The sequence below is a fragment of the Stenella coeruleoalba genome (assembly GCF_951394435.1).
Source record: "Stenella coeruleoalba genome assembly, chromosome: 3".
NCBI lineage: Eukaryota > Metazoa > Chordata > Mammalia > Artiodactyla > Delphinidae > Stenella > Stenella coeruleoalba.
In genome coordinates, this window is record NC_137148.1 from 8,948,601 (window position 1) to 9,063,870 (window position 115,270).

The 115,270-nt window shown below is 46.7% G+C and overlaps 2 protein-coding genes across 3 annotated transcripts; both read left to right on the forward strand.

Annotated features, from left to right (window-relative positions):
* Positions 1-9,373: 9,373 nt before the first annotated feature.
* On the forward strand, positions 9,374-102,346 carry ANKRD33B (ankyrin repeat domain 33B). 2 transcript variants are annotated; one of them, XM_079916989.1, is made up of 5 exons: positions 9,374-9,907; positions 55,354-55,483; positions 79,620-79,760; positions 95,454-96,290; positions 100,017-102,346. In XM_079916989.1, the coding sequence occupies exons 1-4, from the start codon at positions 9,554-9,556 to the stop codon at positions 96,284-96,286; spliced, it is 1,458 nt and encodes a 485-aa protein (XP_079773115.1). In that variant the 5' UTR covers positions 9,374-9,553; the 3' UTR covers positions 96,287-96,290; positions 100,017-102,346. The 2 variants fall into 2 exon arrangements, with proteins under 2 accessions (XP_079773115.1, XP_079773116.1); XM_079916990.1 differs by lacking the exons at positions 9,374-9,907; positions 55,354-55,483 and adding an exon at positions 78,183-78,327.
* Positions 79,996-84,872, forward strand: LOC307184197 (son of sevenless homolog 2-like; the record flags this gene model as incomplete). The annotated part of the gene is given in 9 exon segments (XM_079917520.1): positions 79,996-80,921; positions 80,925-80,956; positions 80,958-81,159; positions 81,395-81,556; positions 81,560-82,072; positions 82,076-84,106; positions 84,110-84,388; positions 84,390-84,689; positions 84,693-84,872. Coding segments are annotated over 9 exon segments (3,969 nt in total). The 5' UTR covers positions 79,996-80,651.
* Positions 102,347-115,270: the final 12,924 nt, after the last annotated feature.

Below are 115,270 nucleotides of genomic sequence, written 5' to 3' on the forward strand. Positions count from 1 at the left end.
ACTTTTGCAATTTGCAAAGAAACATTATATATATATATTTTTAATGAGTAAATAAAAGATGGAAAGTGGAGCTTGTTGAAGGAGATCTTTCTTGCAGAAGGTTTGGCTGGGACGGTGAGGCAGGTGGGACTGAGGTGGGTGGAGAAGGGTTGGGGGAAGAAGCAGAGTCTGGTTTAAGATGCAGAGCTGAGCGGGGTTGTGGATTGCAGAGGACAGTTGCCACAGGATGACATGAGGACCGTCGGGGGTTGGTTGGTGGCAGTATCCAGAATCCCCAGGGAGGAAGGCTCCAGGTTTAGCTGTAGGGGAGAGGTCTTTTCCACCGGAAACTGAGAAGTGACAAAGGTCAGGGACGCAGATAAATCTCAGCTGGGAGAGGGGGGTCTGGGGCGCTCCGTCTGGAAGAGATTGCTCCCATTTCTCTGTAGAGCAGGAGGTGAGAGCTTTGGAGGAGGGTCGTGGCTTAGGCTTGGGGGAAGTCGGGGAAGATCTGAGGCCACCGTGGGGACTGAAGGAAGGATAGGGTGGCGGGTCCAGCACCCTGGGGAGTCCAAATTGCTGGAGCCGGGATTGGGGCGGGGCGAGGACAAGGCTCAAGCTCCTGGAGCAGGTAGGACAGGGATCACAGGACCCTCCCCGAGGGGAGGGACATGCAGACAGGAGACAGGGATGCATGGGGACCCCACTACCTGCATGGCTCACTCCCCCACTTCCTTTAAGTCTTAGTTCCAAAGCCCCTTCCTCAGCGGGACCTTCTCTAGCCCCCTCCACTAAAACTCTAACCCCAGGATCCTTCCCATTCTCTGTCCCTACTTAATCTTTGTTTCTTGGCAGGTAATACTATTTCACATGCAGTGCATTTCATGTATTTGTATTCCCAATAGAATGGAAGCCCTCCAAGGGCAGGGGTTATGGATTGAAATGTGTACCCCTAAAATTCATATGTTGAAGTCCTAATCCCCCAGAACCTCAGAATGTGACCTTACTTAAAAATATTGTTGTGGCAGATGTAATTAGTTAAGATGAGGTCATTAGGATAGGCCCTAATCCAATATGACTGGTGTCCTAAAAAAAAGGGGAGATTTGGATACAGAGACACACAGATGGAGGTAGACATGGGCTGATGCTTCTACAAGCCAAAGAAAGCCAAAGATATCCAGCAAATCAACAGAAGACAGGGGAAAGAGCATGGACCAGATCCTCGCAGCCTCAGAATAAACTAACCCTGCCGACACCTTGATCTCAGGCCTCCAGCCTCCTGAACTGTGAGGGAACACATTCCGAGTGTTTAAGCCACCCACTTTGTGATGTTTTGTTACAACCGTACTAGTAAACTAATATGGCAGGGAATTAATTTTTACTTCATCTTTAAAATATTTGCCCAGTGATCCTCTCATCATGCACGGCACGTTCAGCCCCAATTCTCTCTGCCCTTAGCTTTGACCCCCTGAGAACATTTTGGCGTGAAATCCAGCCAGGAGAATTAGGCCAAGAATAGGTGGAAGCCAACCTGAATGATTCATCATAGTCATTTAAAATTCTGATTTAGTCTTTGCTTTGATTACTGAATTTAGGCTCAGTTAGGGAGAGCGATGGGGCCTGAAAGCCCTGCCCTAAGGACACGTGGGTCCAGGCTCAGAGCCGTGCGTGTCGCCCCATCCGTCCTGTTTCACAAGATGCCCCTCTAGAAGCAGGACCACCAGCACTGGGTGAGACCCGAGTCTCCTTAGCGTGTGCCCCCAGCAGTCTGATTGGTGGTTACACATGGCAAGATATTAATCCGGCTTTATAGAGAACCGCTGCTGGTCAGAAGCCGGTACAGAATGCAGACATCCCCAGGGTCCTATGTCTTCCTACCTTTGATAATGTTTTTTTTTTTCTTTTGTTTGTTTTTAATTCCTGAAGATCCAAAGACTTAGACATGCAAGTGGCTAAAGAAAATTCAGTTTCCTGATCTGTGCTTGATCTTGTCTAAACTCAGAAGGACCTGACAGACAGCTGGGCCCTGGTTTAGGATGCCGTATCTTCTCTTTCATTTAATAGAGATCTACTGAGCATGAATCAAGATGCTGAGACGCCCTCTTAGATGCTGGAGATTAAGTAAATTAATAATAAACGACAAGGTCCTGCTGTAGAGCACAGGGAGCTATATTCAATATCCTGTGATAAACCATAATGGAAAAGAAAATGAAAAATAATGTATATATATATATGTGTATATATATATATGTATAACCGAATCACTTTGTAGTACAGTAGAAATTAACACAACACTGCAAATCAACTATACCTCAATTAAAAAAAAAAAACCCCAAAACCAATAAGACCTGGTCCTTGAATTTAGTGAATTCTCAGTTTATGAGAAGGAAAATAGTTTTGCAAAAAATTTTGGGAAACAGGGTAATAGGAACTATTATAGGTGCATGAACAAAGGGGCGGTGATGGGGAAAAGAGTGTTTGCCCTGTACCAGGGTGGGAGGCCAGGGTGGGTCGTGGAGAAGCCTTCTGTTCAGTAGGTCCTTTAATAGCTTTTCACATCACATATGACTTCCTAAATTGGCCTTAAAAATTCAACCACTTTTATTCAGATGAGGATCCAAGGCCTTTTGTCCTTGGAGTAAACATGGCTTCCCTACTGATACCCTTTTATCGTTAACTCCCATCAAGAACAGGAAAAAGGCAGAAGAACTGCCAGTTAGATGCACACATGCATATACTTCTTCCAAATATTTAATCACAAAAGCAGAAATCCTTCCTAAAAGAAAATGAAGTTCTTAAATGTTTACGCCAATCCAGATTACAATGGCAGGGATCTCGCAGCTGTCCACTGAACCGAGTTAGCACCAAAGACCTGCTAATCTCTTTAACAGGGAGACCCAGAAATACACAGGAGACTTTTTCTTGTATTTTTAAGTAGGTCAGAAGGGTAATCTGGCCCAGCCATTCTGTAGATGGACTTCAGGACGCTTTTAATTTACTTCTATTTACTACAAAAAACTCAAGGAAATTTGCAAAAATTCCCAACCAAAAAAGTTTGGTTTGCTTAAATTGTTTTTTTAAAAAAGAGTGACTAAGAAAAGTCCCATCCCCCATGCACTTCTACTTCTCACGTGGGCAGGGGGAGAGCTGGAGGAACCTGCTGCCAACTTCAGGAGGTGATGAGCTTCTCTGAAGTCCATCCTTGAAGATGATTTATGAGAGGAAGGTGAGAGCAAGAAAGTAGAGTGTCTCAGCCTTCAAGGGCAGGGTCTCCCCAAGCCCTCATTTTCTTCCTTGACACCAACCCCAGGCACTGGGCTAGTTTTCTTTGCTTTTAACTGCAGCCGTCACTCAGTCCAGACCCCAAGCCTGCCTGGGGTGCCCTCGTCCACAGCCACTGAAACCGAGCAGGACCCTGTGGGGTTCCTGCGTACGGAATTCTTTCTGTCCCCCATTTTCTCATTTATAGGGAACGGACCCCAACCTCCGTGACCTTCCGTGAGTTCCAAAGGGCAGACTCAACAGGTGCTAATCAAGGGAAGAGAAGCCAAGAAACCAACTGAGGCTACATGAAAAGAACCAGAGAAGCTCATCAAGAAGATTACCTGAGACCAGGTAATTAGAGGAGTGCAGGCCCTGCACACACCTTAATCTTATCAGCAACCCCAGCCTTGAACCTTTGCTGTAAAACTCCTCAACAAATCCTTCTGGGTTGGGACACATAGTTTTTTGGGGGCAGGAGCCCGCTGTATCCTCCTTTGCCTGACAAAGCTATTCTTTTCTACTTCACCCAAAATTCTGTCTCTGAGATCTGATTCGGCACCGGTGCACAGAGGCCCAGCTTTCAGCGTCACCACCCAAAGCAAGAAACAGGCCTTTTCATTTTGGCAAGCTACATTGCCACTCACCAGGGTTAACAAAATAGATAGATATGCCCAGTGCTTTCTTCTTGATTTGCAGGCAATCTCCCTATATTCCAGCCATCAACCACTTGTAACAGGTGGCACAATGAATGTTTTTCCTACAGTTAATTTTTTCCCCCATTTGGCGTTTTTTGTTGTTTTGTTTATTTTTATTTTTTTAAATTGAAGTACAGTTGATTTACAGTATTGTGTTAGTTTCAGGTGTACAGCAAAGTGATTCAGTTATACATACATATATAACTATTCTTTTTCAGATTCTTTTCCCTCATAGGTTATTACAAAATATTGAGCAGAGTTCCCTGTGCTATACAGTAGGTCCTTGTTGGTTATCTGTTTTATATATAGTAGTGTGCGTATGTCAGTCCCAAACTCCTCTTTTATCCCTCATCCCTGTTGTTGATTCAAATATGCTTTATTTATTTATTTTTGCAGAATTAAAGTGCTTTTAGTTGCTGTTACGGAAACCAGCTCTGGAAGCTTAAAGAACAACAAAGGAAATTATTAGATGTGTATTATCTCATGAGATCTGCTTTAATTTGGTTGTGTCTACACCACCCTCAGCCCATGAATTTCCACTGGAATTTGGTGGTTTCTAGAACAGTAGGAGACAAGCAGGTTCTGAAACCAAGCAGGACCCTGTGAGGCTCCCAGGCACAAGTCCTTTCTGTGCCCCCCGTTTCTTGTTTGTAGGAAATAGGCTTCATTCAGCCTCCTTGACCTTCCCTGAGTCCCAAAGGGCAGGTTCGGACAGTTGCTAATTAGGGAAGGGAGGGAATGCAGAAACAAAGGAGGAGCGGTCAAGAAAAAACAGTGCAGCTTTGGAGCAGGGTCCTAGGAACTCCTCAAGGAATACATGTAGCAACACCTCTGAGTTTTTCTGCAGAATAAGGCCCTCACCCAGGCGCAGGATGGCAACTTCAGGCTGAGTGCAAGATTCCTGGATAACTGCTCTGTTACCTCACCACCAGCTGATCAGAGAAAGTCACATACCCTTCAGCCCTCACCCCAAATTTTGCCTATACAAACTTTTCCCCCAAAACCATCAGGCAGTTCAGGTTTTTGGAGTACGTGCCACCCGTTCTCCTTGCTTGGCCCTGCTGTAAACCTCTCTCTGCTCCAAACTCTGACATTTCGGTTTACTTGGCCTCACTCTGTGCTGGGCACATGAACTTTGTTCAGTAACAATTTTCTTTTCATTCGAGATTTCCCATCTGAGATCATGGTATGGCTCTCCATTGACTCATGTCTCTTTCCTTGAGAACAGTTTTTATACATTTCTTGAATTTTTTTCCCAGTAGTCTAGACTTTGGGTTACCATTTTGAACACAGCAGTTAAGAAAATATTGAAGTTTAAGATGCTCAAGCCACCTGATGTGGGAGGTTCTCTCAAGAAAATACCAAGTAAGGATGCATTTGGATGTGTTGACTGAAATAAAAACACACAACATAAAAGTTGCAAGTGAAGTTTTATTCGAGGATCTTACTGAGGACTACAGTCTGGGAAACAGCCTCTCAGATGGCTCCAAGGTACTGCTTTGAAAGAGGTAAGGGGGGAGACTGAATATATACGAATTTTTTGCTGGAAAAGAAAATGGAGTCTAACATCAAAAGATCACTGCTAATCACAAAGAACAGCCTCCTAAAATGAATGATTTTAGTGCTTTTCTCTGTACGGGAAGGTGCAAGAATCTGGGATCATTGAAATTTTTCTTTAGATGTGTATTTTAACTATCTAGGGGCAGGTGTCCAAAGAACAGAATGCTTCCTCTCCCCCCCTACCCCATCCTGAATTTCCCTGTCAGTGGGTGACTGCAGTGGCTTATGACTTGATTTTTGTAGAACTGGAATGGCAAGCAACGTTTTTTTTCTTTACAGATACAGTAAGAAAATGCTGGGAACGTCCTAAATATCAAGACTAGGAAATTGGTCAAACACACACTGTTACCCAGTAATAGTCAAAATTTAGAACTATTATGGCTGCAACTCAGCAGTGGAGGAGACGGAATTGGAAGACAGTTCTGTCTGATATCACAATCTGCTCTTTATCCCCAGCTACACTGCCTTGCGAAAGAAAAAATAAAAAGCATTACTCATTCACCTCACGTGAGCTACTTCTCTGGCAAATACAGCAACACGTTTGGAGAAGCAGCTCCTGCAGAGCAGTTTATATGATAAGTCGAATGGATACTTTAAATTTAATAATAATGAAAGTTAACAGTCATTTGTGTGCTAAATTCCAGACAATGTGAAGTGTTTCAAATCACTCTGCCATTGGATCCAGGGGTGGGGTGTCATTTGGTGAGCAGTGGGGAGGGTTTGAGTTTGCTCCACCGTTAGGTCCCCCATCCTGCCCCCCCCCCCAGCACTTTGCCTTCTAAACATATTTGCGGGAGGAGGCCATTACAGGTGCATTTGGTTTTCAAGCTTTAAATACACTGCTTGTAATTTTGAAAGATCTTCCTGGTGTTACAGGCGTTACAGTTAGGTGGCCTCTTTGAGAACTATAAAGTAGTGAATCTTTTTTTTAGTGGCTCAAAGACAAATTACTCAACTAAATCAATAAGTTGCTTAATTGCCATACATATACAACACTTAAAAATCATAAATTAAAATAGTTCATTGAAATTGAACAGTTCTGGATAAAATACAGTTTTGCACAATGTTACTCATTTAAGAGTTATTCTAAAAAAAAGAGTTATCCTGAGTGTGTTGGCAGTTTTGATAAGCTACCTTCACCTTCTTATGTAGATTTTGTACCTATAATATGCAACGTTGACTTTACAAAAAAATCTAAATGCCTAATTTTATGTTCTTTTACAACACTGAGACTCTCTTGTCTTTGTGGTAAAAGGGGTGCATTTAAAAAAATTTTATTTATTTATTTTTTGCTGCATTGTGTCTTCGTTGCTGCGCACGGGCTTTCTCTAGTTGCGGCGAGCGGGGGCTTCTCTTTGTTGTGGTGCACGGGCTTCTCATTGCAGTGGCTTCTCATTGTGACGCACACGCGGGCTTCAGTAGTTGTGGCATGCGGGCTCAGTAGTTGTGGCTCATAGGTTCTAGAGCGCAGGCTCAGTAGCTGTGGCACAAGGGCTTAGTTGCTCCGCGGCATGTGGGGTCTTCCCGGACCAGGGATGAACCCGTGTCCTCTGCATTGGCAGGCGGATTCTCAACCACTGTGCCACCAGGGAAGCCCCAAGGGGTGCATTTTTGAAAGAGAAAATAATCAGTTTAGATTTGGAGTCCGATCACTCACAAATGACGAGTCCTTATTTGGAGCAGGCTGTTTCAGAAGTTTACCTTTAAAGGCTAAACCATTTAGTGCTATTTGCACCCAAATTTCTGAGGAAGGAAAGGAGGAAGTGGTGAACTCTAAAGATAGAGCTTGAATTTTGTTGCTAAGTGACCAGGGATGAGGACCTAGGGGCTGCCCACTCCAGAAGAGGGTGCCCTGTGCTCCACTCCAGGACTGCAGCCAGGAAGGCCACTGCCCCAACTCCGCCGGGACCCTGTCACAGGCCACTGGGGTTCTTTCTTTAATACCACACGGTACCCTGCACTGGCTGGGGGAAAAAGAGGGCCAGCAAACCCAACCCACCTTGGGGGTGAGGGGGTGTTGGTCACTTCAACTTGTAAATCCCCTGACTTCATTTAACAGGCCTCTGGAAACACCAAAACAGCCATCAACTTTGAAAGGGGGAAATTCCAAGTGGGAATGTACGTAAATACGGCTAGTTACAGGAAAAGGTAAAAAGCAAACAATGATCTGGGGTATTTTGGGCTTTGGAGAGAAAGCCCCGGACTACAGAAGGAGGCCAGTGCATGCAAGTTCGCTTCTGGCTCAGGGCTCGCTCAGGCGTCCAACTGTCTTCACGAGAAGTTGCTGTCCTCCGGCCGCGGCCCTCCCTGCCTCAGGAAGCCACGTTAGCCGGTCCCGAGGACACTGGAGGCCGGCGCGATCACCACCGCAGTTGCGGCCCAGCGCAGGGTAACGCCAGGGGCTCAAGATCAAGCGGCCTTCGGCAGGCAGTTCAAACTTCACTCTGGCCTCCACCGCCCACCCCGGGTATTTCTGACCGCGTTCCCCACTGTGGCCCTCAGCTTGCCCGCCCGGGGCCTGGGGTCTTCTAGTTTGTCCCCAGTGCCTGCGGCGGCCCGGTTTGGTTCACCTTTGCACCCCGAGGGCCTCTCACGCGCTGGCACCTGGCAGGCACGCTGTTAAGACCGGTGGAAAGAAAAGAAGGAAAGGAGGGAGAGGGGACAGGGAGAAAGAGGTGGTGTTTGCCTTGTGGTCTCCGCATCCGCCCCTGGATCTGCGATGCTTTCTGTCAAAGATGCAACACCGCCTACCCAGGCTCGGCGCGCCCTCACACCGCGCCTCCACGCAAAGACTTTCCAACGAGGATTTGGCCCACGGTGCATCCTCCTCCAGGAGGTCAGGGGCTCCCCGCAGCTAATCCTCAACCCCTGCACCGGGACCGACGGGGAGAGGCCAAGCGCCGGCCAGGGAGAGTCCGGCGATGGGACCACGGCCGTCGCCTGCGGGCCTGCTCTCTGGGTTTGGCGGCCAGCCGCGAGGTCAGCGCCCCGTCTCGGCTTCACGCAGTTAATCCGTCTCGACTCCGCAGATCCAGGGCACGGTGACATTGGCCAGGGGTGAAGGAGGAGGGAACCCTTCTGGCCTGGAGCCGCCCTTTCCCACCCAAATGTTACCCCCAGAGGCTCCTGGACACCTGCCCAGGGACGCTCTTCTAGGAGTAACCTGAAAGCGACAGCTGGTCCGGGTTCTGAGTGACCTGGGGACTCCGCGAATCCTCCCCCCGCGCCCCACGCCCCGCCCCGGGTTGGGACAACCCCGTGGCAGCACGGAGCTCCCAGTTCAGAGGGGCATCGGGGTGGACACCACCTCCCACGCATCCACTTGTCCTCCGTGCCCAGTGGGCCCCGGGGATGCCCGGGTCTGAAGCCGGGAGTTAAGTTGGCCCCGGAGCCCAGACTCCTGGGAAGATGCAAAAACGGGCTCCGAGCCTCGGACGCTGAAAAACTTCCCCCACCCCAGCCCGGAGGCCTGACGCCCTGGGCGGCTCCGAGCCTCGGGGATCTGGGCGTTCCCGACGCCAGGGCACGCTCAGCCCGCGGTGTCCTCCTACCCCTACCTTCGCCCTCATCCCCGGGGCCGCCGGAGGGGAGAGGCGGGGCCGCCCGCCACAAGGGCGTTCGGGTTCTGTAGTTATTGCTTCTGGTTCTCCCGCGCGTGCATTTCTCCGCTCCCCGGCAAAGCAGTCGGGTGCGCTGTCCCCGCGGGGCCGAGGAGCCGCTGCTTCGCTCTTAACTTTTGGCAGGATCGGGCCTGCGGGCTCGGGACCCGGGGCGCGCGCCTCCTCCTGCGCGGCCGCCCCGCCCCCGCCCCCCGCCAACCGGCCGCGCTCAGAAAGCCCCCGCGACTCCGCCCACCCCTTAGGGGCTTTCTTCAGCCTCCAGCGACTGGAGTCCTGGAGCGCAGCCGCCGGGCGCGCGTTTCCGCCGAGCTGGGGCGCGCAGAGCATTGCTTTTCTGGGGCCGCCAGAGACAAGAGGCGGTGACCTCGGTGCGCGCCCCGCGTCCCCGGCTCCTGGCCAGCTCCCCGGCCCCCGGCCCGCGCCCCGGCCGCCAGCATGGTGCTGCTGGCCGGGCCCGGGCCGGAGGGCGGCGGGGCGCGCCGCGTGTCCCCGCAGTCGCCGTCCCCACCCCGGGACGCGCAGGCCGGGGAGGACCCAGCTGACTTCGAGGAGTACGAGGACTTCTCGAGTCTGCCCGACACCCGCAGCATCGCCTCGGACGACTCCTTCTACCCTTTTGGAGGCGAGGAGGAGTACAGCTCCGTGAGCGCGGAGAGCGTCCCGGAGGCCGTCCCGGAGGCGGCGACCCTCCTGCGCGCCGCCTGCGCCAACGATGTGGGGCTGCTGAGGGCGCTGGTGCGGCGGGGGCCCAGCGCCGAGGAGGTGCAGGAGACCGACCGCAACGGCCGGGTAAGCGAGCGTCCCCGCAGGTTTCGGGTGCCCTCCGCGTACCTCCTATTGCCTGCGCCACCCGGATCCTGACTCTGTCCAGCACCCGCGGTGAACCCTTTTCCTCGCTCTCTGGGCGTGGGGCACGTGTGGAGCCCTGGGTGGCCTGCCCATCCCGGGCTGGGGTGGGGCGGCACGATTGATCTGCCTGAGGTCACAGCGCCGCGGGGGCCAACGCTAGTCCCGGCGTGCTCACCTCAGCCCCCTCTCGTTTCCCGCCCCCGGAGTCCTCTTACTCCTGCCTGGGGCCCGCGCCGGGATCCGGGTTGGAAGCCTCTCGCCGGTTCCCTTTACCCTCGGTCCCCTCTGACCGTCATCCTTGCTCGCCTGCCGGGGAGAGCCCTTCTGCCCAGAGCCCCACTTGTCCCCAGTCCTCGGCCCTTGCGCTGCCCCTCGCGCTTTCCCTTTCACGCCCGAGCGCGGATCGGCTTGTTCCTGCCCCCCAGGTTCGGAGTTTCCTCTGGGACCCCCTGCTTACCCGTACCCCTCCCCCCTCCCACGCCCGGCCGCTCCTGGTGACCCACGCGGTGACCTGCCAGCGTGATGTCCGACTTGGCTGTCTGCACGGTCACCGCGGAGAGCCAGGCCCCGGGGAGGGCCGCGGAGGGGCGCGCGCCCAGCAGGTAAGGCAGGCGGGCGTGGAGGCGGGGAGAGGCACGGGGTACGCATCAGTCAGGGCGAGACTCAGAGACGATGAGAAACACTTAGAAAAAGTTGGCTTGAGAGGAGCTGGCTCTCACAACACAACCCACCAAAGCAGCTGGAGGGAAAAACCAAAGGGTGCCCACGGTGGCCAAGTGCCCGTGGTCTGTGCTGTGTGCCTAGTGGCAGAGATCTCACCTGATTGTCACATTCCCCGGCCCCCGGGGGATCCGCAGCCTCAGCCTGGCACAGATCGGGAGGGAAAGTGCTTTTGCTCGGGAGCCCACGCCTGATAAGAAAGATGTGCATTTCCTTGGGAACTGGTGGGACCCTGTGCCTTTGGTTTATCTCAGGGGGCCGGCTGGTTCGCCCCCGACTGTGGTCTGGGCCCGGTTTAGGCAGACAGGAGCCCTTAGGCAGACAGGAGCCCCGGGGAGGGTCATTTTCTGCTGCTACACGTATGGTCTAACTTGACACAGCATTTGAACTGGGGAAGGTTCTGCACTTGGTGTGATGTGTCAGATGGTGCCGGCCCTGAGGCCCCTAGGGCTGGGGGAGCTAACCTGGGGTCTCCGTGGGCAGATCACCCTGGTGGCGCTGGGACACCCGGCAATGCCTGCACCTCAGCCCTCCCTCTGGTGGCCAGGCGGTGGGTGCTGTTTCTGCAGGCTCTGCTTTCACTTTTACTAAGGTGGCTTTTCACAAACAGATGCTTATGTGAGACCTCACTTTGCTGAAGCAGGTACCCAGGGCTGCTTTAAAGGAGGCCCGGTAAGCATCAGGAAGAACACGGGTGGGGTAGGTCTCTCCCGGGTTTCGGGCAGCCTGGGGTCTCCAGTGGGCAGGGGTGGGTCTGGCTCACCCAGCCCCCACTCTGAGGCTCCACTGGGCTGGGCTTTGTTTTTTCCTTTGGGGCCAAAAAATAAAAGTTGGAAAACAGCTGCATTGGAGACCACTGAGAACAGCGTAAACCATCCCCAAGGGGCTTGGGTCTGACGGACTGAGTTTCTGGGCCACTTTGAAAGCCCCTCCCTCAGTGCAGAGTCAGAGGAGGCTGGCTCCATCTTCCGAGCGCCCCTCTGCCTCAGTTTACCCGTTGTGATGTAGGGCTGACAGCAGATCCAACCTCCCGGGGTTGTGAGCATGAGATGCCCTAACACACAGCGCTCTGACATGGCCGTGTTCACTGTCTTGTCCTGTTTTTCACTCACCTACCTTCTCCTTGCTCGGAAGAGCCATCCTCCAGCTTTTTACCTTTTTTCCTTCGGCCAGGCAAAGCTCTTTTTCTCTCTGCTTTTGCCCTTGATGAAAGAGCCTCCCTTTGTTTTTCTGCTTTGAGTCTCCTTTCTGCTCCCCACCAAATCTGGATGGAGAAATGGCACTCGGCCCACCAACAGCAAGACCCCCGGTTCTTTTATCTTCTGATCAGAAGGAGAGCGTCCTGGGTTCTTGGCTTTGAAGGCGTGAGGCGAGAGCTTCTGTTCTTCCCAGTGGCTTCTTGATGCTCTTATCAAACAGCCTCTGTCTATTCTGAAACACTTTGAAAGAATAAAGTGTCTCAAGGTCCAAAACATGACCCTGTAGTGAATGGGAAAATGAGTGGTTATTGCAGACCTACTGTGTACAAAGCACCGTTTGGCGCTGCAGGAGACTCCAAGGTGAATCAAACAGTCTCTGCCTTTTAGTGGAGGAAGAACTCAGAGTAATAGTACCCAGTGCTTAGATAGTAATAGTACTCAGTGCTTATTGCCAAAGGCAGGATGTGAGAGGGGCCCTATAATAATGCAGAGCAAATGTCTTGGAAGCAGGGAGCTGAGGACAATTCTGGAAGCCCAGCAAGGGGAGCCTTTTGGAGATGGTGGTGGGAAGACATTCTAGCCAGACAGATGGAACGAAGGGGGTGGTGGCAAGTGCCGTGTGGTTGGTTGCAGTGCGGGATGATGCGGGTGCTAAAGCCCGAGAGGCTTCCCGGGGCTAGCTGATGAGAGGCCGGCCTGGAACAGCCGGCTAAGAAACAGGAAATCGGGACACAATGTGGTTTCAGCGTGCCAGGGTCCGACCTTGGGGCTGTGGTGTGCCTCCCCAGATGGCCATTCACTCACTGCCTTCAGGTTCTGGTCTGAAGGGCATCTCCTCAGGGAGACCTTTCCTCCCATGCCTAGCCAAGCCAGTGGCACTGGGAGCTGGGGAGGACAGTCCAGGTGTTCAGAAACTAAGGGCTGAAATTGTATGTAGGTAGGGTGGTCATCTGAGAGGACATGTGACATTCAAGTAAAGATGTAGAGAAGATAACTCGGGAAGAGCACTCCAGACAGAGGGCACAGCATGTGCAAAGGCCCTGAGGCAGGAGCCCTTTGGGACTGGTCTATGATTAGTAGCAGTAAAAAAGCTTACAGAGAACCCAAGAGCTTTTGCTGGAGGAGAGAGGTAATTGCATTAACTATAGAATTACAGGTGCTGCCGGCAGCAGCTTCGCAGAAGAAAAATGTCTCTAAATGTTTTTTTTGGGGGGGGTGTTTTTGTTGAGCTGTTGATCTCTGGTCAGTTAAGAAGAGAGTTTTCCTGAGCTGACAGAGGTTTCATTTGGTTGGAGTAACTAAGGATCATGTTTGTTTTAAGGTGTGTTCTTTCCTGGCTCCTGAGGTTTGTAGAATTTCGGGTGTGGCTCAACACAGTCTTCTAAAATATTTATTGCTCTAAAAGGATGGCGTAATTGAATATGCAACCTGTAAATATCTGTCAAACAGTTCTTCAGCAGTATTCAAAGTGTGCTCTGCTGTCTTGTACATTTATGCGTGTTTTGTTCCCACTGACACTGGGGCAATGGAAGCTACCACACTTCTTAATTCTTCACTTCTCTCTCAAGGTTCAGCCTTACAGCCCTGACAGCTCTGCAGACAGTACTGAAACCAAAGGAAGTGTCTGTGCTGTGTTCACTGTTACAGAATGGCAGTTTGAATGTCAGACAGCTGCTCTTGTACCAAATTAGGCCCAATTATGCTAAATTTAAAATATTGTACTCCTTTCTTTTCTTTTTAATTTTTTATTTATTTTTATTTATTGATTTTTGGCCATGCCCCGCGGCTTGCAGGATTTTAGTTTCTCGACCAGGCATTGAACCCTGGCCCCCGGCAGTGGAAGCGTGGAGTCCTAACCACTGGACCGCCAGGGAATTCCCACTCCTTTCTTGATATAATTCTTCTCATGCATGTTTAAATTCCAGGGCCTCTTGCTGAAGTTTTTCGAAGGCCTCTCCAGCCATTTGCTCTATGGCTCAGGAAGGCCCACGCTGCAGACCCAGTATGGGGGTGTCTCCCTTTGCTCCTGGGGGGCTTAAATGTTTCATAGATTTGTAGCAGTGACTGGGACCTTTAACTTGACATATACGTGAGAAATGTTTTGTTTCTGTTTTTGTTGGTTTTTTGAATGCCATAGTAAGATTTATAAACTTTGGAATCACCTTTCCCTAAAATGAGAATCAAGTGTGAACTCACACCCCCTTCTGCATTTACCAGGCCTCAGTATTCATGGGCTTGCATGCGCTTAGAACTGGCTAGTTGGTGCTGAAAGTGAATTCTGGCCTCAGGCCTCCATACGTCTGTCGAGGGTCATCCAGCAGAGAAGGAGCCTGGCTTTGCCGTTTAGGGATGTATCAGTATGTTAGTGTGTTAGCTGCACGTTCTGAAGTGTGGGAAGGTGGGTGAGAAGGGAGAATAAGCAGATTAGACTGGGAGCCCAGGGGGCCAGACCAGGGAAGCTGGAGTGAGCCTGGGAAAGCCTGGGCTTGGGACGGGCAGGCTGACAGGTGTTGGCCTCTTCCTTTCTCCACTGACCAAGATGGCCGCTCTGGGCCCAGAAGCAGTTGAGAGGCTCATTTGTTTGTTTTTTTCATTTTTTTTTTAAAAAAAGGACACAGTTTTTTAAAGAGCAGTTTTAAGTTCACAGCAAAATTGAGGGGAGGGCACAGAGATTTCCCATATACCCCCTACCCAGCCCCCCAGGCACATTCTGCCCCGTGCCCCCATTGTCAGCACCCCCATCAGAGTGGTGCATTTGTTATAACTGCTGAACCTACACTGACACATCCTAATCAGCCCAAGTCCACAGTTTACGTTAGGGTTCACCTTTAGTGTTGGACATTCTGTGGGTTTGGACAAATGCGTGATGATGCTTATCCATCACTGTAGTATCATATATCGTCCCACGTGTTCTTCGTGTAAGTGTATCAGTTATCTATGGCCACAGCAATGCTGCATAACAAAGAACCGTGAAACCTCATGGGTGTATACACCAGTCACATTTTGCTAAGGGTGGCCCAGCTCAGCCAGTCTCAGCTGGATTTGCTTTTAGCTGGGGTTGGCTGCAGATGGCAGGACTGGGAAGGTCTTGGCTGGGGTGGCTGGTCTCTGCTCCATGTGATTTCTTGTCCTCCAGCAGGCTGGCCCAGGTTTGTTCTCCATGGCAGGGCTCCCAGGAAGCAAGCAGAGCAAATAAGGTTCAGCGTCAATTCTGCTGAAAGAAGTTACAAAGCCAAGCCCAGATTTACCCTCTAAGTGTGAATTTGCTTTTGTTTGTAATGAATGCTGTTCACTAACCCTAAGCATTTCTGTTCACCTAAAATTTATTTTTATTGAAAAACATTTCAGATAGGTGCCCAAGAAGAGGATATCAAGACCCTCCCATGTCCTAATCATTCAGCATCAATAAGCGTCAGCCCCTGAAGGCCGGTTTTAATTTTGATGGAAAGGATTATAGGATTTAATGCCGCTTTTGGGGTGTGTGTGTGTGTATGAAGGTTTCAGAAACCTAGGAGGACAATTGTCAGGGGGTTTTGAAGCTGGAATGGATTTTAGAGGCTAGTGGTCCCCATCATTTTGTAGTAGAAGAAAGTGGGGCTCAGAGAAGAGGACAGCTAGATGTATCGGGGAGCTGGGTTCTAGAATGACCCGGAAGCTATTCATGATCCTTCTTTTGACCCCCCGTGGGCCTCTCCAAGGGGCTTCTGAGCTTCCCACCTTTGCCTCCTGGCTGCCCATGAGGAATGGGCTACCTAGAAATTCTGTGAGGTGGTTTGGGTGATTTTGAACATTTGATTTCTTTTCCACCCTATGCTTGTAAAGGAGACTAAGGCAGGTGTTATAAAAATCTAAAACAATAAGAGAGCTTAGGGACCCTTTTGGAACCTCATTTATTCATCTAACATTCATATCAATATAATATGTGAGCTATTATTCAAAGCTATTTTGAATGACAACTTCTAGTAGATATGGCTACAGTTTAGGAAAAGCTTTAAATGTTATTTAGCTAATTGTAAGTTCAATTCCTCCGATCAGACCTTTAGGTCAGTAACTAATGGTTATAGGATTGTTCAAATTTTCTCTTTCTTCCTGAATCCACTATGGTAACCTCTATTTTTCTAGGAAACTGTTCCATTTTTTTTCCCCCTGAGTTTTAAAGGTTAATAGCATGAAGTTTTTACAGAGTTCTCTTTTTAATCTCTGCTATAACATTATTATATCCTGTTTTTCTACATTTTTGAATTTATGCTGTTTATCTTTTGTGACATATTGTCAAAAATATTTTATTAGTCTTTTCAGAGAATCAACTTTTGTTCTGGACCTGTTTCCTTCCTCACTATTTCATCAATTTCTGCTTTTCTTTTTATTCCTTCCTTCAGGTTTGTTCTACATGTAACTTTCAAAGTATCACTTTCATTTTTTTTCCCCACAAGTTTTGATATGTAATATTTTATTATTGTTGTATTCTCATTTACGTTATGATTTCCTCTTTTTCTGACCTAGAAGTTATTTAGAATGGTGTTTAAATTTTTAAAATACATATTGTTAAGCTTTATTAAAATATTTATTTATTTATTTTGGCTGCGTTGGGTCTTCGTTGCTGCACGTGGGCTTTCTCTAGTTGCGGCGAGCGGGGGCCACTCTTTGTTGTGGTGCGCGGGCTTCTCATCGTGGTGGCATCTCTTGTTGCGGAGCACGGGCTCTAGGCGCGCCGGCTTCAGTAGTTGTGGCGCGTGGGCTCAGTAGTTTTGGCTCTTGGGCCCTAGAGCGCAGGCTCAGTAGCTGTGGCGCACGGGCTTAGTTGCTCTGTGGCATGTGGGATCTTCCTGGACCAGGGATCGAACCCGTGTCTCCTGCAATGGCCCGCAGATTCTTAACCACTGTGCCACCAGGGAAGTCCCTAAAATAATTTTTAAAACCTGATTCAGAGACTATGGTCTGCATGATATTTTGAAATTTCTTGAGACTGCCTTTACAGCCTATTGGGCCAGTAATTCTAAATCATAACTATGTGACATTTTATGATTTCTCCAGATTAACTCAAAACAGTTCCATATGTAAAACAATATGTAATTCCCTTTAATTAAAGGAAATAAGAAGGATGTAGAGAAGTTGTTAAAATATGTGAACAAAGGAAATAAGCTTCACTCCAGATGGTTGGGAAGTAATTCTTTTAGACAGCTGGTCGAATGAAGGTGTATATATGGCTCTGTGTGTGTGTGTGTGTGTGTGTGTGTGTGTGTGTGTTCTTATGAGGTCGGATTTTATGATGAAGTAGGTTGTTAAGAATCCTGGATGTCACTCAGTGTGTGTGTACAAAAAGAATAGAGACTGTTTTTAATGGTGTTCCTGAATTTGAAAGACAGTTGAAGGTGGCATTTACTTATTTATTTCTTCTAAGTCAGAGACACAGAAATTCGGGTAGACGTGAAATCCCGAGCGACAGTTGGCTTGGTGGCAAAATTGGATTAGAGTGGTGGGATTTGAGAGCAGTTTCAAAGTAATGGAAAAGCAATGTATGCTTACAAAGGCACATCTACGTCAGCTCCAAGGAAGTTCACGTCCAAGGTAGGCATGTGATACGGCGGAGAACCAAGCATTTCCCTCTGGCTTCTGTTTCTGAAACTTAACTGACTGTTGGGTTCGAGGCCGCCCCTGGTGAGGGACATCCAGTGGAGGGGGTGTGGAGATGAGGCTGCCGAAGAGGCACGAGCCCTGCTCAGGGGCAGTGCCTGCCCAGTAAAGGGTGTTAAATTCACAGTAGCACATTTTCCGGAATAAAGGAAGACACGTGAAGTCAGTTTAAAAATAAAGGAAGATGGAGAAATTAGGCTGAGTGAAAAAGAGTCCATCTCTAAGGATTATATGCTGTACGGTTCCGTTTATGTAACCTTCGCAAAGTAATGCAGTTGGAGGGATGGAGAACAGATTAGAGGTTGCTGAGGTTAGAGCTTTGGGGAGAGGAGTGGGTGGTACTCTAACTGGGACAGGCCTGCTTCTAGATTGTGTTCTTGTACTGTAGTTATGCAAGATGTTGGTATTGGGGAAGAACGCCCAAGGGGACAACTTCCTGCCAGTCTATCACTATTTCAAAATCAAAAGTTTAGTAAAAATGAAGGAAGGCATGCATTACCTTTAATCTGCAGCCCTATCGCATGAATAGACTGGATTTTGGAAACTGAAGCAGGATCAGAGCTGGTTAGTACGGGGGAAGTGGGACCGACTGGGAGTATTGGGTGTTTGAACTGCTGCTACTCGAGTGTGGTAAAACGAGTTAGCAGCATGGCTTCCTCTGGGCGTTTTTCCCAAATGCAGGATCCCAGGCCCTCCCTAGACATACAGAACCAGAACCGACACTCACTTTAAGCTGGTCTTGGTGATTGGTATGTGCGCTTGTTGGAAGAGCTCTAGGACTTTATTCTGAGAGTAGAAAACAAGTGTGGTGGCCAAAGATAGCAGGCTTAGGTTGGTCACATGACCCTGGACAAGTCACATGATCTTTCCATCCTCAGTTTCCCCTAGATTCCCGTCTAGAAAACGGGGATGCTTTTTATGAGACTAACAACACCTCACAGAGGTTCTAGGGCCTGAAAAAGTGACTTACACGTACAGTGGGTACCACGTCATAGACGCCTAGTGAGTGCGGCTGTTGTTTCTATGGGTGAGTTAACCTCAAGATGGGTGTCCAGTCCTGCTGTTTCAATTTCAGCCAAGGGAAGAGATGGGAGCACGTGAAACCTCTAACCAAAGAGGAGTGGTTGAGAAAATGGTGTGTCCACTTGGTAAGGACCCTTTTGTAAATGTAAACATTAGTTAAGAGGGTCAATCTCCTGTTACGTGTTCATACCGCAAGGAAAGTGGCAACTGGAGCCATGGGCGCAGGTGAAGCAGGGCGGGAGCGGGCGGAGGGGCAGGGCAGGGGCTGGGGCCACATCTGGGCACATCTGGGGAGCACCTGTGGTTGCGGGTGGGGGGAGGCAGAGGCTTGGAGGCGAATGAGCGGGCTCCAGACTGATGACCAACGAGGAAGCAGAGCGCCCCAAGCAGGGCAGAGATAACCATTGTGCCAGGGACCGTCACGAGCCCTTGTCCTTTCTTCAGCATTTCCCGTGAGTTCAAGTTAGGGCAGAGCTCCGGATGGGAGCCCTCGTGCATCCCGGGACTTTCAGGGCCTGATTCCGTCGTGATGTCCTGCAGTGAACAAGCAGCTGCTATGGGTCCCCAAAGTTTCCTTCCATTTCTGCTTCTCCTCCACTTTGTCAAGACAGCCATCCCCAAGGGGCTGGCCCTGCCCACTCCGATCAGGAGGGCCAGGCTGCATCGCTGCCTTCTAGACCTTCCAGCTCTTGTATTTGGAAAACACAGTAGTCGTGCGCTAAAAATAGCAGTGGTGACACAGCTGCCGGGAAGGTTTTGTGGAGCTGTGAGTCAGGCCTTCTTTCCTTGGTCATAGGAAATGGGTGGGTTTCTAGGAAATGAATTCCATGTACAGCGGCGCCGGGATGGCCTGATGGCCAGCTGGGGGTGCGCAGTCCTCGTGTCACCTGACGACGCTTCTCCCTGCTGACCGTCGTGCTTCAGATGACCCAGTGCTTTGGGAGCCAGTTCATCCGCAGTGAAAAGGGACACAGGAGACACTGCGGAGCAGGGGAAGAGTGACTCAGGTGTGTCTCGTCACCTACACGTTCCTCCTCTTTTGAGGTCCCCAGGCTCAACCTCCATGTGCTGTGATGTCCTGCCATGAACAAGCAGCTGCTATGGGTCCCCATATGGTGGGAGGCATCCACTGGCCCTACAGAGGGATCAACTTGCTCTGGTCTGCCCAGGATTTTCTCATGTTGGCACAGAAAGTCCCACATCCTGGGAAACCCCTGTGCCCCTGGCCAGCTGGGGTGGTTGGTCACCCTACCTAGGAAAGCCACTCCCGTGTTGGGGCCACACACAGTGTCACCTCAGAGAAGCTGAAAGGCCCACTGAATGCAGAATTCCTCCTTTAGCGGAATCTGGAAACCCTACTTTGGAGGAAAGGTGCTGCATTAAGTTATGGTGTCTGGGGCACACCCACTGGGAGGGAAGCTTTTGCCTAAATGCAGTCGCTTAGACTGGGCTCTTTGATTACAGGACAGAGCTGTCTCCCAAGGGAGACATTATCTTGGGAGGCTTTTGGGAGACAGCAGAGCCCTTGATCGGGAGGGCCCATGGCGGGAGGGCCTGGAGCGGGGTGAAGTCTCCACTGCCATACATGAAAAGTAGAATAAATACATTTTTCTAAGAAATTCAGCTACTTAAAATGCACCAGGGAATCTCTGGTGAATTTGTTTTTAATAGAAATAATTATTTAAAAATGTTGTTCGGTGTAAACATATCGAAATCCTTTGGGTTTGTTTAGAGTGAGGTACAAGTGTATGGAGTTAACTCATGTCGTTTGTGAAAGGCAGTGAGTTACAGTGATTCTGCTAATAATACTATTGGGTCCAAGAATACTTAAGATACTGTTACCTTGTTTTTTTAAATAACCTAAGGTTAATTTGGTTGAGGGGCCTTTGAAAATAACTGAAAACTCCTCAACATTCTGTTTGCACCTGGCACGTTCCATCTGTCCACCTGCAAATGGCTTGGTTTCAGCCTAAGTGTTTTAGCAAACGCGTGGAGTCTGTCTTTCCTTATCAATCGCGTGCATACTTTAGAAAAAGTCAAAGTAAGAAGCAAAAGACTTGTTTTTCAAAGAAGTGGGTATTCCTGAATGTTGAGTATTAAAACAGGTTTGAGTCCATTTGGGCTGCTGTGACAGAATACCACAGACCAGGGGGCTTATGAAAATCAAACATTGATTTCTCACAGTTCTGGAGGCCGAAGTCAAAGATCAGGGCCCTGCGGATTCGGTGTCTGGTGAGGGTCCGATTCCTGGTTTGTAGACGGCTGTCTTCTCTCTGTGTCCTCACCGGACAGAGCAGGGGAAGGAGGTCTGTGGGGTCTCTGTAGGGACAGTCATCCACCCTCATGACCTAATCACCTCCCAAAGGCCCCATCTCCTAGGACCATCACACCTGGGGGTTAGGATTTCAGCATATGAATTTTGGGGGGACACAAACATTCAGTCAAGAGCAAAACACATCAATTACTGAAGGAATCAGTAAAAAAAAAAAAAAAAAGCATTTAAAGTGTCTTTCCACTTGCAGAAGAGGTACATAATTTTTCAAAATTTGCTATGTGTATGACTTCCATTCAGAAAATTACAGAGTCCCTATGTGGAAAATTGGATGGGTTTACATAAAGAGAATAGCCGTATCTAAAAATAGGGAATCCTGCTATTCTGTGATTTAAAACAAAAGTTCAGATGAATAAAATGAAATCATTGAAAATTAAGTAGTCACAAGATGCTTAGAAATAGAAAAAAAAAAAAAGATTCTCAAAGAAAACAGAGCCTTTGAAGTTCTAAGTGATGGGAAATCCCCAAAATGCCAAATAAAAGGAAATAATCTAAAAAGGAAAGTGAAGAAAATGGATTGTTTTTTAAAAAGCAGTATTGATATATAATTCACATACTATACAATTCACCATTTAAGACCGTACAATTAAGTGATTTTTTTAGTATATTCACAGATACGGGCAGGCATCACTGCAGTCCATTTTAGGACATTTTCATCACCTCAGAAAGAAAACTTGTACCCTTCGGCTGTCACTCCTCTATTCCCCATTCCCTCCAGCCCTAAGCAACCGCTAGCTCCTTTCTTTGTTTACATTACTTATAAAAGGGTTTTTATGAAAGATGAACTATATGCCAACATATCTTGACAGTTTTCTCAGCAAAGGAATACAACGCACTTCACCACAAGAGGTGCCTGCCAGACGGGGTGACGTGTGTGGGTTCTGCCTTCAGGGTCTTAACTGTGAGTTTCCTATAAATTATGGTGTATGATAAAAAATTACGTTTTTTACAAAGTATGCAAAGCCCCAAACTTGAACCGTTTCCCAGTGAGCCTTGGGCCTAGCTGTCCTTTTGTTCACCTCTACTTGGGCTTGCTGACCTGCCGCTGAGGTCCTCAAAGTGTGGCCTCCGTTCAGCAGTGTCAGTGGCACCTGGGGCCTCGTGACTCGGGAACTCTGTTGAACAGATCGGCACTCTGTTCAACAACCTCCCAGGGGATTCTGATGCGCACTTTGGGTACCACTGCTCGACTGCATTTCCATCTTCTGTTTAATGTTTCTGCCAGCTCTGCCTAGGAGGCTCTCTCTCCACCTGGGCACGGCCTGGCTGTCTAAATATTTTGAAGAGAGGATGGAGGGCCAGCCTGGCTTTGCCCTTGTCTGGGTTTTCGGGGCAGGGGACGTGGGAGGTGCCCAGTGAAGGCCGCGGATGGACTGTCACCGCTGTCCCTGCCCCTCTGAGTGCAAACCCCTCCCTCAGTGGGTTTGGTCCCCACTTGCCCCTGACCCGGCCACTGTCCACCGCCGCCTCTCACGGCCTCTTCCATCTCTTTCCCTTCTTACATCTTTGGATCTCTTCTGTCATAAAAAAGAACACACACGCACAAACTCCAAACAAGCCCAAGACTCACTTGCCTGCAGGCTCCTGAAGTTCTCTGCTTCCCAAGGCCAAGGGTGTGCGGGGCTGGCGGGTGCCTGCCCGGTGCCCAGCCTTGACCCGGGGGCTGGGGGGCTCTCCTGCCCCAGCTCGCTCTGTTCCGGCACCTTCTCTGGCTGCTGCAGCTCAGTCTTCCGCTTCATTGTTGGGGGTTGTGAAAGCGTCCCTTCCTGGGTCCCGGCCTCACCCTCTTGAGCTCTGATTTCTTCCCTCCCAACCCACCCCTTGGACCTGCTCATGGCCGTGGCAGGGCTGCCTGCCTCCCCTCCCCGCCAACATTTTGGGCACTGTTGTCTGCATGATCTTGACCGTGGCCTGACTGGGGGCGAAAGCATCCATTCCCTGCAGCTGGGATCACGCCTCCAGAAGCCACTTCCTGGGACTCCATAGGTCTCCCACACATTGCCCACTTCCGGTTTCCCCTGGGCCTTCTGGTTGCCACTTCTTTGCCCTGAGGCTCTCTTAACCCGCTTCTCCCTTTACTCCCTGTGGTGGCTATTTTTAAATGTCAGCTTGGTTAAGCTATAACACCTGGTTATTCAACCAGACTAGTGCCATGAAAGTATTCTGTGCATGTGGTTAACAGCCACAATCAGTTGACTTGAACTCAAGATGACCACGGACAGTCTGGGTGGGCCTCATCCAATCAGTTGAAGGCCTTAAGAGCAAAAGCAGGTTTCTTGGGAAGAAGGAATTCTGCCTCCAGACAGCGGCACCAGCTCCTGCCTGAGTTTCCAGCCTGCCAACCCCACCATCGTGTGAGCCAGTTCCTTAAGTGTCTGTATCCCCTGTTGGTTCTGTCTCTGCAGAACGCTGACTCGCGTATTTCTTGGGAATCTCACTTGCTTGTCAGAGCCCCCCGGGCTTGTACAGCTGATGCCAGCTCTCAGCCCTCGACTGCTCTCCTAAGAGTCACACTTGCCTTCAAGATCAACTGCAGGGTTTCTCCCGCCAACCTCCCAGCATCTTGTACTTTTCTGTGAAGTCATCCCAACGCCCCAGCCCCAACTTTTGGGCACCATTTCTGTTGCCAAGACTTTGTGGGGATGTAACCTGTGCAGCTCCAGCGCTCTGTGTGTGAGAGGGCCTGTGTTTGGTGTGCTGCTCTGCTGTTGCCGTCTTGACATTCTTAATGACTTTGAACCTGGGGTCCCTTGTTTTCACTTGGCACTGAGGCTACAAATTACGTAGCTGACTCTGATTGCCCCATGCTGCTGACTGCTCATATTTGCAACCCTGGAGGTGACCCAGCCTCGCTCAGCTCCCATTTCCAGTCATGTTCTAAGCACTGCACAGTCTCCAATGATTGTCCCCACTTTTCACTGGAGTCTCACCACCTCTCTAGCTTGAGGCTTTGAGACATCTCACTTTAACAGATGTGGTACCTCCTCTCCGGTCTCCCCACTGCATCTCACCACTTTCCAGTCTGTTGTGTGACTACTGGATTTATTTTCATTTGTGTGGCTCGTGTTACAACAGCATCATCTTCAGAAGCCTTTCCTTGAAGGCCCCTGACAATAGTGTTTCAAATGCCTGTCTGATTTTCCACGGTTTCCTTTTGTGTCACAGAAGTGGGTGACTTTCTGTCCCCACAGCCATGGTAGATCCTTATTCTCCCTGGGACACACATCGTTCCCTTCTCTCTACTGCAAGGCAGTGTCACCTTCCCCGTGAACTCCCGTGCCCCTTGCTGGGTGGTTTCTTTCTGACTTTGGAATCTCATCACAATTTGCAATTTGTTTATGAAACTCCTTTCTTTCTGCTTTGTTTTATAACTATTTGTTGATAATTGCTGTCTCTGAGCTTGATGAGCTCCATGAGGGAAAGTCCTCAGCGTCATTCATTCAGCTTGTGTTCTCTTCAGTCAAACAGAGTTTGCTGCACATAGTAGGTGATTTGTATCTGCTTATTGGATAAAATTGGGCTACTGTGTCTTGCTGCCAGTTATATAACCTTGATTTGAAAATACTTAAACAGATAGTTTTGGGTCTTACATTTAAGCCATTAATCATTTTGAGTTGATTTTTGTGGTTGGTTTAAGATAAGGGTCCAATTTCATTCTTTTGCAAATGGATACAGTTTTTCCAATACCATTTACTGAAGAGATTATCCTTTTCCATTGTGTATTCTTGACGTCTTTGTCTAAAATTAGTTGACCATACATGGTTGGGTTTATTTCTGGGCTCTCTCTTCTGTTCTGTTGATCCATGTGCCAATACTATACTGTTTTGATTACTATAGCTTTGTGATATAATTTGAAATCAGGAAATGTGATGCTTTCAACTTTGTTCTTCTTTCTCAAGATTGCTTTGGCTAGTTGGGGTCTTTTGTGGTTCCATATGGATTTTAGGATTCTTTTCCCTATGTCTGTGAAAAATGCCATTAGAATTTTGATAGGGATTGTGTTGAATCTGTATACCTCTTTGGATAGCATGGACATTTTAACAATATTAATTCTTCTGTATCTTTCCATTTATTTGTGTCTTCCTCAGTTTCTTTCACCAATGTTTTATAGTTTTCAGTGTAAAGATCTTCACCCCCTTGGTTAAATTTATTCCTAGGCATTTTATTCTTTTTGATGCCATCGTAAATGGGATTGTTTTCTTGATGTCCTTTTTGGATAGATCTTGGTTGGTGTAAAGAAATGCAATTGATTTTTGCGTGTAGATTTTGTATCCTGCAACTTTACTGGACTTGTTTATTCTAACAGGTTTTTTTTTGGTGGAGTCTTTAGGGTTTTCTCTATATAGGATCATACCATTTGCAAACAGATAATTTTACTTCTTCCTTTCTTATTTGGATGCCTTTTATTTCTTTTTCTTGTCTAATAGCCCTGGCTAGTACTTCCAGTACTGTGTTGAATAGATATGGTGAGAGTGGTCATCCTTGCCTTGTATCAGAAGTTAGAGGAAAGACTTTCAGTTTTACCCCATTGATTATGATGTTAGCGGTGGGCTTGCTATAATTGGCCTTTACTGTGTTGAGACTTCTCAACCTTGGCACTGCTGACATTTGGGGCTGAATAATTCTTTGTTGTGGGAGTTGTCCCACGCACTGTAGGATGTTGAGCAGCTGCCCTGGCCTCCGCCCACTGCATGCCAGTAGCGCACCCGCCCTGCCCCAGTGTGACAACCAAAAACGTCCCCAGACATTGCCAAATGTCTCTGAGTGGGTGGGGGGAGCAAGACCACTCCCTGCTTGAAAATTACTGAAATAGAGAATAAAGGCAACAAAATTGTTTGAGTTGCAGACAAGAGTGCCTCTTACATGGAGAAATTCCCGAGGTTGTAGTAGGATCTAGAGTATTTGTCAAGCCTGGTTGCTCTCTCCTCCCTCTTCTCAGTGAAAGTTTGGTCAGGTGTTGTTTAAAGTGAAAGAATTTACATGGCTTAGCGGAAAAATTATATCCACCAGCTCCTCCGAGTCCACAAAATGAGAGAAACCTATGATTAGAATTGCCAGCACTTGTAAACACTCCTCAGTTTCTTATTTGGAGTATTTCTGGTTAGAATCTTAACATTTGACCGTATTTTCCTTTTGAGAAATACTCGTAATTGGACAAGTTGTGCTTTTAAAAATGTAATACGAGGAGATTAGCCCCAGGAGGCATGACACATCCACTCCAAATTTCAGAGTCTGCCTTTCACAGTGATCACTCCATCTTCATCCAGACCCAGGAGGACCTTGGAGGCGGCCATCACATGTTCAGTGGACATTTAATTGATAATGAAGCTTATGAGGAGCCAGAGATGACCATTTCATGCCTAGCAAGATGGTGTGCGGTGCATTCTACCAGGAAAACTATCAAACGCTGTGCAGCAGTTCCTCCTTTAAAAAGAAATATCACAAAAAAGTGTGTACCCTGCACCAGGCACTGTTCTAGGGAACAGAGCGCTGAGCAAAGGGGGGAATTCCCATTCAAGTGGGGCTCACATGCTTTTGGGGAGGAGGAGAGAGAGGTAGACCAGGCAAGGCATGGGTTATGCAGTGTTGAGTGGATGCTGAAATTCTCCCTGAGGACAGAACCTTCGAGTAAAGACACTGTGGAGGGAAGAGTCTCCCTGCATGGTTGTAGAGGAAGATTGGTCCAGGCAGATGGAGCAGCAAGGACGAAGGCTGTGAGGTGGAGGACCTGGAATGTTCTGGAACAACCAGGAGGCCAGAGGGGCTAGTACAGAATGAAGTGGGGGGAGCCGGCAGGAGCAGTGGTCTCGTGATACTACTCAAGAGACAGACTTGGGCAACCAGTTAGAGCAGCAGAAAAAAGACCCACTTCCACTCAGATGTGAAAGTTTTAGTAACGTCTCACTGGGATTTGGTGCTCTTTCAGGAGGACAGAGTGTTCCAGGCCAGAGGTTTTTAGGACTGGTGTGGTGAGCTTGCCTCTTGCATCATACCTAACTGGACTGATGCCTTTTCAATATTCATGTAATTAGATCATCAACTATTTCACGGATGCACATAGCATTTGAAGCTGAGCTCCCCAAACACTGTCCTTAGATTGACAGATCTGTATTTGGGCTTGTCATCCGGTGTCCTTAAGCTTTGCTTTTTATTATTTGTTTGTTTGTTTATTTATTTATATGTTTTGGCCGCGCCGCACAGCATGCAGGATCTTAGTTCCCGGACCAGGGATTGAACCTGCGCTCCTTACGGTGGAAGTGCAGTGTCTTAACCACTGGACCGCCAGCCAAGTCCCAAGCTTTGACTTTTTAGATCTGACTTCAAGTCTGGGGGATCATTTCTTGAACAGGAAATTTAAGAATGTGATTATGTGAGTCTGTGGAGCACAAGGCTTCCCTCTTATGAAAGGAAACCCCGAGAAAACCCCCTAAAACTAAAAAACACTTCCTGGGGGCTTGTGGCTTCCCCTGTTGGCCTGTGGTCTGGCTGCCCAGAAGCCTGTATGTCTGAGAGGTGTGCTGGGTGCCCGGTCGGAAGAGGAGGTGCTGGGCCGTGGGGTTTGACGGGTTTCCACCCGGGTTTGAGAACACCACATGGGGCATGCATCAAACAGAGAGATGCGAGGTTCTGGGGTCAGAGATTCAGGACGGCACGTCTGAGCCCTGCTAGGCCCCTCCCACCTCCTTCCTCACCTGCATGGAGGCACCCATCCATCCTCCACCCTTTCCAGATCTTCCCTGATGCCTTCTCAGTGCCCAGGGATGATGCCTTCTGCATGCCAGGCCCTGGGCAGGAGCCTGGAGGCCCAGAGAGCTACAAGGCCTGGGGCCCCGTCCTCAAGGAACCGACAAACGGCAACATGGTCTTGAGAGTTTCTCCATGAGCTCAGTGCCACACTGAGTAGTACAGTTGACCGTTGAACAATGGGGGGTTAGCGGCTCCACCCTCCTGTGCAGTGGAAAACCCACACAACTGCCATCTCTGTCTGAAAAACAAAGGAATTGATAAGTGACTCACCCAAGGGCAGGAAGCAGAAACAGTTTGGACAGTCTGGACTCAAACCCTAGTTGTTTTGCATTCATATGTTGTGATCTCTAATCAGACAGAAACTTTCCCTCACACTTAGTTGATTTCAAGATCTGTAAAAATGAAAATACATACTATATTTATTGAAAAAGTACATGTGTAAGTGGACCTGTACAGTTCAGACCCATGGTGTTAGAGGGTCGGCTGTATTTCTCTTTTCCATTATGTGATAGTAGGAAATCATGCAGCTCTACAGGAAGGAGAAAGAGCCAGGGGGTCTTTACCTGGTTGGAAGTCACTGTCTGAATCTGATACACTGTGAAAACACCATGTGTATGCGTTCCTGTAACTCACTGTGTGTGTGTGTTTACATATGTGTATAATGTTTTCTTATCTCTATTTTCCATCTAGTTCATTACAACATTAGACCAACAGAATGGTTCTTGTCTGGTCTTTTCATGCTTAACTTTTTGGTGTGCTCTCTTTTGTGTGTGTGTGTGTCTGTGCTCTCTTAATGTGTAATTGAGGAAATCACTGTTGGTCTCCTGTAGTCAGAGCTGATTCAAACGGGAAAAGATTTTTCCAGTGCAAATGTGAGTCTTTTCCACTACATTTACATTTCTCTGGTCATTATCATGTGTTTTCTGGCTCTCAACAGCGGTATGTGCTTGGCTAAGAGGTTGGGAGACCCTTTTGCTTGCTGAATTTCAAGGGGCAATGAAGTTGGGGTACATGAAGGTTTCATTGGGCAGACGTTTCTGATGTTAGTGATTTGTGAAACTCCTTCTGGATAGAGCTTGATTTTTTGCTGTGAATGAATGATCACACCACCCTCTGATCCTTGCTCCTTTACTCTGACATTTAACAGTAATATTTATTAGATATTTCTTTCTGCTTCCAATAGAAATATTTAGGTGTGGAAAATGGAAAAAAAAAGTACAAAGGAGAAAATAAAAACAAGTGACCAGTACCTGGAGATAAAGAAGTTAACGTTTGATATGATCTGTTCATCTGTTTATCTATCTCTAAAGTTTATCTTATAAATACAATTTTGGATCCTGCTTTTTTCACTTCTAAGCATACTCTGAGCTCATTTCTATATTAAAAGTGCTTTAGAATCTTGATTTTTTCAAAACCCATTTCGGTACACATCCTAGTTTAGTTAATCATTTTTGGGCGTTTTGGTTGTTTCTGAGATTTTGCTCTGTGAATAACGCTCTGATGAATGGATGTCTTAGTATATCTTTTATTGGCACTTGGAGCATTCCTTTTCAGATCAATCCTTAGAACGTATATTAGCTTTACGAGTATGAGCCTTTTAAAGGCCATTTTACTTTCTAGGAAGATTGTACTAATTTCTCCTTCCACCAGCAGGCAATAAAACTGCCTGTTTCGCTGTATCCTCATCATGCAGCACATTAATTATTAAAATGTTGAAATGGCTTATTGGTCTTTGCAACATTAAAAATCATACATGCTTATTGTAAATATTCAGATAACATGGATAGGTAAAATGCCAAATATGAAAATCGCTGATCTAGAGATAATTAAATTTTTTCGATATCAGTTGAGTCGTTTCTTATGCTACATGTAATCTACTTTTTTCCTTAGCAACTTATTGAGGCAATGTTTCCATTTCTGCACATACACATCATTATTTTTAATTACTGCAATATATTCTGTATTTTGGATATTTTGATTTTTTAAACTTTTGACGTCCTGATGGACGTTGAGGTTATTTCGAGTTTGTCATTTATGAGCACTACAGCAATTTGCATATATCTTTGCACACTGATCTGATTACTTTTAAGGAATTGTTGGGTCTTGAGTGTGGGTCCACGTGGTGGGTCCTGTTATTTTCACAAAGACTTCTGCCTCTCCCTGGAGCAGTAGACTTCTCTCTCTGTAGCGTCATGTCTGGCTGGCCCTCTTGCTCTGGCAGATTCAGTGTGAGAAGTGACTTGAGTAGCTTTGCTCATGATTTTTAAGACCCAGCGTATGCTCTTCCATACCCTCTTTTCCCTCAGTGATGAAACTCGTGACATTCCAGGTAGAGAGAAAACAACATAGGAAAGAGCTGCAGCCCACTTACAGTGGACATGTCATGTGGGGAAGTAGACTTTTGTCATAGCCATTGAAATTTGGGGGTTGCTTGTTACTGCCACATGACCTGCTTATCCTGACTGGCTATAATACATGGTAACAAATTGCCCTTTAGGAAGAGTGAACCTGCTTGTGTTCACCAGCACGATAAGAGAGTGCCTTTCCTGCCACTTTGCCAAAGCTAGTTATTTTAACTCTTTTTAATCTTTTCTAACTCATGGTCAAAAAATGATAACTCACTTTAACATGTGTGTCTTTGATGACTAGTGAGGTTAAAACATGTTTCCTATAACATGTTCCTAGCCGTTTAGCTTTCTTCTTTCTTTGATTTACTTCTTCATATCCCTTGCTCTCTCTCTTTTTTTTTTTGGGTTAATCTGTCTTTTCTTCCTGAGTTCTAAGAACTTAAAAAATATGCTTAAGATATTATTCTTTGTCTAGCACATGTTCCACATTGTTTTTCAAGTTGGCATGTATTTATTTTTATTTTTTATTTTTGGCGGTATGTGGGCCTCTCACTGTGGTGGCCTCTCCCGTTGCGGAGCACAGGCTCCGGACGCGCAGGCTCAGCGGCCATGGCTCACGGGCCCAGCCACTCCGCGGCATGTGGGATCGTCCCGGACCGGGGCATGAACCCGCGTCCCCTGCATCGGCAGGCGGACTCTCAACCACTGCGCCACCAGGGAAGCCCCGGCATGTATTTTTTAAATCTTATTTGGGGTTTGTAGAATTTCTTGAATTTTTGGCTTGATATCTTTTGTCAGTTTGGGAAGATTCTTTGCCACAGTCTTGTCAGATATTGTTTTGTCTCATTCTTTCCCGCCCCCCTCCCCCCCCCCCCCCCCCCCCCCGCCAACATTCTATGACACCACATTCCCATATATTAGACCTTTCTACCATGCTCCATGTATCTCTTACAGGTTTTTTTCCCCCTATCTTTTCCATCCTTTTTTTCGCTGTCTGGGCATTTTTGGTCAACTCATCTTCCAGTTTACTAATTCTCTTTTTAGCTTAATCTGCTTCTTAATTCCTTTTAAAATTCTTAGTTTTAGTTATTATATACTTTATTTCTAAAACTTTTGATTCTTCTTCAGATTTTAGTTCTCTGCTAAAATTCTCCTTTTGTCATTACATGGAAATTATGGTCTCATACCTTCAGTATCTCTGTCTCTTGGAGATGTTTTCTATTGTCTGTCTGTTTTTCTCTTGGTCCTTTCTCCTGATATCTCTGGTAATTTGTTGTTTTTAATGATAGACACTGTATATGGAAAATTGAAGTAGCTCTAGATAGTGTTGTCTTTCACCAGAGAAGATTTAATTTGCTTCTGGCAGCCAGAGTGGGGCAGATGATAGTAGGCTACATAGGTCTTTGTAAGGTCTGTCCTGTCTCTGGCTTGCCTTACTTGTGGGCCTAGCCCTTTGGGCTTCCCACAGAAAACGTGGGGTGTTCAACAGGCCTGCCACCCTTGGCAAGGCGTGAACTCCCATGCTGTCTCCTTAACCCTTGAGACTGTGATGACTCTGCCTGAGGCCTCTGATCATTGCTGCTGCTCTCTGCTTGGTTTCTCAGTCTCTTAGCCTTTATGAATCAGCAAATACCATGATGGGAAAAGGGATGAGAGTGGAAGCTTATCTCAGGGCGTTCACCTTCTTTCTTGGACATTGGGCCCTCAAGTCCTGGTTGTCTGGGAAGTCTGACGCCTCCAAATAGATTTAAAAACAAATGGCTCAGTCTCACTGTTCTCAGTGGGAGAATGGATCAATCAAAGCTGGTTTTTCATGGCTGAACGGGGAAGTTCCTATCATTTGCCATTTTACTTTATACTATTTTGCTGAGAAGGAATAGATTTTTGTTTAGTCAGATTTATCTGTCCTTTTCTGTATGGTTTCTGGCTTTGCTATCATGCTTTGAAATGCTTTTTTAAAGCAAATTTAATAGTTATCTAAATTTTCTTGCAGCATTTTTATGGTTGTATGTTATTTAATGATTCATTTTGGCATAAGACGTAAGGTAAAGATCCAACCTTATTGTTTCCCAAATGGCTAGGGCATCTGTCCAACACCGTTAACTGAGTAATCCATCTTCTGTGAATATCTGAAGTACCATCTTTTTTGTTGGGTAGGTGGTGTCTCATTACTATTTTAATTTGTTTACTAGTGATTTTTCTGTTATTTATCCATTTAGAATATTGTACTCTTAGTATATTGACGCTGATATTTAATATATTTCTGTGATTACTTAACTAGTCCTGTATATGTCATTAATTTTGGTTACTGCTTTTAAATTTCCCTTTAATTTTGCTTATGACTTTTTATATAAATGGAAATTATGTTTTCATGTACAGTAAAATTTTTATTTGTTCTTTTATTCATTGTTATTACGCTATTGAAGCCCTTCCTTGTCTCACGATCAGTTAACTATTTTAGGTTGTAAATATGTATGTATATATTTATTTTTGCTCTTAATTTTCTTTGATCTGTATTTTGATATATGGAACGTGTGTGTGTGTGTGTATTTTTCCTGCATAATTGTCAACTTTTCAACAATGTTGGTTAAATAACCCATCCGTTTTCCAGATTCTTCTTTAAACACACCTTGACCTTTAATGACAAGGGTCTTATTTGCTTAATTTTTTCCCATTTAATATACTTTTTTATCCTTCTTAGTATTTTGCTCTCCTCTTCCCATTTTTAAAAAACTGAGGTATAATTGACATATAACGTTATATTAGTTTCAGGTGTACAAGATAATGATTAAATATTTGTATATACAGTCGCCCTTCTGTATCCACGGGTTCAGCACCTGCAGATCTGCATCCATAGATCAAAAATATTTGGAAAAAAAATTCCGGAAAGTTCCCAAAAGCAAAACTTGAACTTGTTGCCAGCTGGCAACTATTTCCACAGCATTTCCATTGTATTTATAGCTATTAACATAGCATTTCCATTGTATTTATAGCTATTTCCATAGCATTTACATTGTATTTATAGCTGTTAACATAGCACTTACGTTGTATTTATAGCTGTTAACATAGCATTTACGTTGTATTTATAGCTGTTAACATAGCATTTACGTTGTATTAGGTATTATAAGGAATCTAGAGATGATTTAAAATATATAGGACAATGTGTGTGGGTGATGTGCAAATACCATGCCATTTTTATATAAGGGACTTGAGAGTCTGCTGGTTTTAGTATCCGTGGGTGTCTTGGAACCGATTCCCTGGGGATACCAAGGGCCGACTGTCTTGTGAAATGACCACCACAAGTCCAGTTAACATCCATCACCACCCCTTAGCACATTTTTTTTTCCTTCTGATGATAATGTTTAAGATCTTCTCTCTTAGCAACTTTCAAATATAAAATACAATATTGTTAACTATAGTAACCGTGCTGTACATTACATCCTCACAGCTCATTTATTTCATAACTGGACGTTTGTACATTTGAACATCTTCCTCCTTTTCAGTTAAAGTCACGCACGTACATGGTAGAAAAGAGGCTCTTACAGATGGGCTCGTGTGAATAGCTGCAGCTACTCACCCCAGACCGTTCCCTCTCCTGTCTGCTTCCTGGAACTGATAACCATCCCCACTTCCATTTCTTCTGGCAGCCACTCCCTGCTGACGTACAGCTTGCTCATAATGGGCATATTGATTTATCCATTTGGGAGAATACCATTGACTCCCTGCAGTGACAGATGGCGATTTTGCTGAACTGCACTCCTATCTCCCCCTCTCTCTAGTCAGACACACCCACCCAGAATTCTTCATATTTATGGTTCTAGTGCCTTGTTGCTTTGTGTGTTCTCAGCCTATTGACAGTGATGCTGTAGGCTAGGCCCGCCTGGGGCACTCACCTGGGCCCACTCTACCTGTGGCAGCCTCCACAGACATTTCCCCACCAGAGCCAGGGTCATGCCTGGACCAGCCCTTGTGGTTCTTAGTAGGACTGCAAGACACACGTCAGCCACAATCAGCAGCAAACTTTGAAAGAACAAGTTTTATTACTTTCAGGACCTGTAGGGCACACGGCATGCTTGGGGCCACACAGCAGAGGGGGTGAGGGTCGTCGGGGTGGGGGGGGCGGAGAGAGAGAGAGGGAAAACGAACACCTGGGGTTCTGCCTTTATTGGCAGGGTGAGGGCCTAGGCTTCACTCTTCATGGGTGAATTTAAAACAAAAGAGTGGGAGTTAAAGTGCAGGAAGGGAAGCTGTCCACAGCTATCTAGATCAACTGGAGGTTTCTAAAAAGAGGAACATTATGTGGGGGGGGGGGGGCTGCCTCTTTTTGTAGTCGAATAGCTGGCGATGTGTTTATTCGAGATGGGTGTCTTTGAAGTGGATGCCTCAGCAATCAAAAGCTTAATGTCAGGCACTTACGTTGCAGATCACAAAGCTAATCGTCAGGCACCTACGCATGTATTTTATTTCGCCCTTGATTTCCTTTCCATCCGCTCTAGTCAGTATTTCTGGATTTCTCCTTTAGGGAAGGACATTCCTGGCCTTTCCCTACCTCCTCTGCTCCCATCACCTCTTGTTGTGCCCTCCTTATCTTTCTACTGACAAGATTAATAACATTTTTCCCCTTTAATCTGTAATTAAGCTTATGTACACCTCGATTTTATCTGTTGATTGATTCTAACAGTTGGAAACAAGTGACATTTATATTACTATTATAACAATGAAACTCTTGTTAATTGAAGAAGTGAGTGTGCTCAGACCACCTTTCCTTTTCTATGCAATCCCCCATTTTAAACTACGACATGTATTTACTCTATATTTCTTTTTCATTTCTTTTTTGTAAAGCTTTAGTGTTAACCTGCTACGCTCTTAAAAAAATAATAATAATATAAATAAAAGGCTAGTCTTAGCTTTTATAGCTGCACTGTTGAAATTTGAATGTAGCATAGGACTTCCTTTGCTCTGAACATCATTTCAGGTATCAAAACTTTATAGCCAGGGAGCGCTTCCCTGGTGGCACAGTGGTTGAGAGTCTGCCTGCCAATGCAGGGGACACGGGTTCGAGCCCTGGTCTGGGAGGATCCCACATGCCTCGGAGCAGCTGGGCCCTGTGAGCCACAACTACTGAGCCCGCGCACCTAGAGCCCGTGCTCTGCAGCAGGAGAAGGTACCGCAACGGGAGGCCCGCGCACCACAATGCAGAGTAGCTCCTGCTCTCTGCAACTGGAGGGAGCCCACGTGCAGCAGCGAAGACCCAATACATTTAAAAATGAATAAATAAAATAAATACATTTATTAAAAAAACAACCAAACAAAAAACAAACATTACAGACAGGGAAATCTTTGCACCTTCCATCCGGTTTTGCTGTGAACCTAAAACTGCTCTATTTTTATTTTTTTGGCCGTGCAGCGTGGCCTGTGGGATTTTAGTTCCCTGACCAGAGATGGAACCCGGGCCCTTGGCAGTGAGAGCATGGAGTCCTAACCATTGGACCTCCAGGGAATTCCCTAAAACTGTTCTAAAAAATAAAGTCTGTTGCGACAACAGCGACAAAATGTTGAGGGTGTGTGTTTGGAGCGTTTGATCAACTCACATGCTGATTTTGGAAGGACCCAAGGCACATGTCACTCTAAGTAAGAGACCGGAAACCAGAATGAATTAGAGGCGTCAGGGGAGCATCAGTGTTCACTGTTCATTGGTCTGTGACTTACAGGTGTGTTCCATGCCAGGGCACCATCTTCCTGTGGGTAAATAATTCTTGTGAATGTAAAATTCTCCTTCGTTGGGAATTAGGAACTTGGTGTAGCGAGTGGGCTGAAAGCTGACGGGCTCTGCTCAGAACTCGTGTTCCAGAGAACCATAAGCTCAGGCAGGCCTGGGGTCTCCCTGCTGTCGACGTCGGATGATGCGCTTTGATGGTGCCGGTGGCCCAGGTGGTTGGTTTTCTTTGCATTCAGCCACTTTGAAGGGACAGCATTCATATCGCAGGGCTCTATTTACAGGGTATGCGTCCTGTTCATTTCCCTAATCAGCCATATTTTCCCTTTTATTAAAAGTTGAGGTTACCAGTGGCTGGAGGAATAAACAACTGAGCAAATTACCAGGCATTTTGAGTATTTTACTGCACAGCATGGTTGGATCTTACTTTTTGCAAATGCACCAAACAATACTTGCTTCTACCACAAAGGTGTCTCCGACATTCATGGTGCCCTTTCAGGCTGGGGACGGGGGCAGGGGCCAACCTGGGCTTTTCTTCCTGAGGGTAACCAGGGATTTGCAGGAATTGACTTTTTTTTTTTTTTTTTTTTGTGTGTGGTACGCGGGCCTCTCACTGTTATGGCCTCTCCCGTTGCGGAGCACAGGCTCTGGACGCGCAGGCTCAGCAGCCATGGCTCACGGGCCCAGCCGCTCCGCGGCATGTGGGATCTTCCTGGACCAGGACACGAACCCATGTCCCCTGCATCGGCAGGTGGACTCTCAACCACTGCGCCACCAGGGAAGCCCAGGAATTGACTTTTTTGAGCTGGGAGAACACAGGAGTGTAGAGGGTGGAGGAGAGTGAGGCAGGTGATCTGATGGGGGCTTCTTGCTGCCATTGCAGGTGGGTGAGGCTGGACCCACGGGTGTCATCCTGAGCGGGAGAGGAGGGGAAGGTCAGGTGGAAGAGATGCTCTGAGGATGCAGGGTGATTGTGGTGCTGGAGCATCGATGTGTCAGTTTCCTAGGGCTGTCGTAACAACTTACACAAGTTGGGTGCTTTAAACAACAGAAATTCATCCTCTCCCAGATCCGAAGGCTAGAAATCCAGAATCAAGGTGCCAGCAGGTCCGTGCTCCCTCCGAAGACTCTAGGGGAGGCTCCTTCCTCACATCTTCCAGCCTCTGATGGCCCCAGGCATTCCTGGCCTTTAGCTGCATCACTCCTATCTCTGGCCATCTTCACATGGCCTCTCTCTTCTGTGTGTCTGTGTCTCAAATCTCCAGAATGATCTCATCTCAAGATTCTTAATCTAATTCCATCTGCAAAGACTCTATTTCCAAATGAGGTCACATTTGCAGGTCCCAGGGGATATACTTGGGACCTGTGATATCCTTGGTATCTCTTGGGTATACTTGGGTATATCTTTTCGGGGGGACACAATTCAACCCAGGGCAGGCGGTTAGTGAGTAGGTGAGGGAGAGAGGTCATGGCTCGGACGCCTGAGGGGAAGGATGTCTCAGAAGAGGGCTCTGGGAGGCAGGATGCACCACGGGCGGGGTTGTCCTGACGGGCCCCTCCACAGGTGAAACGGATCCTCAGAGGTTCATCACTGCCTGCGATGCCGCCTTTCTGGGCTCATCCCTGTACCCCCAGGAGATATTTTGTCCCGTTTTTTCTAGCTGCCACCATCCGGATGATTATGATGCTGGAAATCTGCCCGTTGTTCATTTTTCCCCCTTCTTACCGGACAGGCAGGTATGAGGTATGAAACGAGGACGGAGGCGGTGGAGGCTGCCAGGGCAGGGGAGGGGGGTCCCGAGATCTGTTCCTTGGTACAAAAGGAACTGTGTTCACTGACTCATGGGAGAGTTTGCGGTGATCCTGTTTTGCATGTACCTGGGGAACACATTGTTTTTGGCATAAGTCAGGCCACTTGTTCCTGGGCAGAAAGAAACAAATTGAAACACGCCAACAAAACGACTTCATATGCACCAGTACCCTTGGAAATTATACTTTCTACTGTGAACCTCTGATTCAAGTTGAATGTTTCTTGTGTGTCCCTGGGGTGTTTCCTTTAGTTGGCTGCAGATTTCTGGGCCTTCATTTGTTTACCAAGAGTCCTGGATTTTCTTGCTGTGTTTCTTTGCTTGGCAGAGGGCTGACATTTTCTTAGGCCCCCAGGTCAGAAGCCGTTCCCCTGTCCTTTCGTCCCCTCCCACATCCATGCATCTATTCTGCCTCATGAGTTCGGGGTTGGCTTCCCTCTCAGCCTCCCGAGGCCCTCACCTTACTCCGTGGAGCCATGTCTACCTGGGGGACTGAGAGGACGCTTGTAATTGGTTTCCCACCTCTGGCCCTGCTTTTCCTTCGCCACACCCTTCCCAGCGCTATCAATGCCTTGTTGCTTTTTAACCATATTTTGTGGTCATAGCTGTTTAGTGAGGTACAATTTGCATACAGTAAAGCGCATAACAGATTCTAAATGGACACCTGGATGATTTTTTGACAAATTCATGCACTTGTGCGACCATCCCCCAGCTCAAGATAAAAAGCATTTTTATCACCATGGTTAAATTTCTTCTTAGTCTTTCTCCCCAGGCCCCACCCTTCAGATTTCTATCACCGTGAACTAGTTTAATGTGTAAAATATACAACGTAAAATCCCTGTTTTAACCATGGTAACCTGCTTACAATTCAGTGGCATGAACTACATTCATGATCTTGTGCAATCGTCACTGCTATCTATTTCCAAAACTTGGTTATCACCCCAAGCAGAAACTCTATAACCATTAAGCAGGAACTCCCGATGCCCTCCTCCCCCTAGTTTCGGTAGCCTCTGATCTACTTTTTGTCTTTATGAATTTGCCTAATCTAGATATTTCACACAAATGGACTCATACGTTATTCGTCCCTTCATGTCTGCCTTCTTTCGCTTAGCGTAATGTCTTCAAGGTTCATCCGTGTTGTAGCATGTTTCAGAATTTCATTACTCAATTTAAAGGAATAATAGTCCATTATATGGGCGTGCCACACGTTGTGTATCCATTCATCTGTTAGTGGACACTTGGGTTGTTTCTGACTTTTGGCTATTGTGAATAATGTTGCCACGAACACAGGTGTACAAATATCTGTTTGAGCCCCTGCTTTAAATTCCTTTGGGTGTACACCTAGGAGTGGAATTGCTGGCTCATATGATAATTCTATGTTTAGCTCTCTGAGTAATGACCAAACTGTTTTCCACAGTGGCTGCACTATTTTACATTCCTACCAGCAGTGCCCAAGGGTTCCAATTTCTCCACGGGTTTCCCTGTGGAGAAATAACACTTGTTATTTTCTGTTTGTTGTTGTTTTATTTTTAATTGGAGCCATCCTAGTAGGCTTCTAGGATGTAAAGTGGTATCTCATGGTGGTTTTGGCCATTTGTATATCTTTGGTGAAGTTGTGTTTTATGAGATACAGTTTACACACGGAGAAATGCATGACTCTTAAGGGTACGGCTCAATGAATTTTGACAGGTGAATATAAACATATAACTATCACCCAGATCAATATATATGATGTTTCCATTACCCTAGAAATTTCTCACCTATAGTAATCCCCTTCACTGTTTTTTTTTTTTTTATCACCATAGATCAATTTTGTCCGTCATTGGATTTCATTAAATGGAATCAAATAGCACGTACTTTTTTGTGTCTGGCTTATTTTGTTCCATGTAATGAGTTTGAGATCTGTTTGTATTGTTGCCTGTATCAGGATTTTGTTCTTTTTGGTTGCTGAGTGGTATTTCTAAGTTTGAATATAGCAGAGTTTGCTTATCCGGTCTCTTGATGTCGAATATTTGGGTTGTTTGCAATTTAAAGCTTCCCTAAACATCCTTGTATACACCTTTATGTGGATATAGACTTTATCTGTCTTGGGAATATACCTGTGAGTGGAATTGCTGGATCGTAAGGTAGGCGTGTGGTATGTTTTATTAGAAACTGCCAGTTTTCCAATATGGTTGTTCCATTGTACACTCCCACCTGTGGGGAGCCCCGAACCATCACCAGCATTGGGTATTGTCAGTCTTTTTAATTTTAGTCATTTTGGTGGGTGTATCTCAGTGTGGGTTTAACTTGCATCTCCCTGATGACTAAGGATATCAAGAACCTTCACATTTGGAAAGGTTATAATTAAAATTTTTACATGAAAGAGAAAATCAAGTTGCAAGACATTAAGGAACACCTGAAGCACAGACAGCCCTAAGCCCAGAATGTTCTGTTGAAGCTGTCCACCCTGACAGCCATGAGTCAGACAGACAGATGTCAGTTTCAATTACATCTTAAATCACAAAGGAGTTGCCAAATCAGTTTAAAAAGGCGAGTGGGGAGGGCACATATTTAATGACTATTTTGGAAATAGAAAGAAGAAAATGGGGAGGCTCCCCCCTTCCACCTCTCCTCTCACCTGAGAAGCAGCATTTTAGAAGGAAAGTCTGCTCATGACACACCTCGCTTAAGACCTTGAGTGGTTCTCCATTAGCCTCAGGTGCAATTCAGACTCCTTAGCCCATGTCAACCCTTAGGACTTCATGAGCTATCTTCCCCGCCTGTGTGGGCAGCCAGGTGAATCTACTTGTAACTTCCCCAATTCCCCAGGAGCTGTCAGCTCCCAGCCTTTGCTTGTCTGACACTTGGACCACCGTCCCCGTCCTCCCTGGCACCTTGGGATTCCTGCCTTTGTTTGACTGACCAGGCCTAGCTGGGTGGGTGCCTTCCCCCAGCCTGGACCTGTGTCCAGTCCTCTGTCCCCTGTGGGAAGGCTTGTCATCACTGTTGACTTTCCTGTCTCTTTCCTCAGGCTGAATGTCCTAAGGGGTAGGACTGTCTGATTCCAAAGTTCATCTTTGTCTTCTCAACACCCAGCCCAGGTACCTGTGGACCATCTGTACCAGCTTGTTGGATGGAGACCGAATGCTCGGTTGGGGGAGAGGGAGTTCTGGTAGCAGTGCCACCCCCCTCCCCTGGGACCCTGCTTTCCATTGCGTTTGTTCTATTACATACATTGTAGGGCTAAGAGTCAATCTATAAGGCAAATTACAAACCACAAAGTCTTGCTATCTCACATTCTCTCTGTGACTTCTCCATCCCAGCCCAGACAAGAGGATGCGATTCGCCCTGGTGAGACCAGGGGTGACTCAGGGTGAGGCATCAGGGAGCAGGTGGCAGACAAGACCACTCAGGGGGCGTTTGAGAGGGTACTGTTGGCACCTGGGCCAGGACCAGGCGAGAATCTGATACATGTATGACAGGAACTGGGCATGACAAGAAAGTGGACACACCTCCCCATGAAAAGAAAAACCAATCAAAACTAAAATTAACAGGAAAAGCAAGCTGAGCTCTGTTTCTGAGATCCCGGAAGATGGGACCGAGAAGTCTGTACCCTAGGCTCCCAGGTGTAGTGATAGCAACCATCACCGTCCATCGGAGAGCCCCAGCCTGTGCCCCAGGGGCCCTCATACTTTATGTCCTACAGACCAGCTGTGGGCTTGTGAAAATGTAGGCTCTGACTCACTAGGTCTGGGCTGGGGCCCAAGGGTCTGCATTCCTAACAAGCTCCCAGGCGATACTGCTTACTGCTGGCCCAGCGACCCCCACTTTGAGTGGCCAGGGTCGACCCCGAACCAATCAGAACACAGTAGGTAGATGGTTTGGGGGAATAATTACCCAGGTTGTTTATCCTCCATCGATTGGATTGGATTGTACTAAGGGATGCCACCTTCTGTGTGACCCAACCCAGTACCTGTGCATTACAGACCTAATATTTGAGGAAGAAATGGCCTTGAAAAACAGTTGTAGAGTTTTATTATCATGAGTAGAACGTCTCGTTGTCTGAGAGCCTGCGGCAGAGCAGCTGGATGGGAGCTTTGGGGTGAGAAGCACTTGGAGTAAGTTAAACATCAGCAAGGGTTTCAATTCTTTGAGGCCAACAGAATAGACAACTTGGATTTCTTTCTTGAAACTTTATGGAGGGTTTTTGTAAGAAATTCATAAAGTTGATCATAATCTACAGACCCTGAAAGGTCCAATTTGTTTTTCATTTATTGATTGCTTGCTGGATGGTCAACTTACTTAAACCCTCCCCGTTTTTTTCCGGAAGGGGATAAGCAGCAGCTTCCTCTTGTTTGTACTGTTTCCTCCCAGCCTGTGAACTTGCCGTTTACTGCAAGCAGGAGATTGGGAAGCTTTATCAGAACTTTGCTTCCTTAAAAATTTAAAATTATCTGATTATTAAATCGAAGTAAGTTCATGATAGGAAAAATGGGACTTTTTACTACAGAAAAGTATAAAGAAAAAGATGTCACCTATATGTCATCAGCCAGAATCAATCTCTACTGAAATCTTGGTGCATTTCTTACTAGTTTTTTTTTTTTTTTCATGCATTGTTGATGCAGAATTTTGCAGGCTAGTTTAAGTACATATATTTTTCATTTTTTAAGTTAAGCCTTTCCTCATGACTGAAATTCTTTATATACCTCATTTTTACTAATGTTTGATAACCTATAAGATTATATAATAAGAACACGTTCTTTAACTTTTTTAAATTTCAAAAGGAGAACATTTTTGAAAGAAGGAAGAAATAGCGTTGTTCTCACGTCTTCTGAGAATGTAATGAGTCTTGATTTAAGCCCAAAAGGAAAGTTTCCTTAGCTGCTTTGTAGCATTAATTATATCTCTCTTGTAACTAGCATAATATCTAGTAGTAGCTCTTCAATGGCTGAGTATTAATGAGATACTAGTATATTTTATTTAATTATGTATTTCTTTATATAAGCATATATTCAACCTGAATCCAAGGATCCAGTTCTCAGGATGAATTTATTAACATAAATTGTCGCAGACCAGCTAGAGAATGGACTTGAGGGTACGGAGAGGAGGAAGGGTAAGCTGGGACAAAGTGAGACAGTGGCATGGACATATATACACTACCAAATGTAAAATAGATAGCTAGTGGGAAGCAGCCGCATAGCACAGGGAGATCAGCTCGGTGCTTTGTGACCACCTGGAGGGGTGGGAGGGAGGGAGACACAGGAGGGAAGAGATATGGGGACATACGTATATGTATAACTGATTCACTTTGTTATACAGCAGAAACGAACACACCATTGTAAAGCATTTATATTCTAATAAAGATGTTAAATAAATAAATAAATAAATAACTTGTCTCAGTACCTGTGGGCTTCAGAAGACTGTGACTGGATTTTGGATAGTCTGTCCTTAGGACTTGCTGGTGTTTGTGTTAACTTATCTTATGCGGCACGGCATCACCCCCAAATATAGTGGCTTAAAAGAACAATTAGCATTTATTTTCACTCACAGTTCCCGAGGCTCAGGAATTCAGGGGCAGCTTGGCTGGGCAGTTTTGACCCAAGGTCTCTACGTGAGGTCGCCGTCAGATGTTGGCTGGGGCTGTATGAGCTGAAGGCTTGCCTAGGGTTGGAAGACCAGGCCCCTGGTGTGTGGATAGGGGCTAGGGCAGCATCCCCCGTGGGAGCTCCTTCTCATCGGGGAGGGTGGTTTCTGCTCCATTTGGTTTTCTATAGTTTGCTCTTCCAACTGTTCTCTCTCTTTAAAGGTCTCTGTTGAGCTTTGTGTATCCATTGTAAAAATTCCAAGGCTGACTTCCAAAAGATTAAGTAAATAAAATGGTGAGAGGAACGTGTTATTATTGATGACAATTGACCTGCCTTCAGGTCAGCTGTTAGTTAACAGGTGTGGTTTTCCAACACTGAATACTTGTAAGGGGACTATCTGAAACTCACAGTCATTATTGGGAAAATTAGACAATCTTCTGAGATTATATACCCTTTGCATTAGGAGTATATAAATGAATTAGAATTAGAAGTATTTGGAGATGTGTGTGTGTGTATAAAAAACTGGATTTGAAAAGAGACTATAGTTGAACAAAGTAGTTTCCTAAAATCACTAATAATCTAAGATTATAAATCCAGTGATAGTAAAATTCACATTTTATGCAAATTTTAATCCATAGGGAAATTATTTTGAATTATGACAACCTTGAATTTATTCTACTTCTAATCTAAAGATAAGCCCTGCTGCTCAAAGAATTCTGCTGATATAATTGTATATGTTTTATCTTTAGTAATGTTTGTTATTTCTTTATTTAAAACAGTTTATTAGGCATCTCTTTATTTAAAGCAGGAAAGCATGAATAACAATTAAATATCCTCTGTAACCTCACTGCCAATATTACTTTATCTGTATAATGAAAAAAAAGTGAGTGCCTCGAAAGGACATTGAAACAGATCCCAAATACATAATACAGCTTTGAAGGCTCCTCTCTCACAGTGTTTGGATTGAAGGTGGCCAGTTAAATTTCTTATATCCTCTTTCAGAAAAATAAAAGATCTTTTATGAACAGTGCCGTTGCAGGAGCCATGCACACATTTTAGAAGTTCACACAAAAAGAGGTCATATCACACACAGTTGTCCCTTGGTATCCGAGGGGCATTGGTTCCAGGACTGCCCCCCTCATACCAAAATCCATGGGTGCTCAAGTCCCTTATAGGAAATCATGTAGTATTTGCATAGAACCTACACAATCCTCCTATGTACTTTATTATTTTTTTAATTAATTAATTAATTAATTTACTTATGGCTGCGTTGGGTCATCGTTGCTGAGTGTGGGCTTTCTCTAGTTGCAGCGAGCAGGGGCTACTCTTCATTGCGGCACGTGGGCTTCTCATTGTGGTGGCGTCTCTTGTTGTGGAGCATGGGCTCTAGGCACGTGGGCTTCAGTAGTTGTGGCACACGGGCTCAGTAGTTGTGGCTCGCGGGCTCTAGAGCACAGGCTCAGTAATTGTGGCGCATGGGCTTAGTTGCTCTGCGGCATGTGGGATCTTCCTGGACCAGGGCTTGAACCCGTGTCCCCTGCATTGGCAGGCAGATTCTTAACCACTGCCCCACCAGGGAAGTCCCCCTCCTATATACTGTAAATCGTCTCTAGATTATGTATAATATCTAATTCAACGTAAATGCTATGTAAATAGTTACCAGAACACAGCAATTCAAGTTTTCCTTTTGGAACTTTCTGGAATTTTTTTCCCAAATATTTTCCATCTGCAGTTGGTTGAATCCAAGGATGTGGAACCCGTGGATACGAAGGGCTGAATGTACACTGTTCTGACCTGTGGCTATTTTTATTTTTACTTAATGCTACCCTGTGAAGATCTTTCCACATCAGCTCACGCATTTTGGCCTCATTCCTATTGGGGGTGACATAGTGCCACATAGAGTGTGTGTTTCATTAGCCCGTCATCTCCACGTATAGTATATTTGGGTTGTTTTCAGGCTTTTGCAGGTACAGATCCCTTGACGTACTTTTGATGTCCCTAAAATGAATCCTTCCGACGGCTTTCGTTTTCTTTGAATGCAGCTGTTGTTTTCATGCCTATTATTATTCAGTCCCAAATCAAAAGCACCAGCTTAGAGCGATACTTACCACACTAAAGGCAACTGTCTTCTTTGAGGTTTTCTTGGGACCTCAGGTCATTTCCTTACTTGAAGGTGGAAGTAAGATAAAAAGCCCAGAGCTCATGTCATCGTGTGTCAGCACCTCGGTTCAGAGTAAGTTGAGTACTTGCTCGAGGTGGGAGGTTCTGACACATCTCAGGGGCGTTTCATTCGTTCAGTAAATGCTTATTGAGTGTCTTGCAGACATGGGGCACTGGGGAAAAGTTAAAAAGATGTGGTCTTTCTCCACTTGGAGCTTACCTCCCAGTGAGGAGTGGAGTGTGCAGGGCAGCCCAATGAGAGCATCAGAAGATGGGTAGAAAAGGGCTGAACCAAGATGTGGAGGAGAATCAGACATGCGACAGGCAGGCTGGGTGATGGGGGCTGGAGGGTGGGAGGAAGGGCACCCCAGGCAGAGGTGCCTGCACGACCTGCAGAGGCTCGGAGGCAAGGAAACTGAGGCAGGAGTAGGGACAAGGGATGGCTCTGGGGAGAACCCAACCATAGGGACTTAGTTCAGAAGCCCTGGGTGGCAACCACGCTCAGGCACTAAATGGTACCCATGGAACAGTGGTTCCCCGGTGGGTGGACTGGCCTCGTGTAAGATATTTTTGGAATATGTGGCATGACATGGTTACCAAATTTTTATTTTTCAAGCTAAGAAAGAAATTTAAAAGATAACCCTAAAGTTCCTATCCCTGTCATTTTTATAAAGGAAAGTAAGTTTTATGCCCAGTCAAGTAGCAAAGACATAATCTTAAAGAACAGTTCTTTCCAAGGAAAAAATAAAGAGTAACTATTGACACATTTATAAATATACACTACTATGCATATTATATAATAAGTTACGTTTGGATAGGGTATGTTAACTGTGATAACATACAGCCCCAAATCTCTGGCATTTAAAATAACCAAGTCCTGCTTCTTGTTCATTCACGCTCTTGTGGGTTGGCTGGAGGTGATGGTGGGGCTCTGGACTCCATGCCTGCACACACCCAGGCTCAGAGAGAGACATTCCGGCTCTCAGCTTCAGGGAGAGTCAAGGCAGAAAAAGAAAAGGGAATGTGGCATGTCCTGCACTGTCCCTTAAAACTTCTGCCTGGAACTGACACATGCCATTTTGCTTGCATTTCACCAGCCAATCAGAGAGTCCAGTCGGAGGTCAAAAAGGAGTGATAAACGCAATTCTACCATGTGGTGGGAGGAGTAGATAATGTGGGAACAGTTAGCAACAACCACAACCGATTGTCCTTGTGTTTTTGTTGTGTATCTAGTTTTTGTTGTGTGCCTTCACCAGCTCCTTCCTGGCCCATCACAGACTTGGGTGAGTATGCACCCTCTACATGCCAACGATAGCGTAAGTGAAAGAGAAGGGAGAATGTCCATAACGACATTTTGGAAGAATCCTAAGGCTTACTCAGGACAGCAAAACACACTAGGTGGTGAGCTTCCAACTATTTATTTTGCTGCTAGACTCTGAGTTCATTTATTATTTATAGCTTGACATTATTGAGGCAACAGCTCTCCACAGCAGTTCCCTTTGCCCCTTTCTAGGCGACAAAAGCCTATTCCTGGCAAGTTAAGCACGTCTTAGGGCATCTTCTTAGGACCTGTTGTTTCATTAGTGTCTCATGAAAAATTTTAATGTCGATTACATGTTAAAATCCTAATATTTTGGCCATGTTGGGTTAAATAAAATATTACATTATTAAAATAAATTCCACCCATTTCTTTTTGCTTTTCTTAACGTGGCCACCAGAAAATTTTAAATATGTGGCTTACATTTGTGGCTCCCGTTATATTTCTGTTGGTTAGTGCTGACCGCGAATATATAAAGAACTCAGGCTGATCAATAAGGAAAAGAAGCCAATAGGAATTGGGCAGAGGACATAAATTATTCACTGAAGAGGAAGTGAGGTTGGCCAATACACATATTGATTAGATCTGCAATCTGACTGCTAGTCAGGAGAGTGCAAGTCAAAAACACAATAACAATGTGTACGCATGCAGTTGGTGAAGGTTGAAAAGTCGCTGTTTACTCACAGTACTGGGTATTGATGAGAATGAAGAGAATTGTAACTTTCACACACTGAAGGGGGCGTCTAGGTAGTTGCAGTCACTTTGGAGAGCATTTTGGTACATGTTCTACCCACAGCTAGTCCACTTATCACAAGGGTTCTCACTGGAGAGGCGATTTTGCCCCCCAGGGGACATTTGGCAATGTCTGGAGACATTTTTGGTTGTCATAAATGAGAGTGAGGGATACTGCTGGCCTTTAGTGAGTAGAGGCCAGGGATGCAGCTAAACGTCTCACAATACAGGGGACCGCCACTCAAACTCAAGAGCTATCAAAGGCCCCCAAAGGAAAATAGTTCTGTGGTCCAGAAACTCTGACCTAGGCACGGATTCCAAGGTTGCCCTAGCCTAGGTGCATCAGGAGATACAGATCAAAGTTTTCATTCCAGGGCTCCATATTTACAATTGGGGGAATTTGGAAGCAGCTTAAATGTCCGTAAGTTTAAGGGATAAATGACTCATGAGGGACCCACCCGCAGAGGTACTATACTAGTCACGATGTGGAAAGATCACCCGTCCAGCACTGAGTAAATCAAGTTGCAGGCTCACATGTACGTGGAAATACTATTTTCCATAAATACTTAAACTACAAAATAGTACTTTATGTTTTATGTATTCTGTATAGATGCATGCATGCAGAGTAAAAAATCAAAAGCAAAATCAGGAAGGCTAACCCATCAGCACCAAATAGTGGTTGCTTCTGGGGAGAAAGGTACATGAGGGAATTACTTCTGGAATGTTGACTGCGGACAGAAGTTTGAAGAAATTATGACAAAATATTAGCTTTTGTTATTGTAGCCGATGAAACATGGGTGTTTGTTATAGTACTTTCTGTTTTAGTTTTCTTCAATATTGGATTTTTTTCTCCACGATGAACACGCCTGCGCGCTTGCTGAAGTGCGCCGCGGGGTCGGTAGTATCCAGTGCCAGCCCGTGATTAGGCGTTGTGCCTGGTTCTGTTTGGTTCCCCAGTGTCGACATGGGCCCTGGCACAGCTCAGCCCATGGTAAGTGTTTGCTGCACAAGGTGTACATGGGATGCTCCGTGGGGTTCCTCACTGTGAGCTGTCTGCTGAGAGGTGCTTGGCCACACCCTGCAGTGCGATGACCCCTCGGGACCTGCCTGCTGGCCAAGTGGTCACCCCCAGGCCCAACCGCTCCTCACCAGACCTGGACATGCCCTTCACCCTCTGAACTTCTAATGGCATATTGCAGAGAGTAATCCAGCTGAAGATGCTAAAAATCACACCTCCAAGAGTCTTGTGTGTGTTCAAAGGGAACTAGATGTCATAGCATGTAAATTGCATGCAAATCTGAATGCCTGGGGAGACACTGCAGAGGGGAAGTCTGCTGTTTGGGCTTTGCTGTTGGGTTCATTCGACAGCCCTGACTCAGCCGGGAAGGGTTTCACAACACCATTTCATAGTTCAGTGAAATGTTGAAGACCAGCAATGGTGGGCTTCCTCACAAGCCGCGTGTTTTAGGATTCTCCACCTTACAGGGGGCGCCCTCTCTCACGATCATTCGAGGTTAGGCCCGTGGAAAGGATTTCCACCTGTGGAGCTGGGCTTGTAGCCTCATTACCCACCATTTTTTCTGTAATACATTGAAATAATGAACTGATGTCATGGGAAAATAGAATTATTAAGGCTTTTATAAGATACCCCTTCCCTTTAGAATCTCAGTGGGAGAACAGCTTAATTAGATGGTCGGAAGGTGTTTTCAAAAGACTTTCAGAATGGAAAATCCAAGTCAGTCTTGCGCTGGTCTGTGTGTCTGCATCACAGAGCAAGGCTGAACCAGGAATCCAGTCCCTCATGGGGACCTCATCCCTCTTACTGTGACCAAATGGTATAATTGTACCATTGTATTTGCTGTGATCAAATGGTATAATTTATTTTCATGCTGGATTCGATCTTCATCCCCCAGTGGAATATCCTTTTCTTAAGTCCCGGTATTAATTTGCATCGCCTTTAAAGTTAACAGAGGGAAACTTTGCTGCAGTCTTAGTACTAGAAGGCCAGCCTAGTAGCTGTTTTATTATGTCTGCCTGACAGATTTTCAGGCTCACCAGCAGTCCTCCTGAGATTATGGGCTTTGCTGACTACCTCCCATCAGCCCCTTGACCTCATCAGCTATCCCAGTTGTAAACATGTCTCAAGGAACCCGGAAACAATCCTCAGAGTAAAACGTCCTGTCACACACATCTGCAAAAGTGTTTTTGTTGGTTTGTTTGTTTTGTTTGTTGGGTTTTTTTTGGCCGCACTGTGCGGCACTGTGGGATCTTAGTTCCCTGACCAGGGATGGAACCCGGGTCCCCTGCAGTGGAAGCGTGGAGTCCTTAACCACTGGACCACCAGGGAACTCCCTGCAAAATGTTTTATGAGATACATAACACCAAAGCCACATTTACAGAGTGATAGTTTCGATGAGAATTATTTAAGGTCCGCAAGTTCAGGCATTGTTACTGTGAGAGTTGCTGGGCTCTTTGGCCTTCCACCAAATGTGCAGGAGTGACGCCCGTAAGTGTACGTGCCAGGCCGGGGTTGGGCAGTGCCTGCTGCCCAGAGGGTCCCGGCCATGCCCTTGCCATTGAATGCGATGGTGCAAAGTTCAGATCCACTTACCATCTAGGAAGAAACTTTACTGAAGCCCTAGTCCTCGTTCATTTATTCAACAAGTATATATCAGCTCAGCTATGTTCTCAGAGCTGGGGACCTGGCCGTAACCAACATAGATCAAATTTTCATCCTGGAATTTACTTTCTTGTCATGGTGGTTAATCATAAATGAGATTATCGAAACAATGGCTAACACATTTTACCCAACAAATTATGCCCCCAGTAGCGGTGACGCATGGTCACCTTTTAGAAACATAGTGTAGCTTAAGAAGACCAGAATTCTCAAGTTCTTTCATAAAGTCACATAAACTTTTCCCTGCCCCCGTCGGTGGTATTATTATGGAGAAAGGCATAGACATCAATTTTCAAGTAGCTGAGTGTACTCTCGGTTCTGGACCTAAAAGTTATACAATGAATGGTGGAGTTTTTCCTTACAGTCGGAAATGGGCACTGTCCTGTTTCTTCTGTATGGTCAGGGGAGTTACTCTATTACTGTGCCATATGGCTGTGGGGTTTGTACGTGCGTCTTGGTGCTGCAGTCTCCCCCTTGTTCGTCTCAATCTGTTTCTTTTGCCCACTGCCCCCCTCCCCTCTTCACAGATGGTTCTTTTTTTCAGTTGTTGTTATAAAACTGTATTTCCTCACGAGACTGTTGTTAAACACCGTGTTTGCTTTCTTGTTTTTCATTGTGAAGTAAAGTCGTGTAAGTTCCTCACGAATACGGCTTTGTTTTAAAGAATTCTAATGGTACCAAAATGGAGTGAAAAGTGAAATTAGTTCTCTGAAGTGTTCCTTCCCCAACTACCCTGTATTAATCCGGGGTCTCCAGAGAGCTAGAACCAGTAGAGAGTGTGTGTGTGGTGTGTGTGTATCTATAGACATGTAGAGAGACACATGGTTAGATAGATACGTATATTGATTTTTAGAGAGATACAGCTATATAGTTAGTGAGATTTATCCATAGCTGTCCATTTATATCTGTATCTCTGTATATAGGGGGATAGAGACATTTATTTTAAGGAATTGGTTCACACAATTGTGGAAGCTTGGGCGAGTCCAAAATCGGTAGGGTGGCTGGCAGGCTGGAGACCCAGGGGAGAGGTGTAGTTTGAGTCCAAGGGCAGTCTGCCAGGAGAATTCCTTCCTGCTTGCGGGGGCGGGGGGGAGTGTCATTCTTTTTCAGTTCAGGCCTTCAACTGAGTGGATGAGGCCCACACACGCCATGGAGGGTAATCTGCTTTAGTCAGTATCTACTGATTTAAATGTTCATATCATCCCAAAAATACTGTCACGGAAACACCTGGAGTAACGTTTGACCAAATATCTGGGTACACATAAAACTAACAGACCTCTATTCCCCTTTCTTCTGCAGAGGATGCTAATTCAGTATTTTGGTGCAATCCTTCCAGATGTTTCCGTGCATTTGCTAGTGTGTGTGTCTGTGTGTGTGTGTGTATTGAGAGGTTTAACACACTTAGAGGATGATCTTCTTTCTTCACCCTCCCCTTTCATCTGTTAATGTAATAAATGATGTTGTTAGAATCCTAGTGTTATATCATCCTTTCTTCCTACAAGGAATAGGGCTTTGGTCTGTTTATCTTTGGTTTTTCATGTACAAATGCTTACAATTTTTAAGCAGAAACATCTCAACTTTATTCCGTTATCATTGCTCTGACTTTTCCACCGTATGTAGGCTTTGAAAATTAGGGCTGTATTTCGAGGGCCTAGAGTTTCCAGCTGACCGCTAAATGGGGGCTTCCACTTGTAGGTAGCTTACTTTTTTTTCCCTTAATAATAATATTTTATTCTCATGAATGCTTTGTTTGTAATTTAAAAAATAAACTGTCTGTAGCTTCAGGGAACCACGTGCCAGTGGGCTTCTGACAATTCGGCGGGTGGACAGTACTTTCCTTTGTGACAGGTCCTTTGTTGAATGGTCTTGGGAGGCCGTGGTCAGGGGTTGCTAAAGATGGTAGCTCCCCTCCCAGCTTCCTGTCGGGGGCACTAAGATGACCCAGCCAAAACAGGGTTTAAGTTATAGCTAAACACTAGTTTTAAAAATAGAAATGTCAGTCGTTTGGAACAGATTCCCAGAAAATAGGTGATAAAGGTAATGATTTTTAGTAGTAAGGGAAGTCTCTGTGGAGCCTAGAGCTACTACTTCTGTGTTCAATACCATTTTATCCTGAGCCCTTAAATTGCATTATCTATTTTTTTTTCCTGATAATCTTCATTTCTGACCTAAGGTTATGCTAAGATTTCCAAGGCCGCCATCAGAAGGGGCTTACTTCACATTTAGGGAAGGCTTACCTTAGGGGCTGGAAGGGGCTGTGGTTCTAGAACAGACCCCCTTTTGGTTGGGGTAGGAAGAAGTGGAGGTGAGGCTGATTCCAAAAGAACCAGGAACCAGGAGCCCTGGAGAGCATCCCTTTATTTATTACCTGCCAAAGGGAAGTCTTCCTTTTAACCGGAATCCTTTTTTTTTTTTGGCTATACCACGTGGCTTGCAGGACCTTAGTTCCCTCACCAGGCATTGAACCTGGGCCCTCAGCAGTGAAAGTGCACTGGACCACTAGGGAATTCCCTGGAATCCGTAACTAATGGTTGGGTTGGCAGGATTGGTGAAAGTAGATGTCCTTTGAGATGTTTCTGTAGGGTGGGTTTGAAATATGTGTTAAAAAAACTCTCAGAATAACTCTTTCCTTTAATCCAGAAATACGGCTTCTAAGAATGTCCTCTGAGAAAATAAGAAATGATATGCACACAGCCTCAGCTCTAGGAATTTTCATTGCAGGTTTGACTCAGAGAAAAACAGGAAAAAAATCTCAGAGTCCAAGAATAGGGATCCATTAAATAACTAAGATTCTGCCATATGTATGATACCCCACAGCCGCTGGAAATGTTGACGCAGAATTACTTTTATTGGTAGATGTTGCTGTATATTCCTGACAGACATATAGGAAATAATCCTGTGTTTTGGTTTAAAATTTTTTAAAAAAATGTGTGTGTGGGTGTGTGTGTGGGTGTGTCTCTGTGTGTGTGTCTGTGTGAGATTGTGTGTCTGGACTGAAAATTTTTTTTCTAATCTATGTTTCTGGATGTTTTCTCTGTAGCAACTATGAGCTCCTTGTGGAATTATATAAAAAGGAAGTGGCTACATTTTGTGCAGCATGCCTCATTTATAAGTCAGGAGATGATTGTAGAATATTCGAGAAACACTGTCATCCAAAGAAACTCAGAGTGAGACTGCAGCATTTACGATGCGGGGAATCCCAAGTTTTCTGGACCATTTATGCAGCAGTGAGTTGACAAGTTAGCTGGGAGGATGCAGGTGTTGGGGGCAGTGACCTCTGGTTATCAGAGACACTGAAAGCTTAGAAGTAGAGCCTGCCTGGGCTGACTCCATGCTTGTTTCTCCTTAAAATTAAATTGTTGTGAAACATTTCATTCTGTAGATAGAATGACCTATTTCAAAGAATGCACAAGCAGGAAGGTATTAGATAGCCTTTACTGTAGTCACAGAATTATACAGTTCACTTTGCTGTAGTATGCATGTCAGTGTTAAAAAATGAATGGTATTCTCTAAAACTTTAAAAATTCTAATATTTGACATTTAATATATTTGGGCAGGCAACTAGGAGCCTTATTGAAATAAGCGTGAGGGGTTGCCCGTGCCCTCTCCTCATTCCATGAACAATTACATTCTTATTAAAAATCTGGCAAAAATAGAGCTGGGCCACTGTGGGATTGCCCTAAACTTAAGGTTTGCGTCCCCGAGCGCTGGTGGGTGCAGCTGGCAGGGCTCAGAGTCACGTGATCATTAACTCTGGATCTTGAATTCTTACCCTGGGTTGAATTTTAGGATCTCCCTGAATCCTTTGTTACAAGGTGACTTAATCAGCTTGGGATGCTATAACAAAATACCGTAAAATGGGTAGCTTAACAACAGAAATTTATTTCTCACAGTTCTGGAGGCTAGAGATCTGTGGTCAGGGTGCCAGCACGTGGGGTTCTCGTCCTGCTTCCTGGTGCATGGTGACCACTGTCATCACCTGTCCAGCATCTGCAGGAAAAAACACCCTGTGGTGTTTTCTTTTTCCCAATGTCAAGCGTTGGGGTTTTCTCTGACACCAAATCCATGTCGTTTTTCCACACCAGTTCTCCGACACCAGCAGGGTGTCTAACAATTCAATTCAATTCTGACACTATCTAGAGTCAGCAAGGACTCCATGGGTTAAGGGCTCAGTCCCCCAAGACTGCCCCCAGCTCAGATGCTAGTCGCAGGACCCACGGGCCACCTTCTGCCTGACTGGCTATAAATCTGGGGCTTCCCGCAGCCCCTCCTCGGGTTCAGTAATTTGCTAGAACGACTCACAGAACTTAGGAAAGTGCTTTACATCCTGCTGCTGCTTTATTATAAAGTCTGTAACTCAGGAACAGCCAGATGGAAGAGAAGCACGGGACCAGGCATGGGGGAGGGGTGCGGGGCTTCCATGCTCTCTCCCGGCACCTCTGTGTTTTCACCAACCCAGCAGCTTTCTGAACCCCGTTGTTTAGGATGTTATTGGGGTTTCATTAAGTAGGCATGATTTGCTCAGCTATTAAATCATTGGCCATTAGTCCTTGGACTCAGTTTTCCACCCTCTCCTCCCCACCCCAGAGGTAGGAGTAGGGGTGAGAGGGGCAGTGGAGCTTAAAGATCTAACCTTCTAATAAGCTCTCCTATAGACCAGCCCCCATCCTGAAGCCACCAAGAGTCATCTCGTTAGCATCCAAAAAGCAAACTCTGAGGGTTTTAGGGGCTGTGTGCCAGGAAAGGGGGTCACCACAGCCCCACCTGGTCTCCGTGCTCCCACTCTTAGAGTCTGTTTTCCACCCAGCAGCCAGAATTGATGCAAACTATTGACAGCGGACTGCCCCAAACGTTCCCCATCTCGCTCAGAGCAAACTCCAGTCCTGCCCTGGCCACTGAGGCCACCTGTGGTCACCAGCCTCCAGACTGGTCCCTGGGCAGCCAGGTGTGGCCTTCTGCCTGCCCCTCCCCCTCCAGGTCCCCTTGGCGTCTTCCCCCACCTCCTCGGTCTGTGCCCAGCGCCCCATCTCAGTGAGCCCGCCCCAGCACCTGTTCCAGACTGAGCCGCATGGCCCCGGGGCTCACAACTGCCCTGATCCAGTCTACTTTATAGCACACTTACATCTTAGGTCTGTAGTTGATGCCTCTTCCTCCCGTTAGAATGGAACACCCCGAGGGCGGGGTCTTTGTCCCTGAATTTCCAAGCACAGCATCTCGCTCTTCGCAGCGCTCAGCACACACCTGCGAATGGACCATGGCCAGCTGCTCTAACCTGGTGCTGAGAACCCGGAGTGGGTTCTCACCTCACTCCTGCCCGTCGTGCCCAGCAGGGCAGGGGATGCACGCTGCTGTTGGGTGTTGATGCTTGCTCTTCCCCTCTGACCTGCTTCCCTCTTCATTTCTAGACCGGCCTCATTGTTGCCTGCTACCACGGCTTTGTGGATACTGTGGTGGTCTTAGCAGACTGCCCCCACGTTGACGTCAACTGGCAGGACAGCGAGGGCAACACGGCCCTAATCACGGCTGCACAGGCAGGTAAGACCCAGCTTCTCTTCCCTCCCAGGCAGTGGTGCTGGGGGCTGCACTTGACCTCGCTCCTGAGATTGACGGCAGAAGGATGTAGTTGATCAGAGGTCGTGCTTTACTGCTAAGAGGGACAAGGAAAGGGCTGAAGGTGGGTGACATTCTCTGTGTGTGTTTGGGACAGTGTGTTGCTGCGTCCAAGCTCATACTGCTCTCTGCATGACAGGCTGGTCAACCCAGAGGTGAGGTGTTAGGGTGAGGAACAGTGACTTTATTCAGAAAACCAGCAGACCAAGAGGATGGTACAGGTGGACTGGTGTCCCAAAGAACCGTCTTCCGTGAGTTAGAATTCAGGCTTCTTTTATACTAAAAGGGGAGGGGGTGTGGCTGGTTGTGGGAAACTTCTTCCTGCCAGAATCCTTCGTTCTTGCAGCTGTCTGAGCAGGTCTGGTCACAATGTTCCTATAAACCTCCAACAAGACAGTTGTTTTCTGTTTTGCAACTTTTTATCTCTATGTGGATGGAAAAGCGTTACACCTTTAGAGGTCAGGGCCTGGAGAACGAGCTCTCCTGTATATTTCAGGCTATAGGCAACATTCCTTTACAAAAGGTGCAGAGCCAGCATGACTAAGCACAGGCGACAGAGCACAAAGGTGAGAGCAAAAGGAATAGACCTAGTAGGGAGTCAGGTCTGCTGTCTGTTCCAAGTGCAGTTTACGCACTAGTGCAGGACTCAGCGTGGGGCAGAGCTAGCTCTGAAACTGCCCGAAGCCTTTCCACATGAAGCTGCCCCGGAAAGCCAGCTCCACGTCCCCTACCCCAGAGCACTGCACCCCACCCTGTGCTCCCGGGATCTGGGAGGTGCTGGTGAGCTCATGAGTGGAAGAGGCACTAGTGACAGTGAATGTATACAAGTGGACGTGTTTATGAGGTAACCTTGCACTTGGCTTGGGGATGTAAAGGAAACCAGGGACTTCTTGCGGAGAGTGTATCAGTGTAACAAGGTGAGGCTGGTAGTGAGAGCGCTTTGTAAAGGGTAAGTGAACTTCGTCCTGGGATGTTCATCTCCAGAGGTGGTCCTTATGCCAGCATTGCCAAGTGCCCTGTGCACAGCTCTCCTCTTCTGGAATTGTACTCAGACATTTTGGGGACAAACATGAAACTGTGCTCATCCCTTCAGAACTGCGCTTCCTTTGTAACCGTGGTACTAACCGGGTTTGTAATAGACCACTTTCAAAATTCTTGGCCGTCAAAATTACATCTGTTGCATCACTCAGGTCCTCAGTTTCCAGCAGAGAAGCTACTTCTGGCTGAGTTAGGAAGAAAAGGCGTTTGTTTATTAAAGAATGTGGGTCACCGTTGCTGAGAGTTGTTGAGAACCAGACTCAGGGCCGGGACGCTGCAGAAAATGCCCCAAACCACACAGCGTGTTGACTGTGGAAAGGGAATTTCTGCCGCTGCCACCCAAGGGGGACTTCCCTGTCCTGTCTTGCATCACAGGCCCCTGTGTCTAATCCAACGTGGGTGACTGATTGCGGAGCCCAGTGGAAGCAGAGACTCAGCACCTTGCAGTTTTGTCCCCATAACGGGAAGTAGTCTGTGCTCACCTGCTTTTCAATCGAGAAGCCTAAGGCAGAAACCCCCCCAAACTTAGCCAGGTGTCAGGGCTGTGCTCACACACGTCCACCTCGTCAGGTGGCAGGGCGTGAAGCTTTCCCTGCGTGGAGGCGCTCCAGACTTTGAAAGCCCAGGTGCACAACGTCCTGAACAGCAAAAGAGTAAAAGGATATTGTGAGAGGCGTTCAGTGACCGTGACCTGATCACTCATTACCCCCACTGGCCAAGAACCTGGGCAGGGACCAGGGGTGGTGAAGTGAAGGGCACTTCTGCCCTTGAGTAATTGTCCAGCTAAATGGCCATCTGATGGGACTCTGATGAACAGGTGCGCTGAGAGCCTTGGCGTGAGAACACCCCGTCTAGCCTGGTGGTTTGGGACAGGGGTCGTGGAGGGGGTGGGCATTGAGCTGGGCATTGCAGAGGTCAGAGGGAGGCCATGCCAGCCGATGCACCACAGAGCTTCAGGACCAATAGGGAGCCAGGCATGTCTTAGGAAGAGCCAAGGACCATGTGTGTCTAGGATGGGGGAGGGGTGGCCCCACGAGGAGGCAGGGGACCAGGTCATCAAGGGCCTAGATACAATGCGAGGGAATGCGTTTGAGTGGCGTGAGGCTGGGTGTGTGGTGACGGGCGAGATGATCCTGGTGGGCACAGAGGCTGTTTCAGAGAGCAGAGAGGGAGCAGAAGCCGAGTGGCAGAAGGCTCAGGTCCTGGTGGTCGTGATGGTGGGCTGTAGGGGAGAGGTGGGTCTGGGCTGGCTTTCAGCCTTTGGAATGCCAGCTCAGAGGGATGTACATGAAAGGAGCGGTGGTCGGAGAAACGTTGCCTCCACTCGGTCCCCAGGCCTTTGAAATGCTGAGCCATCTAAGTAAGAGGTCTTCACGGCAGGAGGAAAGTGTGGAGCGTCAGACTCCAGTCCCTGCCGGAATACAGAAGGGATGCCAGGCGTTCCTGAGCAGCAGGGCCAAGGCATGGACGAGAGCACGAGTCTCATCCCGGAGTATGAGAAAGTACGAAGGCGAAGTTACTTATTGATTTGCGAGAGCTCTTTATGTATGTAGGGATATTAGTGGTTGTTTAATACCCATGAGGCACTTTCTGAATTCTTGCCTGTTTGAAAATGTTTTTATTTTGTTTTCATTCAGAAAATAACAACTTGTCTTTTGCTTTTTTTTAAAAAAAATTTCATGTTGCAGAGGAATAGTCTAAGAGTCCAGCCTAATTTTTGTCTTTGTTGATACCCTGTTTCTCAGCCTATAAAGATCTCCTGCCCCCTATCCTTGAGAAGAACCCAACCAACCACCACCAACAAAAAAAAACCCAACTGTCACTATCGTATATTTCCATTCCTGCTCTCTGTGTTTGACTTATATTAGGCATATTTTTACTTCAGGAAACACTTTTCTGTTATCTCTTTGAACACTGCATCTGCCTTGTTTTGTTTTTGCTTTCTGGGGTTCCCTCCTCTTAGGTGTAGGTTAGGTCCTCACGTCACAGCTTTCTCTCATCATTGTTTTTTTCTTTTCTATCTTCTACTCCAGGATCTGTGGAAATGCTTCATATTTCTTCATCAGTTTGTTTTTATGCTATTCATTGGGTTAAATTTATTTTTTTCTTCATGAGAATACTTATGTCTTAGCCCGTTTGGGCTGCTATTACCAAAATACCATAAATTGGGAGCTTAAACAATAGAAATTTATTTCTTACAGTTTTGGAGGCTGGAAGTCCAAGGTCAAGGTGCTGGGCCATTTTGTTCCTGGCATGCATGTGGCATCTTCCTGCTGTGTCCCTGTACGGTGGAGAGAGTAAGATCCAGGTCTCTGGTGTCTCCTTTTATGAGGACACCAGTCCTATTGGATCAGGCACCACTCTTCTGACCTCATTTAACCTTAAGTTACCCGCACAAAGTCTCCATCTCCAGTACAGTCACGTTGGGGGTTCGGGGCTTCAACATAGGAATTTGGAGGAAGATAACGTTTAGTCCATAACGCTCATCTTTAAGCAGAGCCTGTGCTTCCCTGAACTGGTTTATTTAAGTCAAAGATGACACAGGTCCTTTCAAGGTTAGAGAGAGGCCCAGCAAAGGGAGAAGGAAAGGGATCCATGTGCTTTCCAGGCTCTGGGTCTGAGGCCTGGGGTGCAGAGGGAGAAATCCAGGCGGGGCTGAGGGCAGTCACAGCGGCAGCTCCCGTCCCTGGGCTGCAGGCGTGCGGTGGGGCAGCGGTCTGTGCCGGCCAAGGTTGAGCACCACACACCCCTACCTGGTGTCGTTTCTGCTGGCCGCAGGAGCTGGGCGTGGGAGCACCTCAGGTCTCCTGCTTGGCTCATGTGCCTGGGCATTGGAAACGGCATCAGTGGGTCTCCGTGCATCCCCGCAGCCCCCCTTTTTCCCTGGGGCACTGCTGGAGTTGCCCCAGGTCTACTCAAACACATGTAATGCACAGACTCATGGACTTTGAGAACAAACTTATAGCTACCGGGGGGAAGGGTGGGGAGAAGGGATAGTTAGGGAGTTTGGGATTGACACGTACACACTGCTATATTTAAGATGGGTAACCAACAAGGACCTGCTGTACAGCACAGGGAACTCTGCTCAATGTTATCTGGTAGCTTGGGTGGGAGGGGAGTTTGGGAGAGAATGGATACACGTATATGTACGGCTGAGTCACCTGAAACTATCACAACATAGTTAATCGGCTCTACCCTAATATAAAATTAAAAGTTAAAAACAGAAACAAAAACAAAACCCTGTAATGCCCCATCCTTCCCTACAGCTGGCTCCTGTCTCCACTGCCTCTGACAGAAATTCCTTTCTGGAATTCTGGCCAGTGGATGGTGTCCTTCTGTGGTTTCTCGTACCGATAAGGCTTCTCCCTATTGCTTTGGTCATGGGCGGGAAACTGGGACAGGGGACAAGACTCCTGTGTTCATGGCCCTCCTGCTGTGACCTCAAGAGCGCTGGTGGTCCCCAGTGGAGCCTCCCCTCCAGACAGAGTTAGACTGGAGGGCAGTTGGCAGGACTCATATGGCTGGGGTGTGTTTAAGTGTATGGGTACCAGAGGTGAGGGCGTGGCAAGGGGGCGGGGATGTGACCCAGACCGGGTCGTGCAGGAGGCTGGCAACGTGGTGGCCATCCTGGGTGCTTTCTCCACTCAGCTGATGTTCTTATAAGCTGATCGTAGAAAACGATACACAGTGTTTGGAAAAAAACAACACATAAGCAATTAAACACATAAAGCAATTAAACTTAAGGGTGAAGATCTCTTAGCTCCTCACTCTTAGTTCTTTCCCATTTTACTTTCTAGAGGTAATAACCATTGTTAACGACTGGATGCGTAGATAAGTTCCTTTCCATCTTCTTTTATAGAAACAAAATATTGTAACGTATTTTCTCTTTTTCCTGGCTTCCACGATCCTCAGCCTATTGACTGATTCGTCCAAGTTCTGTCTGTAGTGTCTGTTTCTTAACCACTCTCACCTCTGCGTGGTCCCCGCTCCCTCCACGGGGGCTCTGAGCCCTGGGACACCCACCCAGGGCTTCGGGGGCGGGGGAGGCCTCCTGGCTCTGCCCACCGGAGCTTTAGGATTGAATTGTTTAGGGGGAGGGGAAGGAGGGAGAGTATGGTTCTTGTGCTACTTTAAAAGAAGTCCAGGGCTTCCCTGGTGGCGCAGTGGTTGAGAGTCCGCCTGCCGATGCAGGGGACATGGGTTCATGCCCCGGTCTGGGAAGATCTCACATGCCGTGGAGCGGCTGGGCCCATGAGCCATGACAGCTGAACCTGAGCATCCGGAGCCTGTGTTCTGCAACGGGAGAGGCCACAGCAGTGAGAGGCCCGCGTACCGCAAAAAAAAAAAAAAAAAAAAAAAAGAAGTCCAATTAGAAAGCATGTCCTTCTTTCTCTTAATTGCCTCCATGTAAGGAAGCGATTTTTCCCTAATTTATTGCTGCAGGAGGTCATGACCTCACGGGGCTGCTTCCCCCTCTGAGAGCAGCCTTGAGCTTGTTACTGAACCAGACTTGGGTCTACTCGCCGCAGGCAGTAAAGCCAGTGTCCTGACAGCAGGTGCGGTGGAGGAGAGGGCAGCGTTCACTGCAGGCACCAAGCAAGGAGTCCAGGCAGCTAGGGTTTAAAAGGCCCGAACTCCCCAGAGGCCTTCAGGGAGAGGTTTTTAAAGACAGGGTGAGGGAAGGGGCTGTGGGGTGTGTGATCAGCTCGTGGACGCTCTTCTGATTGGCTGGTGGGAAGTAACTGGGAGTCAATATCATCAACCTTCTGGTTCCGACCCGTCTGGGGGTCTACATGCCTGTGGGGAGCATACGGTTAACTTCTCCCACCTGGTGGGGACTTTGGGATCTGCAAAATAGCTTCAAGGACATGACTCAGATTCTATCGTCTATAGCCCTTGAGGAGGAACTCAAGGGCCTTGACTTTGTGTGATGGCGAAACCATTATTAATTTGTCTGACTTGCCTGTTTTCCTTTGTTTCTGCGTTTTCTCACTTCTCCGATTAAATTTGTTCTTTGGAACTCGGGGGAGGCCCATGAGGCTAAAGTTTTTCTACCAACAAGAGGAAGGCAGAGGACACAGGGGGTGGTAGTCTGTCCCGTGAAGGCCTCATAGGGTCCTGCCCGGTTACAGGCGGGATCGCTGTCACCCACAGGTGGGTAATCTATGTTTTAACCCAGATTTGGTTAAAACACGGATTTCTGGGCCCCGCCCCAGGAGTTCTGGATTGTGTAGGTCTGGGGTGGGGCTCGAGACTGTGCCTTTCAGTGAGTTCCCCGGTGATGCTGATGCCGCTGGTCTGGGGACCTCACTCTGAGAACTGGGGCTTTCCATGTTCCTATACCGAATGATGACCCAGGGTGTCTGTCAGTGGGTATAAGAGCCAGGGGTGGGGTGGGGTAGGGGTAGTTCATGGACCTGGGTGAGATGTCAGAGGGACACAGAGCTGTCACTAAATCAAAGGGAGAATAAAGGAAAGCAACTGAGCATCTGCTCATGACTTTCATGTACTGTTTGACCAAAGAGAGGCTGTTTGGGCTTTCAGCTGATAGCATCAAAAGATGTCCCGTTTTAATCCAATTCCATAACCAGCTTTATTTATTTGATGATGTCTTAATTCCAAAAGATGTTTAGTAATACATGCTTACAGTGAAAAATCACCACAGAAGTATTATTATATAAAAAAAAGAAGTCCCTTTTCACTCTCCCCAATTCTCTCATTGACTGACCACGTTCCAGCTGGTTACATTTCCAGAACTCACTCTCTCTCCTTTTAAACACAAAGGGTGTGCATGCACCTTTTATTTCCGTGAATGGGGTAATTCTGTAGAGACTGTGATTTTAATTTTTTTCACTCAGTCTATCTAGGAGATCTTTCCGTGTAGACTTGTGCACACGAGATTTCCCTGCCTCTTACAGCGGCACACCCGAGTGGTGGTGTGTTCGGCGCCGTGTCCCCCGAGTCCAGTTAACTGAGACAGTTCGGTAAGCCATGGGTCATCCATTCTATACAAGATCCTCTTTTTTTTTTTTTTGCTGTACGCGGGCCTCTCACTGTTGTGGCCTCTCCTGTTGCGGAGCACAGGCTCCGGACTCGCAGGCTCAGCGGCCATGGCTCACGGGCCCAGCCGCTCCACGGCATGTGGGATCTTCCCGGACCGGGGCACGAAACCGTGTCCCCTGCATCAGCAGGTGAACTCTCAACCACTGCGCCACCAGGGAAGCCCCACAAGATCCTCTTTTAAAACAAATATTTATTCAGCAGTCACTTCATGTCCAAGGGCTGTGCTAAGTGCTGGGTCTACAGGGCGGGCAAGGGCACACGTAACCCCATCTCCCAAATTTAAAGTCTAGTGTGCACGGGTTTCTGAATGAGGCTGTTTCAGACCACGCCGGAGTGGAGCCCTTTGTGTTGATGGGCTGGGGACGAGGGGCGCATCTCTGAGGAGGGCGTACCTGTCAGCATCCCGGCCGGAAACAGGTGGAGCGGCAGGTGTGCTCAGAGTCTAAGCTGAGGAATGGGTAAGGGGGCTGTGAGTAGAGGTGGCAGCAGAGCTCAGGGGCAGGCCCTGGAGAGGGAGAGAGCCCGGGAAGGCTGCCCCCAGGAGCTGGGACCTGGGACACCTGGGCCACTCAAGGAGGGAGGTGGGCAGGGGACAGGGGCTCATACCCGCCCTCCTTCCACCGGGCCCCTGCTCAGTCACACCTGAGACTTCAGGGCTAAGGAACCCGGCAGGTGTGGTCTGTGGCGGTCAGAGCAGGGCAGAGAAGGAAAGAGAAGAAATGCACGGATAGATTCTTAGAACTCAACCGCTTCATCAAAGGACGCCCACCTTTTAAATGTGCACATTTACGTAGCCCCTGCCAGTGGCCTTTAGGAAAAGCTGTACCAATTTATATTTCCCACCACGTTCCCAAGGGTTGAGAGTTTGTCAACTCAGAATGGACTTCGCTTGCTCTTTGTGTTTCCCTGATTCTTATTGGAGCCTAGGATCTGCTGCAGTGCTTTTGGGCGCAGTCTACTGAATACCCAACAAAACAAGCTTCAACGATGAGGAAACAGTCTTCTCTTGCAACATGATGTGTCTGAAGGCAACAGTTGGGGGGTTGCTTCACCGCATGACTTCCTGATGTCAGGACCTGGAGCCGGCTTCTCAGAAATGCTCCTGACCTTTTGCCTCATGATCCCAAGATGGCCTGGCAGCTCCAAGCAGTGTGGCTTCACGTTACAGCACAGGAGGCTTCAGGAAGGAGGAACAAATCCCTGTCCGTGTTCTGTTCTCTAAGATGGGACAACATCTCCAGAAGCCTCCAGCACAGCTTCAGTTACATCTGCCAGGGTTGCATCACACACCCTGCCCCAGGCAAAACGAATCGCTGGCCAGGGCGGTGGAGTGACCTCAGTCACCTTTGGCCCCCGCAGAATCTGTGTGGTTAAGGAAAACTGTAAAGTGACCACATGTTTCTATTATTTGATATCGCAGCTGTGTAGCTCATCTGAGAGTCGGGAGTGTAAATGAGGATGCAAATGCCTGGGTCTGCCTGGCCGTGTTCTCTGCGAAGTCTCACCTTCTCAGGTCCTTATGCAGAATAAAGATACAGCTGAATCTAAGTTAGGCCTTTACGATGGAGAGGATATATGAAAATAAAGCCTCAAATAATCCCTAAATCTCATTCAGCCAGTAATTTCAATTTCTACCTTACTTCCCCTAACAAAAGTATAAAGTAGGATATAACCAAAGAAATGAATTACACGCCCCGGGGATGGCGTTAGGTGTTTACTTTCTCCGTTTCTTCTTCCCCTTGAACAGAAGAGCAGGAGTAAGATGAAGTGAGAAAACTGCAGGGGTCCTTCTGAACTGGTGATACTATCAAGCTGGTTCAGTACAAGTAACCTCTGGTGCGTCCTTAAAACTTGTTATTCCTTGAAATTATCTTTAAGATTTTGGAGGAAATGCACTGAGAGCCAGCCTGGCATTATTCATGTCACTTGTTTGCTGGGGACAGGGTGGCAGTGAGGCTCCCAGGAGTGGCTGGCAGGCTCAGGCTGCCTGTGTGTGTTCTGAATTGTGAACTGGATTTGGGGAGTGTCCTGCTTCAGAGGAGAATGTAGGACTTGGCCTGAGGCAGGCCAACGCCTCTTCATTGTATTTATCTTATTATCACTACAGCCGATCACGATTTCTAGTCTGACTTCATTGTGATTTTTATGGATTTTTGAAGTGTTTTCCTTGTACTCGGTTTCTACTGTTTTAAGTACATTAGAACTTGGCACGTCTCTGAGGTTTCCTAGCATCGCCTCGCCTTTTCCCATAAACTCCATTTTTTGGAGCCTTTCTGACTGAGCACAACAATGCCACCTCCTTCGCAGCAGCTGGCCCTGCTCCTCGGTCAGACAAGAGGAAAGCCTGTCTGTGCTGCCCGTCCCCTGCTCCCCTTGTGCATTTTCTCCTCCTCTGGATGGGGACGAAGAATCTGTTCTCTTCCTCAGTGCTGCTGGGACCTGATATTTCCAATCAACAGTTCCCTCTGCTGGCCTGGTTTGGAAAAGTATATTTTGAGTACCTGGTGTCAGACCCATCAAGTCTTTAGACAACCCTAATTCCATTTTTAGGTCTGCACACGTTTATTGTCTGTTTCCTTTCCTTGAATAAAGGAATAAACAAGACATTTAGCCCATCATTGGTACCCAATTACATGTTGAATTAATAATTGTGATGGCCATGTAATCTTAGTTAATGTGGGTTATGGCTTGAAAATTAGCAACCTTTTTGATAAGTGAATTTTTTCAAGGGAGAAGTAGGAATCCTTCCGCCCTTTTACTTACTAAATATTTATTGAGCTTGCAGTCAGTTGGAAGTTTTGAACTTATGAGCAACAGTGGTGGCTGTGGGAATCCACGGCCACCTGGAAATGTGGACCATGAGGCATGATGGTTCAGGTGCCTAATCCAGGCTTGGGGGACCAGGGCAGAGCTTCCAGTGTAAGGGAAGGCTCATCAGGTAATTGGGTAGAAAGCAAAGAAAGAGTATACCAGGCGGGGAACTAGCCTGGTGCGAAGGCCACCAGATTAGAGAAAGTGTGGTACACGGCTGAATTAAAAAGAGGGTTATGATTAAAGAGTCGAGGAGAAGGGCATTGGTGCAAGAGCTGAGGATGAAGCGGGGATATAGGGGAGGAAAAATAACCTTCTCTCTACCCTTCTGGGTTCCCAACTGAGACCCCTGTAATAAAAGACTAACAAGAGAGGACCAGACATCTATAAACACGCGTGTGTAAATGGGGGACACCCAGGGAAAAATGAATAACTCAAGGAAGTGGCTTAGAACTCTGGCTTATACGTCATCTTCCATAAAGAGCAATACATTTGTGGAGAAATGACAGGACAAGGGAAAGCAGTTTTTGAAGAGTTCTCATCACAAAGAAGAAAAACCATCCCCCCCACCTTTTTGGTACCTATGTGAGATGATGGATGTTAACTAAACTTACTATGGTAATGTTTCACAATATATGTAAGTCAAATCATTATGCTGTACACCTTAATTTAACACAGTGATATATGTTAATTATATCTCAGTAAAACTGGGGAAACATAAAGCAATAAAATAAGAAAATGTATGTCCTGCTTTTAGGCAAATGAGGGAGGACAGGGAACTTTTCTTGTAATTGCTTCTTCTCAGTTGCCTTCAGCTCAAAATAAATGTCAAAGTTGCATGTTTTGAGGTGGCATATTCTGCTGCCCTTCAGAGAGCAGGGTCAGATAAAGAAGGAGCTAGCTAGTTAAAGAGTTGAGACTCATCTAAAGAGTAGAAGCCATGACGGGTTTTAAGTAGTTGTTGTGCTGGTCAGAAGAGTTTCTTGCTGGTAGTGTGGAGAATGGGGCAGAAATCGGACCAGGAAGTCCAGGTAGGAGAGGGGTGGACCCCAGGAAGGATGTGGTGGCCCTCATCTAGGTTAGAAGTGGGGATGGAGAAACATGGACAGGTTTGGAAGATGTTTAAGAGGTGGCATTGGCAGAATTCCATGATACTTGGATGGGGAAGGGATTAGGGGAGGGCTGAAGAGAAAGCCCAGATTTCTGTCTTGGGCACCTCTGTCAGTTATTGGTGGTATTCATCATTGAATAAGGAATGTGGGTGAGAGGAGCAGGTTTGGAAGAAACACGTTTTGGGTTTGATGTGTTGAGTTTGCTTTGTTGGTGGGATGCCCAAGATGAAATATCCAGTAGAGATATTTAGGTAAGAAACTCAGAAAGAGAGATTAGCTAGCAATAAGTGATCTGGAAGTTTTAGAATGATAACTTGATCCATGAGAGGGGATAGGATCACCAAGGGAGAGTGTAGGGGATGAGAAGAGGGCTTAGTCATATGTCTGAGGAACAGTGGCATTTCAGAAAGCAGAGAACAGAAGAATTCACAAAGAAAATTGAGAGAGAAGTGGAGAGAGAGGAAGAAAAGCAGAAGGGTGAGCTATCAGGACATTTGCAGAAAGTGTTTCAAAAGGATGGAACAAGCAAGTGGTAAATGCTACAGAGATGTCTAGTAAGATGGGAACTGACTAGTAACCATTGGATATTGCTACAAGACAGTCATTGGGGAATGATGGAAGACGGTTTCAGGAGAATTGGTGGGGGGTATAAGTAGCAAGAGTGAGAGTAGAAGACTCTGGAAGTTAGCCTGAAAAGGAGTCAGATGACTGGTGGTGGGTGGCGAGAATACAAAGACAGGTCCTGGGGATTACTGTTGGTCACTGCAATGAACTGGATGTTTATGTCTTCCCTCCAAATTAATATGTTGAATCCTAATCCCCAAGTGATAGTAATAGGAGGTGGGGCTTTGGGGAGGTAATTAGGTCATGAGGGTGTAGCCCTCATGAATAGAGTTAGTGCTTTAATACAAGAGACTCCAGAGAGCTCCCTCACCCTTTTTTCCATGTGAGGACACAGCAAGAAGATACCTTATGAACCAGGAAGCGGGCTCTCACCAGACACTGAATCTGCTGGCATCTTGATCTTGAACTTCCCAGCCTCCAGAACTGTGAGAAATAAATGTTTGTTGTTTAAGCCACTCAGTCAATGGCAGTTTCTTACAGCAGCTTGAATGGACTAAGACAGTCATATATATTTTAAGATGGGAGACCCTTGAGCATATATACCAGCTTACTGCTGCATGACCACCCCCAAACTCTAGTTTAAAATATGTTTATAGTTGATGCGTCTGCGGATGGGCTGGGGATCGGCTGATCTAGACTCCCTTTGCTCGTGTGTCTGTGGGTGAGCTGGACCATTCAGCCGGGTCTGCTCTGCTCCGTGCATTTCTCATCCTCTACCTGGGACCATTGTATCAGCCTGGCACGTTCTTCTTAGGGAGATAGCTGAGGCACAAGTGTAGAAGGAGTCCCATCAGTGAGTGTGTTTCAAGCTTCTGTTGGCATCATGCCTGTAGATGTCCTGTGAGCCAATGTTCTTCTTGACAGAAGAACTTAGAAGCCACGTGGCAGAAGGCAAGGTGAGGAATTTAGGCCGTTAATACAATCTGGTGGGAATGAATTTGCAAGGCGGGAGAGGTTGAAGAGAAAGAGGAAGTAGTTTGTAGCACAAATATATTCCCCAGAAGTAGATGGGGAATGGCTTTAAAGCACTGCAAGGGGAGGAGAGATTGGCATCTTTAAATAGGAGAAGAAACACCCTCCTTTTCACTAAGAGGGATGTGGGGAAGTTTTGGGAGTGGTGGGGGAAAGTTGAGGGGGTTCCCTTGTGGTTTCAGTTCCCTCTATGAAGTAGGAGGTGTGTCATCTCCTGGGAGAGGGGTTTGCTGTGAGGTAGGTGACTTAAGAGTTGGAAAGTTTAGAATTCCCCCCTTGGGGTTTGGGGGATTGTTGCTCAGTGGAAATCAAGAGTGGCTATGATGCTTCTAAGAACATATAGATATTAACCTTTTTCTTTAAAAGCATGACAATGAACTGAAGGGAGCTTTCCTTTTCTTTGGTAACATAGATAGCTTGAAAGATAGTCCAGCTTGGCTACCATGGACTTCTATCCCCCGTACACTTTCAGAGAAAATGCCATTGGCCATCCAAAGCGAAGCCAGAACCCTGGGGCTGGGGTGGTACCAGGAGTCATCTTTGACTTTTCTCTTTCTGTTACTTGGCTCAGCCCAATAATCACCAAGACCTGTCCATTTACTTCGCTCTGAGTCAACAACTCCTCTCTACCTTCCGGCCCTCCCCGGGGGCTGGCCACCATCTCCTCTGTCCATTGCACACCCACTTGGTGAGCACCCCGCCTCCCCCACCGCTGGTGAGGCTTGTGGACGGTGTGGACGGGATCCACACCCGGCAGCCAGTCAAGAACCATCGTCCCTACCCTGCAGTCTTATCGAGTGGCCCTAGCCTAGGTCTCCCTTTCAGAAGATGAACTTTTGATTACAGAAAAACTGTAAAGATTGTGCAGAGAATTCCCTTATACCCCACACCTGGTTTCCCCTTTCGTTAGGCTCTTACACTAGGATGATACCTTGCACAAAACAAATAAACCCATATCGATGCATTTTTTTTGAATTTTATTTTACTTTTTTTATACAGCAGGTTCTAATTAGTTAACTATTTTATACATATTAGTATATACATGTTAATCCCAATCTCCCAATTCATCACACCACCACCACCACCCCTGCTTCCCCCCTTGGTGTCCATACATTTGTTCTCTACATCTGTGTCTCTATTTCTGCCTTGCAAACCGGTTCCTCTGTACCTTTTTTCTAGATTCCACATATATGTGTTAATATACGATATTTGTTTTTCTCTTTCTGACTGACTTCATTCTGTATGACAGGCTCTAGGTCCATCCACGTCTCTACAAATGACCCAATTTTGTTCCTTTTTATGGCTGAGTAATATTCCATTGTATATATGTACCACATCTCCTTTACCCATTCGTCTGTCAATGGGCATTTAGGTGGCTTCCATGACCTGGCTATTGTAAATAGTGCTGCAGCAAACATTGGGGTGCATGTGTCGTTTGGAATTATGGTTTTCTCTGGGTATATGCCTAGTAATGGGATTGCTGGGTCATATGGTAGTTCTGTTTTTAGTGTTTTGAGGAACCTCCATACTGTTCTCCATAGTGGCTGTATCAATTTACATTCCTGCCAGCAGTGCAAGACGGTTCCCTTTTCTCCACACCTTCTCCAGCATCTGTTGTTTATAGATTTTCTGATGATGCCCATTCTAACTGGTGTGAGGTGATACCTCATTGTAGTTTTGATTTGCATTTTTCTAATAATTAGTGATGTTGAGCAGCTTTTCATGTGCCTCGTGGCCATCTGTATGTCTTCTTTGGAGAAATGTCTATTTAGGTCTTCTGCCCATTTTTGGATTGGGTTGTTTGTTTTTTTAATATTGAGCTGCATGAGCTGTTTATATTTTTTGGAGATTAATCCTTTGCCCATTGCTTGGTTTGCAAATATTTTCTCCCATTCTGAGGGTTGTCTTTTCATCTTGTTTATAGTTTCCTTTGCTGTGCAAAAGCTTTTAAGTTTCATTAGGTCCCATTTGTTTATTTTTGTTTTTATTTCCATTATTCTAGGAGGTGGGTCAAAAAAGATCTTGCTGTGATTTATGTCAAAGTGTGTTCTTCCTACTTTTTCCTCTAAGAGTTTTATAGTGTCTGGTCTTAAATTTAGGTCTCTAATCCATTTTGAGGTTTTTTTTTTTGTATAGTGTTAGGGAGTGTTCTAATTTCATTCTTTTACATGTAGCTGTCCAGTTTTCCCAGCACCACTTATTGAAGAGGCTGTCTTTTCTCCATTGTATATTCTTGCCTCCTTTGTCAGATTAGTTGACCATAGGTGCGTGGGTTTATCTCTGGGCTTTCTATCCTGTTCCATTGATCTATATTTCTGTTTTTGTGCCAGTACCATACTGTTTTGATGACTGTAGCTTTGTAGTATAGTCTGAAGTCTGGGAGCCTGATTTCTCAAGCTCCGTTTCTCTTTCTCAAGATTGCTTTGACTATTCGGGGTCTTTTGTGTTTCTACACAAATTGTAAAATTCTTTGTTCTAGTCCTGTGAAAAATGCCACTGGTAATTTGATAGGGATTGTATTGAATCTGTAGATTGCTTTGGGTAGTATAGTCATTTTCACAATATTGATTCTTCCAATCCAAGAACATGGTCTATCTCTCCATCTGTTTGTGTCATCTCTGATTCCTTTCATCAGTGTCTTAAAGTTTTCTGAGAACAGGTCTTTTACCTCCTTAGGTAGGTTTATTCCTAGGTATTTTATTCTTTTTGTTGCAATAATGAGTGGGATTCTTTCCCTAATTTCTCTTTCTGATCTTTTGTTGTTAGTGTATAGGAATGCAAGAGATTTCTGTGCATTATTTTGTATCCTGCAACTTTACCAAATTCATTGATTAGCTCTAGTAGTTTTCTGGTGGCATCTTTAGGATTCTCTATGTCAAACAGTGACAGCTTTAATTCTTCTTTTCCAATTTGGATTCCTTTTATTTCTTTTTCTTCTCTGATTGCCGTGGCTAGGACTTCCAAAACTATGTTGAATAATAGTGGTGAGAGTGGGCATCCTTGTCTTGTTCCTGATCTTAGAGGAAATGCTTTCAGTTTTTCACCCTTGAGAATGATGTTTGCTGTGGGTTTGTCATATATAGCCTTTATTATGCTGAGTTAGGTTCCCTCTATGCCCACTTTCTGGAGAGTTTTTATCATAAATCAGTGTTGAATTTTGTCAAAAGCTTTTTCTCCATCTACTGAGATGATCATATGGTTTTCGTTCTTCAATTTGTTAATATGGTATATCACATTGATTGATTTGCGTATATTGAAGAATCCTTGCATCCCTGGAATAAATCCCACTTGATCATGGTGTATGATCCTTTTAGTGTGTTGTCGGATTCTGCTTGCTAGTATTTTGTTGAGGATTTTTGAGTCTGTATTCATCAGTGATATTGGTCTGTAATTTTCTACTTTTGTAGTATCTTTGTCTGGTTTAGGTATCAGCGTGATGGTGGCCTTGTAGAATGAATTTGGGAATGTTCCTTCCTCTGCAAGTTTTTGGAAGAGTTTGAGAAGGATGGGTGTTAGCTCTTCTCTAAATGTTTCATAGAATTCACCTGTGAAGCCATCTGGTCCTGGACTTCTGTTTGCAGGAAGGTTTTTAACCACAGGTTCAATTTCATTACTTGTGATTGGTCTGTTCATGTTTTCTATTTCATCCTGGTTCAGTCTTGGCAGGTTATAGCTTTCTAAGAATTTGTCCATTTCTTCCAGGTTGTCCATTTTATTGGCATAGACTTGCTTGTAGTAGTCTCTTAGGATGCTTTGTATTTGTGTGGTGTCTGTTGTAACTTCTCCTGTTTCATTTCTAATTTTATTGATTTGAGTCCTTTCCCTCTTTTTCTTGATGAGTCTGGCTAATGGTTTATCAATTTTGTTTATCTTCTCAAGGAACCAGGTTTTAGTTTTATGACCTTTGCTGTTTTCTTTGTTTCTATTTCATTTATTTCTGCTCTGATCTTTATGGTTTCTTTCCTTCTACTAACTTTGGGTTTTGTTTGTTCTACCTTCTCTAGTTCCATTAGGTGTAAGGTTAGATTGTTTATTTGAAATTTTTCTTGTTTCTTGAGATAGGATTGTATTGCTATAAACTTCCTTCTTAGAACGGCTTTTGCTGCATCCCAGAGGTTTTGGATTGTCGTGTTTTCATTGTCATTTGTCTCTAGGTATTTTTTGATTTCCTCTTTGATTTCTTCAGTGATCTCTTGGTTATTTAGTAATGTATTGTTTAGCCTCCATGTGTTTGTGGGTTTTTTTTACTCTTTTCCCCCTGTAATTGATTTCTAATCTCATAGCGTTGTGGTGGGAAAAGATGCTTGATATGATTTCAATTTTCTTAAATTTACTGAGGCTTGATTTGTGACCCAAGATGTGATCTATTCTGGAGAACGTTCCATGTGCACTTGAGAAGAAAATGTAATCTGTTGTTTTCAGATGGAATGTCCTATAAATATCAATTAAATCTATCTGGTCTATTGTGTCATTTAAAGCTTGTGTTTCCTTATTAATTTTCTGTCTGGATGATCTGTCCATTGGTGCAAGTGAGGTGTTAAAGTTCCCCACTATTGTGGTACTGTCCATTTCCTCCTTCATAGCTGTTAGCATTTGCCTTATGTACTGAGGTGCTCCTATGTTGGGTGCATATGTATTTATAATTGTTATATCTTCTTCTTGGATTGATCCCTTGATCATTACGTAGTGTCCTTCCTTGTCTCTTGTAACATTCTTTATTTTAATGTCTATTTTATCTGATATGCGAATTGCTACTCCAGCTTTCTTTTGATTTCCATTTGCATGGAATATGTTTTTCCATCCCCTCACTTTCAGTCTGTATGTGTCCTTAGGTTTGAAGTGGGTGTCTTGTATACAGCATATATATGGGTTTTGTTTTTATATCCATTCAGCAAGCCTGTGTCTTTTGGTTGAAGCATTTAATCTGTTTACGTTTAAGGTAATTATCAATATGTATGTTCCTATTACCATTTTCTTAATTGTGTTGGGTTTGTTTTTGTAGATCTTTTTCTTTTCTTGTGTTTCCTGCCTAGAGAAGTTCCTTTAGCATTTGTTGTAGAGCTAGTTTGGTGGTGCTGAATTCTCTTAGCTTTTGCTTGTCTGTAAAGCTTTTGATTTCTCTGTCAAATCTGAATGAGATCCTTGCTGGGTAGAGTGATCTTGGTTGTAGTGTCTTCCCTTTCATCACTTTAAATATATTGTGCCACTCCCCTCTGACTTGTAGAGTTTCTGTGGAGAAATCAATCAGCTGTTAACCTTATGGGAGTTCCCTTGCGTGTTATTTGTTGTTTTTCCCTTGCTGCTTTCAATAAGTTTTCTTTGTCTTTAATTTTTGTCAGTTAGATTTACTATGTGTCTCAGCATGTTTCTCCTTGGGTTTATCCTGCCTGGGACTCTGTGCTTCCTGTACTTGAGTGGCTATTTCTTTTCCCATGTTACGGAAATTTTCTACTATAATCTCTAAATGTTTTCTCAGGTCGTTTCTCTCTGTCTTCTCCTCTGGGACCCCTATAATGCGAATGTCACTGTGTTTAATGTTACCCTAGAGGTCTCTTAGGCTGTCTTCATTTCTTTTCTTTCTTTTTTCTTTATTCTGTTTTGTGACAGTGAATTCCACCATTCTGTCTTCCAGGTCAGTTATCTGTTCTTCTGCCTCAGTTATTCTGCTATTGATTCCTTCTAGTGTATTTTTGATTTCAGTTACTGTATTATTCATCTGTGTTTGTTTGTCCTTTAATGCTTCTAGGTGTTTGTTCTTTAATTCTTGTAGGTCTTTGTTCAACATTTCTTGCATCTTCTCAATCTTTGCCTCCATTTTTTTTCTGAGGTCCTGGATCATTTTCACTATCATTATTCTGACTTCTTCTTCTGGAAGGTTGCCTATCTCCACTTCATTTAGTTGTTTTTCTGGTGTTATATCTTGTTCCTTCATCTTGTACATAGCCCTCTGCCTTTTCATTTTGTCTCTCTTTCTGTGAATGTGGTTTTCATTCCACAGGCTGCAGGATTGTAGTTCTTCTTGCTTCTGCTATTTGCCCTGTGGTGGATGAGACTGTCTAAGAGGCTTGTGCAAGCTTCCTGATGGGAGGGACTGGTGATGGGTAGAGCTGGGTGTTGCTCTGGTGGGCAGAGCTCAGTAAAACTTTAACCTGCTTGACTGCTGATGGGTGGTGCTGGATTCCCTCCCTGTTGGTTGTTTGGCCTGAGGCAACCCAACACTGGAGCCTACCTGGGCTCTTTGGTGTGGCTAATGGTGGACTCTGGGAGGGCTCACGCCAAGGAGTACTTCCCAGAACTTCTGCTGCCAGTGTCCTTGTCCCCATGGTGAGCCACAGTCACTCCCCGCCTCTGCAGGAGACCCTCCAACACTAGCAGGTAGGTCTGGTTCAGTCTCCCCTGGGGTTACTTCTCCTTCCCCTGGGTCCCGATGCGCACACTACTTTATGTGGGCCCTCCAAGAGTGGAGTCTCTGTTTCCCCCAGTCCTGTTGAAGTCCTGCAATCAAATCCCGCTAGCCTTCAAAGTCTGATGCTCTGGAAATTCCTCCTCCCATTTCCAGACCCCCAGGTTGGGAAGCCTGACGTGGGGCTCAGAACCTTTACTCCAGTGGGAGGACTTCTGTGGTATAATTGTTCTCCAATCTGTGAGTCACCCACCCAGCGGTTACGGGATTTGATTTTATTGTGATTGCGCCCCTCCTACCGTCTCATTGTGGCTTCTCCTTTGTCTTTGGATGTGGGGTATCTTTTTTGGTGAGTTCCAGTGTCTTCCTGTCAATGATTGTTGAGCCGTTGTGATTCCGGTGCCCTCGCAGAGGGAGTGAGCTCACGTCCTTGTACTCTGCTATCTTGAACCAATCTCCTCAGTGCATTTTTTTTTATTAACTAAAGTCCATTTTTTTATTCAGACTTCCTCAGTTTTTCCCTAATGTCCTTTTTCTGTTCCAAGATCCCAGCTAGGATCCCATGTGACATTTTGTTGTCATGTCCCCTCATGCTCCTCTTGGTTGTGACAGTTTCTCAGACTATATGACTTTCACAGTCTGGGGAGTGCTTGTCAGGTACTCGTCAGGTAGAGTGTCCCTCAGTTTGTGGGTGTCTGGTGTTTTTTGCATGATTAGAGTGGAGTTGCGGGTTTTTCAGAGGAGGACTACAGAGGAAAGTGCCATTTGCATGACATCATATGAGGGGGTTTGTTAAAGAAAAATTCAGTGACACCTGTTAGAGATGGTCAGGCAGACTTTATTCAAAAATCATCTCGATAGGTATGAGGGCCATCACAATGGGAGTTTGCACCAGGGGAGAGGGTAGGCTCAACTCCGACTGCAGCTGGATATGTGGGTGTTTATAGACAAGGAGCAGGGTGGGGGTCTGGGGTGGGAAATGACTAAGAGGAAACATCAGGGAGATTCCGGCCAAACCGACCTAACAAGATTCTTGCTGAAGACAGGCCAGGGTGATCGGATGTCACCTGGGGGCTGGTGGAGGATGAGGAATGACCAGATAGCACGGTGGGGATGAGAGTGGTTCTCGTTCAACTGACTTATTAGCAGGGTTATTGCTAAAATGAGATTTTACAAGGAAGGGCCCAGATGGGCCTGGGGAGAAGATTCGGGAGCCTGAGTGAAGTTTGATCAGGCGGATAATCTTTGTCGGCATAGGCTCTGGACGTGACCGTTGACCCTGGTCACCGGCTGAGGTCATGTTGGCCACACTTCTCTCTCGTGAGATTACCGCTCCACCGCCCTCCCCAGCACAGCCTGCTCTTTGGAGGGGAGTCTCTGTGCACAGCCCACAAGAGGACGAGTGGGTGCTTATGTGTCACCTCCTTGGGAGTGGAGCAAGTGCATAAGTTTTTCTGGAGTTTTTCTGCCCAGAAATTTGTCTGTTAGGCCCTTTTTATACAACACTTTATCTCCTGTCATTGTCACAGTGGTGAGGTTGATATTATCTCCCATTTTCCAGATGTGGAAACAGAGACTCAGTGAAGTTGACCTACCTCCCCAGGCTCACCCAGATTTTAAGTGGCAGGCTGGGAGCTTGAATTTGAGTGTTCTCAGAGCCAGCTCTCTTAAGTACTCAGTTCTCTGTCTGCATGGCCATTTAGTTACTCCACTGAAGCTATGTCATCAAGAATTAACTTATTCCCTGGGCCGCTTAAGCCCTTCTCTTAGGCAGGGTAAGGCTCATGGGGTCGGTGGAGGACGTTCTTTAGCTCTGTGTGGTCAGCCCGCTCGTTAAGTCCACTCTGAGGACTTCAGGAAGCAAATCCTATACCATACGGTCAAAGTTGGACTAGGCTCAAACTAGATTTCCATATGGGGCACATTCTGTTATGCAAGGAAGGCTGTGTTCTTCCTATCATCTATCTATCTTACTGAAGAAAAAGAAAAAAAGCTCCTTTTTGGTTAATTGGCATGATTTAAAGAAGAAAGGTTGGGCTTCCCTGGTGGCGCAGGGGTTGAGAGTCCGCCTGCCGATGCAGGGGACACGGGTTCGTGCCCCAGCCCGGGAGGATCCCACATGCCGCGGAGCAGCTGGGCCCGTGAGCCATGGCCGCTGAGCCTGCGCGTCCGGAGCCTGTGCTCCACAACGGGAGAGGCCACAACAGTTAGAGGCCTGCGTACCGCAAAAAAAATAATAATAATAAAATAAAAATAAATAAATAAAGAAGAAAGGTTAATATCTATTCATTCTTAGCAGCACTGGGTCCATCCTTGATTTCAGTTGAGCGAGGTTGTTTCGTGATAACAGGTATTGTGCTGTCATTCTGGGAAAGCCAGTGGGGAGCTGAGAGTGACTTCACGGGTCACTGGCAGCTCGAGCCTGTAGTCAGGAGTCAGAACGAGTGGACTGCACGTTGGTTTTTCTGATCTCTACATAACATGCAGAACAGGTCTATATAATGGGCCGTTTGTTTTGTGGATGGTCAGTTTTTTCTCTCCCCGCCTGTTCAGAGTGTTTAGGATATGTCGGTGCAAAGGACATCGTGCTGAAAATACGGCGGCCACGCTCTTTCGCGTTTTTAAAGAAACAGCTCCAATTGCAATTCGTTTCACTATGACCCTGGCTAAATCTAACTGACAGGTGCTGCAAAGTGTTTAGCTGGACGACAAACCCAACTGAGATCAAAGGACTCCCCTCCCCCGCCCCTGCTCCAACAGTTTAGAGCAGTTAAGCTGCTTTGGGCACCTGACAGCCAGCATCGTCCCCTGGCGGGGGTGTGCTCTGTAAAGGAGAGCAGAAAGCAAAGTGGTGTGAATGACTCAAAAAGTGGCAGCTGCTGGTTGGAACGTGTGAGTCACAGAGCGGGAAGGTCCCACCCATTTGCTTCTGGCTTGTTAACCCCCGGACACGATCATATTAGTCAGTGCTTAAATCAGAAAGTCAGAAAGCTACATGATTTTTGCGATGAGTTCAGGAGGTGGGCTGAGGTCCATGGTGAGGGGACAGCACTGCTTCTGGAGGAGCCCACACTCTAGTTTCTGTTGCTTGTTTCATTTTTAAGTTGGAAGTTGAGGAGAAGGATGCACTGTTGCTTGGCCAGCAGCCTGCAGTGTCTGGGTGCCATTCAAGGAGGGTAACTGGGTCCCCGCCTGCACTCTGTCGGTCTCGGTCGGCGTGCGATTGGGGGTATGGAGCTCCTGCCGTGGGAGGAGTTACTGGTGGGCGTGCACAGCACTGGCAGGACCCGGATGGAGGCCCAGGAGACGTCGCTACGGCAGGGGAGGGGTGGGGTCTCCACGCTGCTGTGCTGGGGGCCTCCGCTCCCTCGGCCTCCCAGTCTGCAGGGCAAGGGGGGCTGCCTCTCGGGAGCACCTTGTGTCCCATGGCTGCCCGCCCTCCGGAGGAGGCCTCACCTCCTCTGCCATGTGTCCAGTCTCACCCATTGTGCTTCCTGATAGCAGCTGGGGACGGAGCCTCAGGGGTCCTGGCTTCTCCGTGGTGCAGAGGCCTCCCTTCGAGGAGCTAGTGGTGCCCAGTTAGCAGCAGAAGTCGCAGTGCAGTGTCCACCAGGCGTCACACCTGCAGCCCTGACAGCGGGGCTTCCGGGGGACATGTATGGGGTGGGGATGACGGCGGGATTTCCGAGCGAGTCCTCGGCGTGTAAGAATGGAGGCTGGGTCCCCAGCCCTCCATCCAGGCTCAGGTGAGAGCTTCTGCAGACTGCCCACCCTCCCGGGGTGTGTTAGCCGTCACGATTAGGGCCAGGATGGAAATGGCAACCAAGAGGCAGGCTGGCGGGTCAGGGGTCAGGGAGAAGGTAAGCAGGAGAGGAGGCCATCTCCCACCTTGGTCCTGAAATCTGAGCCTCTAGGAAGTGGCTCTCAACAGGGGTGATTTTGCCCCCATAGGGGATATTTGGCAACGTCTGGACACATTTTTGGTTGTCATACCTGTGAGGGAGGAGGGGTATGGTAGCTACTGGCATCTAGTGGGTAGAGCCCAGTGCTAATCGTCCCACACTGCACAGAACAGCCCTACAACAAAGAATAATCTGGCCCCAGGTGTCAGTAGTGCCAAGGTTGACACCCTGCTCTAAGGGACTGAAGAGTCGGGGCGGGGGAGGGTGGCGTGTCATTTCACTCGAGGACTTAATAGATGTGGCCAGTGGGCTTCGGGCAGCATGGGCATTTGACCCCAGAGCTCTTTATGTGGCACAAGAGTCGTTTGAGGATCTTTCTCTGGGTGAGCCAGGAGCATCCTGGGAACACTGCTTGTTACGTGATGTTCTCCTTATTCACCGCTATCCAAGCGTGCGTGGGCTTTTTGAAAACCCTCTGGGAGTGAGCAGAAAATCAGGCCCTTTTTTGGAAGTGCGAGACGATAAAGGGGAGAAATCTATATTTTGAAATGAATATTCTTACCTGCTTGGGTCTATGGATAAGGGTCTGGGTAGCAATACTCCCTGGGTTCCCTGCCTCTGTGTGTGTGTGTGTGTGTGTGTGTGTGTGTGAGAGAGAGAGAGAGAGAGAGAGAGAGCGCCTCTGAGTGGTGATAGGGTGGCAGTGTGCACTGGCATATCCTGTTGTTATGATGATGAGATAAAGACTTTCTCCTCCCTGAGGCTCTGGAGTTCTGGGAAATGGCTCTGAGGTTCATCTTCCATTCCCTCCTCAACAGGTTGATGGGACAGCTGGACTTGCAAGTGGCTTGGCAGGAGGGAATAATGAACCAGAGGCAGCAACGGCATGGCCGGGGCAGGGCCCTCTGTCTTCTCGCCTGAGAGGCAAACACACACACACACACACACACACACACACACACACACACACACACACACACACACACACACACACACACACACACACACCCACACCACCCCCACCCCCCCCAGAGCGGTGGACCATGCCACGTTTCCCTCCGTCTGTGTAGGAAGCCCGCTGGAATGCCCGCTCTTTGTGGAGTGTGGTCCACACATGTGTGCATTTCTCTTTGCAGGGCACGTCACCATCACCAACTACTTGTTGAACTATTTCCCCGGTCTTGACCTTGAAAGGAGGAACGTGTTTGGCTTCACGGCCCTGATGAAAGCCGCCATGCAGGGCCGAACGGAGTGCATCCGAGCGCTGATGCTAGCAGGTACGTCCCCACCTGTCCCATGCAGTCCCAGGGTCCCGGGAAATGCTGAGTTGGCTCTTTTAAAGATATGTGTTGAAGGAATGAAACCCGCCCCCATAGAAACCAAGCCTAGTGGATGCAGCAAAGAAACGTTTCTTTGTTGAGATGTATGGCTGTCATCATCCGAGTTGAAACAAAAACAAAAGCTCCGGCCCGCTCCGCGGCGCGCATGCTCCGTGCGGGGCTGCTCCAGCGACGCGGGGTCATGAGCGCGGGGCGGAGGGGCTGGCCGAGCCGCGCTTGCTGGGGCCCGGGGCTTGGCGGCGGCCCTGGGGCGCTGTGCGCGGCTGCGGAAGGGGCGGCGGCGAAGGTGGTGGTGGCCAGCACTGCGCGCGCCAGTGCGGCTCTCTCGCCCGACGCGCGCGCCCGGTCTGTCCCCAGGGCCCTCTGGAGGTGACTCGGGTGGGCCGGGCAGGGCGGCGTTGCCGGTTGGGAGGGCGGAGAGGAGGCGATGAGGAGACAAGCCGCCGCCGCCGTAGCGGAAGTTCGAGCAGGGGAGAGGCCAGCTGTACCCCTGCCGGGTTGCGAACCCAGACAGAGGAGGAGGAGCCGCCCGAGAAGCAGGCCAGCGCCGCGGGGAAAGGAGGCCGCCCGGGTTCACGGGCCGCAGCGCTTCCTCTGCGGACGCTGCACTAGGCGACGCCGCGGAGCCGAGGAAGCCGACCCCGGAGCCCCCGCCCGCCCGCCGGCGCCGTCTCCGCCTCCGAGCCAACTCGGCCGTAGCTGCGGCCCGGGCAGGAGGCGGCGGCGGCAGGCGAGGCGAGGCGGCCCACGCCCTGCCTGTCAGGCCACCGGCCCGGCCCGTTTCGGCCCGCGGGCCGCCCCCGCTACGGAGGCGCTGCCGCCGGGGCCATGCCGCAGGCGCCGCAGCCGTACGAGTTCGTCAGCGAAGAGAACAGTCCGAAATGGCGGGGACTGTTGGTCTCGGCCCTGCGGAAGGTTCAGGAGCAAGTACATCCCAATCTCTCAGCTAATGAAGAGTCTCTCTATTATATTGAAGAGCTGATTTTTCAGCTGCTTAATAAATTATGCATGGCCCAACCAAGGACTGTTGAAGATGTGGAGGAACGAGTTCAAAAGACCTTTCCTCATCCAATGGATAAATGGGCTATTGCTGATGCATAGTCTGCCATAGGGAAACGAAAACGAAGAAATCCTCTTACTGCCTGTGGACAAAATCCATCCTTCATTGAAGGAAGTTTTAGGGTACGAAGTGGACTACTATGTGTCCCTGTATATTGTGGCTGTACTAGAGTATATCTCAGCTGATATTTGGAAATTGGCTGATAATTATGTATTTAATATCCGACATTATGAAATATCCCAACAGGACATTAAAGTGTCAATGTGTGCAGATAAGGTTTTTTGTTTTGTTTTGTTTTGTTTTGTTTTTGCGGTACGCGGACCTCTCACTGTTGTGGCCTCTCCCGTTGCGGAGCACAGGCTTCGGACGCGCAGGCCCAGCGGCCATGGCTCACGGGCCCAGCTGCTCCGCGGCATGTGGGATCTTCCCGGAGCGGGGCACAACCCCGTGTTCCCTGCATCAGCAGGCGGACTCTCAACCACTGCGCCACCAAGGAAGCCCTGCAGATAAGGTTTTGATGGACATGTTTGATCAGGATGACATAGGCTTGGTTTCTCTTTGTGAAGATGAACCTAGTTCTTCAGGTGAATTAAACTACTATGACCTTGTCAGAACTGAAATTGCAGAAGAAAGACAGTATCTACGGGAACTAAATATGATCATAAAAGTGTTTTGAGAAGCTTTTATTTCTGACAGAAAGCTGTCTAAACTTTCTGATATTGAAAAGATTTTCAGTAACATTTTAGCTATGCATGAATTGACTGTGAAACTTCTGGGTTTAATTGAAGACACAGTTGAAATGACTGATGAAAGCAGCCCTCATCCCTTAGCTGGAAGCTGTTTTGAAGATTTGGCAGAGGAACGAGCATTTGATCCTTATGAAACATTATCACAGGATATTCTTTCACCAAAATTTAATGAACATTTCAGTAAGTTGATGGCCAGACCTGCAGTGGCTCTGCACTTTCAGTCCATTGCTGATGGTTTTAAAGAGGCAGTTCGTTATGTCCTTCCACGCCTTATGCTGGTGCCTGTATATCATTGTTGGCACTATTTTGAATTATTAAAGCAATTGAAAGCATGTAGTGAAGAGCATGAAGACAGAGAATGTTTGAACCAAGCTGTTACTGCTCTCATGAATCTCCAAGGTAGTGTAGACCGAATTTACAAGCAGTATTCACCTAGACGCTGACCTGGGGATCCTGTTTGCCCTTTTTATAATCGTCAATTAAGAAGCAAGCACCTGGCTATTAAAAAAATGAATGAAATTCAGAAAAACATAGATGGATGGGAAGGCAAAGATATTGGACAGTGTTGTAATGAATTTATTATGGAAGGCCCATTGACAAGAATTGGTGCTAAACATGAACGGCATATTTTTCTCTTTGATGGCTTAATGATTAGCCACAAACTCAGTCACAGCCAGTCACACCTTCCAGGATACAGAAGTAGAGAATACAGATTAAAAGAAAAATTTGTCATGAGGAAAATACAAATATGTGATAAAGAAGATACTTGTGAGTGCAAACATGCTTTTGAATTAGTATCCAAAGATGAAAACAGCATAATATTTGCTGCTAAGTTTGCTGAAGAGAAAAATAACTGGATGGCAGCACTTATTTCTCTTCATTATCATAGTACTCTACATCGAATGCTAGATTCAGTATTATTGAAGGAAGAAAATGAGCAACCACTTAGATTACCGAGTCCTGAAGTGTATCGTTTTGTGGTAAAAGACTCTGAGGAAAACATTGTTTTTGAAGACAACTTGCAGAGTAGAAGTGGAATCCCCATTATTAAAGGAGGAACTGTGGTGAAATTAATTGAAAGGTTAACACATCACATGTATGCAGATCCCAGTTTTGTTCGCACTTTTCTTACTACGTATCGTTCATTTTGTAAACCACAGGAATTGCTAAGCTTACTGATTGAACGATTTGAAATTCCAGAGCCAGAACCTAGTGAAGCAGATAAATTGGCAGTAGAGAAAGGCGAGCAGCCAATCAGTGCAGACCTTAAAAGGTTTCGCAAGGAATACGTCCAGCCAGTACAACTTAGGATCTTAAATGTGTTTCGGCACAGGGTTGAACACCATTTTTATGACTTTGAAAGAGACTTGGAGTTGCTTGAAAGACTAGAATCCTTCATTTCAAGTGTAAGAGGGAAAGCTATGAAGAAATGGGTAGAGTCAGTTGCTAAGATCATCAAGAGGAAGAAACAAGCTCAGGCAAATGGAATAAGCCATAATATTAGCTTTGGAAGTCCACCTCCACCAATTGAATGGCATATCAGCAGACCAGGACAGTTTGAAACATTTGATCTCATGACACTTCATCCAATAGAAATTGCACATCAGCTGATACTTCTGGAATCTGATCTCTACAGGAAAGTTCAACCTTCTGAACTTGTAGGGAGTGTATGGACCAAAGAAGATAAAGAAATAAATTCTCCAAATTTATTAAAAATGATTCGCCACACCACAAATCTCACTCTCTGGTTTGAAAAGTGCATTGTGGAAGCAGAAAATTTTGAGGAACGGGTGGCAGTACTAAGTAGAATTATAGAAATTCTGCAAGTTTTTCAAGATTTGAATAATTTCAGTGGTGTAGTAGAGATCGTCAGTGCAATAAATTCAGTATCAGTCTGTAGACTAGATCATACCTTTGAGGAAAGAAAAAGGAAAATTTTGGATGAAGCTGTGGAATTAAGTCAAGATTATTTTAAAAAATATCTAGTGAAACTTAAGTCAATCAGTCCACCTTGTGTGTCTTTTTTTGGAATATATTTAACAAATATTCTGAAGACTGAAGAAGGGAATAATGATTTTTTAAAAAAGAAAGGGAAAGATTTAATCAATTTCAGTAAGAGGAAAAAAGTAGCTGAAATTACTGGAGAAATTCAGCAATATCAGAATCAGCCTTACTGTTTACGGATAGAACCAGAAATGAGAAGGTTCTTTGAAAACCTTAACCCCATGGGAAATGCTTCTGAAAACGAGTTTACAGATTATTTGTTCAACAAGTCACTAGAAATTGAACCCCGAAACTGCAAACAGCCACCTCGATTTCCTAGGAAATCAACTTTCTCTTTAAAATCTCCTGGAATAAGGCCTAATACAGGCCGACATGGCTCTACCTCAGGTACTTTACTAGGTCATCCAACACCATTAGAAAGAGAACCACGTAAAATAAGCTTTAGTCGGATTGCTGAAACAGAGCTTGAATAAACAGTGTCAGCACCAACCTCTCCGAATACACCATCTACTCCACCAGTATCTGCTTCTTCAGACCTTCGTGTGTTTTTAGATGTGGATCTCAACAGTTCCTGTGGAAGCAATAGCATCTTTGCTCCAGTCCTCTTGCCTCATTCAAAGTCTTTCTTTAGTTTGCGTGGTAGTTTACATGAACTAAGTGAAGGGCCACTGATTCCTCCTCCACTTCCTTCTCGAAAAAAATTTGATCATGATGCTTCAAATTCCAAGGGGACTATGAAATCTGATGATGGCCCCCCCGGCTATTCTGCCAAGACAGCCTCCTCCTCCAAAGGTAAAACCCAGAGTTCCTGCTCCTTCTGGTGCATTTGACGGGCCTCTGCATAGTCCACCACCGCCGCCGCCGAGAGATCCTCTTCCCAATACCCCTCCACCAGTTCCCCTTTGGCCTCCAGAACGCTTTATAAACTGTCCGTTTACTCTTCAGCCACCTGCACTGGGACATCTTCATAGAGACCCAGACTGGTTCAGAGACGTTAGTACATGTCCCAATTCTCCAAACACTCCTAGCACACCCTCTCCAAGGGTACCACATTGATGCTATGTGCTCAGTTCTAGTCAAAATAATCTTGCTCATCCTCAAGCGCCCCCTGTTCCACCAAGGCAGAATTCAAGCCCTCACCTGCCAAAACTGCCACCAAAGACTTACAAACGGGAGCTTTCGCACCCCCCATTGTGTAGACTGCCTTTGCTAGAAAATGCAGAAACTCCTCAATGACCCTAGCCATATGTAGTCATTGACACTGGAATGGTATTTGTACAGTTTTTTTTTAATTTATTCAAAAAAGGCCTAGTATTTTAGTACTTTAAAAAAAATAATGTTCTTACAAAAATGCTACTGATCAAATAAGCTTTTAAAGATTGGAAAAATAAAAATACAGAAGTCCTTTACCATTATCCTCAGGTGATCAGTAGCATTGCCTTGTCTTGGAATATGGTTTAAAGTGACATTGATGGCACTGAAAGCAGATAGTGCATTTGTGGAATTTTTCAAATTTGAGTGACAGATGACTTTTTAAGGCAGTGAATTTATACACACATAGGGGGTGTGTGGTGATACTGATTTTTAAGCCTCTTTGACCATCTTCTAGTTTTTACGTCTAGTTTTTACATTTCGGAAGATCGTGAATAACACCCACTGCTCTTAAACTCTTTAATGCCATGTCTTAAAAGCCAGAATTTGCTGCTGAAGACACAAGTGAAAAATAGAACGAAAATAATAGAATGCACTGTGTTTATTGTTTTGTCGAAATGTAAACAGACTACCTAACCCAATCATAGAGGAGAAAAGGGCATATATCTTATACAGATGTGCCTTTTTGCAGACTATGGTGTCTTTAGCTAACGAGTTGCTTATTGTTTTGGAAAACAAAGTTAATATGCCATACATGTACAGTTTTGTTTATATTGTACATTTAAAGATAATGCTAATAACCTATATAAATTTATGTGACTCAAGGCCTATAATACGGTCCGCTACTTTACTTTACTAATTCATAAAGCTGGAGGATAAGTTTCTTACGGCATAGGAACCAACTGCATTGCCTTCAAAACCAAGTAACTTTCTCTATAAATCTTGCGTTAACTAAAAATTTTTAAAGTATTTTTTTAGGTTGGTAATATTTAAACCAGCAGACACTTAAAGCTTTATTAAACTTTTTAATCAGAGACGTGATTAAAACTTTTATTTGCCATTTGTACTCCTTCATTCTAAGTGATGAAAAAGCGTGTTTTCCTCTTAGTGCCGTAGCAGCAGTTGTAAAGTAGCCAAAAGCCACATTGCTTATTTACTGGTCTGTGGCCTTTTACTGTGCTTCGTATCAGAGTTCCTAACAAGATTAACAAATCACCCCAGTCTTAATTTTTAAAAGAAAAAAGAAAAAAAAAAAAAAGCTCCTGCTTTCAGGGTGGGTTGGGAGGTCACAGCACTGGTCACCCCGTAGGCCAGCCCTCCTGTTTCCTCACCCCCTAGCCTCATCCTGCCTGCATTTTTCTTCACAAACGTGTGCTCTGGTCTTGACGCCGGCAAGATGGTCCTATTGAAGGTGGGCAAAGGGATGGCAGGGTCTACCCAGGAGCCATCCCAGGTGTCTGCTTGCTGGTGGGTGGAGTCACGTGGTCATATGATGTTGTAACTGAGCAAGGGCTCGTGTGCCTGCAGTGCAGAAAGCCGTACTCTGACGGTGGTTGTTCACAGCAAAGTAAGGGTTTATTTGCAGGGCGCCAAGCAAGGAGTACCGGCAGCTTAGGCCAGAAGACCGGAACCTCCCGATGGCTTTTAGGCAATGGTTTTTAAAGATAGTGTTAGGGGAGAGGGTCATAGGTTGCCTGACCAGCTTGTTGACCTTCTGATCAGCTGGTGGTGAGGTAACGGGGTGATGCTTCAGGAGTCTCAACCATCAACCTTTGGGTTCCAGCCGGTCTGGAATCTAGTGCTTGTGGTCAGAGAGTCACCATCCTCCACTGGGAGGGGGTCTTAGTTTCTGCAGAACAACTCAAAGATATGCACCAGATTGTCACCTATATCCCTTCAGGAGGAACTCGGAGTCCTGTGACTCTGTTGTCCTGGTCATTAACTGCTTAAGTCTGCTCTTTGGAACCCGAGGAAGGCCTAGGAGACTAAAGCCTTTTTTCTACAAACAAGAAACAGGGGACACAGATGGGCTTTTGCACCCGGGAAGGCCTCACAGGGTCCTGCTCGGTTTCAATCCCCCCTTTTCTTTGATTTGCATCAATCCTGAGGAGAACAGGAGTGGGACAAGAAAGGGATTAAAGTTTTGGGTAGAGAGGTTCATCATAAATTGCGGGAGTGGGACTCGGTTTTAGGGGTCTTTAGGGGCAGTTTCTTTCTGCCTGGCATCACAGTGGAATGTTCTCAGGCTGGGCCAGCACGGCAGGCCCCCCGCTTTGCCCTTGTGGCCTCATAATCTTGAGGGAAGCCCCTCCTCTGAGCCTCTCTGTCCTCATCTGTGAAATGGGAGGAATGACTTCTCCCCCACCTCCCTGAGGATGAAATACATCACTTTGTAAGCTCTCTGGGGCTATACATATTTAAGGAATTACTGAGCTGAATTCCTTGCGACTAATCTCTAGCTGTTTTCCCCCTCACTCTAAAATGGAATTGATGATCATTGTTAGGGCACCACCTCACTGGGTTATTCTGGCAATAAAATGAGAAAATGTGTGTGAAGCACACACCCAGGGTCAGGCGCAGAGGGAGCATCTCAAGCAGGGGGAGATGCTGTTGTCGCCATTATTTGATTTCATTATCTTAGTTTATTTTGTTTCTGTTCTTGGCACTGGGTTCAGCCGGTCTTGCTTGGCCCTACGAGCTCCCAGAGAGGCGGCATCCCCTCCAGTCTCAGTATCTTGAGGACCACGTTAAAATTCTTCCAGGCATCAGCCTGGGCTAGTAGCTCTGTGTAGACAACTTGCTTCTTTTTGTAAATAAACCTTCATTTGGGGATAATTTTAGGTGTATGGAAAAGCGACAGAGATAGTAGAGAGAGCACCCACAGAGCCCCGACTCAGCACCGCCTTCCCTCCCCTGACCATGTTAGCATCTTACCGAGAGGCAGAAACTGCACAATACAAGTCACTAAAGTCCAGACTTTATCCAGATGTCACCAGTTCTTCCACAGATGGCCCCTTTCTGTTCCAGCATCCCAGCCAGGCTCCCACACTGAGTTGTCACATGTCCCCAGTCTGTTCTGGTCCCCAGAAGTTGCTCAGTCTTCATGCCTTGTCCATGACTTGGTCTTGACACTGCCCAATGAACACTGGTCCCCCAACCTGAGCCCATCTGTCTTTTTCCTTGTGATTAGATTGGGGTTACAGGATTTGTTACAAACCTACTTTGGATTGTTTTTTTCTCCTGCTTTAGCTGAAGTGTTTTAGGGGATGCTGTAAGAAAAATAAATTCAGTAAGCGAAGACAGAGGCTTCGAAGATGAAAACCTTCTTGGAATTAAAAAAGATCCTAATTAAAATTAATCTCATTGGTTGTGCTTTTGACTCAGTGACAGTTTCATTTTTTTAAGGTGAGGTAGCCGTTTCCACAGGGTTTATCAATGACATCAGGGAGGGATGGTTGCTCCTAATTTAATGGTGATTAGGATGCTTTTGTGTTTTGGGGGGAGCTTCATCTGCTTTTCTGCTTCTGGATCTAGTTATAATTGAGTGTAAATTAGCAATTCACTTTTACAACCAAAACCTTTTGATGTCAATCGAGGCATTTTCCCCAATGAATTAATTTGAATTACAAACCCTCTTGTTTTCAGATTAATTGCCTTCTAATCAGTCTGGACCGTGCATGGGATTTGCTGTCATTTTTTCCCTGAGTCTGGTAGAGGTTTCAGGCATTTACAGATCACAGAACCTTTCAGATCTCGCGAGAGATGGGCCTGCTTGGGGACAGTGTGTTCAATGCTCATGTGTTTTTTTTTCTTTTCCCTTAGTTATTTGGATAACAAATTTGGCATTAGGTTTTATATACCCTACCTTTCCTGTTCCTGTCAACGTGAGCACAACCCCATCAAAGTCTAGAATAATCCACACGAGTGCAGACCTCTCGTGCCTCTGTTCCTGAACTGTACCTGGTCAGAGCAGAATGGTCAATAGAACCAACTTGGAAATCAGGACCCTTGGTTTCAAATTCCAGCCCCACCATTCAGCCTTTCTATACCCAGGGCCAGTCACCTTCTGCTATGGGCCTGTTTCTTCTGTAAAATTCGGTGAATGTCAGTAGTTACTGCAGGAGGTCATGATGTGTATTGAGTGAGTTCACACTTCACAGCTCTCAGGGGCTCGCCTGGCATGGAGGAAGCCATCAGTCATTGTTGGTTGTCATTGTTATTGGTGACTTTATGTGTTCACTGTTATGTGTTAAATGAATGAAAAACTATGGTATATTTTTCCCTTTGAAAATATCCTTGTGATCAGATACTTAAACTTTCTATGGAGGGTAACTCAGGTTTCTTCATCTTGGCACTGCTGATGTTTGGGGCCAGATAATTCTTCGTGGTCGGGCTGTCCTGTGGGTTGTTTAGCAGCCTTCCTGGCCTCTGCACACTAGGTGACTGTAGCACCCCCCAGTTGTGATGATCAAAAATACCTCCAGACATTGCCAAACGTCCCCTAGTGGGAAAGTGGCCTCTTGTTGAAAACCACTGATACAACTAATGTAAATGGGAAATGAAGGGAAAAGTGAAAAGAAAATCTGACACCTTTTTCAGGGAGCTTTTGAGCTGCGCTCTAAGGCTTTTATTGTTTAACTTACAGAATATTTTCATTTTTTACTATTGCCACTAAGTTACCTTGTACTTTTTCCCAGGAAAGTGGGTCACATTTTCTTCTTACAGATGAGTGTGTATGTTTTAAAAGCAAAACCAATACGTGACTGAATGCCTTTCCTGGGTTTGGTACATAGCAATAGGATACTTGTTGAAATGGTTAAACAATTTGCAACAGTATTTTAAAGTCTTCTTATTGCCGTTTGAATTTATCAATATTAAGAAGAACTAAGCCTGTAAAGATCCTAAAATCTGGGTATTTCGTTTACAGAATCAGGTCATCCTGTGATCATTTTAAAAGCAAAAGGCACGAGCATTACTACATATTAATAGTTAGGATAAAACTGTGTATCTCATTCTCATTTTTTCAAGTGCCGTGTTCTTCTGAACCTGAGTGTCTTTCTGCGCCTGGGTTGAATTTCCGAGTTGCAGTTTCATAATATTCAATAAGAACTATTTCCTTTTGGAAATAATGAATCATTGAATTGAATGCCCCCCTAGACTGTTTAGATTTTCCAATAGTTCATAACCTGTAGGTGCATATCAGCTCTTATCTTACCTTGTTGGGCAGAACGAAATAGTGTCAGAATTACCAGAACTCAGGCTTTTAATAGAAATATAACCAAGTTCTCGGGCTTCCCTTGTGGTGCAGTGGTTAAGAATTCACCTGCCAATGCAGGGGACATGGGTTCGAGCCCTGGACCTGGAGGATCCCACATGCCGCGGAGCAACTAAGCCCGTGGGCCACAACTACTGAGCCTGTGCTCTAGAGCCCGCGAGCCACAACTACTGAGCCCACGCACCACAACTACTGAAGCCCGTGTGCCTAGAGCCTGTGCTCCCCAACAAGAGAAGCCATCGCAAGGAGCAGCCCGCGCACCGCAACGAAGAGTAGCCCCCGCTCGCCGCAACTAAAGAAAGTCCACGCGCAGCAACGAAGACCCAGCGCAGCCAAGAATAAATAAATTAAATAAATTAATTAAAAAAATATATATATATATATATAACCAAGTTCTGAACAGCTGATATATTGGCTCTTTGGTTTTTGGCATCCCGAGGAGTAACCTCAGCTCTGCTGATGAGATCCCAGGGGTTGGGGATAGGGCTGCAGAGCCTTGTTAATTCAGTGGAATATTAATGCCCCCAAGTGACAGGTGTATTTAATAAATGCTCTTAGAAACCGTATGAGGGAAGCCGTGATTACCTCTGAAGAGAAGCAGAACCTGGTGGAGGTTGGCAGGTTCCAGACTGGCTTAAGAGAGCTGGCTTTCATACCTGAGGTGTTGGTGTCATTGCTGCGGCACTTGGGGAGCAAAAACAAGCAAACAGAAGCCTTGAATCTCCCTGGGATTCCGGGCAACAAAGCAGACGGAAAGGAAGGTGTAGGAGGCTCGTTTAATGAACAGAGCAGAGGCACTCCCGCTGTACATCGTGTGCTCATCCTTGTCTTAGGCAAGCCCTGACTATGTGTTTCTGGAAAGCCGAAGGGTATGATATCAACAGAGAGGTTTCTTTCTGTTTATAGAGGAAAACATGAATTTTCTGTGACTAAGTTGGAATAGCGTCAAGTTATTAGGCGGAGAAAGGGCTAAAAATCAGGCATTTCATATCACCAAGGGCACCGTCTTAGCCTGGGCACCCATGAGAGCCAACCGTGGGGCAAGTTGTTCTGGAAAGTCACCCTTGGAAGCTGGTTAGGGATAAGAAAGCCAGATTGGGAAGACTGGAGAACGAACCAGTGTGAGCTCATTAGCTGGCTACCCTGCAGGCTGTGGGCTTGAGCCCTGCTGAGACCCTCTGAAAGACTGAAATGCCTGAGGGTAGGGTGGGATCACCCGCCCCACCCCCTTCAAGGGCTCTTGCCTGTGACCCTGCATCCTGAGTATACCCCAAGTGCCCAAGATACAGGCCACAGACAGCACAGGAGAAGGCCTGTAAGGACCGGTCCACAGTGGTCTTGTGGTGACTGTCACCGGTGGAAAAAGGCGATTCCCTCGGCTCTCGTCCTCTCGAAGAGAAAGAATTCAGTCCAGAGACATAGAGCAGTTTTAAGTAGCAAGAGTTTTTTATTAAGCAAAGCAAAAGTACACTCCGGAGAGAGAGAAGGGGCGCGGGGTTGTTTGGAAACTGGAAGCAGCCCCGCGGTAGGGCTGGGGTTGGTTTTTCAGAGTGGTGGAAATCCCCTGAGGTCCTGCATCATTTGACTGCCAAGCTGATCGAGGGCTTTAGGTTATATAACTTCTTCCCTCTGCGCAGGCGCTTACCCACAGGCACCCGGGCAAAAGCCACAGAAGGGTGATGGATGCAGAAACCGCAATGCTAATTTATTACAAACACGGCGTAATGGACCCCGGGTTACTCTGAGTCACCTTTTAGGTCTTGGTATGCCTGCACCAAGCTGTGCTGGTGGTTTTGTCTTGTTTGGTCTTGATAAGGGGAGACTTAACGGTCCTTGACCACAAAAGGGTGGCTCTCTGGGCATGTTCTAATCACCAGTGTCCAGATGGGGGAGGGAAAGATGACCCCGTCCAGGATGGGGCAGGGACCCGCTCATGTCTAACTATCTGACATGACCAGAAGGGTCTCTCGGCAGGAGGGGGACCAGATTGGGGCTCTGAAGGGTAGATAACAGGGGGATGGGGGCTTATAGATAAGATAACATGGGGATGGGGGCTTATAGATAAGATAACATGGGGATGGGGGTTTATAGTTAAGATAACAAGGGGATGGGGGCTTATAGATAAATAGGAAAGGAAGTGACACACCCTGGGCTCTGCCTGCCTCCTGCTGGTCTCATGTACCTGGCCTTGACTGTTGGGGGAAAGTGTCCTAAGAATGAGCAACGGAAGGTAGATTGTTTTCCTTTAGTCCCTTTTAGAATGCTTTCTGCTTCCAGTAACAGAAATCCTGACTTGACGGTGGCTTAAAGAAAGCAAGTGTCTATCTGTCTCACCTCACTGGAAGTCACCATGCAGAGCTTGGCCCTGGACTCCGTGAGGACATCACAGACCCAGGTTTCTTCCTCTTGTCCACTCAGCTCCACACAGCCCCCCAACCACCTGCCAGTGTGTTGACTGGTCACCTCATGATTGCACGATGGTCACCAGAGCTCCAGGCCTCAGCTTCATCGGTCCCTTCGATCAGGGTGCAACAGCCTTCCCTTTGGGGCTCACTGACCGGCTGTAAGGGAGACTGGGAGAATGGGGAACAACAAGGCAGGTCATCGAGGTCAGAACCATAATCCTCAGTGGGGTGGGGATGTGTGTGATCCCCCAGGGGACACTTTCGATTGTCACAACTGGTGGAATGCTACTGGCATCTAGTGCACAGAGAACAGGGATGCTGTTAAAAGCCCTACAGTCCCCCAAACAAACAGTCATCTGGCCCCAAATGTCAGTATGGCCAAGTTTTGAACCTCAGGGATAGACCAGTCATGAGGCATTGCCTAGAACTGAGTAGTTGCTGCCTTGAATAACATAGAGGATTCTGTACAGACAGCTCACAGCACTTAACGTGGCAGCAAATGGACTCATTGGCAGGAGCCCAGCCTTTGCACGGCTGGAGCCCTGGGCGAAACAACATGGGGTGGGGGCATGAGGATGCCGGCATCTCTGGGGCAGGCGATGGGTACTTTGGCCTTTCAGAGGTGCTCCGTATTTTCTAAAAAGATATAACGTGCTAATTGTCAGTACTTGCCTTTCATGATTTAATGACTATGCCCAGGCCTTTAGTGTTACCCTTAATAGTACTTTCTTAAGGAAGTGAATCCCTCGTTTATAGCATGACTCAGATTCTCGAGCTGCATTACAGTCAGAATGGCCTCCATTCTTTACAGTGTTTGTATTTTCCAAGGTGATTTTGAAAATGAAGAGGTGCACTCAACCTTTGACAGCTGTTCCTTTAGTTTTCCATTAGCATTTGAAAAATGTCTCTTTCAAGCAGCGTTCATTAAGATTGTAATTTTTCAGTTTGCTCCTTTTTTAAGTGACGTGCAACGAATTAAGGTTTAATGTGTCATCTATTTTTTGCAATGACATTTTTACTGCCCCCTTTTCGTTTGAGTCCGTTTATAAATTGTACTGTAGCTAATGAGTTCCACCGTGATTTCCAGTTCCCAATAATTACCACTCTTCTGATATGTTCTTTAACGTGTCACAGAATTAAGAGCATTACCGGGCGAGCTCAGGTGAGCTGCGTCTGCCTCAGCCATGGGGCCACTGAGGGCTATGGGGTGGGGAAGTCGCTGAGACCCCCTGCTGCTCTCGTTCGTATTCACCAGCCATCGCGTGTCGGACACCCCGGTCTGTGCGGGATGTGAATGCAGAAACTTCTGCTGGGCCTGGTCCCTGGGTAGACTAGATAATTGCCCTACTTCCCACATTGCTTTGCCAGTGGAAATATGACTAATGGGACTTGAAATCCTGAATGATTTTTAACTGTATATTCAGCTGAGGTTGGACCAAGATTAATTGAACAGCAATCCCTGGTTAATTTCTATTTTACTACCAAGCCGAAACTTACGAACATTTCATCAAGTTGAGCTGAAGTTTAACTCTGCAATATTAAGAGGGGGCAGTGGCTGGTATGGAGGAGATTAAGGAAGTGACCAGTGTAAGGGAGACCGTGAGGATGTAGGAGATGCAGCCTCTGTCCTGCAGAAAGACAGAACCGATGGCAGGTATATATTAAGAGACTTATTTTAGGGAATTGGCTCACGTGATTTGGGGGGTTGGTAAGCCTGGAATCTGTAGGACAGGCCAGTGGGCTGGAGACCTGGGCAGGAGTGGATGTTGCAGTCTTCAGGCTGAATTCTTTCTTTTCCAGGAAACTTCAACTTTTGCTCCTAAGACCTTGGACGAGGCTCACCCACATTTTGGGTGGTAATCTGGACTTAAAAGTCAACCAGTTGTGGATGCTAACCGCGCCTACAAAACAGCTTCACAGCGCACCTAGATTAGTGTTGGATTAAGTCCCTGAGTACTAGACCCTGGCCCTGTTGACACAGAAAAGTGTCACAGAGGAAGAGCCCCCCAGCAGGGTGGTGGGAAGTGCAGGCAGCTGAGGGTCAGGACCCAGGTCCGAGCACTTCTCTCTTACCAGCTTCGAGGTCTCCAGCAGTGCCCTCAGCCACTGGGACCACCATCCATTCTGTAACAAACGTTTATTAAATGCATGCCTCCTACCAGCCAGAACTATATGTGTTAAAGAAGCAAAAATGACTAAGTTTTTGCTTAAACTGCCTCTGTCCTGGAGAAGCCCACGACCCACGACCAACTAACCACCAGCACGAAAAGTGAAGGACCACACGTTTCCTGTAAGATAAGAACCATAATCGTCCCCACAAGAGATCTTGGAGGAAAAAGGGAGATGATAAATAAATAGGACACTGAATGCTTTGCCCGTGAGTTACTGTTAGTATTTTTAGAACATTCTAGTATCATCTGCCAAGTGTTACAAAGCACCTTTGTGGTCTGATTGTGTCTCCATTGCTGGGAAGCCGTGAAATCTTATTTCTATAAAAAAATTCCACGATTTAGGTGCTGAGTTTAGGCGGTTTTATTTAGGAAAGATAAACCATTAAGTGGAACACTTAAAGGTCGGTTGTGGGGCTTCCCTGGTGGCGCAGTGGTTGGGAGTCCACCTGCCGATGCAGGGGACGCGGGTTCGTGCCCTGGTCCGGGAAGATCCCACATGCCGCGGAGCGGCTGGGCCCGTGAGCCATGGCCGCTGAGCCTGCGCGTCCGGAGCCTGTGCTCCGCAACGGGAGAGGCCACAACAGTGAGAGGCCCGCGTACCGCAAAAACAAAAGGTCGGTTGTGTTACAATAGTAAACGCAAGAGCTGACGGTCAGGTGTGGGTTCATCCAGGTGGCCCAGCTCCAGGGTAGGGTCTGTTAGAAGGTTTTGGAAGTTTCGCCTTTGATCCATTTCACTGTCTTTTCGTTTTCTGCCTGTGGAAGGGAGGTCTTATTGCATCCACCCATTCCTGTTTCTACTTTGCGGTTTTCAGGGGCAGATGTCCACGCCAGGGATCCTCACCGCGGAATGTCGTCCCAGGAGTGGGCTACTTACACGGGACGGTTTGAAGCGGTCCACGTCATCCAGAGGCTGCTGGAGCGACCCTGCCCAGAGCAGTTTGGGGAAAAGTACAAGCCAGAGCTGCCGCTGGCCCCCGAGGCGGGTCCGAAGCCTGCGGGCTCCAAGAACTGCTTGCAGAGGCTCACCGCGTTTGTGCGGTCCATGCTTACCTCCCGCTTGCGCCAAGGCCTGGAGGATGGGGGCGTCCTGGACCACATGGTCAGGATGACCACGAGCCTCTACAGCCCCGCCGTGGCCGTCGTCTGCCAGACCATGTGCCCCGAGAACCCCCCCTGTGTGGGGAAAAGGCGGCTGGCGGTGCAGGAAATCCTGGCGGCACGGGGGCGACCGGACCCGCAAGCCCAAGAGAGGGACAAAGCGGAGGGCGCCGAGCAGCGATTCCGGACCTCCCAGACCGCGGGGGTCTCCAGAGAGGGGGCCCCCAGAGCCAGCTCCACGCCTTCTTCCCAGCTGCCAGCTGCCCCGCGGAAGGCCAGCCTCCTGTCCCTGCAGCTGCTGCGGCGGAGCAGCGTGCGGCCGGGCGTGGTCATCCCCAAGGTGCGCATCAGCAAGGCGCCCGCGCCCACCTTCCAGCCCGAGCGGGCCGGGAAGGGCAGCACCAAGGACAGCACCCACCTGCAGCTCCCCAAGTGGCGGTACAAGGAGGCCAAGGAGGAAAGGAGGAAGGCGGAAGAGGCAGAGAAGCAGCGGCTGGCCACGGCGCACAAGGAGAAGCGGGCACCGTCCTGGAGGAAAAGGACGTGACGGGGTGGGTGGGTGCGGGTGTCTGGGGGCGGGGGGCGGCGGGGAGAAGGACGCAGAACCTCCGCCCGGCCCTTGCCTTTTACGCACCACACGTCCCCGTGCCCGCAGGCTCCTTCGGCCCGAGAAAGCGTTTGTGTTTGTTCAGGCTGCACCCAAGAGTGAATTGGGCATAGCACGAATCGATTTGCCTAAAACCAGTTCCCCTAGCAGTCAGTACACTTAGTGGGCGTTTTACCTAAAAGTTTATCTTTAGAACCTCAGTTAAGAAATTTTTAAGACCAGTTTGTCAGAAGGGCGTTTTCTGTATAATTCTGTATTTTTAATCACAGTCAAATGTGCAGCACTTTACCAGCCCCATGCAAAGACGGGGCTCTTTGTACTTAGGATGGTTTTAATGCATTTGTCTGAAGACCCTTTGTTTAAAGTACCGTTTCTAGCAATGACTACTTGTGATATCTCTATGATTTCACACAAAATTTGTGGCATTCTCCCCCCTTTTGCTGTTTGTTTGGGTCTTTGCCTTTCCATCTCATGTGGGTGCCCATGAGCACTGCACGTTCTTAATTGGATTAAGTGAGGCAGAATATTTCTTTCCATTTGATGGAGACATTTACAGCAAAATGATCAAGTAAGATAGAGGAATCAGATTTCCTTGTATCTTACTTTTTAAGCTCTCTTGTCCATCCAGTGCTAAATAATGATGAAAACCCAGTTGTCAAAGTATGAGACTGCGTAGAGAAGCACGTATTTATTGCTAGGACTAAACTCATTTTAAGCAAGGGATTTTTAGATAAACTGTATACAAAGTCTTGAACATATTGAAAAATAGATATTGACATAAGAAAAAAGTATTTAAGAAAATAGGGGCAAATCTAATAAATTATTACTAGAAATACAAAAGTACGGTATGTGCTCTTAGATAAATTGAATTCAGATATCCTTAAAATGTAAAAAAGATGCAAAAAGCCTAAGGAACCCAGTGTTCTGCAGACTGCTGAAATGGGGGCAGGCGTAAATTTTTTAGAGAAACAGGGATTACAATCGAATACTTAAGCAAACATGTTTTAGGCAAATTTGCCTGGAGTGAGCTGGGTTGCTTCCTCCTCCTGACTCAATTCCAAGGAATCCCTGGTGTGGAATTACTTTCATTTTTCCTTTGATGACTGCCCCTGATCTTCACTTTACCCTTATGCCGACTTTGTAGAATTTCCAAGATGTTGGGCCTTCGGCAGAGCATGTATGTGATTTGCCCCGGGCCCTGAGCTCTCCGAGGGAGTTATCTCCAAAGCACTGAGAAATTCTAATGAATCTCTGGCCATCTGGGTTGCAGAGTCTCTCTCACATATGCACTACCAACAGCACTTTATTTAAATATTATTCTGCTCAGAAGCCATAGATTTAAAATATTACAGACCAGTTTGGAAGCTCTTTATTATAACTCTAGATTCGCAGGGGAAGTCGTGCTCCCTGGCTATGCGGTAATGAGCACGTGTCTGTCTCATTATGTGGGTGGGGTAGCGCCACTCTCCCCCTTCTGCCCCATCCTTCAGAGTTGAGCATCTCACACTCACCTTCCCCCAAATCTCAATAAACAGACCATCAGGCTGCACCCAGACTGGTGGGAGACAGGCGTGACGATAATACAGCTCTTAAAGTCAGATTTTAGTGGGTTCCTGCCTCATCCCAGAAGGGCACAAGAAGAAAGGCACAGAGGCCTGGACCCACTTTGAGCATCACTGATGTAGTTGGCTGTTGGATCACTTTCGTGTCTAAGAGTTGAGGTTGGCCAAGTCCCCTTGGATGAGATGAAAGCTGGTCCCCGACGTGGAGAGAAACACCCGTTTCCCTGACAGTCCAATCCATATCCTTTGAGATCATTTTCGTGTTTATGTATTTTCGTTGCTTTGAATGGTTAGCTGCATTTTTCTCACCAAGGAGTCAGCCCTCCTCCCTCCCCTCCAGTGTCGGTCAGGGATGCGGCACTGATGAGCAGTGTCCCCCCCAGCTCCGTCACCACATACATTCCCTGCTGACCCCTTTGCCTCCTTTTTTCCTTATTTGCTTTTTCTTTGTTTTGCCTGTTTTCTGCTCTAGATTTAGCTAAATGCCTTGATCATCCCTGGCACCACTACTCTGAGATCTAAAAAGGGCGGAAAAGCAAGGCAATGCTGAGAGATCAACAGTGCCCTGTGGAATTATCATGTCGTGCCCTCCCAACACCCAGGAGTGAATGAACGGCAGATTGCGCCGCTGCTTCTGTGCAGAATGTTGGCACAATTCCCCCACCTCCACCGCGCACTTTCCCCCTTTTTTTCTTTAGGGAGGGAGACTTGGTTTGCCCTCCTGGCGGGTGACAGCACCGCCCTGCTGTAGATCCCGTGTCTGCTTGCACTCCTGATGTCTGTTAACTGTAAATAGTGAATTTCAACTTGACAGGTACCCTCTCAGGGATTTATATATAAATACAGTTAGGGGAAGAGTTGAAGTATATTTTAATACTTTTTAATATCTGAGTGAGTTATGATTAAACTAGATGGAAGAAGTATTTCTAAGACAATGTCAGTTTTGCTGTTTTCTGGGGAGATGCCTGGGAATCACCCCTCGTGTTGAGATTTCTTGATTATTAGAAACTCGGGACTCTGGCAGCTGAAACGGCTTTGGAGTGGATGTGAAGTCACTTCAGTGCCTCTCAGTTGCCTCTTGTGGATGTGAACCCTTGTATTAAAAAAAAAAAAATGCAGCCTTTATGTACGTAGAGATGGCTGTGACAACACAGATGGACCGTTCATCGCTTTTACCTCTACAATTGTTTCCTCCCCATCTGATCCAGGGGTGTGTGGTGTGACAGTGACAGTGTTTTCTATCTGCTTATGTGAATCGTGTTCTACAGTCAGTGGAGCGCCAAGCTCACCGCTGGGAGTGGGGAGGGAAAAGCTGGAATGACCGCGTCATTCAGAGACCTTGCATGTGCATGTCTTTGGCTACCTTTGAGAAATGCAACACATGACATTGCGGACCTTCGTGACTTTTTCTGCAGCACCTCCCCACGAGCTCCTGGCGGCACTAGATGCCTCAGAAATAGGATTGGAAATTGCAGTAGTTCGTCATCTCAACTTCAGGCACCCCTGCTACTCACTCATTCTGCAGTGGAGGATGTGATGTCAGTTGGAAAGTGGGATTTGTGGATGCAGCGTGGCCGGTCCAGGCTGCCTCTGTCTGCTTCCTTCCGTGCTGTGGACGACCGGGTCTCTGGAAGTCCGCTGAGTGGAGATGAGGCTGTGAAACAATCCCGTGAGGGGGGCCACACCCCAATCCTGAAGTGGATGCAAAGCCTGCTGTCTCCAGGGAAGAATCATGGGTACCGAGTTATTATGAAGTAAACCCCCCCGAGGGGCCAATAAATGAGCTAAGACTAAGAAGTAGGGACGATTTGACTCTTGCGGCCTCTGGCAGGATCACAGGATTCCCCCCTTATCCACGCTGCATTAAGATGGAAGACTGTCTTTTCATCATTCACTTGAGCTCCGCTAAAGGAGTTCTAGCTCTGACGGATGTCAGGTGCAGCGCTTACCCCCGGGTTCACTTGGAGACCTGTGCTCGCTCAGTTCCCATCCTGATACAATGCAGGTGTTCCCTGCAGTGCTAAGGTTTATCAGGAACTATTGTAAGCTGCTAATCGCAATCTATCTTTTATAGGATGAAGTGCTGACACACTTTTTCTTTTTCACAGTATTTGGGGAAATCCTAACGCGCCACCCAAGTGTTCCCTTGCGAGGCTTTTCGTCCCACGTGGGTGACTGTTTGGATTCTGCATTTGGCTGTGGGTGCCGGCTCACAGGATCCCTCAGGGCCCTGGTCTGCATCTGGTCCTCGGTTTCCTCGGCGGCAGGCTCACGCTGGGCCCCTTTCAGCTGGGCCTGCAGGACAGTGGTCTTCTAGGGAAGGAATGGCAGAAGACCCATCACGACGGATCCTTTATAAAACAAAGTCCCCTTTGCGAAAACAGCTGGCATTGGGTACGTAATCATGGCAGCGGGAGGGAGGGCTGTTGCCATGAAGAACTTACAACAAAACAGCTCTTCCTGAAGACGCTGGTTGCTCTCCTCTCCATGCATTTAGACTTTGTTTCAAACGTCCGTGTAACTCTTGAATCAGCTACTCACGGCTGTGCCCTTGAATTCACGTGTTTCTTCGTTAACATTTAAAATAAGAGGCTAAAACAATTCCTCTGGAGGTTTTTCGTTTTATTTTAAAGAAATGGAAAAAAACAAAAAACCACCACTGCCTGGTTTGATTTAGCTCATTTCTGAGGGACTCAGTTGAATGCCAGGGCTGCGTGCAAAACTCTCCTTACCCTGACCCAGCCTGAAATAAGGCTCATGTGAAAGGCACAGCCCTGCAGTGCTCTGATGGCCTCAGCTGCAAGTGGAGGTGTGTGATGTGATGTGAGTGTGCACACACACACACACACACACACAGGAAGGAGTCCGGGTTTTGTGCTCACAGAGGGGACTGCCGTTGTGGCTCCCAGGTAATGTCTGGTGTGACCTGATTTGATGGCATGTAGTGGAGGATGGGACAGCCCAAGACCCCCACTGGGAGCCCTCCAGTGTGTCCCCTGTGGCACAGAACGCAGCCAGTGTGTCATAACGCAGGTCTTCTTGTCGAAAGGTGGTGTTGGCCTGGGCGGCTCATGTACGAGCTCCTGGGCGAGGTTGTGTAGCCGGGCCTGGGCCATCGCTCTGCTTTTGGCTGCGTCCTTGGCGTGGAGGGGCAGAATCCAGAGGGGGTGCTTGGGGAGCTCCACCAGGCATTCACCCCATGGCACCAGGCTAGCCACAGAACCAGCATCTTACCCTGCGGAGGCACTGAGATGTTCCCAAGTCTGCGCAAGTATCAGTACTCTAATTAATCAACACTAACACAGTTTGGTTTTTGAGAGAATCATTTCATCATAATGGGACACCTTTATATTGGTTTTGAAGAAAATGAAGACGAGAAATAAAATGAAACCAGCGGTTGCAGGCACGGCAGTGGCCTGTGTCGGTTTGATGCTTTATGAAATTTTGGGAGGTCGCATTGAAGCACTTTAACACCAGTTTTTGAGCAGAAGTTCTAGAAGCTGGTTTGGAACCTCACAGCTCTGTCAAACAGGATGAAAACCAGAAAAGGATGCTATAAACCTGGCCGTGTTACCAGCAGCCCTGTGAGCCTCTCGGCCATCCTAAGGAATTTGAATAATAGACCCCATTCAAACAAACAGGCAAAGCTAATCTCATTGGAATTCTCTTCATTCAAATCCTTGTTCTGACTCACATGTATTGGGTGTCTGAGAATGTGTTTTTAACAAGGGTGACTTAAGAACTGTATGGACTCTGCACAGGTGCCTGGTTTCAGGTTATGTCATGTTGGTATAAGCTTTGTTTTCTGAATGTAAAACTATTTTCATTGTCATTTCTAAAAATCCCGTAGATTTCCGGATATTGTAAAAATGTTGAATAAGGATATAGTTGTGTAAATTTCATAGTGTTTTATTTTGAGGTGAGAGTTTTGTTACAGTTTATAAAAGATATTTTTCTATTTAGACCTCAGGGCTATTTGGGGATCTACAAATAAATGTGACCCCAGCAGTTTCAATTCTTGATACCCAAAAGGTTAATAATCATCTTTAAGTTGAATAGGATATATTATTCAGCAGAAGGAATGTGTCTTTCCCTTTTAGCTTCTCTTTTAACAAACTCTGTATCTAAAGTTTAAAACATAGCAAAAAGGATATGGGTCATGTAAAAATGTGGGGAAGTTTTGGCTACGGAATTTAAAATCACTTGTGAAATAAAGTCTTATGGTACAACGGTGTGATACTTGGATAAACCTAAGTGTGTGTAAATTAGAAAATGATACAATGATACCAGTGTTCTTAATGTTACTTATTTTGATCGAAATAGATGTGCACTTCCTTCATCTGACACACTTTTATTTTTCACATTTCAAAAGTAAGACTTTTAAATTCATGAGCTATCTGTGAATACTTCTGCACGTGTTAAAATAATCTCTTTACATTCTGCCTCTTCTCAGAAGTACCCACTGGTAGGGAGGCATCCTTCAGCTGTGTTTCTGTGGATTTATTTACCTGTGTATATAGAAACAAGTTTAGTTTTGTTATTTATTTATTATTATTATATATATTATATAATATGTTATATAATATAGTTATATACTATATAATATATACATTTATAATATAATTTTTTTGTTCATTTAGTTTATTTTTTATTAGTTGGTTTACAATGTTGTATTAGTTTCAGGTGTACAGCAAAGTGATTCAGATATAGATATACTTTTTCAGTAAAGTATATATATATATATATATATATATATATATATATATATATATATATACTTTTTCAGATTCTTTTCCATTATGGGTTATTACAAGATAACTGAGGACAGTTCCCTGTGCTAAACAGTAGGTCCTTGTTGTTCATCTGTTTTATATGTAGTAGTGTGTATCCGTTAATCCCAAGCTCCTAATTTCTCCCTCTGCCCCTTCCCCTTTAGTAACCATAAGTTTGTCTTCCATGTCTGTGGGTCCATTTCTGTTCTGTAAATAAGTTCATTTGTATCATTTTTTTTAGGTTCCGCATATAAGTGATATCATGATATTTGTCTTTTCTCTGTTTGACATAGAAATATATTTTTAATGTTTTCTCCCCTTCGTGTGATGTGCAGTGTGGTGTACACAGCTTCACCCAGTGTTCTTGTGGATTGCCGTGTAGTGTTCCTCTGGAGAGCTGCACTGTGGTACATTTAACCATGACCTCATGATGGACTGTTACAGTCTTTTCAGTTCCTACCACTTGTAAGTAATGAAGAGCCTTCATCTGACTTACCTATTTGTATACACGAGTGAATGTTTCTCTAAGACAAGCGTGTAGAAGTGGGACTTGCCGGTAGAAGGCAAGACGAATTTTATTTCAGTAGTCACTGCTGTGTTGCCCTTTTCAAAGCCTGCTGAATATTCACCTGTCGACAATGGACAAAAGAGGCCCCTTTCCCCCTGCAGCGCACTTGCTGCTTGCCAGTCTGATGGTTAAGAAATTGTATCTCGCTTTAATTGCCTGAGTTACTGGTGAAGTAGGGCATCTTTTCGTGTGTCTTTTTATTTCTTGTTTTAAAAATTTGTTATATCTGTTTCTCATTTAGAAAAAAATTACCCTTTGGTGTCATTTTTGCTGATTTATAGGAGTTTGCTATAAATGTTGAGTCAGTTCTTTGACACATCTGGCATTTTTTTCTCCCATTTTATCACTTATCTTTAAGGTATCGTGTGTAAGTCTTAAATTTTGATTTAGTCAAACTTGCCAAACTTTTTAGTTTATATTTGCATTTCTTATTTAAGAAGGCCTTTCCTACACCAAATCAACATTTTTCTTCTATAGTTTTATCTAATGATTTGTAGCTACTTTTTAAAAAGACATTCATACACAATTCATCTTTTCAGTAATTTTTGGTGGGACTGAAGACAAACAGCTATTTATTTGGGAAGTTCTATTCAGCATTTGAAAAATCTGCAGTCTGACACGTTAAAAACCATAATTTTAGTCATTAAATTCTACTCATCCAGAATCATAATCATTAAGGACCTACATAGGATGTCAAATTTTAAATAAGGTTTTGTTCTAGGCCAAGATTGTTATTGGAGATTATTTGTATTTATTGTTGTGAAAGACAAATAATGTGAAGGTAATATACCAGGAACTGTCCTTATTAGAAAATCTGAGAACTAGGGACGTCCCTTTCAGTCCAGTGGTTAGGACTCCGCGCTTCCACAGCAGGGGGCCCAGGTTCGATCCGTGGTCGGGGAGCTATGATCCTGTAGTCCAAGGGGTATGGCCAAAAAAAGAAAGAAAATCTGAGAACTGACATGAAAAGTGAGGACCGACTGGACCTGCGTCGAGCACCCTGAGGCTCTGAGGAGCACAGATGGACGGATGCTCTTCCCGTCCGGCGCCCAGCCCCAAGAGCAGTGCGTCTGTGCTGTGCAGTCGTGCAGTCAAGAGCGTTGCCCCTTGAGGACCTCGAGGGCTTCTGCAAGCAGCCCTTCACGTGGTCACTGGCTCCCGACAGGTCACTCCGGCTGTCTCCCTTGATGATAACCTAGCTGGTTTCCAGCCAGGGACGTGAAAGGTGGTCCGAAAACCCGCAGTCTGCCGACAAAACCAACTTTGATGTGCAGATTGCTCAGGTAAATTGTTAGCTCAGCCGCAGCTCCCAGTGCCAGGGGGCCACTGTCCCTGCAGCAGGGGCAGCCAATCACAAGCATGGGGCAGCCACCCTGCCCGCTCGACATCATCTGCCTGGTCACCCCGCCCAAGCTCATTACTGCTCTCACTCAACCCCCAAACCTAACAAGATGTTAATACATTTTCCTGGATAAGTATATAAATGACACTCAGATCCACCTTGCTATTTCAAAAGCGTGACACAAAATCAAGAAGTCAGGTAGCTGCAAGGATATGACACCAATTTTTCATGAGCTCTTAGAAGCTTTATCAGGGCCAAGAGCTGAGTGGAGAAGCTGGACCAGGAAGACCCCTCTCTGGGCCATCAGAGACAAGAGGGTTCGGGCACATGGGTTGTGATGGGGAAGCTGTCACCCTACAGTGAGAAAGGTTACAGAATGTCCCCGCTCCCCAGCAGAGGAGTCCCTTAGCCATCCCATGGCCCCTTCACGCCCTGCCCCTGGGGGTTGGGGGACCAGCTTTTACCTTCTAACCTGAGTGATCATTGAAAGGTGCAGACTCGATGTCCTTCCTGACCAAACTCCATTGGAATGGGCCTCCCTTGGTTGAAGTGCCTGATGCCCTCTGTAGGGTGAAAGGTCATAGGTTGGGGGTCGAAAAAGCCACCCGTGCCTGCCTTCCCTCCCACTGCTGTGCAGGCGCTGGGCCCGTCCTGAGCCCCAGCCTGTGGTTCTCTAACTCTACACCTTCCTAGTCCTGGACTCTAGGTGACTCCAGGTGACTCTAGAGAGATTTGGGCAACCCTCGTGCTCTCCCTGAGCTGGCAGATGGCCCTCTGCGGTTGCATAAAGCAATGGTGCTTGAAGGGCCGGGGTTCCCGGGACAGGCAGCATCAGCACCACTTGGAAAATTTTCAGAAATACACCTTCTCAGGCCGAACCTGTATTAGTTTCGTGTGATTGCTGTAACAAATTACCTGGACGGCTTCAAGCAACTGACACCTCCAGGGGAGGGTGCTTCCTCACCTCTCCCAGCTCCTGGTGGTCGCCAGCAATCCTCGGCGTTCGTTGGCCTGTGGCAGCCTCCATCTGCCTCTGTCACCACATGGCCGGCTTCCTTCTGTGTGTCTGTGTCCACACTTCCCACTTTTTTTTTTTTTTCGGTATGCGGGCCTCTCACTGCTGTGGCCTCTCCCGTTGCGGAGCACAGGCTCCGGACGCGCAGGCTCAGCGGCCATGGCTCACGGGCCCAGCTCCTCCACAGCATGTGGAATCTTCCCAGACCGAGGCACGAACCTGTGTCCCCTGCATTGGCAGGCGGACTCTCAACCACTGCGCCACCAGGGAAGCCCAACATACTTCCCACTTTTTATAAGGCCACCAGTCATTGGATTAGCACCCACCCGTCACTGGATTAGCACCCGCCCACCCTAACCGAGCATGGCCTTGTTTTAACTTAATTACATATGCAAAGACCCTGTTTCCAAATAAGGTCACATTCACAGGGGCTTAGAGTAAATCCTTTTGGGGGACACAATTCCACCTACAACACCATGCCAAGCTACTGAGCCAGAGACGCTGTGAGTCTGGGAGTGCACCCTCCCTAACTCTGCACACCTGCCAGGCTCCCACCCAACACTCACGCTCGCTCCCACCTTGCTGACCACGGGGGTCATGTCATTTCCATCCCTTCCCCCCACCCTAGGCCCCACCCTACCCCTGAAGGCTAGAAGCCGGTTCCATCCTGGGGACCCTTCTCTGCCCCCCTGCCTGGGCCATTCTACAGCTCATGGCTTTAAATGCCAGCTAGAGGCTGCCGACCTTCAGCTGTGCCCTTGACCACCACCTCTAGGCCTGGGGCCCACAGCCCACATTTCAAATCCAGCCACTGCCTGTTTCTGTCAATGCGATTGCATTGAAACACAGCCCTGCTCACTCAATGACATATTGTCTATGGTGGTTTTCACTCTCCAGGGCACAGTGGAGTAGCTGTAACAGAGGCCGTATGCTCGCAAAGCCTAAAGTACTGACTGTCTGAACCTTTACAGAGAAAGCTTGCTGACATCTGCCTGGGCACCAGTCCCACAGGTGGTGGATGTTTCCATCTGGTGTGGAAGAGGCGCTGAAGACCTAATGTGCCCAGACAGCTCTTTTTTTTTTTTCTTTTTTAATAATTGAGATATAATGCACGTAAAACATTATATTGGTTTCAGGTGTACAACCGAATGATTTGCTGTTTGTAGGTATCGCAGAACAATGACCACAATGTCTAGTTCACATCCATCACTACACATAGTTATAATGTTTTTCCTTGTGATGAGAATTTTTAAGATCTACTCTCCTTAGCAACTTTCAAATACGCAGCACAGGATTATTCACTAGAGTCCCCATGCTGTCCGTTACATCCCATGGCTTATTATTTTATAACGGGAAGTTTGTGGCTTTGGACCCCTTCACCTGTTTCACACCCCGCTCCACGTCTTGCCTCTGGCAACCGCCAGTCTGTTCTCTGTACACGTCAGCTGGGTTTTTTGCTCTTCATTTGTTTTCTTAGATTCCTCCTACAAGTGAGATTATACAGTATTGGTTTTTCTCTGACTTACTTCATTTAGCGTAATGGGTGGGACTCCCAGGTAAGTGAGTGGCGCTCTGAACACTGCCCCTTCCCCCGCCCCATCTCTGCACCCACCCAGTCGCTTCCTGTCGGCTCTGAAATCTCCTTGACTTTACAGAGGCCACACCCATGACCTGCCAAACCTTTTCATCCTGAGACTGAAAGTATGGTTACAGCTGGTTCCTGCACCAAATGTACTTAGTGTCCTCCACACCAAAGCCCCTACACCCCACGGAGGCAGGACCAGAGAGAAAAGAGCCTCACTTCACTCTCCGTTTCCGCCCCGGGACAGCCTTGAGGACTGTCATCCAGGGTATCGAGGGTCTCCCCGTTTGGGCTGCGCTGCCTTCTGAGCTGCTCTCTGTGCGTCTCAGGAGGTCGTTCCTGGGGCCCGAGCTCTGTTCCTGGGATATGAGCAGGGGCTGGAGGAAGCTTGAAACACACCTGGGGCAGCCGTGTGGCCCTCACTTCATCTGCCCGGGAGTCACGGAACTGACTGGCCATCAGCTGCTTCCCACTGGCTGCAGGGGGTGATGGTGGCTGTCCTGCTACCAGATGCCTCTTGGGACACTGCTGATTAGATCCTGTTGATGAGGGCGCTGGTGTTTAACTAGGAGAACGTTAAATGACAGCCGGAAATGAGCTAAATCTGCTCGGTAGAAGCAGCAATGTGGAAAATACTCTGCGGTATCAGACTCAGCCTGTCTCTCCTCCCAGAAAAGCATACGGGAAGAAGACGCTCGGCTTGCTTCATTCAACCAAATGACAGTAGGCATATTCAAAGCTGTGTGGGGAAGGGTCTCTGGAGACAGACAGACAAAGGTCTGGTCCTGGCTTTGCTACATGTTTTCTTTGTGATCCTGGCAGGGTAGTCATTTCCTTACAGAAGAATGGGTCTCTGTGTGAATGCTACACACCCTGCCTGGTGCCCATCCCGGGCAGAGGGATGCTGGGGGCCACTCTGAGCACAGACTCCGTGCTCATGACCTTGATTGACAGTCCTCAAGGGTTCTCCATCTCTTCTCTGCCTCCATGCCCAGCAGGTGATCAGGAATGTCTCTCCAGAACCCCAGTGACTCCCTATGGAAGGTAGATCAGCATAATATGGCCTGCAGTGGGGATGAGGCGAGATGCATGTTTGAAAGGCCTTCTGAGTGCTAGAATCCTCCCCAGGGAGAATCAGGCCAGAGCCCTTCAGTCCCAGGCCCTGTGTGAGCCCCAGTTCTGGTGAGGTGCCTCAGACCACACATGGTCTCCGAGCAGGTGGAGAGGTGATCTCAGCTCACGCTGCAATCGTGGTCTAGTGGACTCTATGACTTGTGCTTGACTTAGTTGCTGTGGTGTCCTCAGTGCCCAGAACAGTGTCCCAGACTGTCTGGGTCAAGATCTTTCCAACCACGGTGAGAAGGAAGAAGGGTAGCCCCAAGGATATATAATGGATTTCTCCCCAGAGCATAAGTGAAGCCTGGCTAAGAGGTCCATCCTCAGGAGGAGAACTTAGAGCTGGATTTCCATGCAGTGAAAGTGAAATCTAGTCTTTCAAGATACTTACCGTTTCCTAATCTGGCCCAATGAAGACCTTCAAGAGGAATGGGTTTCGAATTTCTCCTAGGGTTACCCATCCTGAGAGCAGCACCTAGACATCTCTGAGGTGCCAATCAGGGTTTGACAACCAGAGCACCTAACTGTTCCTCCAACTCTGAGGGCCCTACTGTCACCTGGCGTGACATTTGCTGGTTGATGGGAACTGTGTAAGCAGAGGGACATCTGAACTCTTCTGTAAGGAGACAGAGGACACCAGAGATGGGCTGGTGGTCAGAGGGTGGCAATGGAAATCAGATGGGTGGGGGATGGATTAAGTGTGGAAATGACAGTGGAGTGTTCTGGTCTTTAAAGGTTGGTGGTGGAAAGCATAGGAGTTGGTGTCAGATTGATCTTAGCGTTGCCATCTACTACTTACATACATTATTTTTACCACACTAGGCCTTAGTTTCCTCATCTGTATAATAGCAATAATAACAATGTCTACTAAGTAGAGTTGCTATGAGCTCCTGGTACATAGTAAATGCTCAATAAGGTGAGAAGGATGGCAGTGGTGGTGATGATGGTGATGATGATGGTGGTGATATGATGATGTTGGTGGTAATGATGATGGTGATAGTGGTGTTGGTGATGGTGGTGGTGATGATGGTGGAGGTGGTGAAAGTGATGAGAATTATGATGATAATGGTGATGATGATGGTGGTGGTGATAGTGATGATGATGGTGGTGGTCATGATGATGGTGGTGGGGGGGTAGTGAAGGTGATGAGGATGATGGTGGTGGTGGTGGTGATGATAGTGGAGGTGGTGAAAGTGATGAGAATTATGATGATAATGGTGATGATGATGTTGGTGGTCATGATGATGGTGGTGGTGGGGGTAGTGAAGGTGATAAGGATGATGGTGATGGTGATAGTGATGATTATGGTGGTGGTCATGATGATGGTGGTGGGGGTGGTGGTGAAGGTGATGAGGATGATGGTGGTGATGACGGCGATTTAGGCTCAGAATCTCTTCCTGTGGGTAATCTGTCTACTTGGATGCTTTTGTGATTCATGAAAATAGTCACTCTGGTTAAGTTTATATAGTTTAAACAAAGTGTTAATTAGTAAATGCCCATTTATCATGTCTTCTTATGTTCAGGTTATCTAATTGTCCTTGAAAACTACTTGTTTATCAAACTAACGCCAGTTCTCATTCTTAGATGTTGCAGTTTTGTGCCTAAAAATTAATAATCTTTGGTTTTGTTGTTGTTTCGTAGGAAAACTTTTTCTGGGAGATCCTTTTGATATGTTAAGAGCCTTTATGAGGATAGTTAAATGACTTACCCTATTAAGCGGAAAAAAATTAGTATTAAGTCAGAAAAAGTTTTAGCTGTGAAACCCAAACAATAAATATATGAGGGACTTTATTACTTAGTTTAACTGGCAAGGTGGGCCAAGGGCTGTTAAGTATACATGACGTGACATTATATGTAATTTGAGGGGGTTCCCTTATTATGCTGTATGGAAACCTCACTATGGTTACCCCAAACACTGTTTCTTAGGTTTTGTCTATGGTTTGGGGTTTTTTTTTGGTTATTGTTGTGTTTGTTCAGAGATCCTTTCTACTCTTAAAATCTCCTTTCTTAGGTCTAGTGTGTATCTGGCTGAGAGGTGGCACTGGTCAGGATGTGGGTTTCTCACACTGGTCCCATTAGGTGAGGATGGGTGTTCACCCACAGCACTCTGCTTTCCAGTTTTCAGATAGACTGAGAAGGTCCGGGAACCACAAACACTTTAAAAGCCTTTCTGGTTCTGATATGATACATCTGATGCTTGTTAACTTTGGTGACGGGGATTGAGATGAGTCTTCCCCCAGCTGAAAGTACTGCTCATTTACACGAAATGACTTGGGGAGTCCCACACGGCTTCCCCCATTAGTAATGGCACCCTGACAAGTCATGCTTTTGGGAGGTGACTGAACCTGACAGTTGCTAGCCAACTGACGTACAGAGGCGTCAGCATCCTTGGCACCCAAGGTAGAGAATTTTGTGACAAAGCATGTGACTTCTGCAAACTTTTGTTCCATGAAATTTGTTTTTTATATGCCTTGTGATGTAATCTAGTGGTACATGGTGCAGCTAAAAGTAGAACCAAGTCATTGAACATTTTCAGTACCGAGGGATGTCAGCCTCCCAGGTCTACAATCTAGGTAGTGTGGGGTTATGGGTAAGTTCCAGGGGAAAGAAATGGCCACATTCCCAAGAGTTCACAGCTAGCCTCAGTCCTTCTGAGATAGAAACAAGGATTTGAGGAGGGGAAGCGGAGGGGTGGGAGTGGGAGCTATGCTAGGAGACAGGGATACAGGATGAGGACACAGACCCGGGCTGAAGGCAAGCTTCACCCACGCAAGGTTCCCCTCCCCCGAGTCAGGCTTAGCCGCTGGCTCTGCAGAGACTCATTTTCCTCTTCTGCTTCCTGCTCCGCTGTGCTTACTGATAGCTCTGAGGTTAATCAGTTTGAGACACACTCGGTCCATTTTGGAAAATAGGCTGCAATTGTTTGGAGTGGAGTGTCTATATAGATCTTCTCTGGAGAACATGAAAGTAGCTGAGCCAAAAGGCTGAGAGTCTGTCCCGACTGTCCTGGGTGAGTGAAGCCACCCAGGGAAACTCATCTCTGCTCCTCTTTGTATCAGTGTCTGAGAAAACACTCATTATGCTGTAGAGCTGTTGCACGCTCTCCCTGGAGGAAAAGACTTGCTTTATCTAGAATTTTCCATTGCATCCAGGAGCAAATCTGCATCATAGCAATTGGTTGTTTTCTGCTCCAGGGACTGAAAAGCATAAACAAGCTTGAGCTACCTTAGCTGCTTCCACGAAATGTGCCCTTGTCATTGACACACATGTAAAACTTTTTTCAAGATTCAAGGATGAGGGGAATTTGCCTTTAATTGTTTAATTGCATTACTATAAGAACAGGACCAATAGAGTTCCTCAACCTCGGTACTGCTGACGTTTTGGTCTGGATACTTCTTTGTTGCAGGGGCAGTCCTGCACATGGTAGGATTTGTATGAGCATCCCTGGCCTCCACTCACTAGATGCTACCTGCTAGCATCCCCCTCCTCTCTAATCCCCAGTTGTGACAACCAAAGATGTCTTCAGACATCACCCGGTGTTCTCTGGGGCTAACATTGCCCACGCACCCCACCCTTCCGGTGGAAATCACTGCCCTAGAGATAATGAAGATCCTTACTAATACTCCAAGCGCGTCACATGCTCTCAATGCATCTCTGTTTAAAGAATGACACAAAGAGGTTTCTGGTTAATTTGCACAGAAGCTGAGCCCTTGTGCTATAAAATGTTGCACTCTCTTTTTTAGGTGACCCTCGGCAGCACAGAATGACAAAGCTGAAATGTAATCAAAAAGCTCGTTCAAGGCTCCTGGGTAGAGTCCAAATCCTCCAGATTATATGAGTTCATTATATTAGATCGTGTTGGGTCTTTTCTAGTGGACAAATGGGATTTTTCTTAAAGCATGGCAGTTGGATTTATAATAATATTTAGGATTAAAAGGGAGGATGAGGGAAAAACTATTTTCTCTTGTCATGAATGCCTTTAATCGAATTTTAGAATGTCTGTTTGGAAGAGCAAGCTAAATGTTGCTCAGACAGAATGTAGTAAAGATGTGGACTTCCCCGGTGGTGCAGTGGTTAAGAATCCACCTGCCAATGCTGGGGACATGGGTTTGAGCCCTGGTCTGGGAAGATTCCACATGCCGCAGAGCAACTAAGCCCGTGCGCCACAACTACTGAGCCTGCACTCTAGAGCCCGTGCGCCACGACTACTGAAGCCCGCGCACCTAGAGCCCGTGCTTCGCAACAAGAGAAGCCACCACAATGAGAAGCCTGTGCACTGCAATGAAGAGTAGCCCCCACTCACCACAACTAGAGAAAGCCCACATGCAGCATCGGAGACCCAACACAGCCACAAATTTAAAAAGATACAAAAAAAATTAAAAAAAAGAATGTAGTGAACATGTGCAGATGCTCCCACATGGTCAAAGTAAAAACAGATCCAAGATGCTCAAGGATCCCAAGAAAAATGAGCTACAGGGAACTCCTGTCATGGTTCATTTCATGTGTTAACTTGGCTGGGCCAAGATGCCTAGATATTTGGTCAAACGCTATTCTGGATGTTTCTGTGAGGGTGTTTTTGGTTGAGATTCACATTTAAATCAGTGAACTCTGAGTGAAGCAGTTTACCTTCCATAATGTAGGTGGGCCTCATCCAATCACGTGAAGGCCTGAAGAGAACACAAGACTGTCCTCCTCAGAGAAGAGTGAAAGCTGCCAGCAGAATGCCTTTGGACTTGAACTGCATTGGCTCTTCTCCTCGCTGGCCCACCCTGAAGATTTTGGACTTGTGAGCCTCCATGATCACATGAACCAATTCTTTAGATCCCTTTATCTATCTGTCCATCTATTATCTACCTGCTTCTTTATATCTATTCTATCTATCCATCTGTCATCTACCTAGTTCTTTATATCTATCTATATCTATCATCTATCATCTATATCTATCTACCTATCATCTATCATCTATCTATCTATCACCTATCTACCTATCATCTATCTATCCATCTATCTATTATCTACCTGCTTCTTTATATCTATTCTATCTATCCATCTATCTATCATCTACCTAGTTCTTTATATCTATATCTATCATCTATCATCTATCTATCATCTATCCATCTATATCTATCTACCTATCATCTATCATCTATCTATGTATCTATCATCTATCACCTATCTACTTATCATCTATCCATCTATCAATCATCTATCTATCATCTATCACCTATCTATCTACCTATCATCTATCTATCCATCTATCGATTTATCTATCATCTATCCATCTATCTATCATCTATCCATCTATCTATCATCTATCCATCTATCTATCCATCTATCATCTATCCATCTATCTATCCATCTATCATCTATCCATCCATCTATCCATCCATCTATCATCCATCCCCTGTTGCTCTGTCTCTATGGAGAACCCAGGCTAATACAACTGCTGAGGCTATTTCCAGTGCCCAGCATTTCCTGTTAACCGCCACCATCCCCTCACCTTCTCTCCGCTCTTCAGGAGCGTAAGGCTGTAGACGCCTCCTGGGAGGGTTTACGAAATGCTTGGTTTTTTGTTTTGTTTTTGTTTTTATACTGCAGAGGCAGCAGCATGCCAAGTCTTGGGGAAGAAAAGTTTACTTTGGGGTTTGTAGAGGGAAGCATTTAACCAGCATGGCAGCTGTGAAGTTAGAAAAAGCTGCAGGACCACAGAAGAACCCCACAGACTGCAGAGGCAAGAGGCAGATGTTTCAAAAAGAATTAATTGATTAAAAACCCTCTGGGTCTGGCAGTATCTCCCGCCCCCCAGGCCCTCCCCGCTGCCCTTTCTCGGGGTGCCCGAGCCCGCTGCCCATAGGGGTCGGGCAGTCCCTTCACGTCATGTGGGCCTGTCACACCTGCAGTCTTTCTCCTGAGCACACACGGGCTCACTGCATCCACACCTGGCTTGTGGAAGAGCCATGACCAGGTCCGGGAGCAGGCTTGTTTCAGGCTGGCGCGCGCTGGTGCACGCTTGAGTCAGCGTAACCTATTAGTGTGTGCAAAACGCTCATCTCAGGGCCGGGATTCCTTTGCACCTGCCCCTCAGACTCCAGGCATGTGCTTTAATCGGGTGGAGTCTCATGGCGTCTCTGGTCCTACATCATAAACGAACAACAACCACAATAATGATGGTAAGTTAACATCAACTGAATGCTCGTGCAGCCCCATCAGGGAGGTTCTGGAGGGTTCCTCTTGCTGGTGATGAAGCTGGGCGCCGAGAAGAAAACCCAGCTGCCCAGGTCCTGCAGGTACCGAGTGGGGACGTGGGCATGGACTCTGAGGGCGCATGCTTGCTCCCAGGCTGTGCCGCCGGCTCGCACAGCTCCATCAGGGGCTAACTCTGGTTTGAGGGTGCAGCTGAGGCGTCCGCTGAAGCTGGCAGGCATCGATGCCGCAGGTGTGGACCTGAGGACCAGCACAGTTCTTTCTCTCTGGACCCAGGGAGGAAATGTTCCACGGCTTCTCAGCCCCCCAGGAGGGCACATGCCAAGAAGGGAGCTGGTCTCCCCAGGTCTGGCCAGGGCAGCAGTGGGCCTCACACATGGCCCACCGGGGGCTTGGCAAGGGGGTGTCTGCTTCCCGGGTGACCCTGGGTGGGCACGGGGCTCTGGGTCCCAGGGGCGGCAGCCAGGTGAGGCGGTGGCATGGGAAGATCACATGGCCGCCGCCATGGGAAGACGATGTGCTCCGCTCAATAACCTCTCAAGGCTGGACTTGAACTGGTAACTCTTGTAAGCTGTGAGGGGACTTCTTGCCGAAACCATTCAAGGACTGTTTGTACCGGGGTGACATGAGCCCAGAGACGGGGGCACAGCGTGCAGGAGCCGGGGCAAAAGCCAGCCTTGTCGACCTCTGGGTCACACGGGGTCCGCAGAGGGTCCTTTGGTCCTCAGGATGCCCGTCCCCGCTCCACTGACCACTAACTGGG

What these genes read in the sequence shown, in the direction of transcription:
- ANKRD33B (XM_079916989.1), top strand. Translation starts at nt 9,554, where the DNA reads ATGGTGCTGCTGGCCGGGCCCGGGCCGGAGGGCGGCGGGGCGCGCCGC. An exon ending in AGACCGACCGCAACGGCCGG is followed by an intron (nt 9,908 to 55,353) that starts GTAAGCGAGCGT and finishes CTTCATTTCTAG; the next exon opens with ACCGGCCTCATTGTTGCCTG. An exon ending in CCGAGCGCTGATGCTAGCAG is followed by an intron (nt 79,761 to 95,453) that starts GTACGTCCCCAC and finishes TGCGGTTTTCAG; the next exon opens with GGGCAGATGTCCACGCCAGG.